This window comes from Oreochromis niloticus, linkage group LG7, assembly GCF_001858045.2.
Source record: "Oreochromis niloticus isolate F11D_XX linkage group LG7, O_niloticus_UMD_NMBU, whole genome shotgun sequence".
Taxonomy (NCBI): domain Eukaryota; kingdom Metazoa; phylum Chordata; class Actinopteri; order Cichliformes; family Cichlidae; genus Oreochromis; species Oreochromis niloticus.
The window spans coordinates 27,139,898-27,244,376 of NC_031972.2; the positions used below are offsets into that span (position 1 = coordinate 27,139,898).

Genomic DNA, 104,479 nt, shown 5'->3' on the forward strand with positions numbered 1-104,479 from the left:
GAATAAAGTTTGGTCAAGCCCGAGAGCAGATTGTGTTCCTGATTAAAGAAAACAAGCAAAAGAGCGCTGAACTAAAAGAAATGTCCGACCAGCTTCAAGACAGGAAAGCTACTAAAGATCCAATGGGATCTCCAATACATGGAACAAAAGAATCGGGTTCTCCAAGGAAAGCCCGATGAAGCTGCAGAAAAAACGAAAGAAATCCTCCAACAGATGGAAGAACAGGATATAAAGCAAAGAGACATGCAGTGTCAAAGGCATGGAGGAAAAATACAAATTGCTGAAAGTAAGGTTGGATCAAACAGTGCGCAAAACTCAAGACCTTCAAGAGAAAGATGAACAGCAAGAAAGACTGAAAGAAGAAAAATCTATTCTCCAGGACTTTTTTAGAGTAAAAATCTAAAACTGCAGGAATTTTGTAATGACTTGAAGGACAAAACAACTAAACTGGAAGGAGAAAGGGAAAAACTGGAAAAACGATGCTCACAAATGGAGAAAAGGATCAATCTAATGGTGAGAAACTACTCGGAGATCATTAAGGGGATATTATTGTCCTTCAACAACTTGAAGCATGAACATATTGAAATGTAGGCACAAAAGCAACAACAAGACAAAATACATGAAGACCTGCAGTGTATGCTCCAAGAACTCCAGAGAAGAAATCAGCAGTTAGAAGACATGCACAAAGAAGTACAACAGAGTAATGCAGACCTGCACAAGGCAAAGATAACACAGGAGGCAACATCCAAAGAACTGAAAGAAAAGCTTGAAGACAAACAAGCAACATTAGAAGAAGTGGAACAAAGATGCGAGAAACTTGAGAAGCAAAATGCAGAAACAATCGATGAGTTGAAAATCCTCATCCTGGAGAAAAAACAGCTCATAGAAAAGTGCATGAAAAAGAAGAAAAAACACTTCCGCTTGCTCCGGAGGAAGAACACTGCTGCTTCCTCACCTGATGTAGCCTCGTCTTCCTCCACCTCTGTTCACCCCCGAACCAGTCCCGGCAGTTGACTGCCCCCTCCTGAGCCTGGTTCTGCCAGAGGTTTCTGCCCGTTTAAAGGCAGTTTTTCCTCCCCACTGTCGCCTAGTGCTTGCTCAGAGGGGGATTGTTGGGGGTTTCGCTCCTCTTTCTCTTTTGGTTTTTACCTCGTTTTACCTTGTTCCTCTATTAACTTGTTTCTTTGTTTAACTTTTTTTTTTTTCAAGTTATCTAACAAAATAATAAACCAACCTTAATTGATCCTTTGAGTATTTTCATCTAATCTTTATAGATTAGACATAGATAGACATTCAGATCTGTCTTTTATTTTCTTCTTGAAAACTCATAAATGGTGAACTAAAAACCCTGGAATATGGTTTGAAACACTGAAATTGTTTCACCTGAAACCGGCGAAGTCATACGTGCCTGCATGTGTGTGTGTGTGTGTGTGTGTGTGTGTGTGTGTGTGTGCCTTTTGCTCATCAATAATAGCCATGCCTTTGTGTCCTTACCATGACAAGGACACGTGTGGACGCATATACACACCAGCACGCATAAGGTGCCATGTATCTCCTTTCCTATAACCTGGTTACCTGCTGGCTTCATATTGCTGATGGCAGCTTTAGAACAGAACACTGCAAAGATCGCTCATCACTTTTTGTGTGTCTCTTGCTCCATTACGGGGAACACAGATCAGAGACCGTAAATAACAAAATAACAATAAACATAAATGAAACAAAAAGATAACAAAAATATAGACTTATTAGATTATAGGCTATAATCTAATAGGGGGGGGGGCATTTTTTTATCTGTTTTTGCTAAACAGATAAAAAGCAAAATGGTGAAAGTGGTAATAAAGACGGCAGGAAGTAGAATGTGCGAATGAAGATGTGAATTACAGATAAAGGGAAGAAGGCAGCAAATGCAGGTGTGGGAGGGTTCATAGCTCTAATGGCAACGATGAAATTTATTCAGTGAGTATGTAAATTGTGTGAAGTATAATGCTATTAGCTGTGATTATATTAGGCAGCTATTCCAGAACGAATTCGCACCCAGCTGCTATCACAGATGTTAGAGGAGAGGAGAGGAGAGGAGACCTTTGACCACTCTTTTAATGAAACAGTTTATTTACAGTTGCAGGGAGAAAAACTTAAATATACCATAACATACAACTTACTTAACACTATTGTACATTTTCATGACCTCACCCTATACCAGGGGTCAGCAACCTTTTACACCCAAAGAGCCATTTGGACCCGGTTTCCACGCAAAAGAAAACACTGGGAGCCGCAAATACTTTTTGACATCTAAAATGAAGATAACACTGTATATATTGTGTTTTATCTTTATGCTTTGTGTGAACAACTAAGGTGTGCTGCTTATGAAATCCATGAAGTGCTACAGAGAAAATTAAATTATATTTATGTAATCAACACATTTTGAACTCTTAAAGAAATATAACAAAAGGAAAGACACCAACCTGAACTAAAATGATCCATGTAGCAAACAAAAACTGTTGTCAGCCGCCACCCTTATATCGTCTTTGGGCTGTTGGAGCCTTGACCTGACTCTTAAAAAATAATTGGAAAAAAGCACTATGCTGCTGAAAAATGAAAAATAGATATTTGCAAAATTCTGCCTAAATATGTATTTTACCTGGTTAATGCGTGCGGCGGGGCGTGGTTTGCAGCGCCGCTGCAGGGGAGGCGGACGCACCTGAGCGACACCCGCAATCACGCCTCGCCGCCTTTACGTCTGCGTACAGCAACCGTGTGTGAAAAGTGCTCAATAAAGAGATGCTGAAAAGCATGCTCATGGAAACATCGTCGGGTCTGCCGTGATTTGTTTACAATGGGACTTCTGCTCCTGAACCTCTGCGCACAGAGTCCGCAAATCGGGGCTATACGAAGTCAGTTTACGCAGGACTGTAAGCTGTCATCTGTCAGGCGTGAACGGTGTTTGTCTTTTAACATAGTTCACGGTGGAGAACAGCTGCTGACATAATGTGGATCCGAAGATCCATAATTGGCCTACCTGGGGTTGAAAGTCTCGATAAATGCACGGCGTTTCGGCGGGTACACCGGCTTCCGCGAGTGTGACTCTTATTTTGAGCGATGAAAAAATAATAGAATATAATTTTATTTTTATATTTCAATATCACAATAATCTTCCAATTTAGAACTACGAGTTAAAAAGAACTAACATAAATAAAATACACTTCAGCTAAATACCTCTAATTTATTTTCCCAAACCACGCGGAGCCGCAGTATAAGGACTAAAGAGCCGCATGCGGCTCCGGAGCCGCAGGTTGCCGACCCCTGCCCTATACCTACCAGTAAACACCACAATAGAACCTTTCAGAAACTGACAACAAGCAAGTCATTAACATTGTACACAGATTCCCTTCCTCCTAACAGAGAGGAAATTACCAAAGTCTGCCACTTCACCTGCCATTTTAAAATGGATAAACTCCATTCGGATATCAGCAGACACCAAACTCTGTTTGTAGCCACAGCCCCATGCACCACCCTTCACTGAAGGTCCACACTGTGTTTCTCTTTAGGAAATTTGTAGAAGTAAGAAGAAGAAGAAACTGGTGTAAATGCACAGAACAGCTTCAACTCTGGGACCCCAAGTAATAAAGCTCTGTTGAGAACTTTCTTCTGATTTCTTTGAGGCTTTAGCAAGGCCTTCTGTCAGCCCTGGTGTTTTAAAAGATCAAAGTACTCCATCGTCCTCATGTCCCTCTACTGCAGCACTGAGGCACAATGGCAGAAAAGCAGTCCAAACCAGTGGCTGAGTTTCTGCAGAACTTACAGTTAATGCTCACCAAAAGACACCGGGAATGCCAGCCATACCGTCAATTTTTTTGATCCCACAACACAGAAGCTATTTCAGACCAAATCTGTGGTTTGTGGTACAGGAAATGCTGAGCAGTCCAAAGACAAAAAGTTGTGATGCAACTACAAATTTCAATCACTTTAAAAACAGTACTGCAGATTTAATTCAATGGCAAGGGTCCCCAAATTGTCAACCAGCAGTGTTGGGTAAGTTACTTTAAATTAGTAGCTTAGTTACATTACTAGTTACTTCTCTAAAAAAGTAACTCAGTTACTTCAAGTTACTCGTTACTTTCAAAGTAACTAGTTACTAGGGAAAGTAACTTTGGTTTTACTCAGAATTCTCTTGTTAATGTGTTGCTTCCGTAACTGGATACCCAGCAAGATTGCCAGTCTTCTAGCTTGCTTACTTGCCACAAGTGCACTGTGCCACCTACCAATAGAAAGGAAAAAATAATGTGCACATTTCCACGAGAGAAATCCCACGCCTGGACCGTCGTTGACCGCCGCCATGATTCTAGCCTGCTTTTTACATCCAACACAAAAACTGCAGTCGTGGTGCTTTTGATTGTACTCAGAACTTGGAAATTCTGCCTTCTGAATAGGAAGATGTAGGTAACACCAGACTGCAGATGAGCTGCATACAGAGCTGGACTGGGACAAAAAAATCGTCCCGGGCATTTTGACTAGAGACCAGCCCACCATTATAGGAAAAATCATAAAGCCTTTGAATGAAAACAAACACTGTTGTGACAGTGATGTACACTGTTCTGATGGTATATATGTATCAATCTATCAATTGTTTGTTGTAAGACTCAGATAATTATTTTTTTAAAAGCGAGACATTTTAAATGAGAATAATAAAGAAAAGTATTTCCTTGTCCCCCCCTTTCCCTGTTAATGCCCTACATGGACCCCTGGCAAAAATTTGCTAGACCCGCCCCTGCACAGTTACCAGCTGTCAGCTACGTAGAAAAGGATCCTGGTGTTATTTGTCTCTCAGAAACAGTTCATAACTTCCCTTCAACTCATCCATGTCACCTAAAAGGTAAACCTGTTTCTCCATCACCTGTTCAGCTCTGATGATTCAGTAAGGACATCTCCTGGTTTCATCTGCATGTTTCCCTCTCACCAGATAACCAAACCGATATCATGACCAGCAGCTTTACAGCTGTGGCTCCAGCAAACATCAGCTGATACTAGAAATTAATATTAAATAAATTCTAACAACAGCTGATCAAGCTTAAACGTGCTGCTGTTGTTTAACGCGCCATCCGCTGGTTTCCTCTTTCTGGCGCAAAGTGGGCGATAAATAAGCAAGAGAGAAAAGCCGATCAGCTGATCATTGATCAGTTTCGTGATTGAAGTAGAAACAGGAGAGAATGAGAGAAGAAGAGGCAGCTGTGCAGCTTCAGCTTTGTGTCTTTTTCATTGTAGCTGAAGTCCGGGACAAACTGTGTTCCTTTTCACCTCAGTGCGAAACGCGTAATATTTTCTCTGAATACCAGACGATTCTGTTTTTTACTGGACGGTTGGCAACTCTAATAATTAACCGTATGAACAAAATAAAGTTCAACATCAGTAACATAGCACCCACCCAGCTGTATAGAAACTCTGTCATGCTAGCTAGCACGCAGTACGAAAATGTCAGCATACCGAAAATAAACTCCACCTAAACTTGGTTTATATCTGACCCAGATAGACTGCAGGTCATAACTTTTTACCTGAAGTTCAGTTCACCTGACACGCGGACCGGCGGCCGCTTCGGGTCTCTCCTCTTGCCTCCCTTTTCCTTCATCCACCTGCTGGCCTCCACCACTTGCTAATGTTACTGAATCTGTGGAAGCTCCGCGATATCCACCACACGAAGTAACGAGTAACGAGCCTATCTAAATCCCAGTAACGAGTAACGCGTTCCTGGTTTTGGCATAATAACTAGTTACCGTGCTCGTTACCACAATAATAACGTAGTTACTGTAACGCGTTACTTAATAACGCGTTAGTCCCAACACTGTCAACCAGTTTCTTAATTTTGTCCTGCACCAATGCATTTGGAGGTTTAGTGCAACCATGAAGCGATACCAGAATTTCAAGGCAGCCAGATGACTTGTATCCAGATATCTCCACCTGTAGGGGGAAATGGGGGGACCGGGGAGCTGAACCCAAGTGCATCTAAGTAATCAGGAACTAATTTACTCCACTTATCTTTCTCAGTTTTGACTCTGGAAATCATTGTTGCTAAGAAAAGTCCAAAGGCATTTCATGCCCTATCTGTCCCATTGCTCAGCTGGAAGTACTTGCATCAAACGTTGACCACATGAGACCCTGCTTAAGTTGGTTCAAGAGGGTGAGAGCATACAACTTACCAATGGACAACCCTGCCTAATCTGTACAGGGACTAGTCTGCTGAGTGCCCTTCCTTTATTCAACAAAACAGCAGCACTTGAAAACAGCAAATTAATCAATGAAATACATTTTCCTTCAAACCTAAAAACTACAAAACTCCTACAAAAATAAACAAAAATCAAAATGTTTTTCTTGCTCTACACAGAAAAACCTTACCTTTATACCTTGAAATTTTGATAGCCCTTTGATATTGCAAATTATTGTCCATTTTTGCATTTTCCAGATTTAATAGGTCTGATTGTAATTGATAACAAAACATTTCTTTCTATCCTTTTTTTGGAAGTAGTGACAAAACTGCCCTTGTGCAGCTCAGTGATAAGTCTTTTCCTTACACAGATCAAAATCATTTGTAGAACTCTGCAGGAAGTCCTTTGAATCCCGCTGGACGGTGACAATAAGCTGCTGGACACCAACAGACATCTGCTCAAAAAAAGTAGTGACTCTATACACAGCTTCTGAGATCCATTCAAGTTGGGTGGTTCATCCAATATGACATCTATGTAACTAAAGTAAATTTTTCACATTCACTGTAGATCTGTATGGTCTCCTTCACTGTGCTAGATTAGTTGTTATGACTATCAGGAAGCTTCGGGTGTGTCACCAAATTATGACTTTTTTCCTAACTTAAACCCATATATATGGAACTTCTATGTTATTAATAGAAGATGTTCTGTCTGTCTCTTTAATTAAAGCTCCCTTTAAGGCTTCCTTTCTTACTGTTGGTCTTATTGTCAAGCAATAATCTTATCTTTCTACTACCTGTGTTCTATTCCTTTCTAGATTTACATAAATGGCCCGGACATCTGACAAAAGATTCTGATTTGATTTTTCTCATCTTCCACCACTGAGTTAGAGATTGGATGAGATTTTTTTCACAAGGCCGACTGATTCCAAAAAAGACTAAAGTATTGACAGAAGGCCTTGTTATGAATTAAACTGCCAATATTGGCAGTGTTGTGGGTTTATTTAAAGAGAGCTGTCAACCTCTTCTGCATGATGAGCTGAAAACCTTACAGGTGATATTATTGATCTAATCAACATATTGGTGAAACACATTGGTTTTTCTTAAATGTCTTATCTGGCTGTCGTTCCATTACTTTCTGTGACTTTGACCCATGTCTGTTCTTTAATGTGTGTGTTAAACTTTATCAGTAAGGTTATTTTCTGCCATGACAGAAGACAAATTGGTAAAAGAAAGTAGGTGGGTTTCCTCAACTGTTTAATTTTTGTTAACTATAAGTCAGTGATCCAATTCCAATCCCCAGCTACTTTTATTAGTTGGGGATTGGAATTAGATGAGAAGATAATGGCAACACCTGCCCTGAGGTTTGTACCATAACTTTAAATTAAAATAATCCTTTCCAAGCCTTTTCCAAGTCAACAGCATAATTATGAGAGCTGTGTGTTTCTTGTAGGAATAATATGTCTATGTTTATAGTTTTTATCTGTTTAGCTACGACCGCTTGTTTAATTCCATCTCGGTTTGGTCTACATTTTTGTAACCAAAATCCTTTCTATTTGCCAAGTGCTTATAACCTACCATCTTTTGACTTTTTGTACAGAGTTTGAGTCTGCGAAACATGTTTAAAACCTTACTGATCTACTTTAACAAGTAACACTTGTCATGGTCTGTGTGGCAGACCGTGGGTGTGTGGGGAAGGAGGACCCAAAATGCAGGACTTTATGATGAAGGCATTGCGTTTATTTACAGTGATGTAACAATCTAAACAACAATAAATCCCCAGTGCGATCCCGACTCCCGTTCCGTGTCTTCTCCCTACTCCCGTGCTCTGTCTCCATTCCTTGTGTACAGTCTGTTTGCTGCTTCCTTGTTTCCACAAATCCTCCTGGAGAAACACACATACAAAGGCAGCCGTGAGTACCTTTACATAACGGCAGACTGGCACTAACTTTGCACATTTACTGAGGACTGACGGGAAGTCACTCAACGATCCAACATTGGAGAGAGCTCCACCACACTCTAAAGTAGCTCCTCCGACGAGGCTTGATCAGCGCCAGGTGTGTGTGAAGATCCTTGGGTGTGACCGGTCAGCTGGTAGGGCCACACCCAGCAGGCCTGAAGGTGCCTGTCACGACTGTACCCACACACACACACACCCACACACACCTGCCAATACACAAACATGGAACACAAGAACAGCAGCAGTGCAGGAGACACACACATCAAATAATAATAATAATAATAATAATAATAATAATAATGATAATGATAGTGCAAACTGCTCACAGACCCCGAGTCCCTGGAACCGGGTCCGTGACAACACTATTGATCATCTTGTGATACTTTCTCTCTGTACCACTGGAGTTTGGCCTACCACCAACTCTACACATTCACCATCCACCACTGAAATAAAAGCACTAAAATGCAGCACTATATGAGGTAGTGATACATTTGTATTTGTCACAGATACAGACAATATCCAGAAGAATGCTCACAGGATCTTTGACGGATACATGTTTGAGATATCTCTGGAAATGGAAAAGATTTGACCCATAAACTCCAGATACCCATCTGTGAAATATACGCCTAATCTTCTAATATTTAATCTGCTAAAGATCTTTTCACTCATGTTTTCGCATATCATTTTGATCACTTAATAACACAAAGGGAAGCAAAACAAATCACAATGCAGACGAGACAAGAGACTATCAAAATAAAACAGGAAACCAACACAGGGGTAAAGACTGAGACACACAGACTTGACAAAGACAAAGGGAGAATTAACAGAGACATGACTGACTACATAGATAAAGTACAAAGGGACCAGACAGACTGAGAAGACAATTCAAAATTTTAAAACCACTATCATAAATCCTTAAAAAAGTTAAACAAAAATACAAAACTAAGGATAGTCTTAACTAAGACTACAAAAATACTCCTGTAGCAAAAACATCAGACTGTTGTATGAACATAAAAACACAATAAATAATGAGTTCCAAAAGAAATTATTTTTTCTCTTGAAATGATAATCATAAATTCCGAGCAAGACACCTAAACATTTCATCCCTTCTCCATTTTATTAAAGGTAGTAGGTATATTGGTTTTTCTGACAAGCTGACAAGCTTACTTTGCTTTGTATTTCTCCTGCAAAGGTCAATCCTATGAGACCTTGACTGAGCTGGTTTAGGAGGGGTTTAATGGCCAAAGCATACAGCATCCAAGATAGGGGGCAACCTCTCTGAACAGGAACCGGTCAGCTAAGTCCTCCCCCACCTTTAGCCAAACAGTGGCACATGAATACAACAAATTAATCCAAGAAATAAAAGCTTTTCCAAAACAAAGTCTTCAAATGTTCTGAACAATGATCACTCTATCAAATGCATTTTCCTGGTCAACAGAAAAAAATTCCCCCATGCAACTCCTGGAGTTTGGACAGATCAATAATGTCCCAGATCAAAAACAAGTTGTCCATTATAGTCTGTTCCCTTGTGCAGCTCAGAGTTAAGGTTTCAGAAATCAAGCAGTCTACAGTATAAAAAAAACTTCATACAAATACTTTTAAAGAATTCAGAATTTGTTTTAAAATTGTGCAGGAAGTCGATTAACCCCAGACAATCAGCAACAGTTGAGCTGCTGTACCACTAGAAATCTCATCAAAGAGATGGTGAACTCAGAGGTATGTCATGACTTCATCCTGACTCATGTTAGTTACTGACTCATTTAGCTTCAAGCTTTAGATGCATCATTTGATTGGATTATTTAAGTTTTCTCTGTAATCTCCTTTTAACTCACCTAGTTTTTTCCACTGAGTTATTTTGTGTGTTCTCTTGGTAAAATGTTATAATCAGTGTTTTGTGTACAACCAATGATGATCAAGCTAAATTGTCTTGTCTCTTGTACTTAGTCTTCAATGACTCCAGGAGTCAGAGCAAAAACTGAGAAAAAGCCATGGGCCAGTTAACTAAATAAACCAATGGATAATATTGCTGTATTAACTAAACTATTATTGTATGCTTAACTGACATAAAATCTGTCCTGCCTGGCAGCCATCAAACTCCTTTGAGAGACATTTACATGTATATACTGTCTATAATGTGAGACCATTTTCTGCAATGATGGTGGATATCAGGGAACCTAAATGTCAATGAGGTTCTCTTGTATTCCTATCAACAATTTTCCTATGAAGACCTGAGGGATTAGTGGTATGAATCCAGTCATCTCCTACCACTGCTGAGCTCCGGTTGAACTACTTTAGTTTGTCATTTAGCTTTTGAAATACTTGTATACGTCCAGCTTCTTGGTCATACCACTTGAATCCTCCCCTGCTCCACTTCACATATTGAAACATGTGATAACAGAAGATGTTGTGAAAATAAGACCAGTACTCCCACACTAAGATTGGTGTCATGACTAAAAAAGGCACTTTTCCAGCGTTTTCTTAGTTTTGCCTTTTTCAAACAGTGTTTTTTGCTCATTACCAGTCACTTTTCTTATTGTTAGGATGATTCACTAAATTTGGCAGCATCTGGGGGAAAGTATGTGACCTCGACAAACTGTCTACCAGAGGTTTCACCTAAGACGTTGTCTGTGAAGAATACTGACAACTGAGGTTCATCCTGTGATACTATGTATATCTGAAAACTGTGAATGATTCATCTTCATTGCTTCATTTCTTCCTCTTCATTAGACCTTCATTGGACCAACTTGCAGTTACACTTTGATGTTCAGCTATGTAGAATTTTGAAAGTGTGTTTTTTGGAGACCTCATAGTTTAGGTTTGAGGTATATTTTTTGAATTTCAAATGAAATAATGTATTTAACTCAATTTAATGTACTGAATATATTATTTGAATGTCTGAATATAATTTGTAGGTAATCATTTGACTAAAGTCTCTATTTTGTTTGCACAATGCTTGTGACAGCGTTACTAGTGGCCTGCCTCTCATCCACATAACAACATGCAACTTGCTGATGCTTACCTGTGTCTCATGCAGCCAGGATGAGCCTTTTTGGCCAATAACACCAAATTCAAAACATGTCATACTACAAAACATGTCATACTGCTCAAGCTTGCATAAATAGTGTTGTATTTTTGTATTTAACCATGAAAGACACCCCCAGTTCAATGAGGCAGATCTGAAATCACTCATCTGGCTGCTTTCCTGGCTTTTAGTCTATTCACTCCCTCTTTTCTTCAAACTCTAAATAAATACTTCATTACTTCATTACTCTAGTCCAATCATTTTCTTGCCTGCCTTCTGGGAGCCAATCAGCCTCTATTCTGCACGATTTAAATTTCAGTGCTCATCTTCATCTCACCCTGGTCACTCAGAGCCCCATCCATGCCTCCACTGTCAGCATCACAAACACCAATGTCTAGGCTCCAGGGGATACTGTCCTAACTCCTGCTGGGATCCTGTTCTGCTATGATGGGTCATCTAAGCCTAGTCGCCAAATAACTTAATTGAATTCTGTATCTGAATAAATCATGTTCAGTTCTACCAAATGGCCTCTCCTTATTGAAATGTTTTCACGGTCACGAATGTGTGTGTGAATATGTGATTGGGTAAATGACACCTGCAGGACAGTACGCTTGAGTGCTCAGCTGAGTAGAAGGGACACTATTAAATACCACTCTGGTTACAATTTAGAGTTCATCAAGAAGCAGGTGTAAAGAATGAAAATCCGAAAGAAAAATGCACTCCAGATGTCCCAAGTCATCAACTCCACACACTCACCAACAACCTTCATGCACTCACTCACATTCCCAGCATGCAGTGCAGTAAGGAGAGGAGAAGAGAGATTTATGTAACTTCCCATGCATGCGACCGAGGATTTATTAAAGTCAGATAAACCTCATGCAGAATGTATGAGTGTGAAAGTTTTTTATTGTGTCCATGCTACATAAAAACTGACTGTGTGCTTGCATCTCTTTGAAGAAAAGACGCTCTTCCCTATGGGTAACTGCATGTGTGTTTGCATCTTTGTTCTTATGTGTGTGTGTACTTAATGCAAACGCACATCTTTTTATAACAAGATCCCGTAAAATTGTATCCGCACATAAGTCTGCAGAGCCAGATTTGGTGTGTCTATGTGTGTGTGTGCATGTGTGTTGGTGCACCCTCGCCACAGCTTCCATGCTCTCTTACCCCCCTCAGTTACTGCGTTGAGGTATCCTTGCTCTCTGTATTGTGATGTTTTTATCTGTGTGTGATTGCTACAGTTCCCCTCAGCCAAAACACACAGCTCTCTGTAGGCACACACAGTGCCAGCTTTAGCCGCCCTCTTAGGAGTTCACGTCAATAAAATATGAACTCCGCCATACACACAGTATAACAAACACTAACGCTAACCCGACGACTACACACACACTGAGGCCTGCTTTAGCCTGTGCGTTTACACTGCTGTGAACATCAACACTAAGTGGAAGTTTGCACGCAAACATGGCGGCCACCGGAGTTACCTCAGGCCAGCTGCTCTGTCATCCGGCGAATCAAGCGGCCCTCTGTATTCACTGTCCATTATTATTCAATCCGATTTGGGTATCTTTAATTAATGAGCAACGTTTCTTCTTTTATATCCTGCCCTGATCTTTTAAGACCTTTGTATCACTCCCCAGCAAGGAAGACAAAAGGGGAGGACTGAGGTAGAGGTATGGCTAGAAGGAGGGAGAAGTTTGTTTTTTTTCACATGGGAATGAGAGTTGGTGTGGGAACTGTTGGTGCAGCAAGTGATGACTAAAAACCTAATGTGAAAGCTACTTCATTGAAAAACCAATACCATAAACACATATTCCAGTTCATAACTACTGGAAAAAATAGACATGGCATAAAATATAAGAAGTTGTACAAATTACTGTAGTACTGTTGAGCAGTTTGAACTAATTACAATATAAATGTTGTTATCACATAAATGAATTTGATGTTTAAATCTAAGTTTTTTTAAACATGCATTTTTCATATTTTTATGCTTCATATCACATTTAAATTTCATAACTGAGTCTTTTTTTCCCTGTTTCATTGCCTTCAGTGCAACCACCTCAATTACATCTCAATTACATCATGTATGTAAAAAACTAATTATCATCGAGAAAATCAAGAAAATAAGAAAGAAAATACAGCTCATTTATTGTTCTTTCAAGTTAAATTATTACTCATTAATTTACAGAACTTACAAATGTGATGACTTTATTAAGTTTCTGCCCAGTAAATAACATTCAGTTTATTGATTTTTGAAATTTAGTGCATCAAGTTCACGCTTGATTATGTGAGCATAAGTGTTATCAAATATCAGTTACTTGCAGTGATTAGGACTGTTGTCTCACAGCACTCAGGCTCTGGTGACCTGTCCGAGGTGTACCCCACCTCTTGCCCCATGTCAACAGGAACAGGCTCCAGCTTCTGCTGGGACTCTAAGTTAGATGAGCAGTTAAGAAAATAGATGGTTGGATGGATGTAACCATATGAGATCCTGTCAAGGAATGATGCCCCCGTCTAAGCGGAGCTCCTAATTTTGTTCATTTTCACAAGATAGACTGTCTCAGAGGTCCTGCTGCATGAATCTCCAAGGCTGGGATTACATTTGCTTACTGATGTACACAGCTGAAGACACCACAGTAGTTCTTGTTTTTAGGACCAAATACTAGCCTCTCACCCACCCTGTGATGATGAAATTTATATCACAGGGAATCAAGCAGACCATAACATACTCAAGGATATGGCAATGGTAAGAAGCCCAGGAGGAGATGAGAGGTTTTCTTTACAAATACAAATACTGCTGGGCTGATTACTCTACCGGTATACACACTAACAAACTTACTGCACAAGCATCAATGAATTTCAAATACAAATACAGAAGAACATGGTCCGCACAGTTGATTGTGTTTGCTTGGAACCCACGGCCAAGTCAGAACCCATGTGCGATATTTATTTTACACCTTAAAACTTACAATCTGTCTTTCTGAGACCTATTTAAAGAAAACTTTAACAGCTCACACTTCACATGCATGACTGCAATCTGAAGGAGAATTTAAGGCTTCAAGTCATTTTTTTATGTATTGGAAAAACTGTGAATTTGATTTTGACTTCAAAGCATCTCTGAGTTTAAACTGATTTGTAAATAACACACTCAACACAACAAACTTTGAAGCACAGAAATACTTTGCCTTACTCAAGTTTGTGGCTCTTTGTCCTGTAACAATTCTGTCAAACTTTGCTAATTAGTATTGACAAAGAGAACTGGATTTGTATTAATGAAGGTGTTATCACTTCGGATCCAGACTATTGAGGTATTTAATGGTCTGGCTGGAGTGACATGAAGCGTGGACTGACGTCATGTCGTGCATGCAGGCTTTTGTGAGGAACAGTTGTCCAGCTACATGTAAGATTTAATAAGACACTAAACTTTTTGCTCCTTAAAGTTATTATTGGTCAAGTTTTTAATAACAGCCACATTCCTTGGTACCTTCTCTTTCCTTCTCTTTTCTTTCTGTCTTTCTTTCTTTCTATTTTTCTTCCTCTGAATGGACAAGGGAGCTCATTAAAGCCATTCTTTATCATTTAATGAAGCCATTGGATTAGAGGTGATGCTTTGACCAGTCAAAGGGGAGAAATGAGGAGAGGTGAGGAGAGCAGAGAGTAAAAGAAAATCAATTGCTGGTAGAAACAATTCAACAAGCATTTGGCTGATACTAGTATCAGTGTATTTACAGTTTCCAGATTATTTTAATCTTCATGATGTACGATTATTGCACTTCTTATTCCCCCATTATGTACAAAGTTCTTATTAACCTTCCTTACCACTTTTTTTATGTACCATTTGATTATACTACACATTACATCCCTTTTGCCAAAATTATTCACAAAAATTGCTTTAAATACACTTTAATAGGATAATACACTGAATACAACTTACACTAATATATTGAGTAAAACAGTTAAACAAAACTCTTACTTCCAAATACATCAAAGGTGAACTTTACTATATATATATATTAGAATCTCTCCTTTAGACATATGCTCAATTTTTAACATTGCAGATGAGGTGGAAAATTAGATCTTAGTAGAAAGGACGGAGTTCTAGTTGCTTCTAAGGAGGTGAGGTAGAGGCCAGGTATCTGATCTGATTTTCATATTCAGGCCACATAAGAAAAAGTTTTGATATTCGGTTTGAAGAAGAGTGAGACTTCAAGCTTTGTCCTGATGTCGATCCTTGGAGGGATAAAAACATCAATGAGGTGTTCGAGCTTTAAAGTGTGGATGCAAGCTGCGGTATATCTTCCTGACTCCATCCAAGGAGACTGTACTGTGTACACGTAGCTGTGTCAATATTGAGATATCTCAGCCTAAAGAAACAAGAGAGCAGGCAGACTCTAGCCTGCCCATGATTGGTTTTACTGTCTTTTCTCCTATTTCATCTCTCATTTACTACCTTCTCTATCCATTCTTCTCTCTATTGCATTTTCAATCTGTGTCACTGTAGCTAACCTCATATCGCTGATCATTCTTCTTTCTGTCATTCTATACCCAAGCCTTTCCCCTTTTCTTTTTACTGGCCTTTTTCCACTTCTGACTTGTTTATGTCTGACATTCAACTCTTTCATGATAAAGACCTCATGTTTTTTCTGGTGTACTCTGTTCTTGCCTGGCTTTCACATTTTTGCTATTATCTTCCTCCCTCTGTTCTCTTCTGTTACAAGTAACCTAAAATGATTTCTACAGACATTTCCTGGGTCCATTAGCAATCAAAACTCAGTGAGTTAGCTGAAACCAGTAGGTTTTGAACCAGCTCTTGCCAAAATTCAAGATAAAAGTCAAACAATCTAAGGGATATGGAAATCTGTCTATGATGAAATTATTACCTCTGAGCACTTTGTTACATAAACAGCAAATTAATGCCTTTTAAGCACTTCAATGTTGCTATTAAGACACATTATAACTTTTTGCCAGAACACATTAAAAAATTACAGTACAACAAAAGATTTTTTTTAAATAGTAAAAATTTGTCAAAGCAAACAAGCACAATTTTAATCAAAACTAACTAAAAGTTAAAACTATTTCTCACCACCTACATTTGAGAGATGTAAATTACACACTGACATGAGTTAGGTGGAATAGACTGAGCACTGATTAAATTTTCACACCGCTCTTATGCAACAGTCTGGCTGCATAATATTAACTTGATAATGGTATGATCAACAGCACGCATGTGTCAGGAGCATAACTGAAAGCTGGGTATGACAATTTCTACCCTGTCTTTTTATCTTGTAAAGTGTGTCACAGCCACCATGTCACACCTCAAAGGGCCCAAACAGATGGACAGCTTAACATTTTTATACACATTCTCTCACCTTGTTTGACAATGTAATGACAACCCGTACAACACATAGCTGCATTCATGATCCCAGATATCTACAGTATGTGTGGCTGTCTGATTCTGTCCAATCTGCTATAATAAGGCTTCGCTGTGATATGATTCCCTACAAAGTTAGGCTGCATGTCAAAGGGACTATGATAGGAAGACTTATATAACATACAGTATGACCCTGGTGTCAGCTGGGATAAGGTTAGTAGGATTTATCTCTTCTTTTTTTGGTCAGTATTGTTTAAGAAAAGACTTTGCCACTTATGAACACAAGATATATTATTTGTGATAAGGTTTGTAGCAGACATGGATAACACAAACCAAAGCCACAGTGTAGGATCTTATGGCAATGGGTCTGAAATTGTCCTTAATCCTTTTGATTGAAGCTTGAGTCAGTATGTGTGTAAGACAAACAACCAAAAGACAAAAAACATATAGGCCCATTTATTACAGGCCCTATAGAAGGTCAGAGCACCCGCAGTGGTTGATCTTATGTGTGGCCTTCACTCTGGTGGATAATGAGTTCATACATTGATATTTATAGTTATGTCACATCAAATGGTGTCATCACAGAATGAAAAGCCAAATAACTGACTGGTAGAAAAGTGCAAATGTTAAAAAAAGAAGGAAAATATCCTAAAAACATTATACGATCATTGTTCTCACCTCCCCTCTCTCTACTTCCTACCATTCCTGTTCGCCTACCCTTCCTTTTTGCACTTTTGTTCTTCCCACTGATCTACTTTTCTGTTTCTCCTCCCTAATTCTCTCCCAAAGTCTGCGCTCCCTCTCTCCAGTCTTTCACTCCCCTTGAGTCTCCCCTCCTCTTTCTCCTCTCTACTGTCTTTCCTTTTTCACCCCCACCCCCAATCTATAGGGATAGAGACTCAGTAGAATTACCATCCTCTTGATCTATAATTACCACACAACTCTCTCTACCCCTGGCTCCCTTTCTCCTTGCTTACTTGCCAGACAGTCTCAGATTGTACACAGGATACTTGCATCATCACTGATTGTTGAGCATATGTATGACAAGTGTGCGATAGAATAACCAACATATTGAATAAACAAGAACGAATACATGATGTCTGCCATCACATCTTTTCCTTTTCATAAAAGCTCATATAAATACAAGGTAACGTTCTGTGCACAGGGGAGTCTAATTGTCTAATTGCATATGCAACTGTGCAGGTCTTATATCTATGGCAACGTTTTGTGCCTTTTCCTTATTTAACTAACAACTTCTAATGATAGCTTGTTATCTTAGTGTAACTTTAGTTACTGCCCTTCAATTTTGTATCATTTAATTTATGTAGACTGAAAATAAACTTATGTTGCATATTAGGCTGTGCAATATTATTTTGTGACTTTGCATTATATATTTAATTCATTATTATTTACTGCACTTTAAAATTTATGTGTAACATTTAAGTTATTTATTATAGCTCCTTATGAAAGGTAATTTTGGTTCCTACCTGGTAGTGTTTATGGTGGGACTCTTTAGAGTGTAACATGCTCTGAGTATTTGGAAGGTCATTGAGTAAAATTTTGAATGCACACTTACCTGCCATGTTGGTGTTTGTTCTAGAAAATATTTTTAAGAGAAATGTAGCCATTCACACACAGCCCAGAGAGACCAGGGAGCGCTACCACAACAAGAAGCTAGCTTGCCAAAAATGTCTTGTGGTGTATGTGAAGTCTAGCTCTAATTCACTTTCTTTTTATAAAGGAGAGGACTTTAGTGTTTCAGTCATACAGTTTTGTCACAGCTGTATTGCCAAACTTCAAACATTCAGGAATACAGTGGCCTGGAGACCATAGTACTGCCCAGATTATTGCAACCATGCAATAAACTTGCAGACTCATTGCCTTTCATTGCCAGTCATTTCATATCTTCAAAGCAGCGTTGGTGTTTTCATGCCGGTGGTTAAACAGCAATAAGTGCCATCAGTCTTTTATTAGTTTATGATTGAATAGAGTCAAGTTAGCACATACACGCTATCTGCTTGGAATGATGATTCTTATAAAGTTGCCTTGTAGTAGGCCACCTGTGCAATCGCCTTGTGATCAAAAGTGGTCACTCGCAGGTTGAGTGAGCAACATCTGGAAAAGTACTGTTGGCAGCTTAGTTGCCACAACTACTTCCAAGAAAAATTAAATGCAATCACTGCTCAACCACTGATTTTTCTCAGTCACAAGGAGGTTGCCATCCTGTTTTTTCTCTAGTGTGACTGGGCCATAAAAACATCTGCCAAACCTAAAAGTAAGCAATAAGTGAAGAAGCCAAACAGAAATAGAAGCAGCACACAAACCACTGGCTAGAGGTTCATACTGTTGATATCTGCTTACTTGCCTATTTGTACATTGCCAATTTAAAATAATTCTCATGAATATCAGCTACAACTTTGTAAAGAATCAAAATTATGCTGAGAGATAACTTACCAAAAAATCTACTGAACACTTAGTAAACATAACTGAGTCGTTATTGTCAATATTAAAAGAAATTTATCCAATAAACTTTAATGATCTAACAATGTGCCATTATTATGAAGTGTTACTATGTGTAGCATTTTGTTCTGTTTTAGACATATATAACCACTGCACTTTTGAAAATTGTGGTCATTAGGCCTGCAGACTCTCTGTTGGAGGGCTTTATAATGCTCTCAACACTTAACACTAGTTGGTCTGGAATAGCACTTAATGTGGCAGACTCTCCATACAAGTGTGCAAACGGAGAGGGAGCGGGTTGGGGGAGGGCGTGGGAATGCGTCGAGATTGAGTCTCTGTGTGCCTTTGATACCTAGTGAGATGGAACGTAATGGTGTGAAGGTCAGCCTAGTGTAAGTCCACATACAGAAGACCGTATCTTTCATTTTGACAAATCTGCAATAAATGTTCACCTTTTCATCCATGATAGCGATGAACAGTGGGGATCACAGTGTTAGCTGGACAGTTCATTCATTCATTCATTCATTCATTCATTCTATACCTATTACTATGTGGACTGAAATGTTTCTTGGGATGAAACTGTGTAAATCCCTGAAGTCAGCATCCTATTGATCCTATTGGTTCTCTGACTTTTACTTCAGTAACTTAAAATTAGGTAATTTTAAGCTGCCTTGTTTTATTGGACTAACATTTTGTTTTTAAAAATTAATAAGAGTGCAAACCTTTTTTTAGTGTATTTGTACCTTCTTTGAGTGTGAATACTGAAATATGCAGTAATAGTGGGAATGCCATGCAGTACAGGTTTCGTGCCATGCACCATAACCATTTTTAATGGTAGTTATCAGCCATGACCAAAATCTTTTCCTAACCTTGAATGAAAATTTTAGTTCCCCTGTCATAAATGTTATAATGTTATAATTATTTTTTTTCCAAACTGTCAAATATTTCTATCCCATTACTATGGAGGCCCATGAAAGAATTTAGACTTCTCACTCACCAATTCTCATACGGATATACACTGAGACATTCAGCCAATATTTTAGGGAAGGAGAAAATGAGTAAACACGTGTTTGTCTGAAATACTACTTAACTCTGCAGCTGGTACCCGGAAAACTGGGAATCACAGCATTACATGGAATATAAACTCAACCGAATCAGTCAGTCCTTTATATGATGAAATCAAAGATGTGTGAAGCAGTGACCCAGTATACTAGCCCTACCATCTATAGCAGATTTGAGAGCATAGTGGGTTCCTGTTCTTAACTAGCATTAACAAGTCATCTAAAAAAGGAGTCAGTTATCCAGTTGTTTAACTACGATGAAATTAATAAGGCAGTAGATGAGGCAGTGAGGGTAAACACAGTTTGTAACCTACACTTCTATTCTCCTCAACATCTATTATTCATTGGCCAAGATGATTCTTTCATGAGGCAAGCTAGTTGCACATAATTCATAACGCAGGCTGTGGAAACTAGGACAGAGTGAGATACAGGCAAAGAGGGGGGGAAGGGGTAGAGGAGGGGGGGAAGGATGAGAGGGCTGAGTGAGAAAGAGGGTGACGAAAAGGATGAAGACAGAGGGTGTCAGGATGAAGAGGTGAGAGAGAAGAAGAGAGGCAACAGGATTTGGGTTTACAGAAATGTGGGGAAACATGCCACATAGCCTGTTCCAGTTCACCACAGAGAGAGAAAAAGATGGAATTTGGAAGATTGAAATACAGGAGAAGAAGAGCAAGAGAGATAGGGATGAGGGGGGAAAAAGGAGGAAGAGAGCTTAAAAGAGGGGAGGAGGTTGCGTCTAGCTGATGTGACAGACATCTTTATCAGGCAAAGGGGGGGTGGAGCCTAGAGTAAAAAGAGAAGTTTATCATTGGTGCTTCGTTTTACCAAAGCAAAGGGGGAATACATTTGTTTGAGCTTACCTGCTGTGGTCGTGAGACAAATGGATTTCCTGTGGATTTTTCTCCACAGAATCTATACCAAGGAGAAGCCATCTTGTGATGTAATAGTCATGAAAACTCCATTATTATTCTTAACTTGACAAGAGGTTGCTCAGGAGAAATTCTCCTTAATGCAATTGTATTTAATTTTCGTCTTTACAAAGCTTTGCTAGCAAAGCTTCTCTAACACATCTGATGTAAAGCAGTTCAATCTTCCACTTGTGGTCAGTGCTGTCTGAATCTCCAAGAAAGAGGAAGATGAGAGATGTAAATGAAGAAAGGGACAGGTGTAATTATCTGGTTGAAGAACGAGACTAAAGTTTAGCCCACTTCGCTTTGGTCTGGTATTAGGAGCAAAAAAGATCAGAATTCAAACAGCCTTGTTTTTTATGTGTGTTTGAGGAAGAGACGGGTGACAGGCAAAAACAGAGAGAGGGAGATCACAGAGAGTGTGCACTTTCTCCCCTGCTATATAGCTCTGAGCCATGTACACAGCAGAAAGTCACGACCCCAAAGTACATGCATGGTCTGAATTCCAATGACTTTTTAGACTGAGACAGAGCAGTTGTGACTGTGTGTGTGCATCTTTGCTTGTTGGGTGGAAGCATACCAGGAATAGTATTCTTGTTCAGAACCTACAAGAAGAATGCACTGAGGTGGTGGTGGGGGAACCACAGCACAACTAAGCAAACTGACGGACGCATTGCAGAGCATTTTTACTATACTGGAGGCTAGGTCATGTGTCACTTGAGAATTCCTAGAGGAGCTGAGAAAAAAGGAACAGAATGCTAAATTGTGGAAATGACATACCACCCTGGTAGCATACACCAAACACACACACACACATCCACACACACACTTGGAAAGCTAATCACTGTGCACCCTTCTGCTTTATAGACAACTGGGAAAAAATCGATTTTTGAAATTTACACAGACAGACATGCTAGAATATTTGTTTTCAAAAGTTAGTTTAGAAGCTATAGGAAACACCATTGTGACGTGTTTTTGAGCCAGCTAAAATCTGTGCTTTAAATCCTTATTTACTTTCAAACACTGGTCCTTCTATATGCAAATCTTACAACTTGGCACCTCTTGGAAAGCATTCCAGGCGCTTTTTATTATATTTAATTTTTTATTTTATTTGATGTTTAGTGTATTATTTTTTTAATTTGTGGTCCTCCAGTAGTCCTACTTTATTTACAAAACAAATGCATTGTTATTATTGCTACCTCCATGTGGCCAATAAAAAAATAATAAATAAGTACACAGATTTCTAAACATCCTTCTTATTGTTAAATCTTACATTAACTTAGATGTTGTTCTGGGTTCTTTTGTGACCTCGTGGATGAGTCATCAATCAGTCTTGGAGTCATTTTGGCTGGCTGGCCCCTCCAGGGAAGATCCACCACTGTTCCTAATTTTTTCCATTTGTGGATAATGGTTCTCACTGTGGTTCACTGGAGGCCCAAAGCCTTACAAATATGTTCGTAACCCTTTGTAGACTAATAGATGTCAATGGCTTTGTTTTTCATCTGTTATTGAGTGTCTTTAGTATGTGGCCTGATGTGTTTCTTTCCAAGATCTTTTAGCCTACTTCACTTTGTCAGAAAGTTTCTATTTAAGTGATTTCTTGATTCAACAGGTCTGTCAACAAATAACAAAGAAATCAGGAAGAGGGCAAATACATTTTCACAGCACTGTATGTCAGTTTTCTAACTGTGCATTTATGTGTCAATGTATGTTAATAATGTTATGCTTTGTCCCCAGTCCTAACCTAGTATGTCTATGTGAGAATATACAGATACTCATTCATATATTTGATCATTTTTGTTTCTCTCTAATACAGTGATGTACTTTGTCTCACATTACAGTGTATGTCACATGCAAAGTAAATCTGTAAGGCCATTACCGCATTGCAAAAAAAGAAAAATTACAATCAATATCCTTAAAGGCAGTTAAGTAATCTTTAAGCATGTAGAGTACTGAACGCAGTTATAGATTTTGATACACTCCAATCTGAAGTAAAAAGCAGCGATTTTATTGAAAGTCAAAAAAAGGTCTGGCAGGAGTGATGTAATGCCCGTTGGTATGTCATTTACTTGGAGATGTATACTTACATTTATAAAAAACTAATTTACTCTAATTCACAGTTTATTTATAAGAGCGGTAGAAAGGGTCATCTTGTGTTGCAGACCATTGGAAAGTGGGGTCACCCAAGGTCAGAAGCAAAATCTACTCCAACTTGATTTCTTAAGTATGTTATTTAAGAAGTAATATTTCTTTTTCCCTTCACCTAAAACCCCTGGATAAGCACTCAGCAGAAACTTTAGAAGGCCTTGGATAGGAACACACCCATTTGAAATCAATAGTGTGAGACAGTGCCACCTTTAAAGATCAATAGTATCACTTAATGGAAGTGTTGGGTTTTGTCATTGTATTTTGTAATTTCTCATTATATGCAAAGAAAAAAGAATATACCCCTAAAATTTTAGTAGGTCAAAATGATGCAAAACTACTAGTAACTTATTTCTGTTAGGTAGGTCAATTAATTGTTGTCTGTCTGTCTGATATATTTGATATATACAGTTTTTGAGACTTCGACATCATTAGTGGGATTGTTTTCCCCAAAAATCCTAATTAAATTGCACAATACATTTTTAGGCAATTTAGGCTAAAAATTGCTACATCTAGCTTTTAGGCAAAGCCAGATGTAGCAAATATGGTGCAAATTGGGGTGGCTGTAGCTCAGGTGGCAGAGCAGGTCAGCCCCTAATCAGAAGGTCGGTGGTTCGATCCCAGGCTGCCTCTTGGCTGCATGCCAAATGTCCTTGGGCAAGATACTAACCCCATGTTTGCCTGCTGGTGGTGGTCAGAGGGCCCGGTGGCGCCAGTGTCCGGCAGCTTCGCCTCAGTGTGCCCCAGGGCAGCTACAATGTAGCTACAGCTATTGGGGCTACAATGTAGCTTGCCATTGCCAGTGTGTGTGAATGAGTGAATGACTGAATGTAGTGTAAAGCGCTTTGGGGTCCTTAGGGACTGAGTAAAGCGCTATACAAATGCAGGCCATTTACCAAATTAAAAGTCATATATGGATTTTTTTTAAAGACAAATTCGTCAGATGGTTAATATATATATTTAAAATATATATACATATATGTTTCTGACAGTTATTTTATATTTCAGGCTTTAAGGTGTTAAGAAAAAAGACAGATAGACAAATAGTTAGCTCACCTGGATTTAAAAATTGCATTGTCCATTACACTTTCTGTGGCCAACATCTAATAATACCAAAGTTCACTTCGATTAATTTAAAGATGTGTTAGATGGTTTTGGCTGACTTCCAAAACCAGGTCACGTCTTCAACTCGAGGAAACACTTTTAATGCCATATCCCACGTCAACAGAAGGTATTTACAGAACCTTGATCACTTTTGTGTAAACTAATTTGCAAATATATCTACAAGCTGGAAGTAAACACAGTGCATGATTAGGTTGTTCGAGACTTAAAGGATTCATGGAATGAATGTTGTAAATTACAATTCTAGAAAAATACAAAATCCCAGTCTGAACTCCCCTTTTATCCATCACCTCAGAGAAACAACACACTGGTATTGATTTCCTGCAGAAAGGAAAAAGAGAATATGGCAAGACACAATATAATATTTAAAGCTCCAGAAGAGTTGATTCGCTTGTTTTTACCACAGAATCTTATCTGCAGCTATAAATAAAAAGCAAAAACACATATTGGTGTTGCTGGGGTGTGATTTGTCCAATCGGTAGCAAGCAGCTAATAGATCTTTAGAGTCAACGTGATTTTTTCAAAAGTAAAAAAAACCCACAAAAAGATGTAGAAATAATCATATACTCTTCTGTGTTCCTCATAAGACTAGAAGATTCTCACATTGCTCTCACTTTATGTCTACAACAATGCACACACAGTAATGATTTAGAACTCATTTATTTGACAGGTTTAAGCTTAACTTGCGGCATTGTCTGCTTGTTTTCTCCGTCTGTATTGTCTTTTTGTCTCTGTCTCGTCTTTTTTTTAACACCGTGTGGCGGTAGGTTGACAGCCCCTGTAAGAAAATGCCATGTAGCATTTCAAATGATGACTTAGTTATTAGAAATACCTGTCTGTCTCTGTATGTGCCTTTGAAAGCTGCATGGGTATTATGCATATGTCAATGAGTGCATGTAAATGTATCTGTGTGTCTAAGCGTGCTAATTGTAATTAGTTGTTTCCTGTATCAGGCTGTTTGCAGTTTGAAGCTCAGGCTCTGCCAAGTGCCCCAAGGGTGTGTGTGTGAGTGTGTTTGTGTGTGAGTGTGTGCGCGTGAATGTATTTGACACTGGTGGGTCTTTGTTTGTATTGGGGTCAACTGACATCACACTTCCTGTGCACTAGTATTCCCTGTCTGGCAGTCTGTGCTTCTGTGTGAGTTTGTGTGGATATTACCACTGGCAGAATCACAAAACCCTTAATAAAGCTGTCACCAGCCCAGTGACTCCCCCCCTCCTTGCTACTTTGCACTACTTTGCTGTATGATTCTTTTATGTCTTCTTTCTCTTGAAATGATCACAAAACCGAAATTGTGTTTTCTTGCACTTCCCCGACCCCTTTCTGTCCTCTTATATGTTTATTTATTTTTGTCTTTGTTTTTTAGGTTGTTACATCTCTTTCTCCATTGTTCAATTTTCCTAGTGATTTCCTCCCCTCCTCCTTTTTTCTTTCCTTCTCCTGCTTTTAGGAATGGAGGGTTTACAGAGCTTAAAATGTGTATTGTTAGGAACAGGGCCTGTCTGTGTACCACTGGTTAAAAGCCTCTTTCCCCCAAATGGTGAGCGAGAGCTGCCTCACCAGGATAAACAGCATTTAGCTACCAGACTGTAAATGGCATTTAAGGGCACCTGCTGTAAATACACGTACATATACATGTACATAGGGTTGGGAATTAGTAAGAATTTAGCTATTCCAGTTCCATTATCGATATCACTTATCAATTCAATTTCTTATCAGTTCAATTATGTTACTTAATTACTCTCAGGAGAAAGTAATTACTCTTTACATTACTTTTTTGTTACCCAGTTGTTTTGTGTTACCTGTTGAAGTTCAGGATCGGGCTGCCGTGCTGGGATCAGCATTCCCTCAGCTTTGATATTAGTTTGGATTCTTGGCTAGCTTAGCATTAGCATGCCGTCTGTACACATGCTTGCAAAGAGCCGAAGCTGTGTTGGCAGAATAATGCAGCTGTTTCTGTACTCTCTTGTCCTTTCGTGGAATAGAAATATCTCTATATCCACGCTCTCGACTGCTCTGCTATTGCCCTACTCTGACACACTAACTGAAATCAGCTGATTGTAGCTCAAGTGCAAGTAGGACCCACAAGCGGTATTGATACTCAGGCAGTTCAATGCCTCAGAATTGGACAACTGGGAACCGATTCTCTACAAGAGTCAGTCCTCGATTCCCATAACTGCCCATAACTATTCACTAAAATAAACCCAAATATACATAAACACCCTCCCACACAGAAATATCTAACAGAGCTGTCATAGCGCTGGAACTAAGCAGATGAGGCAACTACCAGGGGTGTTTTGTGCCACAGAAGGAGGTTCTGCTCTCTTTCGTTCTATCTCTACCAGCCTATACTTCTTTGAAGTTCTAATTTCCCTCTCCTCATGTTTACTAGTTGTGTATGCTGTATGTGAGAGAGAAAAACACAAGAAATTCAAACAGTAAATGACGTGATATTCATTTTGTTACAGTTAAAGTCTCAACTCATCTAATGCAGCCAATAAAATGCATATATACTTTGTAAACAGGCACTGGACTACAAAAAGTAGACTTTTTTAAACTGACGTTCCAAAGAACTGTGGATGTAAAGCAAAGATACTGCCTTTATGATGTCTTATGAAAATTTGAATACTGATCTTTGTGAGATTCTTTTATGCAATAAGAGGACTTCAAATTAAAAAGCTAGCACTTTATAATATGGCCTGTAACTAAAGGTGTCATTCCCCTAGAAGTGGAATTTGTGTATTTTAACTCAAATTATGATGTAATTAGGGAATAAGAAATAACTGCAGTGTAAATAGTTTTAAGTATTTACATGTAAGAAAAAAGAAATAACATTTTAGCTCTTTTAACTTGTGTAATTTAATGTTTTTGTCTATGTTTCAGCACAAAAACAAATAATAATTCCCCAAAGTATTTTGTATGTAAATATTAATTGTAATTACACATTATTTTGCTATGCATGATGAAGTTTTGACTATTCAAACTATTCAAACTATTCAACTGTACATATAAATGTACAAATGTACAAATGTACAATCTTATATACAATGTACAATGTACATACATAGTACATATAAAAAAGGTGATATGAACTGTTCTCCGTTTCCTATTTACAATAAAAAATAAAGACTGTCAAACATAAAACTGACAAAAGATCTTTTTTAAAACATTGCTGAATACTCTTTGCTGAATGATTGTTGAACACTTTAGTATTTTTGACCTATAAGCCTATATCAGCAGAATTTAGGACAATGAAACATCTGAATCTGATCATTATAAAACAAGAACTAAACAATATGTACAATAAGGGAAACATTTTTATGATTCCTTATAGGAATACATAAATGTCAGTGTAGTTGTCAGTGAACTTAAATTCATGATAGGTATTTTAGTGTGATTTGGATTGTGATGTTTTTATTATTTATTCTGGGGGAAAGGATTGCATATGGAAAAACAAGCTTATAAACCACTTCTTGTATGTAAGTATTAGCTGGATATCAGACACAGGTCCCTAAAGATTTGCAAAAAGCGTGTTAAAACTTGATTCTATTGTGCATTATACAGTTTTTAGAAAGAGTACTCCATCACTGTGTGGAAGGAGGAGGCAACTGTAATTTTTTTTCCGTTCTTCAATTTTTTTATATGATGTTATTTTTAATATATTAATTATTTTCAAATAGTATATATTTCACAAAAAATTACCATATTATGAGTCTTATAAATTTGCGATTGTCTACTTCAAAAACTATTGACATTTACAAGGTTTTATCGGTGTACAACCTGAAATCTGTCGCTTCAGCATTTTTTGGCCACAGTGCCTGCAGTACATGAAAGACACATAAAGCCATCAGGTTTTTTTTACGTCTCTTTTTATTGCTATCCTATATGTCTGGCTGCAAGCTGCTCTCCCAGCTCCACTGTAGTGTTGCCAGCTGTGCAATTGCTCCCCTGACAGGTAAATCATGAGGCCTGATGAAACAAGCTAGCAATGTAATGTCAGCTTTTTAAATAAAAAATTTGTTTTGCCTCCAAAATTCTTGCTCTTCACATGAAATATGAGTACTGTAATGTGTTATGACCATGGCACAGACAACAACCATGAGATTTCTTACGGTGTTGACCTTCAGGAATCCTTGGCATGGTCAATAAACCAGACATTCAATACAATAGACATTTAGTGTTTTCACCTTAGAAGATACTGTAACTCTTACTTTATATGTAATATGTATTACGGTAAGTTTAATATGAAAAATGCTGCCAGATTTTGGCTTCTAAAATAATTTTTTTTTTTTTTTAGCCTCAACAGTTTGTTCAAGTACTGGATTAATTATAAAGCCAGTCCTTGCCAAAGGATGTAAATTTGAGGGTAATAAACGAGCTATCAACCAAAACTGATTTATTTTTGCATCGTTACACTATGAACATCAAGTGAGCCCATCTACAAGATGTTATTTAGAGAGCCTCTGCAGTGTCTACCAGCTGTGCCAGCTCTTTCCTGGCAGGCAGCATATTCACAAAACCATCTGTGTATGCAGGCATCAGAGAGCAACACCAGCGGAGTATATATGTCCTCCTTTAAAGTGACATTGTACCTCTGCTTTATCCACAGATATGAAGAGTAAATGCTTTAATCATGCCTCTCAAAGATGTTATCTGGTGATACAATGAACCCATCCATCTATATTTAATTTTACTTTTTTAAAGAACACACATTTTAACATCATTTTATGAAATAAAGTGCAGTCAACTAGAATAAAATACAGCCATTCTCCTTCTTTCTTATTTCTAGCAATGCAAGGCTGGCTAAAATATTCAAAACTGTAAGACAAAAGATTTTTTTCTTTTTCTTTTCTTTTTCTTTTTTAAAAGCAAGGTAGGAAGTGATTTTGCTGAGAAAGATTGCCCCTGACCTGGCTATAGTGCCCTTAATTACTAGCATTTTATACCCCATAGACGCACAAAGAATCATTTCTGCAAGGTATGGAAAAATATTGGTCCCTTGTGAAAATGAGGGACACCCTGGATATAAGACCATAGTAAATCCCAAACTGTGGCAAATTGTAGTCAGTTGCACTAGGGGGGGGTCTCTAGTCTGAATAGCACAACCACATACCTTGTCGAATTTGTATTTTAAAGAAAATTTCATGGGTTACTTATTCTCAGAAAGATTTGTTGTAAAAGCATTTTATTCATATAAGTACAAATACAAAATACAGTGTTATTATTAACTGCAAGACACCACAGTCACTGAAGAGCTCTGGCTCTAACCCCATCTCTGCAGGTAAAAAAAAAATGTATATTTTGTGTAGTGTATTAATGCTCGTATGCCTCACTTTGAAAAAGAAAAACAAGAAAAAAGCAGAAATATAGGCATTAAACAGGCTTTTGAAGTTGATTACACAAAATTGGTAATCAGTCATTATTTTCTGTTTGGTTGGTCGGTTCCGTTTTTTTTTTCTTTTTATTGTTTTGTGCTTCTTTGTTTATGTTTTTTTTTTTATAAATCTTACCAGCTGTTTAGTTTATATTAAAGACATTTTAATTCAACAGCCTACACCATTTTCAAGAGTCTACACCATATATATATATTTAAGTCTACATGTATAAGATTTATTTTATTTTTTTATGTAACAGGAAAGCAGGAGTAATATATGGTAATTCTCCAGGGAACGTCTTTCATATTACCTCATTTATATGCATCTACGTATGCCAGCAAGTTTATTTCTGCTCTATAGGGGCTCATTCCTGAAACATTCAGATTAAGCATTACGTGTACATGTGTAACCAAGGGGTTGATACTTGTTTCTGTCTTAGTTGGTGGTAGTAGAATGGAAGCAGAACAAATGTGAATATTCTAGTGAACCTTTGTGATCCAATCCCACATGTGACTGACACTAGCTGGAGCAAAGCCATAAATGTTTCCCATTACCAATCATTAGAATATTAACTTCTGGTCAGGGGGTTGGAATGAACCTGCTATTAATACAGATATTATTCAGAATTAATGAAAATGCTAATAGCAATCTCTGCAGTTCCATTTAACTGTGCTCTTATTTAAGGTCTGTGTCAATGTAGTTACCCAAACTTCAAATTAATAGTTAGTAATTGAAAAACAAGTCAGGAAACCAGGACCATGGCACATGCTGTATTGATGGTGTTGCCATAATCCCCTTCCATATTGGACATAACCCCACTAACACCTGCTGACATCTGGTTTTTGTCGTCGCGTCGAAGAGAACAGTCAGCATTCTTTCCCAGGTCAATTGATTCTTCTGTGGTCAAAGGTATTCATGGGCTACACCCCCAATAAGCAATAATGGAAACATAAAATTAGGGTCGACACAATTTTCACCCCTATTCCAGTGCAACGCTGTGATGCAATTTCAAGAGGTGACTCTCTGTTATCTCATTCACCCTTTTGAAGCTCATTTGAGAGTGATTTGTTGCTTTCTGTTCGCTATCACTTCCACAATGCAGTATTTTATCTGTCTGGCATGGCAAAAGAAAAGAAGCAGCAGCATTTTTTTAGGGGTTTTTTTGTGTTTTGTATTATTGTAGGGTCATTTACAATTAATCTTTAATCTACTCACATTTTTAAAACTGGCACTGGTCATTTTTAAGTTTGTACAATATAAACATAAAACACACCCATGATGGGATATGGGAATATACGTAATATACGTAGGTATAAGAGGTTTGCTGAACACATTTTTGTTGTCTTATTGTTGTTCCATAGATGGATCAATGCTATTAATACTCCAGTATGGGAACCCAGTGGCAATTGTCTGAAAACGCAGCCTGTGGGCATAACAGTTAAAGCTTTGGGGCTTCTGATGAAGACAGTGGATGTCTGGATAATGGATAACTGATATCCGGGGCAGCACTTCCTGTTCCGCGCACTGCTTCCTGTTCCCGGATACATTTTTAACTGTTGTCAGATTATTGCCTGTGATTTAGAGGTTGCATTCATGCCAATGCATTACATTAATGTTTGCCTGAATGCAGCTTATTCCCTCTCAGACATGCCTGGATAATTCTACATGCCTAAAAGCTAACAGCAAATTAAAAGAAAGAAAGAAAGAAAGAAAGAAAGAAAGAACTTGTCCTATTGATACTGTAATGCTAGTGCCTCCCTCCATTGCTCCTCTGACTTCATATTGTTTAAACAGCAGCATTCAGTCATGAGCACACGTTTTGTCACTGATATAATGTTCAAATATATGATCGCACATCTCTCTGTTAGTGGGCAAGATTTTCTGTTTGTTTCTATATCAGAAAATCTGACCCTCAGGTAGCAGCTGATAAATTGTGTACATTGTATTTTGGTGGAAATGTGCAAAAGGAACAGAGATAAGAGATGGACATGAAATGAAAGAGAGACGGCAGCCTTTTGTTAACGCCACTGAGCTGGACTAACAATTGATTGGATTACCCTGGATTCTGTGTGTGTGTGTGTGTGTGTGTGTGTGTGTGTGTGTGTGTGTGTGTGTGTGTGTGTGTGTGTGTGTGTGTGAGCCTACATCATCTATACTTCTGAAGGCTACATGTCTATGCGAAGCTCAAACAATGGGGTGAAATTTAGAAGTCATTTACTTTTTACATTTCCCATTTCTTTCAGAAGTAATTGAATTTCTATATCTTTGGTCTTGCTTTCATAATTGTAAATTCTTAACTGATTACAGAAACACAGAGGTTTTGAGACATTGCTTATATTGTTTTTTTAATAGAATCTTTGGAGGACCGCGTTTGAAGAGTGGTGATATGACAATGAAGTGTAGGAAGGGAAAACAAGTGAGAAAGTTTACCACCAGAACAAAGTAAAGAGAAAGAGAGTAAGAGTATAACATAGGATGTATTGGAGAAAAAGCTGTGGGAGAGGAAAGCAAAGTGACAGAAAAGTGCATGGACTGATGTGGGGTAAGACTGACTGAGAAGAGAGGGAAAGAGGGGGTAGACTGGAAAAGACAAAAAGGATGAAACAGATAAAAGAGGATAAGGGAGCTGGGTGTGCCTCTGAGAAATGGAGAAAATCCATAATGAAAATATGCCAAAATACTGAGGGGTGAGGGAGTGGGGGTTGTGTTACGTAACTACAAAATGGTAGCTCTGATTTTGAAAATAATCAGAATTCTGAAGCACCCTCATTTATCCTCCAAGCTGACTTTTGTATAATCAGACCAAAGACACTGTCTCCTGTGACTTAGACTGCATGAAGTTGAGGTGAACTGAAGCCTCCCAAAATTTAAGGGTAAAAACAAATGAAGAAACAAACAAACAACAAAAAGCACCTTCACAATGAAAGGTAAAGAATCTTTTACCATAACCTCTGACTGCTTTATAGAACGTGGTACACAATAACTTGTATGTAACACATAATGCACGTTTTATGTTCATACCACATTATGCATTTGGGCACTTCTCCCAGCGTTCGTTCTCTGTATGCAGCCAGAAGGACTCACCTGCACTATGGCCTGACCACTCTTGCTTTGCATCTGCTCTGGAAGCGATTGGGAATGACGTCTACTCAGCCACCAAGTGGTAGGCCATCACAGAGCAGGGTCAGTGGATGCTGAGGCTCACTGTGCGCCTGCAAAGTCAGTGCAGACCTCAAAACCTTATGCGGCCTTCAGATTAGCTCAAGAACATTAAGAACAATAGTAAAAACCTCACCAGAGAGAATGCTGTGAAAGTATTTCTCAAAGTGTGGCTGGTTGTTAATTTCTTCTTGTGCATTAGCCCTGGTAGTAGCTCCCAGCTCCTTCTGTCTCCTGTGCTTTTTCGGCAAGAAGGATGTTTCCAGAGTACTTCAGACTTTGGAGAATCTCTCTGAACTTCAAAGTTTTGCTCCCCTCCATCCTTTGATCATTTGCTTCATCAAGCTTCACCTGTAAACACAGGATAAATAACATAGACATATATAATGAATGCTGTGAAATCAAGTCTTACATAGGTTACATTTTTTCAATATATAGTGTTGTTGCTTTTCTTTTTTGTTTCACTTTTAGTCTTCCTGCATTGTAAGACTTACACCAATACCAAGACCATAAATCAAAGTACTGTCTTTATTTAGTGTTTATGCAACAGCTCATCTTACAGTAGATCCTTGAGCCCTTTTTTCTCTTCAGTCTTCCCTAGGAATAAGTTCTTCCTCAGCCCTCTACATACACTTTTTAATATAAAGTATATATTCTGTAGGTCCTGAGTTAGGAGATAAAAAGTGTGAAAAGAGAGCAGTAGGATTTGGAGCAGCATGCAGAGGGGAGCAGCCAAAATAGAGGGAGAATATCAGCAGCCCTGCCTGCCAGCCTCACTGAGCTGCTAAGCAGGGCTTAACGATGCCCAGGGGGTTGTGTATGTGTGCGTATGTGCATGTCAGTGTGAGTGTGTGTGTGTACATTTTTTGTGCGCTTTCCTTCTTTATAAGCCCAAACAAGAGCTCCATGTTTCGGGGTCAAAGAGAGGCCAGAGAATTTGAAATGTAAAACTTTGTTTGAGGGCAGATAACTACGCAAGTAGTTAGTAAACTATGAAAGGCAATGTAGGTTGTTTTATTTGCATCAAGACAGCAGAGAGAAGAAGCTCTGTTATTCCTTATTCACTGGAGTCCATTTGTGGTGCTTGAGGGTCGCTTGACAGTTGGATACTTAACTGTGTCTTTTAGACAGCAAGGTGCCATAAGGAAACATCTGTCAGACCTGCCCGCTCTTTCTACAGAGTCATGATGATGTTGTCAGCTTCTTTTTCTTACCTGACAGCAAGGAGTTTCACCGTGAGAGTTGAACAACTAATGATGTTGACACTATCTCCCAGATTGTTTGTCCTCTCCTGAATGAACAGTCAACCTGAGCAACCCGTTGGAGCTACCAGTGCATCAGTTAAGACAGCTCTCTTCCTCTATGGAACCTGCAGCAGACCTGGGGGTGTAATATGAAAAAAAGATTAATGTGTTAGGGAGCTATGATGAGACTAAAGCCAGAATATTCTCTTTTCACCTGCCTCCAGCAGTAATGTATGTTGTACTTCACCTGTTCAGGTGGAGATTATTTTCAGAGTTTTAAAATTAATTCAACAGTAAAACGTGCCAACTTTAGAAAATTATATTTGCAAGCCTGTTGAGTTGTATATTTGTGATGCTGTAAATGGAAGTAATACAATTACAGCAGTGCGAAATGAGTGTTTGACAGGGGAATTAACATGCATTCAGTAGATGAACAGAATAAATATTTCTGATTGGTCTGCACTGTGCTGATATTCCACATCAGAAAACTGATGTAATGTATTGTTTTAATGTATTTAATGTATTTATTTTAAGTTGTAGAAGTACATCTAGCCATTTTCTTAACAACTGATCCAACTTCAGATTGTGGACAAGTCACCAGGCTATTGCAGGGCTAACACAGAGACACAAACAACCATTCACACTTGCATTCACACATATGGCCAATTTAGAATTAATGGTTAAACTAATGTGTATGTTTCTGGACTATGAGAGGAGGCCAGAGTTTTCAGACTGAACCCGAGCAGACACAGAGAAAACACACAAACTCCACATAGAACAGCCCAAGCTGGATTCAAACCCAGGACATTCTTGCTATAAAACATTGCTAACCACTTCTCAGAAGCAACAGAAAATCAACTTCCAAATTTACAACATTATTTTTTTTTCCAGCCGTGTGACCAATTCCTCAGAAGTTGATCAGTCCATATTCCGCAGAGGACAATAACATGTGGAAAATGTACCCTTCTGCAGTTGGGAAAGACAAAGTTTAGCTGTTAAACATGATGGTGCCTCTTTTTCATGGTAGGTGCTCGAGTGTGCCAGCATGCACAACAGCAGGCCCCTGGAACTTTGCCAAAAAAGGCAGCCAAAACTCATGATAGTAACTAGAAATACTCTTGCTGTTGTGAAAAGTAAAAATGTTCATCATTCTCTTCTTGAGCCCTAAATAGAAACATTTCTTTGCTCTTACAGTTTCTGCACATCATGGTGGGAATATTCCAGAGGGAATACTGTAATAACGTAGAAATATCCCTTTAAAGCCAAATGTGTTGTAGTGTTACACTATTTAATGTCATGGTATTCTGGAAAATCCCAGAGTTCCCTTCAACAAGGGGCCAGCTGGTCAAGTCCCAAAGCTGATTATTTGGGGAACTGGGTGGTAATACTGTATGTGTGTGCATGAATCTTTGTGTTGGGGTTAAAATACACAGTAATGTCGTGTTTGTATATAACGTGCATGCATTTAGTTATAAACGTATTTTTATGGTTACACCCTGGGAAAAACACATCAACATTATAGGTCCTTCATATTCGTAATATGGAGAGGATAAAAGAAATCACTGTAATTGCATGACTACACGTTCATATGGGTAAAAGGCATTTGGTTACATACGGACAGCTTAAAAGGTTGAAAAGCTTAGATTCTTCCCAACTGGATTACTGTAAATACTAGAAAAGATTATGTCAAATGGTCCAGCAGTACATATGTACAAAAAAGAAGACACGCTCGAGTCAGCTTTTTAGTTGTAAAGTGAGATCTTCTCAGCTGGAAGGCTAGGCCAGTCTCGACTCCCTAGACTTGCAACAAACGTGTTTAATGTGTACTGTGCCAACAAGATGCTCACTGCAACAAATGTGTGTGTGTGTGTGTGAGAGAGAGAGAGAGAGAGAGAGCGAGAGAGAGCAGAAGAGACAGGCAAACCTCTACAGTATTTACAGTGTGTGTGTGTGTGTGTGTGTGTGTTGCACTGACCCTCTCTGACCTTGCTTTCCCTTTCCCTCCCCTACTGTCATGAGTGAGCAGATACAAAATCACAGCTGACTATTCAGCCCCCAAGGTACCATCACATCTGATTGCACCAAACCACTGGTTTTGGAAAATGCTTCGTGGTGCTCTACCATGTAGTGATAAAAAAGACATTCTGCCACCAATGAATAAAATGGGAAATGGTTGAGGTTTTCACATGAATGGCATGCCTATTTATTTTTTTATTTTAGCATGTGTATTTACTAATATGTGTAATTTGAACTTACTGGCCATACTGTTATTAAAGAAACCTTCACAAGACATCAAAAGGACACTATCTGCAATTTGTTGTGAAGCAGTATCGTCTTTTTCTATATCTTTAACTGGCCATATAAACATTTGCTAATAGTAAAAGCACAGATACTCAGAGTCACATAGAGAGTTATTACTCTGCCATGCAGAGCCCAGCCTGTCACAGGCCGCAAAACAGCTCTGATGAACTGCACACTGCCTGCCTGGCACGAAATGGAAGACACACAGAGTCAACAAATGGATGGTGAACTTAGTGGTGTATTTAGCAACTAAAAGGACAGAGCTAGTAGAGACCCACAAAAAAGAAATGTTGGAATGAATGCTACATCCCCAAAAAGAAAAAAATATATACAATGATTTTTATTATTATTATTATTGTTATTTTCATGGCTAATCTAATCCTGTTTGAGGATCTTAGTCTGAGTGTGGCTGTTGTATCCTCTAAACTGATACATCTGGAGAATGCCTACCACTTCCTGCATCGTCTATTTTAGGGAATTCCACCTGTCCATCCTTGCTTTTATATAACTCCATTATTGCTGACCTAAAAATATCTAAAAGTGACCTCACTCTTTCCACCCATTTACCAAACAGGCATAGAACAACAAAAATGCATTCTCAACCAACAAAAATGAAAAGATTCATCTGATGGTAAGGCTCCTTGCGGGGTGAATTTTTCTTACACTTTCCTCCGCAGACCTTTTATAGAATTAAACCGACACCTCTAGGAGACAACAACAGTTTCTGGCATCCCAGAACCACCTCCACACCCGCTGTCACTGCTGATCAGACCCCTACACGTCTACAATACACTACCACCTTGGAATTACACCTACAGTTGCATTTGTGCTTGGCAAACAATTTTTTCACATATTTAAAAGGACACAATATTTAAAATCCGAGGTTGTTCAATTTCTGTAGCAAAAACAAAACGTGGGGCCCTGTGCGCCTATCAGCGAGGCCACTGAGTATCTTGATGTGTTTCCAAGTTGGGGTGAGAGAGAAATCAATACCTGTGTCTATCCATGTGTTATGTATGCATGCGTAGATCTGTGTGCATACACAAGGAATGTAGGAGGTGTCAGCAGGGTAACACATGTGAATAACACCACGAATTGCTTAGTGATTAAAGAAAGTAATTCCACCACAGAGAGTGAGAGAGAGGAAGAAAAACTGAAAAGAAAAACACATACAGAAAACACAAATAAGTAACAGACATAAAAATACAAAGAGATACTGCATTAATTGGTCTAAATGGATAGAGGTAACAGAGAAAACGTAGAAGATGGTCAGAAAGGAAAGGAAAGCTCACATTACAGAATCAACATACAACTTCTTAAAGTCTCACATCCAAAAATTATGAACTGATTTTAGGCGGTTTGAGGAATTATAATCTTACAACACAGATTATAAGAAACTAAAACTCAAATACACCAAAGCACATTTAACTAGAAATATGCTATTTCTAGTTAAATGTTTACATAATATGCTAGAAAGCATATTATGAAAAAAGAAAAAAGTATTTGGAGACTGTTCCAGTTTGTGTTAGTACACTGAATTGACATCAGAAGATAAGATAAAAGATAAAAGTAAACTGAAAGCCTTGAATTAAACCTCTTAAGAAAGAAGTCTTCATCTAGATAATTAGTGATTACACAATTAGTATACCTGTAGACTCATACTTTAGGTTTATGTAAAACTAAGTTGTATATTTCTATTAAAAATCAGGCTTAAAAAGTAGTTTCTTTCTTTTTAAAAAAAAAAAAAATTATTTTTTTACTGCTAAAAGTGTTGCAGACGGTGAGAAACCATCAGTTAAAGAACCCTCAACATTGATGGATACAACATAACTGTATAGCTCTTTGTCAAGAACTGTGTTGCATGGCAAGCATGAAATAAATATAAAGTGTTAAAAATATTGACTCGATCACTGGATCCAATCCAGAGTCGACGAGTGTCGGGGATCCTATCCCAGCTACCACAAGACTAGAAGCAGTCACTGGTCTAACACAGGGCTACCACAGAGCGAGACAGACAATCATTGTCAGCTGTCTGTAGCCTGAAAATGATCTATAAAGTCCACATCAAAAGTGATTATATGAGACACAGGGGCTGGAAATGCTGCCCAGAGGCAATATTTATTGAAAATCTACATCCTGTTCACTACTACTGTACAGAAGATGTTAATACTATCCCGACAATAACTGTATTACCAGTAAAGTATCCTACTAAATAAGGATTACTTTTGCTTTTACAGTCTGTTGGTCCCTGACGTGATACACCAGGAACTACTGAAATCCATAAAGCAAACACTGCTGCAGCAGCAGTCAAATAATGCGTCTTTAAACATTCTCTCAGTAGCTAAACCGGCAGTTATTGCGTTATAAAACATGCTGTCAAAAACTGAATACAAGCATTGATAACCCACATTCTCCATTCCCTTTCGAAGATGTGTAACATAAAGCAATGCAGCTGAACTGAAACAACGGGGATATGTTAAAAACCTCAAAGTACCTGCGCTCTGTTCTTTACAAATCCACTTTTGTAGCAAGTCTCACTCGTGCAGAAACGCAGAGCAGGAGAGGGTAACTTAATATGAACGGTAAGTAATGCTTTTACGGTCAACAGAGGTAACGAGTGAGGGGTAATCGATTATTGGAGAAATGAGTCCAGCGGCAGTGGGGTTCACCTGTGGAGGGTCTGTGATTGGAGAGACTGAGCTTCACTCCGCCTCCCGACGCGCTGCCCGCCTTCCCAAAACCAGAGCGCACTCGGCTCCTCATTGCCTCCTTCTTGCCGCCGCATAACATGATCCCCATCTTTCTGAGCGGATGCATAACGCGACAGATGGTTTCACTACGCTTTCCCCTTCTGTTCTGACCGAAACTGCTGTTCTTTAAGAAAAAAAAATCTCCCCGTTGTTGCTGGTTTTGGGTTTTTTTTTTGGATGCGCCATGCAATCTCGTTGGTGGAGTTGTGGCATTCGGTTGGTGACATGGACATGGGTTTGGAGCCTGGCATTGCTTGGAGTGTGGTGCATTCCCGCAAACGAAGGTAAACTAAAACAGGAAGGATTTAGGGTTACTGACAGCGCTGTGTGGCGCGCGGTTAGGCTTTAACGGGCGCCGAAAATCGGTTAAAGGTCTGCTCTTACCCCAGCTGGTGCCCAGACCATCGGACTCAGACTCCTTGGCTGGTCTATTCGTTTCTGGAGCCGTTTGACGGCAGAAAGAGGTCGTATATAATATTAATACAAACAGATTATCTTTATGACAGCTGTGTGCCCCGTGTGTGTAATGACTCTGTGCTCCCAAACTGTAAAGGGTCGAATAAAAAAAAGACCTTTGGACAGAACATGTCTCTTTCTGATAACCATTCCTCTGAGGACATGGCAGCGCCAACAGACGCACAGTGCGCTGCATAAATCTCCGTATCACTCTTTAGCATTTTTGTCTTCAGCGTGTAAGATGCTCACCATAGACTGGACGAAAAATGCAAATTCACATTTTTATTTTTGTATTTATTTATTTTCTCTCTCAGTAGTTACTGTAAAACGACTCTAAAATTAAATTGACCGCTTGGCTTTCCACTTCTTGAAATGCTGACGTTTAAGTGTTACAATAACTTAATTTCCCTGAAAACCCATTTAGTTTGGGCTTGCCTTGTTCCTTTATAGGTTTGTTCATGTTTGGTTCTTTCGGCACTTATCATGTCAGATTAATCTGTGACCGCTCATAAATTTCCTCAGTTCCACAGTATATTGCAAAATACCTGCAATATTCTTATCATCTGAACAAATGTACACCTACACTGTCCTACTAAATGTGAAAAGTGGGCAACTGTAAAGTGGCATAAAATGGAGATAAATATTTGACAATGTAGGCAAAAAAAAACTGAGTAAGAAGTGTAAAATAGTCTGCCAAATACTGTTCCCACGCCATTGTCTGCATGAGCAGCATTTTAATAGCTCCAGATGAATACCATTGTTTGGAGCTATTAGACAGCATTATCCGGGAAAGAGAGAACATTCATCAAGCAGCATATTCTTCACATGGCAGATTTATTTGGTAAAAGTTTACATTCACCAAAGTTCTCAATATTTGGCCACAGGACACTCAGGGGTCCTGGAGGGTTTAGCAGGGCGTCATTGGCCAGCACATGAAAAGTTCACGAAGATTGTTTAGATTATATCTTTCTTTTGTTTCTTTCTTTTTTTTATGAATCCAGGAAATCGTGTTGTTTCGTGTTCAGTTTATGAGTATAGTCTTAATGTGATAAGGTGCACCACCACACTGTTCCATTAAATAATGAAAATATGTATGTGGTTAAACTACACCTAGTACATTTATTCGTAGTTAGTATCAAAACCTGCTCTCAAAATACTTGAATACCCCCATTTTTTAAGCCAAAGCCTTTTTTAAAGCCAAGCTTCAGGATGCAGTCAATGAAGTGAGTGAAGGAGAAATAAAAAAAACGTGCCAGCATTTGATCTTTCACATCTCGGTTATATGCAGACATTTGTTTTCTTTGTTGTCTTCGACTATCAAGTTAAAACCTGTTCATCTCTTTACTTTTACTTAACCAAACACCAGAAATAAAGCTGTTCAGCGCCCAGCCAGTCAAGAACCATTTACCAGAGGTTAACCATTTAAAACCAACGTTAGATTCATTTGACAGATATTTGCATTGCAAAGGACAATCATCATAGCACTGCATGCATAATTGGAGAGGTGAGTGAAGCCCATAATTAAACTAGCCTATTCTGTCATTTGACTAATTAATTGTAATTAGTAAAAAAAAAAAATACAATTAAGGAATTTATTTTTTGCTTGTGTAGACAAATTTGAAAAATATTTGGGTATTTTGGCCACTTGCCCATCTCAGGTTTTGTTTTGAAAAAGATGAAGTTCTTATCTGACAGCCTGCTACTAATCTCATGTAAATGTTTTGTTTTCACTTATTCGCCAGTCTCACTAAGTACATTTAAATGACTTTCTTACTAAATCAGGATGCAATTTTTCAAAAATTAAAATAAATAAAAAGGAAGTTGTTCACACATTACCATGTTGCAAATTCCGTCTCTTGAAACTAATCAGCTCATGTTTAAAAAACTAATGAAATTCAGAGTACATCCCAGAGCCTCACATCTGTTACATTATTACTGTGTTTGATTAATCATGATGTGTGACACGAGGAAGATATGGGGTTTGGGGAGCCTAAACGGATTTTAAAAGCTTTCACTTTACTTTTTGTTGGCTGTGGCATTGATCAAATGGAAATGGTGAATCTGGAGTAATTACACCAAATGGCTTGAAAGAAAGAATATTTGTCTGCCTCTCTCTGTGTGGGAGGGGAAAACAGACCATTAATCCCAGAGAACTCTGAGCTAACACGTAAATTGTCAAAATCAAACATCACAAGGTACACACAGGGAAAAAAGAAAAAATATGAGGGGATTGCATTAATAAAAATTGCACATTTCATATGTGCAGGTAAAAGTAACAGGTAAGATATGGTTACATACAAGACTGTTAAAGATAACTTAGGTCAAGGAGTAAAACTGCATAGTTTCAGTGTAACTGAAAATAAATGTTCTTTGTCTAACAGCAACAACAATTAACTCGAGGAGAATTTTATCAGTATTTCCAATGTTAAAAATCCACAAATCCTTCAAAGGATTTAAAATATGTATCCTTGAAGTAATGTCACTCAAGACTCTAAATCACTACATTCATTTAGCTGAGATGACTTTTAATAATAAGTGCTGTAGATCATTGTCATAGCCGAGCTCTAACTTGTTAGGTGGTTTAATCCTTAGAGAGAACAAGACAGGGAAAGAGGTAACATATCCCTTATGATCTAGTTCAGTATCACTTATCTCTTTTTTATGGCCTAATTAGTTGTCTAATCGCCTCCTAAGGACATCTTTTATTATTCTCTGTAGAACAGTGAAGACAGTAAGACAGGAGGTGTGTCTGCGTCTGTGTGTGTGTGTGTTTGTGTGGTGCTCGGGGTTGCAGAACGTCTGTGTCTGAGTTATTGAGCAACGCTGCATACACCAGTACACCTTGTGCTGCAGATTATTTATGGATGCCTATCATTTGTTTACATTAGGGCAGGGTTCATGTGTAGTTTGGTTGTTTTATGACAGCACATGTAACTGTAAATGTTACACTCAACAGCTGGTTAGGAAGTCACCGATGTTTCTGAAATTGTGTTTTTGGATAGTTTGCTGATTGTTTTTTTCACATACATTAATGGTTGGTTTGTGTAAATGTTACATGTAAAAACCTGTTTAGGTGGCTTTAAAGAACAACAGAGGTTTTACCTTATCTAAGATTTCTAGGAGGTTAAGGCCTAAAGATTTGTTTTTACCAACCTGGCTAAGCTGTGATGGGTTAAAGAAAAATGTCTCCTAATGCATAGTGTGTCCACCAGTCCTCTGCTGCACTCAAATGCAATTTCTGTTTATCAGTTCTGTGACATATCCAGTCCTATTTTTTGTTGCTCATCATCAGAGTTCATATTTACAACATAGATGCAAAATATTCCTTATTAAGTTTAACATGTGACAGAGCTTAACCAAAACAGAATAAAGGCTTCAATTTAGACATTAACTACTTAGTCATAAAAACAGGTGGAGGGACACTGCAAGGAGAAGTATCCCCTTTGTCTGTTGTTGTAGGTAGATACAGACAGTGTTTGCTTCAGTTAGCAATATTTTCTAATGTCTATCTCTTAATCTGCTTCAAGTATAAAAGCTTGTCTATGGGTCACTTGGTTGGACTTTTCTTTTATTGTTTGAGTACACATTGTATCAAACAAAGAACGAGCCAATGTTATCGTAGAGGAGATAAAGAAAACTGAACTCCGCTCTGACAGAATATGAGCTCAATTTATGACAGCATATGGTGTTGTAAACTGTATCACATCATTAATATACTACGTGTTAACCTGCTTTGTTCTCACCCAGTCATGTGGCCACAATGATTTAGTCAGATTCTGCACCTGGGTGTTAACATCTGCCTATCTCAGTCACATCCAGTATGTTTATAATGAGAGCTGAGGTTCAGTAAACAGCTAATATTTTCCAGATGTTGACATGTGTTTTTGTTGAGATAAAACTAACAAGCCACTAAAGAGAATATTGCTTAGTGCCTCCAAATATGTCAAAAAACTGAGATGACAATTGCCTTCACGAGAGGCTCTTTTGTCAAGACCTGTTGTGCATTTGATGCAGAAGAAGCATGTGAAGGCACACACGCAACTCACGAGATTCCGTTGTTACCAGTCTTGCACAAGAGTTGATGGAAACACACTTTAAGGATTTGGAGTGATCAAGTAATTGCACTTGACAGCTTTCAGCCGGGAAGCTGAGCAGGGAGGTTTTCTTTTTTTTAATGGATTAGTTTGAATTTGAGTTGTGTTGCAGACACTGAATTGTGAGTGCAAAGTTGTGTGGGAGTTTTTCGTTAGCAAGATCCCACATTCTAATTCACGCACACATTCTAATTCATTAGATTTTACATGTGGAATTATTTTTGAGAAATGAATGTGGATAGAAATCCTTTGACTTGGGCAAATATTTGATCTGATGAATGGATCTGTAATAAGGATAATGTCTGGCTTCTATTTTCTTAAACATTTCTTTGTGACTAAGGTGTCATCAGTTCTTAACACATCCATTTGAGTCTATCCACCAATCAGGCTTTGTGATGCAGCTGAATATGTTTAAATCATTTTATCTTGGTGACTTGGTATAATAAAAGGGAGGGGTAAAAAAAGTGAGGATTTACATTTCGTCTTCGTTTTTTCATTTCTAATGAATCAGCTTGTTGCTCATCTTTACTTACCATCTCTTGTATTTTCAACCTTCAACAGTAAACCTGTTGGATTCCCGCTCTGTGATGGGAGACCTGGGATGGGTGGCCTACCCTAAGAATGGGGTGAGTATACCTCTTTCTAAGATGTATCGAAAATGTGTTGATTTGTAAAAGTGTGGGTGAGATTAGACAAATACTAAATCTCCATTTTTACAGATGCTGCAGTAAGTTGTTAGCAATTATGATGTTTTTGATTCATGATTAGTGATCCTTTTTTTTCTTACCCATTAGGAAAGTAAACTCATTTGTGTGTAAATCAAAAGACACTTATAATTATAGTTTACACTGAAGTATACTGTAAGTTATTCTTTTGTTTTATCAAGGTGAAAGATCATTTTATTTCCAAGAACTTTCAGTTCATTATCAGGGTAAATTGAATTCATGAATAATATATCGAAAGTCACCATGGAATATTTTATTCTCAAGCCAGGAATTGAATTTCCATTTCCAAGTATTCCCAAGGTGAAGGCTAATTAGAGAATGACTTACTAGACTTACTAAATTGTTATTTCATGGTATTATATAGTGTATTTTAATGAGGAAAAATGGTGCTTTAAAAATGATTAATGTCTTTTCGATTTTCAATACTACCTTAGAACATCATACATTAAGCTACCACCGAGTCTGCCATATTTCCAAGAAAAATGGAAGTCTCGAACATCTGGGGGTTTACAGTGCCGTGGCTTATTTAAACAGAAATGTTTTGTGCATCGATTTGATCCACATTAAAAATCTCCCGTCTACTGGCAAATCTTCTCTGAAAATATGCAGCTATACACACCGTACCAATAGTGCTGACCATAGCATTTTCTTAGCTTTGAGTATTCAAATCACAGCCCACTCTGTGGCGGTATGTAGATGGGAGAGATAGTGCTGACAAAAGCAGCCGTATGTGCTATCATATTAATGAAGATTTCATTATGGCGTGCAAGTTTTTAACAGTACAGCTGCATAAATAACTACATTTAGGGGAGATGGAGAGAGGAAATAAAGGACTTCATTAGACAATGCAAGGATCCCTTAACAATGTCTTAATTAGTTGTTGTGTTTATATTCAGCTGCTTTTTAAGACGACCTGTTTTTGGGGGGTTGTCTAACAAAGACACACCAAACATGTCTTTATTTCCCAGTTGGCCATTATAACGTGTTCTTGTTGATAAAACAGCACACTATTTTCAGTCTTGGACATTTTTTCACACAAGCACACACTTTCACACTTCAAATTTTAGCAAAATAAGAACTTGAAAAGGCACGAAAGTTATTTATTTAATTATTTTTTAAGTCTCATGTTCCAGATGGCTTGTTTTATTCCTGGTTTTCTCCTCTTCCCTTCATCCCCATCATTGCCTGTCCTTCCATTCTTCCATGTCCCTGAACATGTGCAAGACTCCTTATCTCCAATTTCTTCATATTCTTGTCCTCTACTTGCCTTTGTCTCTTACTCTCTTCTGGCATTTTTTTTTTATAAAAATTTGACAGTTTTTTAAACTTGAATTTAAACAAAGGGAATTAAAATAAGAGCTTTAAATGTGTCTTAAAATGTGATGGATGACCTTGAAAAAGTTGGACAGATTTCAGAGAATGCAGTAACACTAAACACAGCATAATTACTGTAACAGATAAATGTCTTGAAGTAGGAGAGTGAAACACTCTAGTGATTTACATGGTAGCTTGAAATTGGATACTCGGAATGGAAAATCACGAATACTGTGTTATAAAATCCTGTTTCTAAAAGCTGGTTTGTGTTTATGATGAGTTCCTTGAACTTTGTTGTTTAGAGTTGTTGTTTCTTTGCTTCTTTATCCACATCTTTTCTTTATACACAAGCTCTACATTAACCGAAGTTTAAAAAGACCTCTGGAAGTTGCCGTTTCTAATCTAATTTGGAAGTCTGAGTGAAAAAAAATCACCAGGCCTCGCTAGCTGTTACCCAGAGTTATTTTTGTTTATTGAGACTTGGATGTTTATTCTGGCAATGTGGAAAGAGAAGTGGGGAGAGTTGGATATATAGAATGATAAAATGGGATTTTTCCAGATGAAGATATGCATGATAAGCATGAGAAACCAGTATTTCTTTGATCTCGAGAACAGAATGCTTTCATCTTAAACTATTTTTGATAGAGGAGAAAGTTCCCAAAGTAAGGACAATAGCAATTGGAAACTGGAAATCTAAAAGGTAAAATATAGTAGCTTTCTTTTCATTGGGATGTAATCATAGGAAGAGAGCGGACGATAAGGCAATTATTGAACTTGTTGTGGTGTTGAGTTGGTGTGACTGGGGGAAATACCAAAACAGCTTTTTAAAATAGGCTGTAAACATGCTAATTTCAGCTTATTTTACCCTAAATTCTATTAGGATTGACTTTAGGCCAAGCCTCATCTGGCCAGTGGAGAAACTGCAGTATTTGGTTTGATATTTCAGCACCAGAGACTGACAATTGTTCGCACATGAAAAGACTGAGCAAGAAATGCTGTCGTAATTGAGGCTAAACATGGAGGAGTTTTGATTCATCAACATTTGAACTTTTTTTCATCTGTCAACTGTATATCTCCCTATTGCCAGTGGAGGAGCATTTACTGATAGTGACTGTTATGTTTAATTAATTATGTTTAGATGTTTAGGGTCATGTAATAAATTCTAGTTATGTGCTCTACATAAAAAAAAGACCACCATGTACAGAGCTGTTCAAATATCTTGGGCCACCAATTCTTTATGTTTTGCTAGGAAAATGGGGAGTGTGTGCAGGGTTTTATTGAAATGTGCAAACATACATGTATTATATATAATGCAAAAGCAGAGTTTGTACAATTCTAATGAGCTGGAAAATCAATATTTAGTATGACCACCTTTATTCTTCAATACAGCCTCGGGCAAGTTCCCTTGTAATTTCTTTAAGTATTCTACAAGAATAGTTCTTCTGGGTTCTTGAAGGACATTTTAAAAGTCCTCTCATGCTTTCCAGATAGTATTGATATTTCTTTGTTGATAATTCCATAGAATTTTGACAAGATCCCCAACACCACTGGCAGAAATGCAACCTCAAACTATAACAGAGCTTCCACCATGTTAGACACTCACTGTTGTACTTCTCTCTCCTGACCTCGTTCTTACGTATTGACAGTGATTTGAATCAAACATTTAAAATTTGGATTCATCACTCCATAAGACCTGTTTCTACTGAATTCAGCCCAGTTCTTTTTAATTTGGCATTCTTCAACCTTTTCTCCCTGTTTCCCTTCCTTAAGAATGGCTTCTCTACAGCCACCCCTGGAAGGGCCTTGTTCCATATTTCTTAAGGACTTTCAAATACTGTTCATCTGCTGTTGTTTCCTCTAGTTCTTGTTTTACCGTTACTATTTTATGCCTGTCAGACTGTGTTATTGTTGACATTTTTCATAGCTTTAACTAAATAAATTAGAAAAATGTGTGTCTTTGCAAAAGGGTGCTTGTAACAAAGTGCCTATAGGTAGAATTTAAAGTTAATTCTTTGCTAAATTATCTGTTATGTGTGGACAAAACACTGGTCTATTCCTCCAGATAGGGACCTTTTTTGCCTGAATGATTCATAGGTGAGATTTAAGTGGCTAAAAACAACAACAACAAAAAAAATCTCTGACAATGGTCAAGTACAAGAACTGGACTGAAAATGTGTGAAAAAGCATCCATTTTCCAAAGAAAAACTTTCAGAAAGCCTGGGGAACAATTGCTCAAGACCACGTTAAAACATTTACAAGAACCTCAGACGCCTTGGAAGCAAAATATAAAGACATGAGGGGTGGTTCCAGACTTTTGAATAGGACTGTAACTTTGGCAGATAATATATAGAGAAACTGGCCAAGATATTTGTGGTATGCTCTACATAATTAACTGCTATTTAAGTATATTTATTACACCCAAAATTAGTGATACCTTTTATAATTGGCTTGTTATAGTGAAAAAATGCTTCATTTGTTTATGTGCTTTGCACTCTTATGAAATTATAAACAGCTTCAGCACTCTGAACTCTGAAGTTCATGATTCAGAACTTTTCAGTTTCTAACAACACGCTGTACAATTAATCTTTTACGTTTAACTGCTCACTGATTAGGTAATCAGTGAGTCATTCAACTCTACCGTACCGTTTCATTCATGAGGTGAAATTTAAAAAAAGCAAAACCAGACTAAATTGATGTAATCACTGATTCCCTTGGCTGAACAGCCAGTTAGAGAGCTCTTTTTCATCAGCTGTATCCACTGATTCACTGTGCTCAATTGACCAAAGATAAAGACAGGCTAACGCCAAAAGTACCGAACAGACTTCAAGAACTTTGGCTGAGCACAGATGCTAAATGATATCCCAATGACAGCTTACAGCAGGCTTGTTTTGTGCAGCAGATTATATACTATTTAGCTGATTTTCTTTCCAGTTACATCACAGTAGAAAGATGAAAGGAAGACAAGGTGAGTTAGAAAGAAAAGAAAGCGGACAAGTTGAAGTGAATGGGGAAGCCAAATAAGTGTTGCAGTGTTGCAAGAAAGACAAAATAGTTTGAAAAAATTAGAGAGGTTAGCAGAAATCAGGGAAATGTTGGAAGATGAGAAGTCAGAAGCTACAAGTGGAAAAGGTGATGTGGAAAAAGGAGGAAGAAGGCAACCTGCATTCACTTTGTTAGACTTTAAGATTGTATAATTAAAGTAAGAATAAAGGACACAAAAGGAAAACAATGATAGACGTGGGTGAAAAAAAATAAATCAGGGGAATGAGAGAGGAGACTATAGATGGAAAGAGGTGGTGTGTGTGTGTGTGTGTGTGTGTGTGTGTGTGTGTGTGTGTGTGTGGTTGGGTGGGGAGTAGTGGCACTGGTAGTGTTAAGAAGCAAAAGGGCCAGTTCGATTACAGTGTCATGATGGTCAGCAGTAATGGGTGATAATAATAAGTTGGTTACAGCGTTGTAGACTTACAGCCGGAAAGGCACTCAGCACAACCACAGGGGGTCTTCAGACTAGATGTGACACACAAAAATACACATATAATAGTAAAAAAAAAAACCTAAACACACACACTAATAAGGAGCTAGAAGGATGCCTATAGGGGATTTTTTTTTTTAGTTTTGAGCAAAGTGGAGATGAAATGACACACAAATGAAAGAGATCTTAATCTCTTTAGACTGAGTGTTGGGACCATTTGCACTCCTACAGGAAGAGCAGCTTTTCCAAATTGCCCAAAAAATTCCAAGTCATGCAGATAGTTGTGCTGTAGTGTGACGAAGTAATGACATATATGTGCTTCTCAAAACCCTGCTGTTTGACAAAATATATTGTTGTTGGTAGCTTTACTCAAAGCTTTGTAAATACATTGAAAACCAATGTAACATAAAATTGTCCTGATTGATGTAATTGGTCACAATTGTTTCTGAGGTACTAGGATATTGTCTAAGTCTTCTGAAAAACATGACCTGGTAAATCCACTGGTTTACTGTAGGCGGGGATAGAAAATCATTCCCCTTTCACATCATGAAGAGGCACTCTGCACACAAAGTTAGGTTTATGCACTGAATCGAGAGGATATTTCTGGAGTGATTGGAAAGGAAGAAAGTAAAGTTGGAATAGATCTAGCATTAGGTGAGTTTATTGTGTGATTAACTTTTAGACTGACTGTTTCTACAGTGCCTCACATTATGAAGGTGGTTCTGCAACTGCAACCTTACTGCTGTGCTGTTCTGTGCACAGATCAAAGTGTGTTCCTCCAGTAGGTGCAACTAAAAAGTCTTAGAGCAGTCTGTTTCTACATCAGGGCATTTTCTGGAAAGCCAAAGCATGAACCTTGGTAACATTTTGTTACTCATTTTAGTGGCTGTTTGCTTGTAAATGGGTTATGCTAAATAATTGTTTGATTATTCACTTTAAAGTGTTAGCTCAAGTATTATATCCCATTTACATTAGTAATTAAACTCTATAAATACAGTTGAGCTACAAAGTGGGAGGACTTCCAATTGCAACAATGGCAACACCACTTCCAAGCACACATGTCGAACCAATTTGTTCAAGGCAGAGTGAGAGAAGGTCGTCTGTTCAACTCCCCGCTGGGATACCAATAATGACGCTGTGTGGCTCTCTATGTGTGTGTATGTGTTAAGCTGTGTAAATCTCAGAGCAGGCTTGTGGATCTGTGCGATCTAACGAGTAAGAGGCTTAATGTCTGTACTGGGACTGACTGGGCTGAGGTCTGGTGGAGATGGGGACTGGCACACAATTAAAAACAGATATCTTTGAATAGTTTTTATCCCATATATGTGAAGACCCTCATTAGCATAATACACTCAAACCACCAATCAAGACCTAGGTCTAAGCCTAACTCAGGAACAAAGTTTAAATCCTCAAACAGCGTTTTAATAAATCGCATAAGATGATTCGCTTTCCAACAATTTTGGGAAGACTAAAAGTGAAATTGCTTGTTACAAAGATAAAGGTGCAAGACTATTAACACACTGCATGTGCACACAATATCTATAAATACTTAAATGTCTGCATCCATTAACAAATGATTCTGAAACTGAATAATTACAATCAGAAAACAAAAGAGACAAAACAAAAGAGACGCACTTAATCAGGGAAAGTGTAAAAAAAAAGACAGCTGGAGAACAAGACAGGGAGAAGAGAGAGAAAAGATAAAGACAGAGGGTTGTATACAATGGATACAGCAAGGATTGATTAATATGGGCTATTAAGCCATAACACCAGATCATAGTCTGGTCCCTCTGGCCATATTACAGTGACATGATGAAGCGCCTATATTAGTCATGAGAGAGGGCTAGTGATGCAGATAATAGCCATCTCCCACGAGACCTGCAGAGGGAATTAATGCTGCTGTCTGACACACGCACACATGCATGGATGCATATGCTCACACACACTTGAATGCTGACAAGGTAATTTGCATATATGCACATGCAGAAATGGATTCACACACAGACACACACATTCTCCTTTAGAGATATGGTGCTACAGATGAACACACAGGTGCAGGTTAAATCCTCTTTTTTTTTTTTTTTTGCTGACAAGAACGCCACCCCTCATTCATGGTAAATGCATATGTACCCTTTAACACAATCTCATTCTTTTCTCTCTATTGCAGTAGAAGGAAATGAGGTGGAAGTGATGAGGATTATTCTGCTATCTATACCTTGACACACACACATGCATGCACACACACACAAACACACCGTTAAAATTTCCACACCAGCGTTAATCCTTTCAGAAAAGCATTGCTGTTGCTCATTCTTAAAGCATTACCACGGTGTCACATTCTCTGTATGGGTATAATTTCACATTTTTAAACAATACAGGCAACATACTAGAATTTACCGTTTACTTCTTTGTTATATGTAGAATTATAAGCATGCTTAATTAGACAAGTTTGTCCTAGTAGACTGAAAATGTTACAATGTAACACTGTAAGTGTGTTACAAAGGATGACTTATGGTTTGGAAAAAAAAGTATTTTATACTTTATACATTTTGGTAATATTGTATTGTGTGTTACACTATTTACTTTTTAGAATAGGATGGTACATTGTTAATATTAATTTTAAGTTTAAGACTAAACTCTGTAGTTGGGCTGACTGTTGCTAACTGTTAATGGATTAATTTAAAAAATCAGAATGCTAAAAACTACCGATATAAATTTGAGTTTTAAAATACGATTATCCCCACACCTATTAAATTGATGTTGTGACTCTTTGGAAGTTCAAGCAGTGACCATAGTAAAGTAATATTCACACATTGATGCATTAGCTACTAAATATTCTTGTATATTACAAATTTAAAGCCATTTCATCAAAACATTTTTCTGTACTTTAAGCATGTTGTCAAATTTACTTTAGTGATGTTTTTAATGCAGGATGTGTATGGGAAAATTAAGCATTTAATCATTTCAAAGGAACAAAGTCTTTCCACTAATATTTTTTTTTTCTTTTTCAGTGGGAGGAGATTGGGGAAGTAGACGAGAACTATGCTCCCATCCACACCTACCAAGTATGCCGTGTGATGGAGCAAAACCAGAACAACTGGCTCCACACCAACTGGATCCTGACTGAGGGTGCCCAGCGGGTATTTATTGAGCTCAAGTTCACCCTGAGAGACTGCAACAGCCTGCCAGGGGGTGTCGGGACCTGCAAGGAGACCTTTAATATGTATTACTATGAAACAGATGGGGACGAAGAAGAGATGGAGGAAGGAGAGATGAGAGATGGTACCGGGATGACAGATGAGGAAGACAGGGCAATGAAGGAGAGCAGGTACATCAAAATTGATACCATAGCAGCTGATGAGAGCTTCACTGAGCTGGACCTTGGGGATCGTGTGATGAAGCTTAACACTGAAGTCCGCGATTTAGGTCCTCTGACCCGGAAAGGCTTCTACTTGGCATTTCAGGATTTAGGGGCCTGCATTGCTTTAGTCTCAGTGAGGGTTTTCTACAAACGCTGCCCATTCTTGGTGAAGAGCTTGGCTGAGTTCCCTGACACAATCCCAGGCTCAGAAGCCTCACAGCTGGTAGAGGTAGTGGGCCGCTGTGTCAATAACTCCCTGCCTTTATACGAGCCTCCCAGGATGCATTGCAGCACAGAGGGAGAGTGGCTGGTGCCCATTGGGAAGTGTGTTTGCCAGCCGGGATTTGAGGAAATCAACGGATCTTGTCAAGGTGAGAGGCTAAAGTTTGTTGTGAAATTGAGCTAATAAGATCATTTTGAATAAATTAGCAGCTTTTAAGATGATCAATTGAACTTAAAGATCCAGTTTTTTAATCTGTCTAGTCGTCACATTTGTTTTTTTACCTTTTTAGGGCTGTGGGTGCACATACATGTTTGTTTGTTTTGGTTGCTGTCTTCATCCTGTGTGTATTTTCATATCCATGCACATGTTTATTTTTAGTATAGTGTGCTTGAGTGTGTGCATGGATCTGTTTATTCTTTTAGTAAGAGTGCTTCTTGCGCTGTTGCTGCGTGAGTCTGTGAGTGTTTCTTTCTAGCTTAGTGGAGGGTATTCCCCTGTGGCCTGCAGCACTTTGCTGCTCTCATACTGTTCTGCTCCCGCTCGTGCCCAAACATTCCCACCACTGACCTTAACTGCTATTTCCATGGGCACCTAGGGTCTATGTATTTTTCTCTCCTTCCAACCTCTTCAGTCTTCCCCTACGCTGCCTTTAAATTACTCAATTATGTGCACGCTAAACTCCACTTATGCAACTGAGAGTAGCTCTGAACAGCATGGTGGAATTTCAGAAGAAATTTCAGAGAACGGTCGTTACAATGGCACAGCGCTAAGCGATACAGTAAAGTGAAATGTGTGATTTGGTCACTCTTTGTGCTTTTTATTTTCACACAGTCTTCTCCTGAGTAAGTACCAGTCTCTAGTGATTAAATACATGATTTGTTTGTGAGCTACTAATGTGGAAATTTTATTCTTTAGCTTTTTTGATTTAGATATGTGCATGTGGAAACTGGGTTGAATGTTAAAGGAGGGTGATTGGCAGATGACAATATGTGAAGGAGGTCTAACAGTAGTTTTTTTTTTTCTTTCAGAACCAAAAGAGAACTAAGCTTTGATTAGTTCTCAATAATCAAATGGTAAAAAAGTGAACCATCTCTCCAGTAGCTCTACAGTAGCTTCACTTTGTCAGATATGAGATATCTGTGGGGAGATCATTAGGAAATAGCTGTCAGTAGGCCACTGGCCTGCCTGAAGTCATTCTCCCACAGACTGTACAGACAGCCAGACTACTGTTACAGTTACAGGCTGAGAAGGCAAAAAAAAAAAAAAAGTTCCAGAACAGCATTTTTGTGATCATGAATATTAAGAACCAATTACTATCTCAATATTATTAAAATAAAAGGATCATCTTTGAAGCTACACTGCTGTGTACTACTGCATGAATACTGACTGGAATGCACATGCAAAAGATTAAAGAACGGCTGTACAGTACTGTGATTACCACTCATTAGCTTGCCACCTAATTATACACAGCTAATTATGCTTTACAGACTTCTGCTATTTGATTAATTTTGGTTTGACCACTTGTGTCAGCTGAAGCCTGGAGACTACTGAAAATTACTGTACACTGTAAGTACAGCAGTTTCGCTGAAAAATGACGCAGACTTTTTGTGACTTCTTGTGCCACGTTAACATATTTTGCATGTTGTTTTATTTTTCTGATGCTCGACTCAAGGACTTATATTTTAACACCTACTTGCACATTTACTTCTGTCTTAGTTGTTGGTCACGCTAACGCTGATAGTAAATTAAACAGACTGCAGCTGTGTTTTTGCATGCTAACAATGCTGCTGTTGGCATTCAAGTCGGTTCTAAAAACTTGACGGATTGTTAAATAATGATGTGAAAACTTGACTCAGGATCTGCTGAGTGGTGTAGTCTTGATTCATCTACAGCTGTCCTTTACGTACTGACTATGTGCAAATATTAGCATGCTAACATCCTAAACTAAGAAAGAAACATTATAAGCTTTGGGCTAAACGGGGCCTCACCAAACATGGGCTTGTGCTTTTTTTGTTTTGTGAGGTCTCTGGTACGAGGCCTGGCCACAAAGGGTTTGTCATCAAAGTGCTTTGCTGCACCTTATGCTGGAGGGAAGCTCCCAAACTTCTGTAGCCTTGTGCACTTTCTCTACATGCTATGCATATTCACATTCATCATTCTGCAAGTAAAACAAAATGCAAAACAGAAAGGAAAACTTTTTTGATGACTTTTTTAAAGTAACCAGACAGTGACATCGTAACAGAGTATTAAAATACAAAAAAAATAAAATAAAAAAATCTGTGAATTCCAAAAGGTTTCCACCCAAAATGGCTTGGCAAGCATATAACTGCAAAGGGATTTGCAAATGCATGAAGCTTGCCTGGACAGCACAAAAGATTAAAACTGTACTCTGCTGTAGACTGAGCTATAAAGAGAAAAGTCAAAAAGCGGCACTCCCTTTGTGCGCTTTTGTAAAGGGTTGTGAGGTGTTATTTTGATGTCACTGTAATAAAATCTGACCCTGCCTTGTCTTGCAGCTAACTGACTCCACAGGCTCTTTCTTTCTGCCTTCTTGTGCCAGAACAAAGTTACAGGGTTTACCTGGTTTTCATGCTGTCTTTTCAAGCTTCAAGGAGTGTTCTGAATTCTTGGAAGATGAAGTTGTGTGATATGCAAATTTTTGCCATTAGTTAAACCTTCTGGAATAAAAACAAATCTCGGGAGCTCGCAGTAATATAATTTATCTCTTTTTTTCGCAAATTGTAGTCCATATTTACAGCAAGCTGAAGTGAAGTGAGTAGAAAACATTCCTCACTATTAATTAGGCTACAGGGGGATGTTTTTCGTCTTTACAGTTTTGTATACAGATGAAACTGTTAGAGTGACAGCCTTTGAAAATGTCTACAGAGAGAAACATGGCAGGGTTTCCTCAGTAGCAGGTTTAAAACCATATGTGTTCTCTGCCTTAGTAAACACTTTTTCATGTGTATTTCAGTCAGTCACATTGAAGTGCGAAGTGTTGATTTCTGTTTTTCAGACACTGAAAGAATTCCTGGACTCCATACTGCTAGAAGTCATATTTGGTGTCTTTTTATGGACAACACAGGAGTAGTTTTTAGCTCCTGTTAAGAAGTGGTTGTCCTACAGATCTGTTGAGCTGGATTTTTAGAACCTTCACAGAGCTTTAATTTTAATTGTATGCTCTTTCAGTGGATATGTGCTATTAAAAACGAATAGCACTTTTTAAAGAGAGATGCCTCATTGGTAAAAACTACATTTCATGTGTAGACAGTGAATCAATGGGTTGAAGGTCAGAGGACACTACAGTGAGTGAGAAAATGTGTAAACCCTGGCTGTATTGGCAGTGTGTGTGCTGCTTAGTAGAGCATGATTTAATGTTGCCTTTGTGAATGTAGGACAAAACTCATTATGGACAGCTCTTCATCCTCCTTTTTGTCTTTATCTTTCTCGCCTCTCTTGCTTTATCTCATTCACGCGTCCATTTTTTCTCACTCCTTTGGTGTGTGTCTTTCTCAGTACCTTGGTTTGTCCATTACCCAGTCTTGCATTTCTTACCCCCTTCATATGTCTGTTTCTTTTTTCTTCTTTAACTGCCTATCATTCATTGTTTCTCCATCCTACTTTTTTCAATTTCTGCTATCTAGTGCATTTGCACTCTCCTGCTCTTGCAGCTGTCTTTGACTCTTCCCTCAGTTTTTTCCTCAGTTTAAAAGATCTGCCTCTTTCACCATCAACACATCACACAACTGTCTTTACTCTACGTCTGGGAGATACATACGCACTGCACCCACACATATACTTTTCTCTCAAAAGTACATCTCTATTTGTGGAAATAACCCAGTCACCAAACAATCGTAGCATGTAAAGGACAATCTGAGCTCTTTGGATTTATGAAAATGGTGCGTCATCCATGTGGAGCAGCAACTGTGTGGCCATGCACTGCTGGATTTGTTGCAGTTTATTTTAGGGCTGCCACAAACGATTATTTTGATAGTCGACTAGTCACCGATTATTTTTGCGATTAGTCAACTAATCAGATCATGCATCCATTGAACGTAAAACGTACAGCTTATTTCACCAGCATGCATCTGCTCTTAAATAACTATCATTAGCTTACAGCTTTAAGTGTTAAGGTATGTGCCAACTAAAATTAAAGACAAGATCATAGTTTATTAAATTTTAATGACATTTGTAGTTTGTTTGGTGGAGTTTAAAAAAACTCAGCCGTCTGCTCCTTGCTATCTAAAATATAACAGGACACCGGAGTATATTCTCGAGCATCTCACACTTCTGATAATCAGTTGTCTGCTTGACGTTTATTCAGCTGTGAAAAAACTATAACTTTAATCTCAGCCAACCCGATTTACTCAGGAATAAATAAACTACTAAAAAAAGCCAAACAATATCATTTTTAAGTTATCTAAGTGACTATATATCATGTTTAACCTGAGTAGCGAAAGACAGCGGTGGGTTTGAAAACGATTTGCCGGGAGTCCGGTGTTTTCACCGGCTCTAGTGAGCCGTCAACCCCAGCTAGCTATCGAGCTGGTGGGTAACAGACGTCTCCGAAAACGTCAGAGCGCTTTTGAAAATATGTGATGTCTTGATAAACTGAGCAGATATTTGAGGTTTACACAGCTATATTCTCGCCTGAAAATATGTTAAACGTTTATTTTGTGACCCAGAAAAAATAATAAGAGTGATATTAAAACTAACTAGCTGCTGCCATTGTTGAAAACTGAGCAGGGCCGCGCTATGAATTCTGGGACACAGTTTCTTCTTCTTCAGGGTTTAACGGCAGCTGGCATCCTTGTACATGCAGTGCTGCCATCTTCTGTTTCAGTCCGTCATTACACTCTAACATCCTACTACTTACTCCTGCGTCTTTTGGGATCTTACAAAGCTTCAAACGACGCGTCGACTATTAAATTAGTCGTCGAGGATTTTAATAGTCGACGTAATCGTGACTAATCGACTAATCGTGGCAGCCCTAGTTTATTTATTGTTCCATTCTGCTATGGTCCAACTTTGTGGTACGTTTGACAGCATACTTAATAGCATTAAATTATGCATCATCATGCATCATAAAATCCCGTTTTTGTTTTGCTTCTGCACAACAAAATGAAAAGAAAATATATGTATGTATACACTCTATAAATAAATGTCTTATAAAAGAACAGATTTTGTCAGATACTCATACATATGGTATATCATAATATGTATGAATGTACATTCAACGTTTTTGCTGTTATCCTGCAGCTTTGTAAGCCTAATAGGACTGAAGGGAGGAGGGCAGTACATCCATGGGTAGATGGTTTGATGGATAGACAGAGTGATGAGAAGAGTACAGAGAGAAGTGAAGGCAAAACAAGGGGACACAAGATAAATTGGAGATTTCTCACCACAGGGTGTGAGGGCATGGAGACAAAGAGATGGATGAGTGTTGTTCCAGGGGTGATGGGGATAGAGGATGGATAACTGTGGATAGAAATGGCAGATGGATGAAGAGAGAGAAAAGAAGGAAGAGGGTGTAGACTGACACAGTCTTTGAAATGAGGCCTTTTTGATTGAATACTAGAGAGAATAGAAAGAAACACTGGAAGAATGTTTGAATTAAGGGTTAACTAAATAAGAGCTAAATAGGTAGGCAAATATATTAGCTTTGTCAGGACATGTCACACAAATCCGGTTAATAAAATTAACATTTTCCTTTTTTACATCAGCTCAACCCTCAGATGGGTTAAGAATAAACTCAAGTTGTATTTAAATCATTTAGTCTACAAAATGTCAGAAAACCAAAATTACAAAAAAATTACAAAATCTTAGACTCCGCGGTCTTGTTTACAAAATATACTATTTTGAGAGTAACCAGACAAACAAAGAGGAGGCGTTAAATTCTCACATTTGAGCAGGTTGGCTATTGGAATATACAATATAGAGACATATTTTGATGTGCATTAACAATGTTTAACATTGAAAATGCTTTGTTCCAGGCTGCATTAACATATTGAAATGGCAATGGAAACTGAATTTATTTTTCAGAACAAGTCTCAAGAAAGTTTGAGATCATCAGAACAGTTTGAGAAGCCTCCATGCAAAACCACTATCAGAGCAAAGGTCTGCAGAGGCTAATTGGACGGCCTTTCAAGGCACACTCAACCTAAATATGTAGATATGTTGGCATAATTTATTGATCTGTCAGTCTTATATAAGATGATCAAAAGTCCAGTCACCAATATGGTGGACACATACTTGAAAACACAATCATGACTGAATTGTTGAAGTGAGATGTTGAAATGGTGGAATAAGGCCTGAAATATATTTGAATAAATTGTTTTTGGAGTGAAATTCATATAGGATGAAATTCATCTACAGCTGAAATGATTAGAGATTGACTGGAATGTGGGCAGCATTGAAAGTAAATAATGGAATAATGGTATATGTGAGAGTAAAATGATAAAGTGGAATGATGCAATAAATATTGAAAGAAGTGTGCAGTGATGGAATAAGGGCTAGATTCAATGTGGAGAAAAGGGAATTCAGGATGACCAGGATGTTGGAATGAAAAAAAAATAGCTAAATGCTTTGGATTCAGAATAGGGGGGAAAAAAGGTGGACTGAAGCGGGATTGAGCCTTTGTGATGTTTGGATTTGGGCTACACTGATTTCACATGACAAAAGAAGAAAGACTTAGAGATACAATACGGGCAGCAATGTTGGGGGAGAGAGAAAGGGAAGTCGGGGGAGGGGATGAGGAGAAAGAGCAGATAAGGGATACAAATTAAAACAAGTGTGACGACTGGTATCCTGAATTAACAGAATTACTTGTAATAAAGAAAAAAAAACCTGCTTGTGACTGGAAGGATATTACATCTTTGGGATACATCTCAACATTTTTTAATATTTTGTTTGGAGATAGTTGTCTAAGTGTCAGAGGAAGAGTTGGATTTCCCTTGCCGATACTTTGTTTCAGTGCCATGGCTCCCCTGATGTTCTTCTGTGTTTGCCTGCCTGTCAGACGTCACTGCAGCGTATGTCAAACTTGATCTGGCCACAGTCGTGATGCTGCCATCAAAAACTGTCTCACTGGCGTAGTAATGTGAAGAAGCTTTCTGCCTTCTCCCTCTAGGGATTTATGGGGATAGTGAACAAGCAGCTCACACTTGCAGTGTGAGGCTTGTGGTTGATGATGTGGTGACAAGGGTATTACAGTCTCTTGCATAACACAGAGATACACACATGATCATGGCAGCATCTGTCATTTTAGTAGAATTACCATCATGTGCCGATAAGGATCTGAGTTCTGACATGAATACTCTGGGTGTTTGATTTTTTCCTGTGTATTTTCAAAATTGTTCAGTACATTACATTTTTCTCACTATATATATAGACCTACCTCCTAAAAGGAGAGGAGAACATTTTCTTTCATCTCCCATGCCATTTCAAGTAGTACTTTTTTTTCTTAATGGTAAGATTATATGAAAAAAAAAAACTACAGGAGGAAAGGAAATACACTTAGGAACACATTGCTAGTACTAAGTTGGTCCCGCTATTGCATCAAAACTACCTTAATTCTTCATAACAGGAATTCAACCAAATGCTTGAAATATCCTTCAGAGATTTTGGTCTATATTGGCATGATAGCATCACGCAGCTGACGCATTTTTATTGGTTGCGCATCCATTATATCAATCACTGCTGTATCCTTAATTAAGATCTGGTGACCGTGGAGGTCATTTCACTATAGTGGACTCATTTTCAAGTTCTAGAAAGTTTGTGATTATTGAAGGTTTGTGACATGGCACGTTATTCTTCTGGAAACAGCCATCAGAAGATGAGTACACTGGTAATAACCAGATGGATGTGGTCAGCAACAATACTCGTTTAGGCTGTGCTGTTTTACCAATACTCAGTTGGTACTAACAGGGCCAAAGCTTAACGAGGAAAGATCCTGCACATCATTACACCAGCCACCACCACCAGCTAGAACCCTTTATACATCGATGGTAGGATTGGCCTTACTTAGGTGCTTTCATGTTGTTTACACCAGATTCTGATGACAGACAACGTTTTTCTAAACGTCTGTTGTCCATTTTTGGTGAGCACATGAGAATTGTGGCCTTAGCTTCGTGTGTGATCTTCTGCTGCTGCTTCATTCCTTTCTGCTTCAATGTTTGGTGTGTTGTGCTTTCAGAGATGCTCTTCTCAATGACTTGGCTGTACTAAGTGGTTATTTGAATTACCATTACCTTCCTAGCTCAAAACCGTCTGGCCATCCATCTTTGACCTGTGCCAGTCCAAAACCTGTGCTGACTGGATATTTTCTCCCAAAAGGTTGATTCTGATCATGGACGCAGCGTTTTCAGTGGGAGAAACGTTTCGTCACTCATCCAAGTGACTTCCTCAGTCTCAGGTTTCCCCAACCTTATATAAACAGTACATTTGCAAAATGACTGAAACTAGCCCACTGAATGAACAATGGGCTGGAGAAGGTTGTGAGGGAAAATTTCAATAGATCAGCAGTTCCTGAAGTGCTCAGCTCTGTGTGGCACCAACAAACTTCCCACATTCAACATCACTTAAATACATTTCTTAGCCATTATATTGCTCACTTTATATTCAGCAGGTTGTCTTGACGATGTCTGCACGCTTAATTGCATTTTTGTTTCTGCAGTGAGACGGGCATTTGAACAGGGGTACCTAACAAAACAACTGGCACTATAATTTTCTACAACATGGATGTGACAAATTAAAAAAAATTAACCTTTTTCTTGTTTTGTTCTTCTATATTTGTCATTTGTCTGTATAATTTAGTAATAATGTCAGTATACAAAATGCATTGTAGGTGCAATAATTAGACCAGAATTCACTGGACCCAAAACACCCAGTAGTTCAAGTAAGATACTTTCTAGCCTGTATCTATGTCTTTTTAATTCATGTCATATGAGTTTAGAGTATTCAGATTCCCATACAGAAATGTTCTGTCATCCCTCATCACAGTCAAAGATAAAGAGTGCAAAAATCTGCAAGTGGCAGGAAACCATCATCTCCTGAACTATGAATTGACTGGATTCATCAAGGAAAGAGACACCATTCATCTTTTTAGATCCTACTCAACTGGAGTCTGCTAATGGCTTCTTTCATTGAACTCTTTCCTCCTGCATCATGCTCTCTCTCCAGCTTTCTCCCCACCCCCTTCCCCCCATCATCTCCACGTGGTGATGCTGTCATGACAACTAAAGTGCTTCCTGAGTGCTTGTTGGGTAAACTGACTTTCCCAGAAGAGCTTCCTCTCTTTTACCTTTGCCCCTGTTAACATGCATACACACCCACATGGTTTTATCTATACTTGTGAAGACCTTAATTAACTCATTGTCATTACCATACCTCTGACCCGAGCCATAACCAGCATAGCAAGTTGCATAATCCCATTTGTTACCCTAACAGACAAATGCATCATCCTCACTCAGACAATACCCCTAAAAGAAAATCTCTTTGAAGAAAATGGGCCAGCCATTTGTCCTCACAAAGATATAAGAGCAAACACTCACGCACCCACACAGACACGCAGAAACACACACACGCATTCCTGCAGTTGCTGAAATATTCATAAAATGCTTCATTCAGCAGAGCGAGGTTCCTTCCATGAAAGCCTGGCCATCTCCAGAGTCCGAGCCAGTGGTGGCTTAGTACTGATCATTTTGGCACTATATTACCCATAATGCATTTAAGAGAGTTGATGAGTTTCCAACGGTTTATAAAACCATCATAGCTCTACAGCAATGATGCAATGCAAGCATGCTATTTTTTTGTGTTGAGTCTGATGGATTTGAAAACATTGAAGCTAATATATATATATATATATATATATATATATATATATATATATATATATATATGTATGGTAAATGGCCTGCATTTGTATAGCGCTTTGCTCAGTCCCTAAGGACCCCAAAGCGTTTTACACTACATTCAGTCATTCACCCATTCACACACACATTCACACACTGGCAATGGCAATGTAGCTTGCCGTCGCCAGTGTGTGAATGTGTGTATGTATATATATATATATACATATGTTAAAACTTTGACATTTATGGATTTGGTTTAGGGAAATTATAGAGATATCCATGCATTTATAGCACAGCTTACTTGATTTCTGGTACCTTCTATCTGATTAAAAACAGCTGGATTATACCATACACGCAAATTTGTGAATTAAAAGTCATAAAAAATTCACAACCTAATTTTATACATGTCACATATGTCTGTCCCATCACCTTTTTGCAAGAGCATGGTTGTACAACTGAGATCCCGACCTTTGTACACCTAGTTTGTGGATCTGTGCAATTTTTCTTCATGGTTGTTGGTCCATTGATGGAGTCTAATATTTGGAAGTAAATTAATGTCAGCTGAATGCTGAAAGGGCACTATAGTATGTTTTATGGCTAGTTAAATTGTTTTCCCAAGACATCCGGTCAGCATATTATGACATATGATTTATCACACATTTCTTATATTTACTCTTTTTCTCTCGACACTCACTGAGCCAATACATTGGGTTTTGTTCGAAAGCTATTGTGACCTGGATGCTTGACCTTTGGGTTTCTGCTTGTGGTCTGATTGTGAGAATAAATGGGTTGTGAACAATGGCCTCCTCTGTCAACCAACAGAAAGGAAAACCCCATTGACTCGATTGTGTATTATTACGGTATTATCATCCGTCTTTGTTTGTGTTCACACAGAAACATGCACAAATATGAGCATGCATTGGCACATGCACACATGCAGACGCATGCACACAAACACAGTAATACAAAAATAATAAAGGTATGAAACATCTCATACATGCACACCCTGAAACATGTTGTGTTTATGATTGTTAGGCCAGTAGTTTGCTGTGGGACAAACACAGGAACAGGATATTTACTGTGTTTCCTCAGCTGGTTTATTAGTTCACAATAGTATCTGCTAACAATATAGGTAGTGCATTGAAATTCAGCCTTGTGAGTATTTGGATTTCTTCAGTCAAAGTTTACTTTTTGGTCAGTCCTGCTGACTGTGTGTACTGTTGGAAGAGTGACGGGAAAGATGGAAACATAAGTGGTTGTCACAGAATGGTGTGAGCCATTTGTGTTTCCATCCTCATTTCATCTTTTTATGGCTGTTTGGTGGTTCACTGGTGCAACATAACTGCAGTAAAAACAACTGGACAGCTACATTTACGATTTACTGTGTAGTCCAATATGCAGTGTTCTCTAGCAATCTGATGCATTACTAAAAATACCACCTACAAGAGCGAAGTGCTGCTTTCATGTTAAAAGGTCTGATCAGTAATAACCCATTAACATACTATGTAATTATACATGAGAGATCTTTTTTTTAATATATTTGCATCCATACAGTTTTCTAAGTCCATATAAATGAATTTAAATCCAGTGTTCAGACACAGTATGTGGTCCTTCACTTTAAATTCTCTTTCATTTTAGTCCTCATCTCAGTACGTCTCCTTCTCTCTGCCTTAATCGCTTACTCGCTCTAATCCCACCAAACGACAGCCAGTCATATAAATCAACATGTTTACAGTGAAATGTTTCCAATTAAAGAGGACGTTCGTTAAGAAGCATCAACGGACACCGCTGGATCCTTAATTGCCTGGGATGCCAGTGTATGATGCATATTAATTACGTATTAACTTTACAGTCAAACACACACAAATGCACATTAGTGTGTATTGCATATTAATTACCTATTACCCTTTGTGCTGTGCATTAAGAGCTGCATGGCATCAGAAAGACAGCTTGCCCAAGGGCAACACACATACTCACACACACGTACATTAATACCACCAACGCCGTCTATTCAGGTTGCATTCACAATGAGGAATGAGCCATTTCAGTCAGCTAGGCATGACCATAACTAATCTCACTGCAGGAAGTGTGTCTGTTAGTGTGTATACATATGTGTTTTCGGTTATTTGCGCATTTCAGATGGTTAAAGAATTAAAGCACCTCATCCGAATCAGCTGCCTGCACGTCCCTCGCTATTGTTGTGGAAATATGAAAGGGGAGTTGGTCAAAAACAGACAGTAAATGTAATGTAAAATAAATGAAGTGCAAAAAATTCACTTAAAAATAGCACTTATTTTTAATAAACCTTTAGTAATCAAGCTGCCATGTAAAGTTAATGTAGACCACTTGCATGTTATGCAGTCCTATCTAGACAGTTGTATTGTGGATCTTAGGGCGGCCCCTCAGCTGTTTCTTGGTCTCAGATTCTAGACTGTGTTCTTAAATTTACTCTCTGTGGCTTTTTAATCACTTAATCCTATTTCCAACCTCCAGTTTGCTTCTCTGACCTTCACAAACCTTTGCATCCAAATCCTTTAACACATAATTAAGTGAAGAGAGTGATATTGATATGTAGTCATGATATATGTTGTCAGCTGTACTCATACAATTTGAAAAACATATCTATAGACCTAATTTCTCTGCATGTTCTTTGTTCATTTTCATGTAGAGCATGGATAATCTATTTATCCTAAATGAAAATGGAAATGAAGTAGAATTAATGATAATAAATACCTTAACAAGTACTCATTAGTCAACTAGAATTGACTTTTATTAAAGTGGCATGCAATGGATTTTTTTTCACGCCAGTTTGCACATTTTAATTGCAAATGTTTATATCATTTTCATAATCATTTACAACTTCCAGGGGAAAGACATTTCCATACATTAATTTAATTTAATCAGACCGCATCAACTCGTCTTTGACGCCACACTGGGAGCAAAAGTCTATCAGTCTATCAAACATGGAATAGAAAAAATAGATAGATTTTTCAACTAACAAATATATTTAGTTTGCATAAGCAGTAAATGTCAAAGTAACAATGATTTATTTTATTTTCATTATGGAAGGTTTAACTATTCCCCAAGAACAATTAGAGATCATATATGTGTATATTCTCTTGAGTGACAGCTGGCCACAACGGTGGCCAACAGACAAATTAAGAAGAAAGGAAAAAAAAAAACATCCAGAATGTCAAAACGAGTTCAACAGGAAATCCAAGTAGGGAGCCATCATAGTACCACACTGTGCCCACACCATACTGTTTGACTGACAGGTGATCTTTGGGGAGCGCCACATACACGCACACAAAGTCACAGACACGCACGCCTGGTGATGAGAGCTTACCAAATCAAAAAGAGATGAAAAATAAATAAAGATAATCCATCATCTTGGCATTATACCTGAATGTAGTATCAGAAATTATTAAAGAAGTTTTTCTTTTCTTTTTTTTATTTATTTATTTTCTGCTTTGACTCTACTCTTCAACACTTTACTTCACTGTTTGGGCACAAACATACTTGTCTATGTGAAATGAGCTGCCATCCCATTTTTATTGATTTGACCATAGGGGTTTGGAGGATGAAGCCAAGGAGACCTAGAGACCAGACAATGGCAATAAATCTATATGCAACCATAAGTGTGTAGGTGTGTGTGTGGTAGGTGTGTGTGTGGTAACAGGCTCAAAAAAAGATTAGGTGTGTCCTACTGCCCTGGCCCGCACACCCATGTTGAGGGTAGTACATCATTGCCCTAACAAAGCACATTAAGTAAGGGAGTAACCATCAGTACAGAAGCTGAAACATTAAAATGCTTCAGGAAACAAAAATACACAAAAAATGTATCTCACGGAACAACTTTCTTAAACACCTGAATGAAACAAGCCATACAAAGGCAGTTAAGCATAGAGTATGTCACCAGATGTAATCCTGTCCTGAAGCTTCGCCGGCTTCATAAATGTGTCAAAAACATTATCTTGAACCCCAACTTATAATTACAGTATGTGAGGCATTTGAAATGCCAAACAGATTTTATAAAAGGCCTGTTACCGCGTGTGTGTGTGTGTGTGTGTGTGTGTGTGTGTGTGTGTGCGAGAAGCAAAGGTGAGACTTAGAGTGATCCAGGGCAGAGGGAGAATTTTTCAGGCCTAATGTTCCATGACAACAGACCAAGGTTCCGTCAAGGTGAATCAGAGACACTGCTGCCTAACGACTGAAACACACACACACACACACACACACACACACACACACACACACAAACCATCCCACCAGTCTTCCTTTGTCTCGTCCTTTCTTCTCTTCTCTCTCCTTGTCTCATCCTTGTAAGCTTGGCTTTTCTCCTCCTATCATTTCCTTTTCTCACCTTATCTCTGTTTTTAACCATCACATATTGTTTCTGTTTCCTAGTTTTTGTCCTCCTGTCCTCCTACCTGAGGTTTAATTATGTAGTTCTTAATCATAGCTGCGGTCTGAGTGGGCTTCACAATAACTGGGGAAACAACAGCTCCTAAATTTAGAGGACAAGCAGAGTCTTTTTTCCTCAATTCTCCCCCTTGTTCTGCTTAGTGATATAGAAATATGCCACTGACTTTGCAATAACTTATAGAACTCCACTTATCAGAAATGATCTGGATGACAACAGCCAAATCGTTAAGCTGGTTTGTGAGATTGTTGATGTATGAGTGCCATTTAACATTCACAGTGCATCAGCATCCCGTGTACCTGCCCCACTTAGATCAGCCTGAGATCTGTCTGTGTGTGTGTTTGTGTGGGAGGAAAGTAAATTTTGCCTGTTTTTGTTCTTGTTGATATTTGTTTGTAAATGCTGCACATATGGCACCGATATTGTGAAGCAGATGCAAGTCCAAACTTAATCAGGTGCTGGTTATAAATCACTGAACTGAAGATAATACAAGAAGGGAAATCCTTCAATGAGGAAAACTTTTTGATTAAACAGTGAAACATGAAAAGCAAGGTTATACAGGTTGACTAAAAGAAATAAGCCTGGGAGGGATATAAGAAGAAATCAGACTTCAAAAGAAACAATATAAGTGTGACAAATGCTTCTTTTAATTTCAACTATGAAACTGCTGTATATCTCTGACGAGGAACCTCAAAACAACCGCAACAACCCAGGGAAAATTTCCTACCAGTGTGATGCTGACCTCCTTTTTTTTTCAAGAGAAATAACCATGCCTTTTTCTCCCCCACATTTTTTTTTGTATTTTTACCTCTCTCTGCGACCCCTTTTCTCCTTTCTATTTATATGTCCACTTTTATCATCTCCCTATCCACCCCCAAACATCCTCTCTCCTCCCTGTCTTTCAGTCTGCAAAGTGGGGTTTTACCGCTCGCTGCTGGAGTCTTTGGCCTGTAGTAAATGTCCACCTCACAGTGTGGCCAGACAGATGGGAGCCACTGCTTGCAGCTGTGAAGACGGATACTATAAGCTAGACTCTGACCCTTCTAATATGGCTTGCACACGTGAGGATATAACCTCTTTATATTTGCTCATGTTCACTTTCAAGGCTTTTGTTTATCCAAATGCTTCTTTGTATTTCTAGCTGTATCTTCTTCTAAGCCCTTTTCATCTCCCTCAGGCCCTCCGTCTGCTCCTCGTAATGCTATTTCCAATGTCAATGAGACCAGCGTCTTCTTGGAGTGGTCCATTCCTATGGATACAGGTGGCAGGAAGGATGTGCGCTATAACGTCATCTGTAGACAGGTCCTGCCAGACGGAAGGGGCTTGGAAGAGTGCGGTCCCAATGCACGTTTTCTGCCACGCCGCACTGGCCTGTCGAACACCTCAGTGATGGTGGCTGACCTGCAGTCACACACCAACTACAGCTTCTTGTTGGAAGCCGTCAACGGAGTGTCAGACCTAGCCAAAGGCCATGCAAAGCAGTATGTGTCACTTAATGTGACAACCAATCAGGCAGGTATGTTCCGCCAGATTTGACTCATCATCACATTCACCATAGCTGTCCACCCCGCCATTTGAACTTATCCTGAATTCTCCAGCAAAAGTCATCAAACGTTTTGTCATAACTGCTTCTTTTCCATGCTTATTTAAAATGCCACAGACCAACCGGGATGCCAGATTCATCGCATGACAATCTGGGTTTAATAACAAAGACACCAGATGATCAAATTATCACAGTATTTGTCCAACAAATCTGTTGCTGTATTAATTTTCACTTATGCACCATCCCTGCAGCGAAGGAGAGAACATGACACAGTGGACAGCCTTTTTTTTGTTTTTGCATCCAGCTATGTCATCGAAAAAGCAGCTTGGTCCCCTCAATTAGGCGCATCAATGAGATTCACAGGAATCTGTGGCATAATGAAAGCTCTTGATTTGCATGCTGTTATGTGTATGGGCTGTCGTGCGTGGCAGCAGGTGTTATTCTGCATGTCTATCAACAGTGATGGATCATGCTGATGCCATACAAGTTTACATTTGAATTTTAGGTTGGTGAGGGCTATGCTTGCAAAGTGTGAACAAAAAAACAAAACCTAGGCTGGTGTGATGTTCAGCATTCATCATTTCTGGGAGTATGCATTATATGTGATGCCAGAGCAGCTTAGCAGATCTTTATAACCATGAATTGAGCTTAAGGCACCAAATGAAAACCACTAAAGTGGCCAAACACATATTGGATAATGAAAGAGTCCAGCTACTTCACATAGCTGTAAATACTGGATGCTTTGTTAGCTTCCGTTTAAATGAAGATTAGAATTCACACTCCACTGGGAACCTATTTTTTATGGGTTAAAAGTTATGTGCTTTTGTTAGTTTTAGTTTTATTTGCTTGTAATGAAATGGGTAGCGCAAAGCATAATGCAATGAGAAAAATACAAAATTACTACTCTCTTCCCCAAGGCTTCTGTCAGGAGAAAAGGCAAGAGGGGGAAAAAAAGCAATGTTGAAAGAATGTGTTTGTTCCATGTATTTCAACAGATGGTTCATTGGCAGCCAAAGAATAGCAGTTATTATTAGTAGTATCAATGGGAGGAGCTGTACAAGTAATCAGGAAGGTACAGTTTGTGTTTAGGAGGACAGGAAAAGGAGCGAGGCAGATGGCTGTCTAACAGTCAAGACTACTGGCAGTCCTCTAAATGTGTTGTCACTGTGGCTGTCAGCACACTGAGTGGATTACACCAGACTACACAACTCAAATTCAGTTTATTTCGGTTGTAGCTGGATTAAAGTTAGGCAGTCACTGGACCAAGTGGAGATTAGGGATTATGTTAGATTACACATGGCTGACAGAGTCACAGACCAATAAAGTCTGCTGTACTTTGGCTTGTATCTGGTACGTGCTACTGTAAGTGAGGGTGTTTTTTTTAACATTACCTTGAAAACAGAATCGTATGAGCATATTGAGAGCAGCTTGGTGGTTAACTGTTCTAATTAGTACAAGTATAAACAAGCATGAACGTGCAACCTGGCCGTGCCATCTGAAGTGCACTCTAAATGCCGTACTCTGTGTAAAAAAAAAAAAAAATTGTAGATATAACACCTCTTTCCAGTCTTATTATTCATGAAGTCAGCTAATTATTAGCTAGATTCATTAGCCAACATAGCAACATCCTATTGTGAATGGTGGCTCAAGCGTGAACTTGTGCTTTCCCAGCATGTGTAGGGTTTTCCATTTAATAAGTATTTAAAGGTGCTGGGAAAAATAAGAAATGAGGAAACTATTAGGCTAGTAAAGGGTGATGACCCTAATGCTATAGATGTCAGCAAGACTCACGGTTACCATTAACCGTGCAAAGGTCATAATCTTCATTTAATATTTTTCTAGGAAAAAAAAGAAAAGAGGTGCAGCAAATTATTGAAGCATGTGTAAACATACATAGAAATACAATATATTTGGCAAAAGGCAAGGCAGTTTTTCTTGTTAATGTCCTGGCTGAAATTCAACCCCATTCACTTTTACATTTCCCCCCTGACCTCCTTACATCTTAGACAAAGACGTGAACCAAAGATTTCACACAATCAGACCTGTTGCCACTGCATTTCAGTCCAATTCTTGTGTAATTTGGCATGCCACAGCCTTTTTTCCTTGTTTTCTATCCTTAAGAATAAGAACATTTCTGATGAGTGCCCAAAGAAAAAATTTGAAAGACCTTCAGAAACCCCAGAGAACTACTGCTCTACAATAAACATTACAAGAAAGCAAGAACTCTGCTTGGAAGCAAAAATATAAAAAAATAAAGAGGGAATTTTTGACTTTTGATTGACAAGTAACAGGTCTGTGTTAGTGAAAGAAATTTAGTTTTAGGTAAGAATCCACTTAGAAAGTCAGCTTTGTTTATATAATACAGTTTATGGTGCTAAACACTGTGAAACCGTGCTTTAAATATTGCATTTTGGATTCATTTACAAAGTTTCTCAATGTCATGATAATGACGCAGCCACTTGTGTAATTGTGCTATGTCATTGTACTTGTGTAAAATAATGACAGCAGTGAGTGTTGCCTGCAGCTGCCTTGGCTGATTTTATGTAGATTGTACTGACTTAGGAGTGAAAACTTTCTAACATCTTTTAGATGTTGCATCTGCTTTTAAAACCAAAATGACTTGTGAATCATTTCATAACAAATGAACTTAAGAGTACTAAAGTTAGAAGTAAGTCCACCCCTAGGAATAAGAGATCCTTTTAGCCGTAGGATGTTTTTTGAATACAGCTCCTAGCTCTTTGTAGCAGTGTGCACCAACCGCTGTTTGTGTAATGCGACTCATAAAATCAACAAAGTGAGCACTTCAGCTACTGGAAGGCTGTGTATCAAGTGACTAACATTATTTGGAACAATCATTTTCACAATAATCCTGAGGCAGTAATTGTAATGAGTGATTTAACATGTTCTGATCCATCTGCTCTGTAGTGACAGATGTAATTACTAAGTGAAAACCTCGATCAGCAGTTTAACCAACTGCATTTTTGTTGTGCTTGTGTGTGACTGGTTTAGAGTGTGCTTCTGCTTTCTGACGGTAAAAACAAGGTACTGAGACAAAACTACTGCTAAGGCTTAGGCAGGGAGAGAGATAGAGTCAGAGGATCTGCTGTTTGATGTGTGAAAAGTGTCACACACGATAAGTTATCCGTGAAATAGGTGATTTCACAGTGTCCCTGCAAAACCCTGCTGAATAATAAAGTGTTGGTAGTCGGGAAGAGGAGATCAGGAGAGGTGAAAGACAGGAGAAATGTACGACAGAGAAGGACAGAACAACAGGGTAGAGGGGGCAAAATGTGGAGGGAAAATGATAGGATGCTCGTGATAAGGAAAGAAAAGGTGACATAGCAAGAAGCTGTAACAGCAGGAAAGATAAGCAGAGGAAGGAAGTAAAGAGAGAAAAGTGAGAGTCTGGACATTAACTGCTTGTACACATTCAAAAATACAAAGAGCACTGTAGGAGCATGGAAACCCACATATTTTTCACTGCTTTGATGTTCCTTGGCACACCGGTATATAAATTTGATAAGGTGGCTTGCTAGCACCTGCTATTATGAGGTGGAAATTCATTTTGAAAAGAAAGTAAGTAAAGTAAGCCACCAAAATGCTCATACAAGTTTCCCTGCAACCCAGTGATTGTTTCCCAGATGTTACATTTTAAGCTCTGTATTTGCTCAGACATTGATGAATGTTTGAGTGGAAACAATTAGCATATTGCTCATTCTACACAATCAAAAAGGAAGCTTTGAAATCTGAATAGCTTTTTTTTTATTTAATAAGCACAAGTTTTACAGCTTTGTTTTGTTAGGGTAGCTCTGTCTGTTTCAAAATATCTTATTTCAGGTTATTTGTTCCTGCTGTAGGCACAATGTGTGCCACTTGCACAGTAAATGCTTCCAAATAGTTTTTTCTGCTATTGGCTATTAATCAAATGTACCATGATACATTAGCTTGCGTGTGGTAAAAATGTGCTGCCTGCCACTGTAGCTATTTATTTTACTTTGATGTGGAGCGTGCAATACTGTGCAAAAGTCTTGAACCACCTTTCATTTCTTTAGATGTTGCTAATAGGGAGACAGACTTCCCATCCAGTCCTGATGCATGACTATTTTCATATGAATATCGTTTTTTGTTTGTAAGTCACTTAACACTGACCTATGAGTCATTCAACCATAAAAAGGCACCCAAGTCAAGGTATGAGCCAGTGTTTTTTTTTCCTACACATAACACACAACTTTAAATTGTATCTTTAATGTTTCTTTTGTTTAATTTTTTTCTATTTCCTTCCTTCCTTCCATAATGTCATAGATCACACTCTTTGACAGGTATAACATAGTATTTTTTCACCCAACAATGTGACTCCCAGCAGTCCCAACAGTATCTTAGCAAGGAGGTTATACTGTTGGTAGCATTGCATTCTTTCTGTCTGTAAACATGATAGCTCGAAAAGTTTTAAATTAATTTACATAAAAGCTTTGTAGGGTTGTAGAGTGTGTTTATTTTAACAATCCATTCAAATTGGCTTACATCCACCAAGGTCGTCAAGGTTAACTCAATGATTTAGTGGTTTAAAATGGACAAAAAGCCTTCTAACTTATAACTAAAGAAACTGAATCTTATAAGTGTGGTTTGCATTGTCAAAATATAGAAAGCCGCCAGTTGTTTGTGCATTAAATTTCATTTACTTCGTCTAATTAAAAAACAAACAAACATTTATATCCTTATTATTCCAGCAACAGTAAATAAATGTTATAAAATAAAGGGAGAGTGATGGGAATGACACAATGCAAAATTCTGTAAATACACTAAATTGGAGCGGTTTATGGTCACAGCATTAAATCTCCAAGCCATAATTAAAATATTCCAGGTGTTATATTTTTTTGTCAATATTGATGTGCTGGTAGGGAAGTGGATTGTGGCATGATGCTGGATTGGTGCAAAGCCACTAATCGAATGTATTGCATCAAAAGAAAAGGCAGATTAAAGTTCCTAGCGAAATAGATGATAGCAGTTTTGGTACTTTGCAACCTTAGTGAAGACATCTGTCCCCTATCTCCAATTCATTCTGTCTCAATCTATCTATCAGTCATTCCGAGAGGGTAGTTATAAGATAAAAACGAGATTGTTGAAAGCCGGTATTGATTTTGGTGATGTGCAGACAGATAGTGGTCTGGGAGATTTATGTTTAGCACTGTGATAATGTTGCTTTTATTTGTTACATTGGATAGCTGTATTCCTCCAGTGAATAGGTTTTACCTTTTCTAAACTCACCCTTTGTAGAAAAAAAGTATCAGACGGATAGCAAATAGAGCATTACCAGCCACCAGGCATAAACACCAGGAGTTCATCTTCATTTGCGTTTTCATTGGCATACTGTACGTGCTCATTAGCAGTTATAACACGCAGTGGAAGTGTTTAAAGCTAGAAGTGTCATTACACTGTTTACCCCGTTGTTAAAATAAAAGTGTTGCTGGGGCCCGTCTACACTCTTTCAACATGTCTCCTCCTCGTCTTTCATTTTTCACTTTTTTCCCTCTTCCATTCCCTCCTCCTCCCCGTCTCTCTCTTCTATCACCTCTCCTTCTGTCTCAATTGCAAATCTGGGTTTTAAAGCACTTGTTTGGTGAGTGTGACTGCTCAGTGCTATTTTGGATATATACAGATATTGTGTATCTATGCTTTTCTGTATTTGGTGAAAAGGAAGAGACAGAACCAAGTGAGCCAAAAAGTGTTTAATTGCTGTGTTTGCCTCTGATCAACATTTCTTGTTTTTAGGTGTGCTTCAAATGTAAACCGACTTTGCATTAAGTAAAGCAACAGCTCAGTGAAAGAGTCTAAAGTAGCTTGCACATATTTCCAACTAACTAAAATAGGAATGGCTATAGTTTGGATTACAGTATAGAAAAGGTCAACAGTTTTAGTTTCTCTAAATTAACAGAAAAATACGTTTTTAAGAATTATGAGTTTGCTACCTTGTCGTGGTGGAGGCATTTGTGTGTCCCAGGGATCTCAGGGGCTATGTTGACAAGGGGCTTTCATCCCCTGGTAGGCTCTCCCATGGGAAATTAGTCCTGGGTGAAGGACCAGAAAAAGAGTGATTCAAAAATCCCTATGATTGAAAGATCTAGGAAACAGTTCACCCTGTCTGGGATAGGGTTACCGAGGCCTGCCCTGGAGCCCTGGAGCCAGGTCCAGGAAGGGTGCCCGATGGTGAGCACCTGCTGCCAGGGCCTTAGTCCATGGGGCGCGGCGAGGCACAACCCGAAAAAGAGACATGGGTCCACCCTCTTGTAGGCTCACCACCCGGAGGAGGCCTTCTTGGAGTCCCTGGGTGGGGTACTTGAGGGTACTCCCCCCGTGGACTCCGTTGCCTTAGTGGGAGACTTCAAAGCTCATGTGGGCAATGACAGTGAGACCTGGAGTGGCGTGATTTGGAGGAACGGGTTTCTGACAAGGATGTCTCCTAGATGCCTCCTGGGTATAGTGTTCCTGGCATGTCCCGCTGGGAGTAGTCCCCGAGGCAGACCCAGGACATGCTGGAGAGATTATATCTCTCAGCTGGCCTGGGAACGCCTTGGTGTTCCCCCAGACAAGCTGGAGGAGGTGGCTAAAGAGAGGGAGGTCTGGGCTTCTCTGCTGAGGCTGCTTCCCCCACGACCTAGCCCCAGATAAGTGGAAGAAAATGGAAGGATGGATGGATGGATGGATTATGATTTAGATAATTTTTTGACAAAATAAAGAATTTAAAGCCATTAAAGGAACTTAACCTCTATAATTAGTGTCCTTATTGTTTCTTTGTGAAAATTAATGTTTGACAACATTTCTGATGACAATTTTGAGACAAAATCCCTACTTCAAATCTAAGACTGATTTATATAACTCTAAAAATCACAAGCTTTGGTAAAAGGCTGTACCCTCTTTACAAGTCCTTTTCAAAACTTTTGATTAAATATAGAATGAAAAAACTGCATCCATTTTTGGAGGGTGTAAACTTAGATTTTGGTGTATTGTTACCCATAAAGCTGCTGGGAAAATAAACCCTCTCGCTCATCATTGAATCCAGGCTTTATACCATTTAAGCATTGAGTGTGTGTATGTGTGTGAGTTTCGGTCTCTGGTTTCAGGCTTTTAAGATATTACAGATAACACTTCTGTGCAACCATCCACTCAGGATACAGTTACTGTGTTTGTAGCGATGATTTATTCTCTGTGGACTTCTGCTGAGGCCATTGAAACCTAAACGGTGTTTAGCATTTGCAGTAGCCACACATTCACACGCACATCCACGCGCATCAACATTCACACACACACACACACAGGCTATAGGGATGTTGCCTGAGGGAGCATTTTGCCTAGTTAAAAGCTCTTTATGTGTCAGAGACTCTCCAATTGTCCCTCTGAGAGATGAACCAATAGTTCAGGTTACAACAGGATGGCTTCACGATTGATGTAAACTTGCAGAACAAAGCTCACTTCAAAACTGAAAGGATAAATGAAAGAAAAAAAGGCATAAATGAAAATGTAAGCTTTGAAGAAATACAAAGAAAAGAACAAAATACACAAATATCTTGGATTGTGCATAAAAGTGACAAATTTATGTGGTTATTTTGTTGTTTGTGTTGATGCTACGTTAGAAGAGTTTTACAGTGTATTTTGTAACCTTTAAAGTGTGCCAAATTTGGTACACTAGACACTCAAATGTGAAGACTTAAACAGTTGAATTCATATGCTTCTCTGGCAGCACATGCTCAGCAGCAAGACATAAAGGGATGGTTTAATTAGACACAGGTGCACCTTGTTGCCAAATTGCAAACATGCTTCTGAGGCAGAGCTGCTTGGGAACCAAAAATAATATTTTTTGAGCTGGAGCTTGACAGACAAAAGCAAACAACCTCAGAGAGGAGCCTAAATTCCAAACATGAAACTCTAAACATAAGAAAAAACATGGAAAATTATGTTTTTGAAAGAAATCACTGAACAGCAAAGATAGATATCCGTTACTGTGTAAGTTGTTACATGAAAAACCTCTTCCTCTTGTCACCATATTTAAAATCCTCTTTAGGTTTTTTAATCTACAGTTAAATTTTTCATGATGTACAGCAATCACAGCATGCATGACAATTAGTTATGTGCATGTAAACATCAAAGGATGAGGTGTCCTCAAAAGAATGATGTCTTGTGAATGCTGATGGGATCCAGCAGATTTTACAACATTGGCATACTTTGCCACGTGCCTTTGTGCCACTGTTTATTAGAGTTTTATGCCTGTGTTATTTAGTTTTAATAATGTGAAATGCAGTGAGAAGTGCAGTGGGTTGCATCATATTTAACTGCTGGATTGTGCTATTTATGTTGATACTTCAAACCGTACTATTTTCTTTGAATCTTTGTTTCTGCAGCACCGTCCCCAGTGAGTGTGGTGAGGAAAGGTCATACAGGGAAGAGCAGCATTGCCCTTTCTTGGGCAGAGCCTGATCGTCCCAACGGCATCATCCTAGAGTATGAGATCAAGTATTTTGAAAAGGTAAAAAAAAAAAATATATATATATATATATTTATTTTAAAAAATCTTTTCACAAAGCTGTGTACCTTTGTCTACTGCCCTTGGGCCAGCTGTGTTTTCCTAGTACCTCCCTGAACCTCTCGTACAGTAGAGGTTTCAGTTTTAAAAGCACTGGTTTGCCAGTTTAGTGTTTTAGTGTATACAGTTTTGAACAATATGTACTATGAAATTAAATGTACTATACAACAGAAAATTAATTTGTAAGGTTCTTCTTGTTCAAGCTTTTGCATTTAGTTGTACAATAGATGTCATATTGACTTTAGTCCACAGACACACACACATCATATAAACATTTCTGTTGATAAACACAGAGCCGAATGTCGTTTTCAAAGTACATAGCTAATGACTCTGGTTGTATCTGGCCCTTTTTAAGAGTATTGAAATAAATAAATAAATATATATATATATATATATATATATATATATATATATGTAAGAAACTGACCATGCTTGAACAACCTTTAGCAGCACTTCCCCTTTGCCCTGTATAACACATCTAATTTGTTACAGCTACAGATGTGTGTATCTTACTGAAGTGTTTTAAGCCAGGTCCAGTGAGAAAACTTTGACTTCAAAAGTCTTTGTAACAGCATAATAACCTTTTTTTCCCTTTTTTGTTAAGTTGGACTTAAGTAGGGACAGCAATTTGATGCTTCTGTGCAGATCATTGTTCCTGTGCCCTTCCTCTTTTCTGCCTGTAATCCTCTGATGTCTTCTTTTCTAAGGTCACAATAAAGGTACATTGGAGAGCAGGGCAGGGTTTGTGGTCAGTGGTGAGCTAATGGCATCTGGCTAATGGAGGCAGCATTTAGCTGAGTTAAAACCTGATGTGGTTACAGTTGGAAAAGTGATCCCTACACACAGGCATTTAGACACACTCATGCTCGCATATACCACAGGTAGCTGCGGAGAGAAAGCAGCAATAAGCTATGTGCATACAATTTGGCAATATAATTATTGGGGCAACACATTTTTGACAATCAAAAGTACAAAAATGTTAGTAGAACACATGAATAAATTAAGCTAACAATCTCTTTCTTCAACTAAAGGAACAGGACTCCAGTTACACAATAATAAAATCCAAGGACACTGAAATGGTGGTGGAAGGCCTGAAGCCCTCTTCAGCTTACATCTTCCAGGTCAGAAATGGGTTTCACAAATTAAGGGACTGATAATGGAACTGGGATGACAAAAGGGAAGGAAAAAATATTTAAATATGTAGCAGTGACAAAATAGTTTTTCAGTATTGCCTAAGATCAAGCAAATCCAAATGAATTAAAGTGAAGTATGGTGTATGAATGATATGATGCATTACAGGTACGAGCCAGGACCTCAGCAGGCTATGGTGCATTTAGCCGGCGCTTTGAATTCCAGACCAGCCCTTACTGTGAGTGCACCAAAGAGAAGGAGAGAATGACAATACAATGAAGTTTAACTTGTACACAACTCCCACCTGTGTTCTGGGGCTGTATCAACAACAGATGCCAGGTGTGGTTTTGTGTTTGTGTACTGTGTGTAATCCCATGTCTTTTCTTTGGCAGTAACTGCTACTAGTGAGCGTGCTCAAGCTTCGATAGTAGCGGTGGCCATCACACTGGCTCTGGTCCTGCTGGCAGTGGTTGCTGGATTCCTGCTCAGTGGGCGGTAAGACATAACCTATATACCTGCAACAGAAAATCAAAATATGATATAAAAGTATATCCATGTGCATGTGCGTGTATATCACCAATATGCATGCACATGCACATGGCAATAAAAACAAATACAAAATATTATCATGAGAGTGCTACTGTGTTACTTTTAATAATGTTCCTGTTACTGGAAATATTGAATTAAAGTTACAGTCTGTAAAATCTAACCAGTAGATGTCAGTAGATTGCAGTCAACGGAGTTCTGTTTTCTTAATCTTCCCAATTTACCTGCATAATCCTAACTGTGGTCACTGTAGGACAAACAGCTCTGGACTTGAGGTGGCTGTAAAATTTAGTGATAGGAGTCCGATAGCAGTTGATGAGTCAGCGAAGCTCACTGTTGTCTGATGACAGGGACATTGTGTTGAGTTGTTGAGGATATCCGGAACTTTTCTGGTGGCACGTGCTGTTGTTTTTGACGGTGTTGGCTCCTGTCAGTGGCATTAGTAAAACTTTTTTGGAGTGGCTCAAATATAATATTGAATAAATTGAATAAAATGTGAGAAGGCAATCAAACTGTTTATCAGCGTGAAAGTGTGATATTTTGGACACTCAAGCCTAAAATTATCTGGCATGGTGTTAACTTATTACCAGCTGTTGTTGATTAGACGGGAAAGTCACATGTCAGTAAGTAATTGTGATATCAGGAATAAATAAGTATCTTTATGCACATTATGCAGGTTTTCATGTCTTGGACATTTTCTAGGACATTTTCTCCAGATGCCAGTTGGGTTGTATGTTTCATTCACATTTTTTGCTTCTTTCACGAAGAAGCATAGGTATGATCTTTCATTTAATTTTAATTTTAAGAAACAGCTTAGATTGAGCAGTTTGGAGACAAAGTTAGAGAAGCAAGGCTGAGATTGCCTGAACATGTGCAGAGGAAGGATAGTGGATATTAGGCGAAGGATGCTGAATATGGAGCTCCCAAGCAGGGGAAAAAGGAAGACCACAGAGAGATTTGATGGATCTAGTGAAGAAGGACATGCAAAGGGTTGGAATGGCACAGGAAGCTTATGGGATTGGGTTAAATTTAGGCAGATGTTCCACTGCGGTAACCCCTAGATGGAGAAGTTTAATGCTGAGGTTAAGTTTGTTGTTACTGGACTATGAAAGTGCAGTTTAAGAATTTGAAGTGTTCAATGGAAGAAAAAAAAATGTTTTTTCTTATTTTCTCCTTATTTATTTTTTTTAAATAAAGCAGATAATAGTGCATATTCTTCTCTGTTTATTTTATGTACAATATTGTTTTTTAGTTTAATAATGGTCCATCATCACTTTATCCATTTCTGACCTTATGCTGAGTAACAGAAATTACAAATTTCAAATCTCATTTCTGTCCCAGATATTTCTGTGTGGTTGAGCAGCATTATGGGATTAGACACATAGCTTGAAGTAAGACTTTTGTGATAGGTCAGGATTAAGGGTTGCTTTTTAGGTTATAACTACGGGGTGGATTCATATGAGTCAAGTGGATTTTCCTCACATCTGGTAGCACAACCTTGCTCATAAGCATTTACCATTTTTCAGTCTACAAGTCTGTCACATTTGCATGCCCCCATGTGCATATGACCTTTACTTTATCAGTAAAGTCAGGAAATTTTTTTAATTATGAAAGAATGTTCCCACGTGCAGACACAAAACTGCAGACGGAGTGATAATAGACAGTAGAGAAAATAGTCAAAGCCAGAGTAAAAATCATTAGAACTCTTGTATTCCTCTCTCTTCAGGGTAGTTAAGTCAAAGCTCACATTTCAGTTTCTTTACTATATTTTGAGGTTTTCTAAGAATGAAAATACATGTTCGTTTTTCTCCCAGATGCATATTGTTGCTTCATTTACGAAATTTTCTTCATTCCTTCAGTATTAGGTCATCATTTAAACAGTTTAGGTTTGGTGAATGCACAATTTTAAAAAACTGTATTTAATGTTGAACATAAAATTATGATGTTGGAAAGAATTAAGAAACAAATCAGAACGATACAGAGTTGATTTCTGGTTTAGCCGAACAGAGATGAGGATTGCGGATCATTCCCGGGTTTTGTGTGTGGGGGAGGAGAGATGGAAGAATGCCAAATTTTCCAGCGATGGATTTAGGGCACAAGCACCACAACCCCCTCCCACCAATGCATCTCCCACACACCCACTCATACATGACTCTCCAGACTACACACGCGTGCACAGAACACATGTGTGGAGCCTAGCACATACGCAGTGGTGTATGCATGGGTTAACACACATGTACGCACACACGCAAACACATGCATGAAGTTGGAGGGCATGCTCAAACCCCTTGACTCAACAAATCCAGCAAACTAAACACCCTCCAGGCAGACACACAAAACACGCACACACACAAACACAGACACACAGAGTCAACCCTCTCCAGCTGCCCATACAAACCCCTCTAGCCAAGCCTGGTTACCCTACAGAGAGCTCCGATGGGAAAGACTTGGACATGACCCCGCTGCATGTGTGTGCGTGTGTCTTCATCTGTCTTCAAGAACTAAAAGATAGGAAAAATTCTACCATCAGAAATACTTGTTTGACAAATGACTAAAATAAAGCAGTAAATTTACATTGCAGATATTTTAATTAGTTACTCTGTATCCATTTGTTGCGTGGTGTGTTTTTGTGTTTGCATATAAGATCAAGTTTAAATTCATTCCACATGTTTAATCTGGGTTATCTGTGATTATCTCTGATGCCAGTTGTAAAAATATTGACTTATAGAAGCTTTTTTTGCACGAACACACAAACATACAAATGAATGTCGGTTTTATCCACCAGGCTTACACAGACATAATGGAAAAGAATATGATATAGACATAAACATAAGCCTTGCGGCTTCAAAAGTTCTGTTTTCAGTCTGGCCTTTCTTAAAAAGTGACAGATCTCTTTTTCCTTTTGCAAAAGTCAGAGTTGATATGTCGAGAAGGGCTTTCTTGGTTATTGATATTTTGTGGAAACTGCATTCCTTTGCTGACATCTTTTCTTTTCAGCAATATTTTTGAACACCTTAAAAGATGGGTTAGCAGATTCAGTGAGAAAATATAAAGCTTATTTTGCACTTAGATTCTTGGGGGAGGTGGCAGGGTTTGCTTTTCTTTGCTTGGGGTATTTTGTGAGATTACTATTCAAAAAGTATTCTTTTCCTGTGTTTTTGTACTAGTTTGTACTAGGAAATAGTTGCCAAATGATATCACTTTGAGAGGAAACCACAGGGGTCATTCCTTTTTTACTGCCTTTATCAGTCTACCTTGGTAACGGTGATAAATGTTAAAATAATTGCGCTATTTCAAAATAAAAGTCCCATTCCGAGAAATATCGTCAGATTTATTTATTCCCCCTCAGTGTGTGCGTCATTGAGACAAGTATAATTTGACAACAATGCTTAGTCGCTGACTTTACATGTGTGTATTTAACAGCACTTTGACATGACATTGACACTAATGTTTTTGGATCACTTCTTCCTTAGGCGCTGTGGCTACAGCAAAGCAAAGCAAGATCCCGAAGAGGAAAAGATGCACTTCCACAATGGCCACAGTAAGTTAAAGCCCAGACTCGTTCTGTATGTGTCTATGTATGTGGGCTTAAGTTCATCCAAAGTTTACAGTACATGTACAGTACAGGGTTCACACAGCGGTCATGTCTGGTCATGCCATCTCCTTTGGCATGTGCGTACTATAAGTACGGTTGACAGTGTTTTGCTACAGTAGCTATTTACTGAATGGCACTGGCACAAACCGGGCTCATAGCTACCAGCAAACATAGTTGGCAGACAACACATAGAGCTATGATGACTTATAGATTGTGACAGCTTAATATATTTGTCCACATTTTTGGCATAATACCCTCTATCCATCTGTTGGAATGGAATCAAAGCCAACTGTGATTGGTATATCAACTCCAGAGTAGTCAGTAAAACAACACCATGTCCCAGTATGTGTGGGATACTGTTATATTGATTTGGACTGTGAAATAAAATGTTTAAAATTAGTGTTTATTATCTGCATGCCAAATTTGCAGGATGGATGAAAAGATGGTTGTCTTCTGGGATTAATTAATGGCACTAATTATTACATGTAGCTTTTTTTTAGGTGTATGCATCTATTGTACTCAAATAATAATGTCGCCATGTGTGTGCTTCTTCAGTAAAATTTCCAGGGGTGCGTACTTATATCGATCCCCTCACCTATGAAGATCCCAACCAGGCAGTGCATGAATTTGCCCAGGAGATTGACGTTTCATACATCTCCATTGAAAGGATCATTGGTGCTGGTGGGTAAAAATAAAAAAATAATGTCTGCATCTGTGTGTGTACACCTAGGAGATCCACTGTTTCATATTTGGAGCATCAGTTTAAGCCTGTCTGTATTATCCTTAAGAACCACAAAGGTAAACCTGTTTAATCGGTGCCCTGAAACAGCTTAATGTCACAAAATGCCTTATTAAAACACATAGAGTAGACAAATAGCATAATGACTCGAGCCTAATTCTGCCTTCTGTAGAATTGAAACATTTTCTCATTAACACTACTGCAGTGTATCATATTTTCTACAACCTTCATAAACCTGTCACATTCATAATTGCATAAGCTTACATAAGCATCAGTTAAGAGTGTGCTTAAAAGCAACATTGCGCACAGACATAAATAACGTTTCCACTGACAAAAATGTTGACTGACCACATTTATTAGCTTCAAGCGCTTTAGCCAATTTCAAGATTGGCCCCTTAAAGTAAAGAATATAAGCTGTACGAACACAGTGTGTCAGGCACAAACTTTCAGGTTTACTTAAAGAAAATCTATCTGTCTAGTCAAGGTTGATTTGCCATTTCATAATAGTTTTTACAGGTCAGGTTTAACTGAAATGTTGATGCCACTCTTAATGTCTACCTTTTTTTCCTCAGGGGAATTTGGTGAAGTGTGCAGTGGACCGCTGAGGCTGCCCGGGAAACGAGAGATCCAGGTTGCCATTAAGACCTTGAAAGCAGGCTACACAGAGCAGCAGAGACGTGACTTTCTATGGGAGGCGTCAATCATGGGCCAGTTTAACCACCCAAACATCATCCGTCTGGAGGGTGTGGTTACTAAGAGTGAGTCATCAGCATGTGTATCCCTATTTAAATTTCATGCACTTTGGTTGAAACTGCATCCTGTAGGATCTAGCACATATTGCATGTCACAATGTAAGTAAAACTCACAGCAGTTGTTTGGTGTAGATATATAGGAATCTTAAGCCATTTTAAACTTGCATGCTGTACTTAATCAGTCCTGTAGTTTAACAGCTTTCCCTTTTCAACTTTTTTTATGACTTACACTTAGTTGATGTCATAGTCTGCTTGTCAAGTTCAACAGTATCTAATATATTAACTTTTAAAAGCAACTGGGAAGCTCACTCAGTTTTTGCATAATTGAGTGTTGATCTAGCTGCTAAGTTTATGGTGGCCCTGAGAGGCCAAACGGACTGCAACTTAAGAAAACACCAGCAATAAGAAAAACGATGCAAAACCACACAAAACACAACGGAAATAGGAAAAAAAACAGAAAAGGAAAAACGAAAACGGAAATAGGAGAAAACAGCTTTCCAAAAGCACAAGGGAAGTGTTTCTGGGGAGACAGAGTGTGTGTTTTAATCTCATGATTCATATAATGCTGATGATGGATTTTTAGGCTAATAGTTAGGCTAACACACTTAACCTCTCATCTTTTCTTTCCTCACAAAACTGATAGATCCTCCACTTCTTTTAAGTGTCTCCCAGCACAATTCTTAGTATATTTTGGTTCCTGCAACTGGTCCATCGGGTTATTGTCTCCCCAGAAACACTTCCCTTGTGCTTTTGGAAATCTGTTTTTTCCTATTTCTGTTTTCGTTTTTTCTATTTGTGTTTTCTTTTTTCCAATTTCCAATTTCCGTTTTCGTTTTTTCTATTTCTGTTGTGTTTTGCGTGTTTTTCCAGTGTTTTTCTTATTGCTGGTGTTTTCTTAAGTTCCAGTCCGTTTGGCCTCTCAGGGCCACCGTATAAGTTGCTGTTAAGGGTTGTTCTCATGCATACAAATGTTTACATCTCAGTTTAAATTTTGGAAAAATTGCATGCACAATGTCAGATAAAGAATTGATTATTTTAACTGAAAAATCATATTTCAAGCAAAAATTGGCACACATGATATGTCCTTATTCTATTTTTTTGTTTTGTTTGTATATAATATAAACTTTGGAATTGGATCATTAGAGGATATTTTACTTTGTGTGGCTATCTAGATAAATGGTAAAAACAAAATCTTCCAGCTAATGTCGAAACTATGATTTCAAAATATTTGCTTATTAACGTGAAGTATTTTATTGTTGATTTTGTTTTTTTTTTCTTCTCAGGCAAGCCGGTGATGATCATCACAGAATACATGGAGAATGGCTCATTGGACACTTTTCTCAAGGTAAAATATATAGGAGAAGGGTCTGAGGGAAGAAAGAATACTTAAAAAATGACACTGGATAAAATACAAACCCACTCTAATTCTCCAAAAATCATTGAGTTTTTTAAGCAGAATTCTTAGCTTCATTAACAAGAAATTATATCATCTCAGTTTTTGTGTTGTCTGTAACATCTCAATGGACTGAAGGATGCTGGAAACAGACAGTGGTGCACACATTGAGACAACCGTGGTTCATAACAGAAAGATGGCAGTTAAAGCAGGTTTTATAACAGCTTTTAAGCAGAAAACAGATACAGATGTGTTCAGGCGATGAAGTAATATTTCCTACTAATAATATTGTATTTTGTATAGCACTTTTCAAAACATAGTTAAAAAGCGCTTCACAGTTCATATAAAAGCGACAAATTGAAGATAAGTATACATGTTCAAACATGCAGACGCAGGTATACGGTCAAGATTTCATTTCAACATACATGCAAAAAGTTGCAAATTATGGCAAAAAATTAAAGGGTAAAATTAAGGGAACGCTAACCTATACAAATTAGTTTTCAGTAGTCATTTTAAACAAATAAGAGTCGCCTGACCTGACTGACTGAGGAAGGCTGTTTCACAGTTTGGGTGCAACAACCTCAAAAGCACGGTCAACTCTGGTTTTAAAATCAGAACCAGAGACAGTTAGGAGACCCTGGTTAGACAATTGGAGAGGCCAGCTGCATTGATAAGGTCAAGGAAGGAAGATAACATGATGAGAAACACAAAATAGTAGTGAATAATCAGAGAATCTGTAGAGTTCATCTGGATGGGGCAGATTTAAGGCACATTTAAATATTGAAATGCTCTCTCACCTTTACTATGACACAGATCACCTCACCAGAATATATAAAGTCACTAAGCCTTCAGAGTTAGAATAATGCCTTTCCTGCGTAAATGAAAGTACTGCCTTCATCGCGAGTAGAATGTGGAATTTAATGAAGAGGCAGGCTGAAATAAATAATCCCTCTTCAGACCACTTAACAGTCTGTTCACTGCCTACAGTGGCACAACGCTCAGGTAGCAGACAAGTCTAATTCCTGCATGAGAAAAACTATAAATTTCTTCAAGAGTCTTGCTAATGAAGAGATGAAATACATAAGATTCAATCAGGATTCAGCACTGAAGATAGTTAGTGGGGGTTTTTTGAAAAAAAAAACAACAACAACGGAGGAGTAAAATGCTCTTGGTTTGAGGTGTAGGTTTACTTGCTTGAAAGGCATTGCAGACGGGAACAATCAGAAATCTCATCTGAAGGGAATGATCTCATTTTGGCTGCATGGAAAAGGGGGATGCTGTGAGACAAAAAATACAGATAAGTGTGTGTTACGGAGCTGTGGTGAGTGAAAACTGCTGATATGACTGTCCTGTGTGTCATGGGGAATAAACCTGAATGGCAAAGTGGAAGCGGGGAAGATGGGCCACAAGCAGACGGTGCAGCACAGAAAACCCTTAGAAGTAATTACATGGATGGCTGGTGTACTGAGGCCAGTATAAATGACACAGCTATTTGAAAACCAGGGGCTGGACTGGGTCCTGGATTAGCTGTCACAGCTATGGACAATGTACTGTGAGGCTGCTAACTCACATCTTTGGCTTAACATCTCATTTCACATGTAAGTGGGATGTTCTGCTGCGGGTGGATAGAAAAAACTATTTGTTGAAACTGTGAGCTGCATGTCTGCTGTCAAAATGTGAAGAGTGGATGAGGGGAATGTTGATAGTTTACATTTGGATTGGAAGGAGCAAAAGCTTAAACTAACAATGAGAGGGGAAAAAGCTAAGAGGAAATCTAGTGAAAGAGTCTTCCATACCAGGGAAAAAGCCATCACTGTGGATGCAGTTTTCAATATTAGCTTAATTACTAAGTGGTAAGGTAACTTGTCATCCAATGCTGTTGCTTGAATTAATTATTTCTTTGGTAAAAAGCGTGCTTCATTTTTCTCACATTTTGAACAACCGATTTAGCATCGTTCTTCTAGACAGATTGGAAGAGTAACAGAAAGGTTAAGTCAGGTATTGCAGGGAGGAAGGGGAAAGATGAATTACTTGGGGAGACACACGTCTGTACAGGAGACATTCATAAAACATGATGTGATTCAAGGCAGCAGGGTGACACTGAACTCTGGGCAGGATTCATGGAAATATTAATGCTTTAGGTCATTTCATAGAGCAGGAGGTCTGACTTGAAGTGCATAGTTGATTGGATGACCATCACTGACACTTATAGAAGGGAAATGGTCAGAACCAGAGCTAAATACTAGAAATATAAATGTAAATTATGTGTATTTTCAGAGTAAAGTGCTTATGGATATTCTCTATAATTATCACATAAAACTAGAGCATTAGCGTTAGACAAGCTGACTTGTCTTGCTGACACAATAGGCTAATCAGATCTGTATTGATCAGTGGTTATGTGGCTACAACCAAACCAATACTGGAGAATATATTTCAGCTTTTAATCTTTCTTCCTGCTTCACGATCCACAGCCTGTGCTGTTGGTTGGTAGCTGTTAGAGAAAAACAAAAAAAGCAATCCCACCATTTGCTGCAGTGGCACCATAACAGCCATTGGAAAAATTCAGGGGGAGAAGTTGAAAAGGAGCCTTTTCCCATCTTTCTTTATATTATCTTGTAATTGGCCCAGGTCTGCAGGTTTACACAGTTTAAAACCAACAGAACATATACAGGGTTGCCCAGTAGTTAAGTGCTAAAGTTCGATACAACATGGGTAAATAATTCGTGCAGATCCTGCCTGGGTAGCATTTGCTAAATGTCATTCCCCTGTGCTTACTTCTGTCACTCTTCCCACTGTCCCTATCAAAATAAAGTCAGAAATGCTCAAATATTTATATTTTTAAAAGATATGTTCATTTTAAAGAATTTTTTATAATTATTATTATTATTATTATTATTATGATGTGGTGCATATATAGAGTTGTCCCTCTTGGGGGGACACTCCCACAGGGCTTAAATCTGGGACTCTCCACCATTTGACCCTAGAACTGAAGAAGCGTCTCGGATGAGAGGTGAAATGTCTTCAAGCAACTTAAAGAAGTCCAGACACTTTTCTTTCCAAGCTCCTTAGACTACGATGACCTGGATGACTGAGAACCTTCACAGACATATATAGAGTTACACTATCCTGTCCTGTCCGGCAGCTTTAATAAGGCCAGCTCTATAAACTCTCTATAGTCCCTTTTTTTAAGGTTTATCTGTTTATGTCTTCATTTCTATTCATGTTATTTTTAGTTAATACATTATATGTGGTACATCATATGTGATACATTATAGACTAGATTTATTTCCACTATATTCAATTGTTTAGATAAAGATACCAAAGCAAACTATTAAGAATGTCTTTCCACCTTTGTCCCTTCTTTCTACATAGAAAAATGATGGCCAGTTTACTGTAATCCAGCTGGTTGGTATGCTGCGTGGGATTGCATCTGGCATGAGGTATAAATAAAACCAACAAACACACTGTGTTGTCGAACTCATTAATGTGCAGTGTTTGTGTTTAACCCTTCTTCCCTTTGTGTTGACAAATGTAGATACCTGTCTGACATGGGCTATGTCCACCGTGATCTAGCGGCTCGTAACATCCTGGTCAACAGTAACCTTGTGTGTAAAGTGTCTGATTTTGGTCTATCCCGAGTCCTGGAAGATGATCCGGAGGCTGCATATACCACACGGGTAAAGCTGCACAAATTTCTGAAGCCAGTGGTTATTACATATCTCAAAGTTGTTTGCCAGGCTAACTGCCCAAAGTCTGTTCAATTTAAATTATATAAGACTGTAATATGTATCAGAGCAAAGATATTTAAAAGGTGCATGCCAGCGAGTAGCATTCACTTTCTTTTGGTCAACTAATAAATTAATCACCTGACTACCTCAGTGTGAGTGTTAGGGGAAAAAGGCAGCACACTGTTGTCTTTAAAGACATTTACATTTAATGTGGGGTGTGTCAGAGCATGACTCTGCCTTATCAAGCTTTGGATTAAGTGAAAAACTGACACACAGAATAGTCTTCCCATTAAATACACACCTAGGTACTTTAACTAACACACACACACACACACAGACAACAGCAGCAGGCCTTAAATTGAGCTGTATATCCCAGGCTGAGTGGCGTTCTGTCAGCCAGAGACGGCCTGCTTCCTGCTGGAGGAGGTCCAATTAGTACTCGGCTCAGTCTCTGCAACACTCAATTAGCACTGAGTCTTGCTGCCTTAGTGCCAAATATCCTGTCACTCACCTCTCACTGCCAGGCTACATCTCCTCTTGCTCTCTCTCTATCACTGTCTGAGTCTCCTTCCCTGACAGAGCAGTGAGAATAACATAATTCACACCCTTCAAATAATCAGAGCTTGAGATATCCTGCTGCTGTGTTCATCAATACTGCATCAAGCTAATTTCACTACTCATCAGCTGAAAACACACTTTCCTGTGGAACTCAGCAGTCTTTCTGTGAACTTTTTTTTTAATCTTTGCAATGAAAGCATGATAATGAAGATGAGTAAAAAATAGAGGAATCACAGGGCCCCCGACAGTTAGGATAGGGAATTTGTATAAGAAAGTGAAACTTGGTATCATGAATGTGTTCCTAAATTGATATCCATTAGGGGAAATTTGGATTGGACCACATACGGAAGAAGTGTCTCAATTAAGGTCTGTTCTTGGTTTCCATCCTCATGACACAAAAGATGAAAATTTTGAATGACGGCAGCTGTATTTACTGCTGTAGCTCTGGACAAGCGTAGCTCGAGTCTATTTATTTATGTGAACATATCAGATTTCTTCATAATAAAGCAGCACAACACACGAAAATTTGAGGTTATATTTTCCAAGCCCGAGGTTCCTTTAAATGCCTCAATGTGTTTGCATCATCTGGTAAACGCTGCATTTTGTTACAGGGCGGAAAGATTCCCATTCGCTGGACGGCTCCAGAAGCAATTGCATACAGGAAGTTCACCTCGGCTAGTGATGTGTGGAGTTATGGGATTGTCATGTGGGAAGTGATGTCATACGGAGAGAGGCCCTACTGGGAGATGTCCAATCAAGATGTAAGTTTTTAAGACATTTTAAGGAAAAGTTAGTTTTCTTTAATCTTGTGAGTAACGCATGTAGTATTTGCTGGATTATACAACTGCAGTCGTATCAGATGGTGATGAGTGAGCTTGCAGTACTTGATTCATCACCACACACATGCATCTACTTCCCACCCACCCACTCACACAGGCAACATATGCACGCACAGCCCTCCAGTGACCTCTCCAACTCCTACTTCAGACTCCACCCTCCTTTTGGTTGTTAGGCTGTCTGTCTCGAATCTAGAGAGGGGGAGGAGAGGAGAGGAGGATGAGAAGGAGAGAAGAGGAGAGGAGAAGACGTTTGATGTTTAATTGAAAGCGTTATGCTGGATTTTCTCTGATCTGCACAAGAAAGTGCAGGCTCTCACACTCTCTTTCTCTCAGCTATCACCTTCTGTTGCCCACTGTCTCCTCTTCCTTCTCACTTCTTTCTCTTGTCCCTTTTTTTGTCTCTACAAAATGCACTTTTTTTCCGTCTTGTCCGCCCTCTCTTTCTTCCCCCACTTCGTCTCTCATTCCCTTCCTCTGATCTTTCCTCCCTGCCAGTCAGTTTTTCTACCCCCTCAGCACGCAGTGATTTGCTGCTGTGCTTCTCTCTTATGCTTGAGTGCAAGAGTACATATGCATGCGCTTTAATACATGCAAGCGTATTGGAGTGCCATCACATCTGTCTTTTGTGTGAATTTGACACAAGTAAAGGCTGTCATAAACTCAACAAATCAATTCCCTGTAGTGTCTTGCACTGGCAGAACTAGGCTGAAAACTGCAGCCTGCTTTCCACTGCAGCGTCTAACGGAGGGAGCTAAGGTTTATTTATTATTCATCCAATTCAATTTCCCCGACCAAAACATTTCTGTGATTCAGTACTGCATCCTGTTACTTGCAGAAATGATTAACGGGGCTATGAGGCACGTGAAATAAACAACGTTGTGTTAATGTTGTGTTAATGTTGTGTTATTTTGCTGGATTCACACAGGGCATTGGTGTTGGGTTGCAAACTTCATGGATATTTGAGTATAAGGTCAGGTAGAGAGCATGCACATCCCTCAAGCAAGTATCAGAATTCAGGATCTTGCTCAGGAGAACTCAATTTGAAAGTAATCTTGCCTTGCTGAAGTGTGTCATGGTTCTGCCTTTAAAAAAATATTGCAGGATACACCAAACAGGATGTACCCTCGGCATATACTTCAATATATATCCATGTCATAGATTTTCATTTTATAGTCGCTTTGGAGTCTTATTTCCTCGGGGACAGCATACCAGAATCTTTTGAATAAACCTGATTATGGTGTTTTGAAATTCTTGTGCCTTTTGCATGCTCAGTGCAATAAGAACAGAAACTGAGAGCATAAAAACAGCAAACTAAATCTCAGTTACTAAAAAAAAAAGACACAAGGACAAAAGTCTGACATATAAACACAAATAAAAGTGGCACAGTGTTAATTATATTAATGCCATCAGCAAACGCAGTAAGTGATAACAGAGAATAAATTACAAGTGATATTATGGTAGTAATACTAATCCTTCCATCTTGTAAAGAACAGATGAGAAGGTATAAAATTATAGTATTACAGAGTGTTAATGTTGTTAATGTGTAGTTGTTCTTTTTTGCTCTTTTGGGGTTTTTTTCAGTGTTTGAACTATCAGAACAGACAGGAGTTGGATAATCTAATAGCCACAGGTAGAAAGGATCTGCTGTAGTGCTCAGTCCTGCACCTTGGGGCAATGAGCCTTTTCCTGTGTGTACTGTGGTGAGCAATCAGAGAGGAATATATAGTGGGATGGATTGTACATAATGCTGAGGAGTTTCTTTAGCATCCTCCTTTCAGACACCTGGAATCAGCTGTTTTCACCCTGCTGTCCCAACACACTGCCATATAGTCATACTTCCCACCTTAGAGTGACAAAACATAGACAGCATTGTCATTTGGCATTGCAGGACCTGAGCCTCCTAAGAAGATACAGGCAACTCTGGACCCTTCTTAAAGGCAATATCTGTGTTCCTGTACAAGTCGAGTTAGCTGTTTATGTGTAGTCCTAGGGATTCATCAGTCACCCCAACATCTGTTCCCCTGGTGATGATAGGGAGGGAGGAAGAAACTGCTTCCTAAACTCTACAATCAGTTCCTTGGTACTGTTTACAGCTGTACTCTAGATGAGCTCACACCACTCCACAAAACTTTCCTACTATATTCACCCTCACGGCAATCAGTGATAGAGCCAACAATAGAGTGGTCTGAAAATCACTGCAGGTGGCAAATAAAATTAGCAATTTTTTCTGTTGGCCTATTGGCTAAACTGCATGAAAGACGACACTAAGATGGTCAGAACTTGATCTCAGAAGTTCTGAGATTCCCTCATCCTCTGATTCCCTCGTCCATCTAAGTACACTGCGATGCATACACTATTGATGGTTATATGAAATTATTTTAGGAAGAGAGCGCTTAAGGAGCTTTTGTGGCAGGTTGAAATGTGATTTTCACAGCTCTTTAGAAAGGTGTTTGAATTGTGTTTGAAAATGTTTTTATGGACAATAATCATGAAGTTAAAGCAACCTGTAGTTATCCTTTTGGCATAGATGATTGAAATTTACCTTTTGCTCTTACAGTATAACTGTTTGTACATTATACATAGGTTTGTTTTTGTTAGTTTGCTTTTTTAAAGCTAACCTGCCTGTCTTTCTTTATCTCTCTATCTGAAGGTAATAAAAGCAGTGGAGGAAAGCTATAGGTTGCCAGGTCCTATGGACTGTCCTGAGGCCCTGTACCATCTCATGATGGACTGCTGGCAGCGAGAACGCAGCAACCGTCCCAAGTTTGATGAGATCGTTTGCCTGCTAGACAAATTCATTCGGAACCCCAGCTCGTTAAAAAAGCTTGTCAACTCCTCACACAGGTAGGATGTAACACTGTACTTTGCACACCATTTAAAATATATATTAGTTACAGTTTATTCCACAAGCACACACACATAAAGGTGATCTCATCTAAATGGCTGGTGTTAGTAGAAAACCTTTGACTTTATTAAGAAATGATGTTAGCTTTCTATAAAACATTTCTAAACACTTATTGATAATGCTTCTGCTTCTTGGCTCTTAAAAATGAAGTGTATTCATTTACACATTCATTTTTAAGCAAATTAGGCTCAGCACTCTAAGCTAATAGACTTCATCTTTCAAGATAAAATGTAAATAGAGTCTTATTGAAGTCCTGTGTAGCAGCACAGTTAAAACAAAAATGAACGTAGTCTTTGGCTGCTGCATACTAGCAATAAAGAGCAGAGAAATGAAGTGGCTTAATTTTCTTAGAATGAAGCATTAGTCTGAAATGTAGTCAGTGGGGTGTCCTTTGATTGTCGTAACATTTGAACATTCAGTTAGTATTTCCTCTCCATGTATGTGCAATGCATTAGTACATAATGGTATGAAATGGCAATAATTGCTCTGAAGCAGACATTTATGCAGACACTTCATTATGTTATTTTCTTTGCGGAGATAATGAAATAATGGTAGATCTTTTGTTTTCCTCTTTCTTTTTGTACACACACACACACACACACACACACTGGAACGCGTTTAATAAAGCAACACCTTATCTAACAGCCATACAATGACATATGACGGGCGTCAAGATTAAAATGACTCAAGCTATGCTTGTCCTTTTCTCACACCACACGCCTCTTCTAGTTATAGTGTGGAGAATGTTGTTAGTTGGCATGAATATTTCTGTTTGATAAGAGAGAGAGCCTTATTTGTAAGCATGAAGAGTGAGCCAAATGACAAAGAGTTTTGAGTGGACAACATTTGCAGTTGTGTAATGGTGCATAAATAGCTTCATGAAGACTCATCTTCAAACATTTTGCTTTCTCTTTACCTGTTTTCCCAATCCACGTTCCAGAGTTTCCAACCTGTTAGTGGAGCATGCCAGCGTAGAAGGGAACTGTAGCACTCGAAGCCAGACTGTAGGAGAGTGGCTCGACTCCATCAAGATGGGACGTTACACTGAACTGTTTATGGAAGGAGGTTACTCTTCACTGGAAACAGTGGCTCAGATGACATCAGAGTAAGAGTCTTATGCACATGCACACATACATATAAATGCATAGGTGTTAGGACGTCTAGCCCTGCATATAGGTGTAGTTTCATTCCCCCTGGTTTTAATATAAATCATTTGTAAGGCATTAACATGGGTTTTATTGCTGTCCACTGGGTATTTACAAGTGGACACTTCAGAGTATGTCAGTTCACCTACAGGATTAGAATGCATCTTTGAGTTACATCAGTGACCAATTCTCATTGAATCTAATATATCTGTCATTTGTTTCCAGTTGTTTTTTTACTGGTGAGAAGCAGCAATGCACTTCATGTGCCTATTCTGCTATAGTTATAAGTTATAAGAAGAAAACAAGATTGGGTCTGTTCATTGGTATGTTTCAGGAAAAACCCAGTCAAACATGCCAAACATGCTTGAAACACATCTTGGTGACATATGTCTGTTTACACTTGAGTATTATGCCAGTAGTGCATAAACAATTACCTACAGATTGTGCATACAAAGAAGACACTGTGGTCCAGTACTGAGCCCAGTCTAAATCCGATATGGTTTGAGCGATCTGATTTTAATGCATTCTCAGTGTATACTGGGTCTATTCACTCCTGTCCTTAGCTGGATTGAAAGACCATGTTAATGCCAGGTTTAAACAGTATCACAGATTTTTTTTTCCTAGACCATTTAATGTAATGAACACTCTAATGAACACACAAAGTGGTGTGAAGGTTATCTACAGTGCTTAACAAATTTATTAGACCACCACCCAATGTAAGTTTTATTCCAGTGCTGCCCTAAATGAAAGGTATTCATAATTACCAAAATTTTTGTATGTTTCTATGCAGAAGCTCTTTAATCAAAATTATATTTTTAATGCTGAGCTATATTTATTGTTATTTTCCATTCATTTTCAAATTTAGTGTAAAGCATATTATAGTAAAGCCAAATTACAGTTCTTTACTTGCATTCCTGAACAGGAAAGTTTATTTTCAGCACTTGAATTTTAAGCTTGGTTAATTTCTGACCTCTCAGAGAAAAGTGTGCCGGTTCAAATTTGGTTATAACAATGTGAGTTCAGTTTGTTATTTGCCTAAAACTTTTTTTAAACATGCTTTTGATAGATTTCTAAAATATTTGTGTTTTCTCATTTTTGTTACAGGGGGTCTAATAAATTTGGTAAGCACTGCATTACAAGATTGCAAGTCTGTGCAAATACTTCAAAATGCTTTTTCTCTTCATTGAACTAAGAGTTCATATAAAGATTATATAACTACAGAAGATTGGTAAAAATATCATCTATAACTCGAGGACGATTGAAAAATTGGTTTAACAGCAAAATCTCTTTAGTCAGTGTGTATCCAAAAGCCCAAACAGACAATAATTTTTAACTTACAAAAAAGACTAGTTATCACAATCATTAAAAATGAATTTATTTATGTAAGTAATCCAAAATGCAGGCTTATTTTTAACAACTTTCTCATGCATTGCCTTATTTGTTAGCAGAATGCTTAAATATAGTGCCCTGTTTTCTGTGTGCTGTTTTTCAGGGATTTGCGAAGAGTAGGAGTGAACTTGGCTGGACACCAGAAAAAAATTATTACTAGCATTCAGGAGATGAGGGTCCATATGAACAGCACCAACTCTACTGTAAACATATGATGTGAAATACAAACATACAGACACATGCACACTCGTACACGCGCACACAAACACAGAAATACAATATATGGACCTACTATGTACTGGACCTAGAGTGGCTTAGCACTTTGTGTGGACGAGGATACCCAGTGTTCTACCGATCTAAACTGGAGGATCCACATTTTGTTGGTTCCTGTGTGTGGAGTTTGCGTTGGTGTCATTGGGAATATTGGATATTGCAGCACTAAAACCAAACTGAACTGGACTGAGTGGTGCTACTTGGAGGGATGATGATGGTGAGCTAAATATGAACTTAAGTAATGGTTTTACTTTAATTATTCAGTTATATGACTCTGGGGATCCTCTTGGCACTGTTTTGGATTCCTAAAACACAGACAGCAGATCTAACTCTGAGAGCAACCATAAAGTTTTTGGCTGTATCACAGATGTGAGTTTATACACTGGGCTCAAAGGGAACTTTTTCAACCTGTCTCAGGTGAGCTGAGCCCCGTGGAACGAAAAAAGTACTTGCTGATTCTTTGGCAACTTTCTCCATCGAGATTACCGTTCCATCAGGTTTCACTGAATTCATTTCCATATATTGAACCATTATCATTATTTAAATTAATGTCAATATTTGCTTTGACATGCTGATGTGCTTGTGGTTTTGATTTTTACCTGTTTCTACCACATCTTCATGTGCAAAACTGAAGCTAAAATCTATTTTAATCATCCATATTCATATTCACTGTCATTTACTTAATGATCTTCCAAAGCAATGAAAGACAAGAATAGATAGTTGACCTTTGCTGTTTTAAAATACTAGATCTTAAGAATGGTTCTTACAGAGCCTAAAAAAGAGAAGTGAAAACAAACAAATAAAGACATGAGGATTTACACTTAAATATACTCTCTACAGCTGTTCTTCTGGGTGAATGTATAGCACTGCTACAATGTGGCAATAAAACCATTCTAGTCCTTAAAACCAGCTTCTGAATGAGGCCACTGATTGTATGTTATTCAGCTGGCTTTGCTCTATGTGTAAGACCTTTCACTTATAGTGAAGTTACTACAAAGCAATGCGTATTTTAATTGTAAACTGTTCTATTAGCTGAAAAATTCACACATATTTTAGTGAAATATTCACTCAGATTGCAGGCAAGCAGCACATGGAACACTGAAATCGCTTAAAAACCTTCACTTCAAAGTCTAGGAGAAGATTTTACTGAGATTCAAAAGAAGCATTTGCTTATTCATGAGTAAATATTTCATCCAGATTCCAAATAACTTTAAGGTAGGATCCACACTGGAACTGGACATTTTTAATTTGACATCCATTCATCGATCGCACATTTTCAAAATAAAACTTCACTTCATGTTTAGATGTGGTTCCAGTAGAATACAACTGGAACAAACTGACACTCGTCAAAGGTTCATTCAATCCTGATGGAACATTTGTTCATGTAATAATGGAACTGCCATTCAGATTCTCATGGAAAGGATCACAAAGATTCTAACGAGACTGTTTACTGGTATTCTAATGGAACATTTTCCTCAGATTTTAAGGGAACTTCTACAAGGATTTCAATGCAGCCTTCTGTCAAGAGTGCACTCGGATCTTCATCAAGCCTTCACTTAGAACCAACAAACTTCAGGTACCGCAGAAACCCATCAGCAATCTGTTCGGTTCACCATGCGGCGGAGAATCTCTCACACGCATGTCTGCAACACCACAATAAACCTCACTCTAACAGGACTGCTGAAAATAAGGAGGCAATATTCATCTACTTGATAATCGTTTATTTATTTCTACTTGTTTGAAAAAAGAGCAAAAGTTATGTGGACAGTTTGTGTTTTATAATAATACTCTCTCTTGGACTACTGAGCAGCTTTGCCTACATGTCTTTCATGTATATAATGTATTATATATTTAAAGCAGGGAGCATTGTTCTTCTGTCTGCTATCATGTGGACAAGTGGATATTGACCAGTCATCTCAGAGTCGAACACGTTAGTAAATAGTGACAGATATTCTGAATCGGCATTTCTGCTACATAGACCTGGGCCGCTATCAAGTGGGGGCAACCAGCACACCTGTCCCCAGATAAGGGCCCCCAGAAGGGTATGCAAAAAGAGCAAATATTTATCTTATGTTGTTGATGATTGTGTTTCATTTTACATTTTTTGGTGCAAGACCTAGAAATATTTTCAGTGGCCCTAAATGAGACAGCAAGAAAAGCTTTGTTGACACTAGAAGTAGATGAGAATTATGAACAGGGACTGATGAATTTCTGGTGTATTGTATGGTTTAAACATATACAATGATGTCAATGATCAAGCCCTTGCTTTACTTCTCTTTGGTATGGTATGTTATACGTGCATTGCTACTCAGTGCTTTATTGCTAAAACTTGACCTTTTTTTCACTGCGTTGTTCACCTAAAGAGAAGCTACGTTCTCGCATTATATCTGTGCTCTCTGCAGATAACATGCTTATATTTGTTTCGGTTAGTGTACTGCTAGTGTTGGGGTATACAGATGGAAATGCAATGAGATTGTAGAAGTAGTTGTTTTTTTTTTTTTAAAGAGGTGTTATCACCTGACTGTATGAAAGGTATAGAAAAGCACACAAGAAGAATGTAAAGGTTTTAAAGGGGCATTTCACTTTTTCAAAGAACATGCTTTCACTTTGAAACACTCAGACCCCCCCACAGAGTTCAAGATGAGTAAAAGGGATAAGTCCTTAATGGTGGTAAGGACCCTCTTAGGTAATGGCATTTAAGCTTTTCCACCTGCTGTCAAGATCAAACTTCTTTCATAAAAGATTGTAAAGTGGGGAATGGTCACAGGTTAATATTCTATATTATTATGTGTTTCTGAAAGTCATAGTGTTCTAACAGAGTGAAAGTCTGGTACAAGATAAATATCTGCATAGCCTCTTTAGTCTATGTACTTGGCTTGTACATTGATAAACTATGTTGCTATGTTGCATTTTTATTATTGGGGAACTGTAGGCATTTAGCGATGTTATTATTTTTTTTATGAGAAGCATTTAACAGCAAGCAACATTTGGCAGTAAAACTTGCATCCATTCCTATGTAGATTATTGTGGCTGTGCAGGTATTTAATTCAGCAGGGGAAGGCATCAGTAACATGGTGCAAAATATAAGGCATGTACTGTACAGCGAAAGCAATTGTGTTGGGCAGTTTTTATTTACGACCCAGCGAGTTATAAGGCTTCTTCAGTCTCACGAATACTGCTTTTAGTTTGGGTTTCGCAGTGTTTTGACCCTTCCCAGTTGTCATGTTATTGGCTTTTTACAACCACCCTTTCAGCTTACTGTAATTTTCAAACTAAAATCTAGGCTTGGGGCATGAAAAATTAGTGAATACAACACCCTTATAAGTGCCTCTCATCTTTTGAGCACCGCTATTTACTCCCCTGCCAAAATGCTATGCCCCAGCTGTTCAACTTTCTATACGTTTGCCAGCAATGTCTACAGGCAATAAGAAGAATGTCAGATAATATGCTTGTTGGAACTAATTTAATTTGCACTTTATGAGAATTCTGTTGCCCTTTGTTTGACTAAAATATCGATAGGTGACTGACGTGTTACTGTCAGCAAGTGTATCCTTATTATTTACTATTTAATTATTAGAATTACTGTGTTCCCTTCATACTCCCATTGGTCCCCATGGCATAATTTTTTTTACAGTTAAGCACAAGAATTAATCATATTTGTAATACAAATCAAAGTTATATGAGCATCATTGATGTAGAGCACCATATTTTCTAGTGTATGGCACAACGATACACTTTCATGATGTAAACACAGGGTTTGACAGGCATCTTTTAGAATAAAGGTGAATTATTGGCTTTTTAACAAGAAGTCAACAGAGCACTCATCCTTGATGTCAAGGCCTCAGCCAGTCTTGACAGCTTTTTAGCATCACCACTGTTAATTCCAAAAGTGTGAGAACAGGTATTGATTTCTTGGCATTGCAAACCATAGTAAATATACAGTCAAGCTAACTATATGCTCTGCTCAAAATATCAAATCATCAATTCAAATCATTTATTCTCAGCACTTTTTCCAATAGCATGACTTTATCTTTTGCTCACATTTAGCCAAGAAAAAAAAAAAGAAAGCACAACAAACCAGCAAATACTAAAGATTTATGTGGTTTTACTCTTCAGTAACTGTCAGCTGAAACTCCGTCAGCCATGCAGTGTTTATGCAGGAGACAAAATTGTTGCGTCAAATTACATAAGACAACCGGTCTTATGTAACATCTTTGTTGTTTGAGTTTCAGGAGAGGTAATCTAAGTTAGTCACACTGGTCCAGGCAGAAATGTCTATAAGAAGTTGTTGCACTCATACATGAGTTTTGGGGGGTTTATTCCAAAATTACAACACCGCATAAACCAGTAGATACCAGTTTGACTGGATTCTATGAAAGGCCCAAAAGCAATATGTGACCTGACATTATTTGCAAAACTAATTTTTGCATACACAAATGCATGGGAATGTAACAACAACAAAAGGTTGCGCTAACTGATTAAGTTTTGGGGGGGTTTTGTCAGACATGAACATACTGAAAATAGGTTTAGGAGTCCTTGAAAGTGAGTTGAATTGTATCAGGGCCCACAGTTCTAGCATTCTTCCATTACTACTATTAATATTAATATTACTACTATTTTTGATTAGTTGTTTCAGCATTTCTTATACTTTGGAGCAACTGTGCAAATAAAGTCAAAGACTTTGTACAACTTATTCTTGGTTTAAAGGATGTTTGGAATAAGCTTGAACTTATTCCACTTCTTTAGTGGGCAGCTTCATCTTAGCAACAGCTGATGAGGTGCACACGATTTGTATTTTGTGCCATATAGAAAACCACACTGACGGGGGAAAAATGTCTCTTAAAGACTAATGTGGGTCAATAAAATTACAATTGTAATGCGAGACCACAGCATTTGCCTGTTGAGTAACATTTTTGAGAAAAATCAGTTCTTCAAATGTATATTTGCAGTGGGACAAACACTGTTTCCAACGGCACTGTCCACTTGCATTTTTAACTTCTCAGGAAGTGGAAAATAGGTACATTTATTTGATTATCACATATTTGATCTTAGAAATTATGTGCAGCTTTCACAAAGTGTTAAAATACAGAACAAGTATGTGATTAATCAGTTGTCCCCAGCTCAAAGGTAATTATTTTATCAGTTCACACATACGACTGAGTAACAAATTCATTGTGATTTATTGAAAGCACAGTAAAAATACTCAGCTACTGATGTGCTATTGGTTTGTTTTTGAGACTGTCATGTATTATGTTTGTGTTGATGTTTTTGTAGTGTGTTATCAAATCTATATTTTTGCAATAAAACATGATTAAAATCAACTCTCGTTGTAACAGTCATTATCTGTCGACCACACTGCCACTGCACAGACACTACACATTACAATAATTATTAATAATTGTTTTATGTTTTATGCTTGGCTCCTGCACTGCAGTGATTTGTTTGTGACCTCACAGGAAAAAGCAGTGCCATCATATTATGTTACTTTCAGTCATTCTGAAGGTGTAACTGTAGCAATATCATCCAAGGAAAAATCTTGAATTTCGGAACTGAGTTTTTAGATTGTGCATAACTTTAGTGAACAATGAGGCCAAAGTTTTAATTTACAGTGATGCGCAAAAGTAAGTACACAACACTTGTAGAAGCGCCTTCAGCAGTAATAACTTGAAGTAATCTTTTCTGTATGACTTCTGTCACATCGTTGTGGATGAACTTTGGCCCACTTTATAATTTTGCTCCACTTCAGTGAGGTTCACAGATATTCATTTATACAGCTCTCAAAGAAATAAGCCAGTTATGAAGGCAATAATGGATATAACCTGGTGCTAGCAAGGTAAAAGATGGTGTCCAGTGAGAATATAAATCTTTCATATTATCTCGTTTGATGTTTTTCGATTTTGACACAGCATTTCAGACAGCATGAAGTCTGGACTTTGACTGCAATGACTTGCCACTGCAATATGTTTTTTGCTTTTTTTCCTTTCAGCCATTCTGTTGTACAGTTCCTGATACATGACATAGTTATACATTATTATCCTGTTGCATGACACAGTTCTGGCCAAGCTTTAGCTTTTAGACATATAGACTCACATTTGACTCTGAATACTTTTGGTATTCAGAGGAAGTCATGGTTGACTCGGTGAGATACCTACGTCGCACGTCTACAAAAGAAACCCAAATCATCAAAACAGCAAAAAGTGCCACCCTTTGATCTCCCCAGATTTTTTTCTATTGCAAAATGCCTCAATGAGTATTTAGTTCATAGGTTGTTGCAAAATGTCGTCATTAATTTAAATGGTTAATTCTCTGCACTTTCATAACAAATCCCACAAAATAGGAAACAGAAAACACAGCATAAAGAAAACTCCTCCAAAAATATGAAATTTAAGTTGCTAGCACCATGCTGTATCCTCCTGTTGCCTTCATGACCATCCTGATTCATTGTGCATAGATTCAACAGCATGGAAATATTCCTCAGAGATTTTGTTCGATTTTGACACAATAGCATTGCATAGTTGCTGCAGATTTGTCATCCATCCCCGATGTGAATCTCCCATTTCAGTACATACCAAAGATGATTGACTGGACTGACATCTGGTGACTGTCGAGGTCACTTAAGTTGAGGGAACTCATTGTTTGTTCAAGAAGCCAGTTTGATGTGATTGTGAGTTTGATAGCCTTGTGATATGGCGTGTTACCTTGCTGGAAGCAGCCATCAGAAGATGGGTACAGCGTGACGATAAAGGGTGATTGGTATGGTGACAAACCGTAATAAGGTAGGCTGTGGCACATGAACAATGCTCAGTTGGTACTAAGTGTGACAAGAAAATAGTCCCTACACCAGATATCAAGAGTCAACAAAGCCAGACATTTTTTTTCATCCTCTATTGTCCAGTTTTAGTGAGTTTTAATCTCAATCTTCTGTTTTTAGCCGACAGGAGTGGCACCTGGTGTGGTCTTCTGCTGTTGTAGCCCATCTGTGAGACCCCAGAGACTGTAAATATATTACCATGCAGTTTGTGAGGTTACCTCAAGGAAAGTGGCAAACTGCATATAAAAAAAGTCAGCAGTAATAACTGAAACAAGTTTCTCTTACTAATTAAATCACAAGGATGTCCCTGTGTGTTTCCTAATTGTATTATAGTTGATATTGACCAGTTAATTGACCAAATTGCATTTACTGCTATGTACTCTGTTTTTGTCTGTGTTTTCATCGCTTGCTGGTTTGAGTGTAATGGGCTACTTTCAGCGGACATGTAATTACTCCAAGATGTTTCCCAGCAATGTAATTAGACATGCTTTATTTGTTAAGATACCAACTGACAGGGTAACAAGGGAGCTAGTTACCAGTTTTTTCCTCTTTGTCTAGGTGGAGGCTGGGGGGTAGAAACAGATGGATAAATGAATACAGAGACAGTTGCTGATCCAAGGAGAAAATCAAGCACTGCCCAAGTAAAGACAGGCATCCTAAAAATCACAGCTGCAGTCTTTGTACTAAGCTGTTGACAATGCTGCATCGTAGGCTGGGGAAAGAATCCAGCAAAATGCAGTTCATTGCCAGGTTATAGTGATAATGAGCTGTGAGGTTCTGTAAAATGTATTATGTTTTTAAAGCATGATGATGCAAGCCTTGGTAATGATGTGTCTGTAAGATGCAGTGAAATTAGCTGCTGATGTCAGCAACTCATTTTATTGTGTGATTACTCTCACACAAAGCAGACAATGATGTGAAAGGGTTGACAACAATTAACATAGTGAAATTATTCAGTAGCATACCTGTTTGTATGAGAATGCTTTATCCTCAAAAGTCTACAATAGACACAATGGTTATTTAATTTAATTAACACTTGAGGCCAATGCTTCGGTAACACAAGCTTTTGTTGGAGAAACGGTGAAATTAAAGATAGAACCTAAAGACAGGTAATAGCTCAATATCCTAATCCCCTACAACAGATATTGTAAAACATCCCTCATACGCCTACACACTATTAATAATTTTTGTGATAACCTTGAATGGTGTGTGAAGGTGATTCTCAGTTCTAACAAAGCCACGCTAGTTTATATGTTAATATCAGCACTAAACTGTTGTGTATGTGTGTGCGTGTGAGGTGTGTTATGTCAAATCAAACTGAGCTGATCTCTGGGGGAATCCACTACCTGCATGGCTCAAGGTGATTATCACACGCACACACACACACACCAAACGCATGAAGGTGAAATTAGCCATCACACCATCAGCATGGCTATTACCAAAACCTCTGTATCAGCGGCTTGAAGAAAAGAGCTGCAGGGTGTGTGTGAGTGTATGAGTGTGTGCTGGGATTGAACTGGGGCTATATTCCCACTGGTGCTGACTGGGATTGTTCTCGGACTGGATGGATGGG

At 38.4% G+C, this 104,479-nt stretch overlaps 1 protein-coding gene and 1 long non-coding RNA gene across 4 annotated transcripts; one reads left to right on the forward strand and one right to left on the reverse strand.

The window, feature by feature from the left end:
- Window positions 1-7,908: 7,908 nt before the first annotated feature.
- LOC106098168 (uncharacterized) lies at window positions 7,909-39,559 on the reverse strand. 2 transcript variants are annotated; one of them, XR_001224312.3, is made up of 6 exons: window positions 39,450-39,559; window positions 33,985-34,150; window positions 32,907-33,121; window positions 32,696-32,823; window positions 8,164-8,356; window positions 7,909-8,075 (listed from the first exon to the last, which is right to left on the reverse strand). It is a non-coding gene; the product is annotated as an uncharacterized LOC106098168 (long non-coding RNA). The 2 variants fall into 2 exon arrangements; XR_003221066.1 differs by lacking the exon at window positions 39,450-39,559 and adding an exon at window positions 38,810-38,877.
- epha5 (EPH receptor A5) lies at window positions 39,047-101,416 on the forward strand. 2 transcript variants are annotated; one of them, XM_019361236.2, is made up of 20 exons: window positions 39,047-39,349; window positions 44,177-44,241; window positions 52,138-52,858; window positions 67,890-68,045; window positions 68,162-68,500; window positions 76,921-77,045; window positions 78,134-78,223; window positions 78,402-78,471; window positions 78,626-78,728; window positions 82,253-82,320; window positions 82,930-83,055; window positions 83,686-83,871; window positions 85,149-85,210; window positions 88,631-88,698; window positions 88,794-88,935; window positions 90,156-90,305; window positions 93,034-93,227; window positions 94,229-94,393; window positions 95,538-95,554; window positions 95,926-101,416. In XM_019361236.2, exons 1-20 carry the CDS (start codon window positions 39,250-39,252, stop codon window positions 95,940-95,942), a joined length of 2,964 nt encoding a protein of 987 aa, XP_019216781.1. In that variant the 5' UTR covers window positions 39,047-39,249; the 3' UTR covers window positions 95,943-101,416. The 2 variants fall into 2 exon arrangements, with proteins under 2 accessions (XP_019216781.1, XP_005451477.1); XM_005451420.4 differs by lacking the exon at window positions 95,538-95,554 and having other exon boundaries at window positions 39,048-39,349.
- Window positions 101,417-104,479: the final 3,063 nt, after the last annotated feature.

What these genes read in the sequence shown, in the direction of transcription:
- epha5 (XM_005451420.4), top strand. Translation starts at nt 39,250, where the DNA reads ATGCAATCTCGTTGGTGGAGTTGTGGCATTCGGTTGGTGACATGGACA. An exon ending in TGAAAGGATCATTGGTGCTG is followed by an intron (nt 83,056 to 83,685) that starts GTGGGTAAAAAT and finishes TTTTTTCCTCAG; the next exon opens with GGGAATTTGGTGAAGTGTGC. An exon ending in AGGCTGCATATACCACACGG is followed by an intron (nt 88,936 to 90,155) that starts GTAAAGCTGCAC and finishes ATTTTGTTACAG; the next exon opens with GGCGGAAAGATTCCCATTCG.